Here is a 143512-nt window from a genome sequence, read left to right as displayed (position 1 = left end):
AAGGCAGCTGCCAGAGTATTGTCTGGGGGAGCCATGGGGAATCGCATTAAAACCAACCCAAGAAGATCTTCAGTGTCTGGCTATATTTTTCCAGGCTGAATTTAAAGTCATAAATGACTTGGGATCCAAGTATGTGAAGGATTGCTTCTGCTGTTACCAGCTTGCCCAGGCTCTTTGATCTGGAGGGGAGGCCCATCTCAGAGTCTCACTATTAGGAGAGATGCATTATGGGGTGATAAGTGATTCGGCCTCATCATTGGTGGTTCCCGGATAGTGGAATGCCTTCTCTCTCAAAGTGTGATTGGCACTGACCTTGTTAACATTTTTGTGCCAAGTGAAAACATTTCCTGTTTGCCTGAGCCTTTCGGGGATTCTAGTCATTCTCTACAATAAGAACCATCTCTGGGGTTTGATGTTGATTTTATGGACTTTTATCTGCTTGCTTTATTGACTGTGGTTTTAATGGAGATATAAATCACTCTGAGATCTTCGGATAAAGAGCAGGCTGAAAACATATTTAATAAAATAAATAATAAATAATGCACTTAGAAATTAAGAGACGTTTTAGGCACATGTTCTGAAAAATAATTGGAAACAAAAAATAAATAAATGGCTAGGTTAACCAGTTAGCTTCTCTATGCTGCAACAGCAAAAATATGTGCTCAAAATTGTATTAGCTATCCTAATAATTAGATCCCTAACCACCATTCCTTTATGTGTGTGTACAGTGATATGGAATTTAAGACAAGGAAGGGGTAAATGCTCTGTAGTTTTATCAAGATATGCACACAGCTTAATATTATCAAGAACTCTAGGACCTGAAAAGCTTTCAAGGTATTCTAACAATCCATTCCATGTACAATGAATGTTAAGCATATTGAATAGGGTATTAGTTATTTTATTACTATATATTTATCATTATTACAGCATAAAATTTACATGCTGCTAGATTGTAATAAAAATCAATGCTGTTTGCAAAAAGATAAAACAATAAAATCGAGAAAAAAATCACAGCCATACTTTAAAACATATAAAAGTTTAAATACTAAAATTGATTAAAATCACCTTGGCTTTCTAAGCATCTGAGTAGGCTTGTCTAAGCAAGAATGTTTTCAGCAGGTGCCGAAAAGAGTACAGTGAAGGCACCTGCTCTATATTTACCTAATCATGTTTGTAGTGGAGGAAAGGTTTTCATTTTTTAAAAATTGTAAACTGCTTTCCCACTCCCTGTCTGTGACTCTTTTCCCAAGGAAAAAGAAGAGTCCTCAAAAGGCTGAAGTCTACCTTCAAGGAGCATTGAAAACCTACCTTGCAGAGGGATGGGCACTGCTTATTACGCATACACGGAAGCAGCTAGCAGAATGCCAGAAACACCTGGGACAAGTGGAAAAGTATCCTTCAAAACAAAGGGTATGTCTTAGGTACATATGTGCTTCGTTGGGGAGGGTGGGTTGTATAGCAGAGGGTGCACAGTATTGTCACCCAAGGATTGCACCAATAACCCTGGAAACTCTTCAAGATCAATCTTGCATTTTTCTTCAGAGGTTAGCTGTTGGAGCTGCTGGGCTTTGCACATAACCGCCATAAAGACCCTGGCATCGCTTTTATTTATTATGTATTTCTTAATACTTATATACTACTTGGTAGTAGACTACCTTGGAAGTGGTCCACTGACTCAGCTGGTCTTCTCTCCCTCCACTCCCTAAATCTGCTCTGGAGAGTTAGGTGAACTTCCATAAGGTTTAGAGGGGAGGAAGTCCTATTGCGTGAGCAGATTTTGTTCTGCTTGCACACAACCCACTTAGCGCTATGTCAAATTACACCGCTAATGTCACATATCGGCAGTCACGAAATTAAAAGACGCCTGCTCCTTGGGAGAAAGGCGATGGCAAACCTAGACAACATCTTAAAAAGCAGAGACATCACCTTGCCAACAAAGGTCCGTATAGTAAAAGCCATGGTTTTCCCAGTAGTGATGTATGGAAGTGAGAGCTGGACCATAAAGAAGGCTGATTGCCGAAGAATTGATGCTTTTGAATTATGGTGCTGGAGGAGACTCTTGAGAGTCCCATGGACTGCAAGAAGATCAAACCTATCCATTCTTAAGGAAATCAGCCCTGAGTGCTCACTGGAAGGACAGATCGTGAAGCTGAGGCTCCAATACTTTGGCCACCTCATGAGAAGAGAAGACTCCCTGGAAAAGACCCTGATGTTGGGAAAGATGGAGGGCACAAGAAGGGGATGACAGAGGACGAGATGGTTGGACAGTGTTCTCGAAGCTACAAACATGAGTCTGACCAAACTGCGGGAGGCAGTGGAAAACAGAAGTGCCTGGTGTGCTCTGGTCCATGGGGTCACGAAGAGTCGGACACGACTAAATGACTAAACAACAAACAACAACAACAATGTCACATATATGCTAATAGGATCTGAACTGGCAATGACTCTCCAGGGAAGAGAACTTGGGATCGTGGTTGGTAGCTTGGTGAAAGTGTTGACCCAGTGTGTACCAGCGGCTAAAAAGACAAATTCCATGTTAGGAATAATTCTGGTTGCTTCACCTCAAGTCAAGAAGGATATTGTAGAGTTCAGGAAAGGGCAGCCAAACTGGTCAGGGCTGGAACAATTCCCCTATGAAATGTCTGACTCTTCAGTTCCCTCACAGTTTGAGGAATCCTTATGAGCGTCCCAGTTTTAAATAAACACTCCTGAGTTCCAGTTGGCAGAGGGGATGTGATGTCATCATTGATATAATTACTACTACTAAATGATTACTAAGCAGCTTTGTTTTTAAATGTAGAATTAGGTGTGGAGATTATCTGATTTTTTTAAAAAAAACTAACACGAATGAAGTATTTGTCGTTGCATCAAGGTGGCATATTATTTGTGTGTGTGTATGTATTTGTGTATGTATTTATGTATTTGTGTGTGTGTGTGTATGTATACTCCTTTCTCCACACTTCCTTAACTTCGTGCCAGCTATCTTCAAACAAGCAGTCTTTTAGCTGCTGATAATCACTTAACGGAAGAAGAGCGCAAACACTATTGCCAAGAAATACTAAATTTTGCCAAACAGCCCTCAGAAGGTGAAGGTAAGACTTTCAAGAGAGACTTATTGTGAAACTTCAACTAGGCTATCTTTCTTAAGAAGTTAGGGCAGAGTGGGGAACCTTAGGCCTCTTTATCTGGCTGTCAGGACTCTGCCCAGATCACCAGATCACCAGACCTAACCTAACCAGATCCTCCTTGAGGTTTTGTTTTTCCCTGGCTGGAATATGTATTCAAACTCTGATAGTGCCCCTTGCCTTGCCTTGCCGGAGGCTAGCATGGTGTGTGAAAGTATAAAACTAGCCTATTGTACAAATCATATTCGTTGCTCTGTGCTCTTTTGCCTCTGTCTTTACCCACCACGGGCACTACCCAGAGTATTGCCCTGAAGGGAATGTGGCCCTCAGTCTGAGAAAGATTCACCACTCCTGAGCCAGTGGCTTTTGGTTTTGAATGGCTTTTAAAGCAAGATTAGTTTCATCATCTTGTAAGATTTCAACTTGCTCCTTTTTGAAGGAATAACTTTCTATAGGTGGTTCCATTTTTTAGTTCCTTCATTTTATTACATGCTGCCCTCTTCTGCCTACTATTTTGTTCAATTAACAGCTTCAGAAATTTACTAAAAGGATGCTGTGACTTTAGGTGTTGTGTGATTATACAGAGCTCATAACATTTGCAGAATTAGGTTGCAGAGTTTAGTTTCCTGAAAATCTCAGATTTCATTTTTATTGCTCAAGTTTCTAGCCCATATGGTAGGGAAGATGTATTTGAAAGTGTGTTAAAAATGAAGCTGAGAGAGTGGCTGAATTAGATTTCTAGTAGTTTGGAGATGGGGTTTACATAGTACTATACATGGTTATTTGTCTCTCCCCAGGATTAGGCCAATTAGAATAAATTATGCAAAGCATATAGATAGCATAATTATGCAGAATATATTGTCCAAATGTGTTTAAGTTGAGGAATTTGGTCTTTTTGACACAATTAAGCAAAAGTGATGGGCTGTATCCAGCATTAGTGATGGTCAGAAACCCATTGAAATTCATGGACATGGCCAACTTAGGTCTATTAATTTCAGTGTATTTATTCCGAGTATAACTTAGTGTGTTACAACACACTATATATACTACAGCTGGAATTCAAAGAGCCCAAAGACTTGTATTATCCCTGCATTGCAGGAGGTTAGACTAGGTGACTCTTGGGATTCCCTTCCAAGTCTGCAATGGTATTATTCCATGATTGCAGAACCTCCAGAAATGTTTCCACTCTGAGTCTGGAGACACATTGAGGCTTATGAATCTGTGCCCCTAAAGTTGTGCTGAGATTCACAAACCAAGAGTTTATGCTCTTCCTTAGAGTTAATAGGTATTAGCTGGATGGTAACTTTGCTTTGATTACACTCATATGGTCAATAGAGTTTCACATGTATCTTATTTTATGTTTGTTTGCAGATCAGAAAGTTATACTGTCCATGCATTCCTTTGCACAGCTGAAGAATCTGCATTTTGACCCTCCTAATGCGGTGGTCCATGTGGGTGGAACACTGTCCATTGAACTGATGTTGGCAAATCAGATGCCCATCGCGGTGAAAGTGGATCAGATTGCTATTAATATCCATTTCAGCATTGAGAAAAATAGCTACCGGAAGACAGCTGAGTGGCTCACAAAACACAAGACTTCCAATGGTATTATCAGCTTTCCAAATGAGGTTGTAGGTCTCTCTCTATCAAGAAGTAGCTTGCCGATGTTGGAGTTGTATGAGATGTATGAAAGGAGCCCCTCGGATAATTCCTTGAACACAACAGGCATCATCTGCAAAAATGTGCACATGCTGTTGCGAAGGCAGGAGAGCAGCTCTTCTCTGGAAATACCCACGGGGCTAACTCTGGAGGATGGTGCCCACGTTTTAAAATGTAGCAACTTAATACTGGAACCAGGGGTCAATAACATAACTTTCAGAACCCAGGTATGTTCTTACGGAAGGCAAGCGGTAACCTGGTATTGCTCCCTTGCCTGAAATTTGCAACTCTGCTACTTCTTGCTTTTAGCCCCTCTCAAGCCTGGCTGGCCTTGACTTACTTAGAAGAAAGGCTTCTAGCTGTGCCAGGATGTCTGGCTGGTTCTGTGACATATATCTGTAGAAAATCAGGATTACTCTTAGCCAAATATCTTTTAACACATTATTTTCAGTTCTTGTCACTTCTCTAAAGTTTAAAAACTTTGAGCTGCTTAGCTGGAATTAACATTCAATCTACCGTGCTCCTTGTCAAAACAGTGTGCAGAAAATTGTTTTAGTCAAGCTTGCTGAGAATTAATTTGCAAGATGTTTAAAGTGATAAGCGGTCTCTTGATCATACAATAGTTTGTACCTTTAAAATTTGTAATAGCACAAAAAACCCTGCACTTCAGCTTTGTCCGGTTTGCCAGCTACGGTCAATACAGTGGTACCTCGGGTTAAGAACTTAATTCATTCTGGAGATCTGTTCTTAACCTGAAACTGTTCTTAACCTGAAGCACCACTTTAGCTAATGGGGCCTCCTGCTGCTGCCATGCCACCACGCGATTTCTGTTCTCATCCTGAAGCAAAGTTCTTAACCTGAGGTTAATATTTCTGGGTTAGTGGAGTCTGTAACCTGAAGCGTATGTAACCTGAAGCGTATGTAACCCGAGGTACCACTGTACTGTACAGAGATAGCCTGACCACTGTAGTCCATGCATTGCTGACCTCAAGGCTGGATAACTGTAATGCACACCATGTGGTGACTGGCCTTGGGTCTGGTTCAGAAATTCCAGTTGGTGCAGAATGCAGTAGCCCAACTTCTGATGGGAGGTTCTGGTCGAGAACATGTTACATGGTTGTTAAAACCATTGCACTGGCTGCCCATCAGCTACTGAGCCTGGTTCAAAGTTGTCATCATAATTTACAAAGCCCTGAACAAGTTAGGTCCAGGGATCACCTGAACCTTTATATCCCAGCTCCATCACTGAGATCATCTGTAGGAATGTTGGCCATTCCTCAAGTTGGTGAGGCTTATTAGACTGCAACAAGAATTCAAGTCTTTAGTGTCATGAGCCCAGTCCTGTGGAATATTCTGCCGATAGAGATTCAGCCGGCACCTTCTGTGCCATCTTGAAAGACCTGCTGAAAATTGTTCTTTCCCATCAGGACTATGCAGGCGGTTATGAATACATCCTTCCACAATGGTTAATTGATGTCTGTTTTTAACTGTTTTGTGTGGTTTTTATTACACAGTTTTGTTTCAGTGCTGTAAACCGCTTTGATACATATTTTTAACTGACATAGTGGCATGCAAATATTTTAATAAATTAATAATATCAGGGGCCTGTTCAAATGTTTCATTACTGCAGTGTCTTGAATTTCATAGGTACATGCTTTTTTTAGTAGGAAAGAGTAGTGGATTGCTCACTTTTTGTCAGTCACTTGCTGCTATATATTAGCCAATTTGTCTAAAATAGGACTAGGCTATGTATGACCTGCATGTGCTTTCCCCAGCCAGTGTAGTAGAGTATACTTGGTTGCCCTGAAGCCACTGCCATTCATGCTCAAAGCAGAGTAGGCAACAATGGCAAAGCAACTGGAGTTGGATTAAAAGTGGGTAGATGCCTCCCATAATAGACTAGACTGGTTTGAAATGCTTAAGCATTGTGCTTCTTTAGCTTTATTGTGAGTTCATGCAACTTTATTTTGAAAGAGTGCAATTAGCTGAAATCTCTGCTCCGCTATCCTCAAGCAATGGCCATGATGTATCAGAAACCTTTCTTCAAGCATTGTGGAGCGCAAAGTGCAGGTCTTTGTTGTTCCCTTCTTCTGTTTCAGAACTTCTCTGCAAGCGAGATTGACTAAATGTACTGCGCATATCAGAGGCCAGTGCTAGCAAGCCAAAGTTTTTGGCCAAGGGACAAAATGTATGTAGCCTTTGGCAGTAGTAGGTCAAGTGGTACACCTTTCAGTAATTTGAACAGCAGTACCATTCAATTACAGGCTAGCCACCTTCTGGCTGCAGACAGGAATTGCAAATAAATGAGTTCTGTATTAATATATTACCACAAAGTTCATGAACACATTTTAAGTGGTATTTCTGCAGAGTGCTCTACAGCAACCGTAAACACAAATGTTGGCTGATGTTCTGAAAATACCACAAGCAAACATCGCTTAACAGCATAGCTGAGAACAATTGTTGCTTTAGAAGTTATGTCACCTTTGATGTAAAAAAAAAAATACATATATGAATTTGTGCCACAAAGCAGACTGCTTACCCGCATCCTTAAATAAACCATGCTTCAATATTTTTGAAGTTATTAAATAATCAACCCTCTCCCATTTTGTATAAATGGGTGCCAGTAGAAAAATAAAACTACAGTTGAATAACCTTGAAGTTACATGGTTTCTTTCTCACACACCCCAATTTGATTTTCAGCCTGCTGTTTTAAGACTGTGTGTTTATTACGCAAGAGTCCATGTGTGGTGCAGTCATGTGGTGTGTTGTTATTAAATTAATGTCTCCCCTGTAGGGAGACACCTCAACATACCTCAAGCTATTCGGACACTTGCTGTTCTATACATACAAAATCTGGATATACGAACGGCCACATGCTCATGCAACTATGCAGCCCTAAACTTTTATTATTGAAATGTAGCCTGTTTTGCATGAGTATATGTTTATAGTAAGAATATAGTAATTACCATTTATTCAATATTTCCTAGTGAAAATAGTCTGCAGGGGACTCAAGGTACTCACAGTATAAAAAACCCACATTTTAAAAAATAAATAAATAAAAGAATTAAGTACAGAGATAATAGTAACCAATGAGAATTTCAATACAGTTTGAAAAGCAACACACATATGCCCAGGAAAATCCATGTATCATAACTAACTCAAAGCAGACCTGTTTAAAGCCCAGCAGAGCATAATAGCAAAAGTAAAGTCTTTACCTGGGGTTGAAAAGATGTTAATGATATTTTTTCCTGTATACAAATCATTATTATTATTATTATTATTATTATTATTCTGGCTTCTACATATATCTCCAGGTGATTTACAGAAATATGAAATGTTCTGTCAGATCACCTGATAAAACTGGGATCCCTAAAGAATATTGTTTTTTATTTTCTTCTAGGGCAAGGATCCTGGAACATACACACTCAGGCAGTTATGCATTTCAGTGGGCAAAATGCAGTTTGCCCTTCCTCATATTTACCCAATAGTGCAGTATGATGTTTACTCTCAGGAGCCACAGCTAAAAGTGGAGCCATGTACTGGTAGGTAAATTTGTTTGAAACTATGCATGTTAATTTCTCTTGCTACGTGTCTAAATTAGCTACTTTCCAATTTGAAATATGTTCTGCAACTTATGAACTAATTTGGAGGACTAAATTCTCAGTAACTAGCTTGCAACAAGAGTCAAATATACAAATGCTTAACATTTTGAAATACACTAATTTCAGTGTAATGTGTTTTTGCATTGTCTTGATAGTTTTATTGAAGGGCAGTCCTAGATAGTTTTTTGATAAAGTTTGTCAGCTAGCTGCCATTGGAAATGGTTTGCTCGTAACCTTGCAGAACAGCTAGATAAATCTTGAGTAATTAGACATTCATGCACCTGGTGCTTTGGAAATAAATGTACATTACATAGTTTAACTTAATGAGGCCAAGGGAAACTTTTAACTGCTTTTGCTGCTGGAGCCACTGTTCTTGCCAAGTAACTTCCTACAATATCTGTTGAAATATCTGAGTACATTCTAGGTTGTGAAAAATTGTGGGACACATGCCTTGTCTTGCCAGGCTTTCCTCAGTTTTGGGCAGTTTGCTTTGGTTGTTTCCAATGCAGGAAACTATTGAACTTCTCATTTACTTAGAAGAGCTTCTCAATCAAGAAAGATGCTGAAATATAGCCTTAGCTGTGAAGGCTCTTGCTGCGGAACTTGTTCCACAGCTGAATCCACCAACTTGAAAATTCTGTGTAGGGTTTTCCCTACTTAGAGGAAGTGAAGTTTGCATTTCACATACCGTATTTTTCGCACTATAGGACGCACCGGCCAATAGGACGCACCTAGATTTTGGGGGGGGGGGAAATAAAGGGGGGAAAATTATTTTTCCCCCCAGGCGCGGGGCTGGGGGAAGCCCGAGCTTCCCCCGACCCCAGCCCCCAGAACGGGTCCCAGAGCGATGCCAAAGCTGCGGGCAGCTTCAGCATTGCTCTGGGAGCTTCCGCGGATGGGGGAGGGGGAAGCCCTCTGCCAGCCTCCAAACCACGTCGGGAGACAGCGGGATAGCACGCTGCGCCTCCCCGCTGTCCCCCGAGCTTGCGGGGCTGGCGGCAGGGAGAAGCACGCTTCTCCCCACTGCCAACCTCCAAACTACGTCGGGAGACAGCGGGATGGCGCGCTGCGCCTCCCCGCTGTCCCCCGAGCTTGTGGGGCTGGCGCTGGGTCTCTCCAGGCTTCAGCGTAAGCCTGCATTCGCCCCATAGGACGCACACACATTTCCCCTTCATTTTTGGAGGGGAAAAAGTGCGTCCTATAGGGCAAAAAATACGGTAATTATTTTGAACATTAATATGCAAAAAAGAGGGATGCTGGAGGATTCCTGTTTCCTCTGGGAGTGAAGCTACCCTTTCCCCTGCCCCTCAGAGCCATACACGGTTCAGCATACCGATTTGTGGGTTGGTCCACAATTTACTAACCAACATATGCATGGGTCCAACAACACAACTGAGCATGCTGTGGTTTAGTTACTAGCTGCTCCAAGCAGCTGTAGAATGTTAGAGAGAGAAGGTGGCTCCCAGGCCTTGTTGCAAGGACATTATTATTTTTCTTTTATTATAACTTCAGATTTTCTCTGTCTATCTATCTATGCATGTAAACAGGACACATGGACCCAAGCCAAGATCTGGAAGCCAAGTTTCAACCATGGTTTCATATTTTGGCTTTCTGGCTAGCTATCAACCACAGATTCTCAGTTTGGACATAATGGCTAGCACACGTTTCCTTTGTTTGCACAAAGGGAAGGGCAAAGCAGGAGCAATCTTGGGGTGTATAAACCAAGATTTAATCATCCATATGTAGCCATTGTGGTTGTTCTGAGACAGCAGAATTAATTGTTTCTCTTCACCGCTACTTCATTTTTTTTCCAGACAGCCTTTTGGCTGGGATTCCTCAGAAGGTAAAATTTACAGTGACTACTGGCCATTATACCATAAAGAATGGAGATGCACTCCAGCTAAGTAATGCTGATGCCATGCCAATTTTGTACCATCCGGAGAGTAAAGCTGTGATTTACTCAAACACAAAGGGTATGTAGTTTCGGTATTATACTAATATTAGTATTTTGATGAAAGAGGGCTTCCTGCAGCCAGGATATAGAAATGTCATAGGAGCTGCGTGGTAATTGTAGGTGTACGAACTTAGCCTCCAATTTTATATTTACTTATTAAATCTGTTTTACTATGATAGGTTTAAGCTTTTGTTGATCACAACCTCAAGAAACCTGGTACAATGTAGTTTGTAGAGTAACTGCTTCTGATGTTTTAGTTCTCTGATTCTCTGCACAACAGTCTGAAAACATATGGCAGGAAAAATATATTTGGTAGCAGTTTAATCTTTTATCAATTCTGAGCAGGGTTGTTATCCCAAGGGTTACCATATAAATTAACTTTCTCTATCTCAGCACCCTCCCTGCTAACTAATTTTTTGTTCACAATCATAGCCATGATTCAGAAGTGTGCATCAAAACCATTCTAAGCACTTCTTTATTAGCAGCTTTCTCTTCCATGGCGTAAACATCAGTGTTTAAGAAAGGGAATTCGTTATGAGAGCTTCCATATAGGTAAAGTACTTCAAATATTCTGGCATATATCCAACTCTGCACAAGTGGAGTTCTTGTGGTGCAGGACTGGGAAACCTTTGGTCTTCTGAATGTTCCTGAAATGCAGCTCCCATCCTCCTCAGCCAGCATGGCCTAATGGCTAGATATGATAGGACTTGTAGTCCAAAACATCTGAAGAGCACCAAGTTGCAGATGCTGCTATAGAGAACTGCTTAAGAAAAGCCACTACACAAACTGTTGCGTTCTGTTCATGTAAGTCTCTGGATTGCATAATGACTTTGGTACAGTGGCCAAAGTCTTCAAATCATGCTTGTCTCAAAGAAAGGGCATTAGATGAATATGTTATAACACCTGCAAAAAGTTACCTAGTGGGTTAATTCGGACAAATAGCAAGCCATGATTTGTGTTAACTGTATAAGGTAAACCATGGCTTGTGTGGTTTCCTTTTTTTCCCTTCATCCCTACTGAGAGTCCCCAAAAGTTACCTCACGCAGTAAAACCCAGTGTGGTTTGTTGGTTTAGAGGCAATGCCACACTTTATTTTGAGGAATACCATGTGTTTGGAGTGAAGTGATTATTCTTAATTATAGTTTAATTGATATTTTATGCAATTGTAGAAAAGGCATCGGAAGCATCTCTAATGATCCAGTCGTCTGAGAAAATCACAAGCATCAGCTTACCTGTGGCTCCTGCTTATCACGTGATTGCCTTTGAACTCGAAGTCTTGTATTTACCATCAACCTCAGTAAGCGTGCTGGAGAATGAGAACCTGGTTAGCAAAGAGCTTCAGAAAAAAAGCAAAGAGGAGATGTCTTGCAATCGTATGGCTACAATTGATCAAAAAGTAAGTTGGCGTGAATAATGTAATACTTTATAGCCCTGTTAAAGTAGTTACTTCCTTTGAGATGGCAAATTGATTTATTACACCCAGAATATTAGAGGAATGCTGTGTTCTTTGGGACCACAAAATAAAGCTGTGCAGTAAAATATTGTAAAATGTAAAGATATTTTCCTCTGTGAACAAAAGCTACACCACAAAACACAACATTTTAACCACAGCTTTTTGTTCTTGAAATACACAAAACAGCACCTCCTGAAAAGAAGCTGATTCTTTGTAACTTCGTTCCTGTTTTCGCTACCTTGCTCTAAAGCAAATTAAATGTGCATGGTGTGCAGTGACTGTAGAAATACAAGAAAATAATAATAATGTATAAAAAATACTCTGATTTTGCTTTATGTTCTTATTTCCCCTCCCAATAAAGGGTACACTTCTTAAGAAATATTGCAACTATTTGAAATTAGAAAAATTAAAATTTCAGTAATAACCTTAATTACTTTATTCTATCTTGCCTGCAGGTAACCATTGATTGTCCATGGTCAATTTACTCCACCATTATTGCACTTACATTCAGTATACCCTTTACAGCCAAACATTCCTTGTTATCAGCAGGCAAAAGGTAACTTTCTCAAGGTCTCTCTCTTAATTCATCATAAAGATATGTCATATTACAGCTACAGTTTACAACAATATGAATGGGCAAGGAGTTTAGAACGCCTGGCCTGTTTTCTCCCTCCTTTTGTGCTTCATAAATCAATGCCATACCTGCTTACTTGAGAGTATAAATACATAGTGATATGGTAGAGTATTTTTAATTTCACCTTTTCCAATGGGAGACTAACATAAAAACAGAATCTAGACTTTGAGTACAGTGGTTTGTTTAATTTAAATGTAATTTTAGCATGATAAAACAGTGCTATGAATATGTAGAGCTCTTTTTCTCTATTATTTAAGCCTTTAGCAGATAGATAGATAGATAGATAGATAGATAGATAGATAGATAGATAGATAGATAGATAGATCTAACAATACAATACATAACAAAGTAGGATCTTTGCAATACTAAAAAATATGTTTTCCTTTTTATTTTTAGGAAATACATACAGGTTTGCGTGCAGAACATGTCAGATATCTCTTTTAAGTTATCTGACAGTAGTCTTAAAAGTTCTGGCGTCTGCACAGATTTAAGTCTTGATCCTCTAAACTCCAAAGCTGAACAGGTAGGCTTTTTTTCTTGCTTTTTTATAAATCAATTTTAATTATTAAGAAAATTCAACATTAATACACACACGTTACGAATATACAAACATCACATATGTTTCTCACATCTGTAACCAAGCCCCCCCCCCCCCCCCCGACCCCAAAAGTATATAGAAAAAGCATTATGAACCTCAGCTAATTGGAACTCATTGACTGTGTTTGAATGCCACACTAAACTGTTAGGAAAACATAAATGAACCTAGCTTCCTCCCTAGTTCACATGCTACTTTGCTCCCATATTTTGCTCCTGCACGGCCAGGAGAAGGAGTTAGAAACACTCTCTTCCATTTTTGGTTAGCTGGGGTTTTTCATATTCAACACCATACAAAAGAAAAAGGAGAAAAGAAAATGGAGTCAGGTTTCAAGTTGTGGAATAGCAATTGCTGGAGATAGTTCTGCGAGAGGAAAACCGAATAGCAGTTGGTTGCAGCCATATTGATGGAGACTCATGCACAGAATTCTCACAGCATAAACCCCAATTTTGCTGTTCACAACCCAAATTATGCTGCTTCCCTCCTCCTTGCTCCTTCCAGCTCATGCTGAGAGAAAACAAATCACAGCCTGCGACTTAGCAATATGTCAGAACCATGGATCATGATTTGTTTGGTTCCAGCAATCCGCAATCAATAATCCAAGAACAAATGTTGGCCACACATAATGATTTGGGAGCAAAACAAAGCACATTCTCGGGTTTGTCTGTAACACTAAGCCAAGCCTCTTGGTTTGCTTTTCTCCCAGCATCAGCCAAGAGGGCTGAAACAGACACAGTTTTGCTTGTGTGTAGTTAGCTGTCATAGCTAACCACAAGAGCTAGGCATTTGTTTTAAGTCAAACCAATGTGAGGGATCCAGGGTTCTGAGCAAACTATTCAGCCTTGAGGGAAGGGGTTGCTGCATGCAATACACTGTCCACCCCTATTGAATTTTTTTTTAAAGTATGTATATTCTGTTCTTTGTTAGCTAACACCAGAGTGACCATTGACAAATTCATAACTCTCTCTTTCAGCATATCTACACTAAGCAAGCAGTATTCTTTGTATGGGAACTGAAGTGGACAAAAGAACTTCCCTCATCTTTGCAATGCCAGTTTTCAGTGAACTTTTGTTCAGCACCTTCTGAAGAGCACTCACTGTCTCTGAAGCCGTACACTTATGAATTCCAGCTGGAAAACTTTTTTGTAAGTTTTTGCCACACTGACAGCTAGATCAGATAGGTTGGAGATTTTCCAGAGTGAGAGCAGGCAGATTCAAGGAATCCACATTAAAAGATTGTCGGGTGGGGGTGGGGCTTTCAAATGTTTATTTATTTAACGGTATTCATTTACTGCTTGCCATTATCACACAATCTCAAAATGGTTTACAGGAGTAAAAATTTAAAATTCCATATTGTAATTCTGGAAGACTTGAAGGGTTGGTTTGTGCCAGGCACTTGCCACATTGAGACCACTCGATCACTGCTTGGCAAGTGGCTCTTACTGCTCCTGCAGTGTCTAGAGCGGATTATCTGTGGATTGTCACAACCCTGTGACTTTCCTGGACCATTGCTGGAATTTCTGATAGTGGCTAGTGGTGTCATAGAGATTTCTGCATGACAGCAGTGCCCCAAGGGACAAGCCATTCTAGATGTTACAACCTCCGTGTGGCACAGTTGCCACATGATGATGTTTTAGGAAGCCATCACATGTTGAATGTAATGTTTGGTACTTGTTTAGCATCAATACGTTTTGGGCTTGTTTGTGTTTACGATACAGAGTTGATTTTCAGGCTTTCGCCCTAGCTTTTGTGGCTTGGTCCTATATTTTATGGAAAAGTAGAAGACAGACTTTCTCCTCCCCTGCCAATCTCCTTTTACTGATAGATTATCTTTCCTAATCAGTTTAATTGTGTAAATGTTTAACCTTGTGTATATAATGACCATGAATATCATTGTGCTCCTGCCAGACATTATATAATGTGAAAGCTGAGATTTCCCCCCCATTGGGGGCAGAATATTGTAAAACAGGCTCGTTGTGCTCACTGGAGGTGTCGATCACCCGCCTTTCAGACCTCCTGGATGTGGACAAAGACGAAGCATTGACAGAATCTGATGGTTACTGCACAACAAAGCTAATGTATGAAGGTAGGCATACTAATTGGACTGCATTTTGTGTGGTTTAGTCACTCAGGTCACCCAAAAGTGTATGTAGCTCTAATATCCAAAGAATTTACCCCCCTCCAATGATCTTGAATTAAATCTATAGTAATTCTTAATCTTACAGCTATCAACAGGATTTTAAATATGTGTATGTATCTTCATCAAATCATTTTGTTTGTATGGCATCACTGACTATCTCATGAAGCTTGTATGAGGACTACATCAGACATTTTATATAGCTCCCCCATAAGTGTGGCTTATACAGTATTCAAAATGAAAAATGGGTTTCAGTAACTGTTTCCTTTTAATAGTGTTTTCTCTTTTGTTTCAGTTGTAGACAATAGTAGTAACTGGGCAGTCTGTGGGAAGAGCTCAGGGGTAATATCTATGCCAATTGCAGTTCGGGCAACCCACAAAGTGCACATGGAAGTCATGCCACTCTTTGCTGGATACCTCCCTTTTCCTGATGTTAGGCTATTTAAATACCTCCCGCACTACTCTGCTCACTCTATGCAGCTCGATGCAGGTAAGAAAGTATTCCTTCCAACGCTTCGTTTAAAGGCCTGAAACACGGATAATCTTGAACAGTTTGTTTAGGTGCTTACATGAATGTTTAAAATGCACTAGACTTTTTCAGCTGAGAAAGTTGGAAAGACACATGATTTTCAGCAAGAAGGGTCTCCCAGGGTGGCTTGCAGAATATCAGTAATGAGATAGTATCAGGCTTATATTTGAAAAGACACAATTCAAAAAGAAAAGGTATTGGGAGAGATGAGGAAGACAGGCACTAACACTAAATTATAGTTCTCATGACCAGCTGGAACGGGAAAGAGGAGTCACATATTGCTGGTTTTTCAGCAGTCAGTGGAAAGGCTGTGGACTTCCAGCCCCTTTTTTCTGTCTGCCCCCATCGTCTAATGGGACGGCTGCTGATAGAGAACGTTTGCAGTCTCATTTCTCCTGTAGCTTGATGGCATGGCATGACACATATTATGTGCAATCATTGCCTTGGAATGCTTTCAGCGCTCTGATGCGCAGGACTGGCAGGTACTTGAAGTATGATTTAACAGTTTCTTGCACTTGTGGGAGTTCCAGTAAGTGCACAGAAATCTATATGTACTGGGGCTTCCCCATTCGCTGCAATGCTTTATTTACTGCGTTTATATGGTGTCCTTATGCCAGGGCACTCAGTAAATCACTGAAACAAAAACAGGTACAGAAGATGTAACAGCGAAACAGCAGAATTGTTTCACACCTTTTGTCCTTCCAGGAGTTGATGGGATGGACTCCCTGGCCTAGCCTTTTTTGCTTCCCCTTCTGGGCACCCAAGTCTGTAGCCTGTGGAGAGGTGGAAAAGGGACTGCCCCAAGTGAGCACTCTCAGGCCAATGGCCGTTTTTTCAGGAGCTGATGGCATGAGCTGCCCAGCCTTGGGCTCTCTTCAGTCATTTTAGCACAGATTTTAAAAAGTGTTTCTGTAAATAAGTCATGCAGGGATGTCTGATTCCTTCTAGGTGATGAACCCTAAATTGATTATAGTTCATACTGTAGATGCACATGGAATAAAGTTTTGCATTTTTGTTTTTTAAACAGATAGTTGGATTGAAAACGATAATCTCTCTGTGGACAAGAATATGGATGATCAAGCTGACAGCAGCAGCATAAAGAGCAGAGGCAGCATACATTCAGCAGCCAGTGCAGAACACAAAGGTTTGCCAATGCCTCGGCTGCAATCGTTTTCCCCCGGACAGGTCTTCAACTCCAGCTCTGGCATGCAAATCCTTGTCATTCCCAGCAAGGATGATCACATTCTGGAGGTCAATGTCACATGACAGCTCTCTCTACATGTGCCTGGACATGCACATGAGACTTGAAAATGAATGCACTTTAAGGGATCATAACCTGATTGTTCTTCATTTGAAACATTCTAACGCTAACGAGGCCTATGGCAACTCAACACTTACTGGCCCTGGAAGCATCAGACAATTGTATCAATTTAAATGTACAGTGATGCTTGTGTCAGCTAGTTTATATTGCTATTTTAGGGTGTTTGTGTAAAATGAATTTTGGGGTTTCTCTCTCTCTCTCTCTCTCTCTCTCTCTCTCTCTCTCTCTCTCTCATCCTGCTGGCGAAATAAAGGATACTTACTGCAGTTTTCTCTTTATTTTCGGCAGTTTCCAGAACTGCTATTTTTTTCCGGGGGGAGTAATTAAATTTCTGTTCAAAGAAAATTTCAGGTTGACATACAATAAGCCTTGCAGTGTAGCTGTTAATGACTGACGTGTGTGCCTTTCTAGTCACACAACTGTTTGGTTTCCTGGACCAGGATAGCTATCCAAATTTCTGTATAGTAATTCTTAATCCTGCAGCTATCAACAGGATTTTAAATATGTGTATATATTTTCTTGAGGACTTAACTTCTTTTGTGCCTTGGGATACATATGAAACTTATTAGCCCACTCAAACTCTTGAATGCATACCATATAGAGAGCCATTACTTAAGCCCACTGGGGAAACACACACACACACCAGGAAGCAAGTAATGAAGTGGCACATAAGGGGTTAAGTTGGAAGTAAAGTTTCACTGAACAAGCTTTCCCCCAAGTTTGATATTTAAATTATTTAAGGTTACGATATTGAGTCTCACTATATAGCTTTTATTCAATATTTCACTTGATATTTTTAAAACCAAAGTTTATTTGTTTCTCCTGTCCCAACTACTGTTAACTTATTATTGACTACAGAGCCATATAACTATATATATATTTGCACCTTATTCTAAAGTAATCTGAGAAGAAGCAAATAAAGTCAAGGATTACTTGACTGCTTTTCCAGTCTGGTTATGAGGAAATTTAAGGTCCTACTTATTAAACCTCTTCTGGTCCAGCAAACTGCAGTTACACCATTCCAACTGATTGCTTTCAGTTGTAAATTTATTGTACAAATGATTATTTAAAAAAAAAATCTAGACTAAACTTAACTGATATAATGTCTGTGTATAATTTGCTCCCGGAATCAAGGACGAAATAAATGTGTTTTTATTGGTGTGGAAATCAAAGCTTGTAAATAAGTCTAGTGCATATAACTTTTTCCAGCTCTCAAACTGTGTATTTTTGTACATACCACATTTCCTTAAAACTTGTGGCTACAATCCTAGCTGCTGTTCACTCCTGTTACTAGCTTACACAATAATTCTCTTCTTGCAACATATGCAGCCTCTTGGGGAACAGCCTTCATTGTATGAACAATCTTTGTAGGAACACTGATAATTCTTGGTTCTTTCCATAGGTTTTTAATATCTTTGAGGCAGGAGGCAGTAGCAAACCAAATTTGAATTCTGAAAAAGTGTGGTATGTGTGTTACAACACTGTGTGTATCTGTTAATTCTTAATTTACTTTTCTCATGTCTTAAGAGCAAATGAGGTTTTATTTGTAGAGGGAGCAAAAAGCAAGCCCCATGTTTCTCATGAATTTGCCAGTACTTGGCTTTGAAAGTTAAAGTAAGTTGAGTTTTCTTTTTGGAAATAGAAACATACACTTGTATTTGGGCACTTCTTTTCTTGAAGTTACAATGGGAGGTTGGCTGACTGTCTCTTTGTGTTTAATTTACTTTAAGTTAGGGAAAAATGTATGCAACCCCTTAAATGTTTTTCAACAAAATTGCCTCTGTACCTTCTTTCAGTTATAAGAATTAATGAGACTACACAATATTGATATGTACACACTTCAATTTTGCATCTAAATGATAAAATGTATTTAAACTTGTTATGGCCCTTCTACATTGAATACTTGTGAACAACAGCTTGAATGTTAAAAGTACATTTCGAATGTGGTGAACAACTTGATACCTTGATTTTGGGTCTTTCACAAGAAATGATTTTATTAGCAGTTAGTGTTGATGTGTTTTCTCTGGTTTGGTTTTAGAGCACCGTAACATTTTTAGGCTTACGTTGAAATGGTGGACTTCACTAAAATGCAGCAGAACCATAGTCTAATCATTACTTCAGGAGACTACATGTGTATATGGAGAGGGGATTGGTTTCTGGGTAAAGATGTAAATAATCAATTTGCAATATGTGTGTCTGAAAAATTAAGGATTATGCTATTTATAGATATCTGTCAAGCTTGTAAATACTATCAAATGGGTTAAAGGAGTATAATTTTTGTGAATTTCACAGGTTTATTTGTGACTGGAAAAATTAACTCCTACTATGGAAATTAAAGTTCAACAATGACATTTGTGACACTTCCTACTTGTAGTTCTGTAAGACTGTTACACTCCACAGAGGATATAAACATAGAAGAGCAAACTGTAGGGAAAGGATATTCAGAAACACAATTACCCAGTCTTATTTCTTATTTTAATGGTGCCATGAAACTTATGGAATAAACTGTCAATGAAACCCCCCAGAAAAGCCAACCAGTAGGAAAATGAATAAAAATCTTGAATATTTTAAACAAAAGTTGCTTACAGTTCTGACATTCAGCTTTCCTTTATATGTTCCTTGGTTTGAGATTTCTAGGTATTAAGTGGCTCTAAGCTGAGCTGATCAGTTATTTTCAGGCAGCTTTTCTATTAGTAGCATCTGTTGGCTCTCAGTTAATTTATTTTGCAGGACCAGGCTGAGCCGCAAGAGTACTAATATACCTTAAGATAATTATATGGTGTGCACAAGGCTTAACACATGCAGCTACTTTAGCTTCACTGTGTTTTTTTAATCCTACCAGGAAGTTTTATCTTCTCACGTTCTCCCGATGTTTCTTGGTATATTTAGGGTAGCATTTATGTATGTATCAGAGCTTTGGGAAGCAAACATTGTCGTTCCTAGTTTAAGGAGTCACTACAGATGAAACTTGGCACCAGCTTATTCTGGCAACTACTTTAAATGATGCTGACTCTTGCAGTATGATGAGTCTCTTTTGTGAACTGGGTGACAAACCACAGCAGCACTACCACATCCTGGTTCAAAAGGCAATGCTTTTTGGAGAAAGCCACCTGCTAAATGCCTGCTTGTTGAAGTATTGTACATCAGAATGGTTTCTCTGGAGCTACACCTGACATGGATCTTCAGCTCCCAGATCTAGGAAAGATTTTCTCCAGAAGCACCACCTACTGTGAATGGTTACTGTTGGAAAAAGTACTGCAGAGTGGAATGTGCAGGGAGGGGGGTAGAGTTGACACTGGTGTGAAAGTTTCTTTAAAATAGAAGTCTTCAACCTTTTCTTACCTGGGATTCACTTTTAACCCAAATAAGCATTTGGGGACTAATTTACTTTAAAGATAATTTTTCTTCCAGTTTTACATTTTAACTTTGGATAAAATTAGTTGTACACTACAAATAAAAGTGACAGTATAAAGGTTGTTGATCTAGTTCATATTGAAAAGCAGACTGTGGTAGGAATCTGGAATTCATAAACTAAATCTTGCTAGCTACCTCTGACCTGTGCCAAGAGCACCCTTTTAAAAACAGTACTTGATCCAGGATTGAGATTCCATTCTCAAGAAATCCACAAAAGTTTTCCATCTGATACACAGCTCATCATTATTGGGTTGGGGTATTATTTAGGCTGGGGCGGGGGATTGTTGGTGTTACTGATACTATTTTTTGTATCTTTATTTTTAGATTAATGATTTAATGTGTAAACTGTTCTCTTTAGTTGTGTACTTTTTGATGTGTCTTATTTATTCTTTGTTACTATTTTCGTTATACTGTATACATTTTTTAAATGTTAAGCCAACTTGAGCATGGTTTTAGCTATGGAAAGGCGGCATACAAATAAAATTATGTATGTAGGTATCAGTCATTACGACACTCTGCACAGGACCCACTTCTATATTGGTATTAATTTTGAAAATTACCCTTTGTGTTTAAAAAGGGCTAAAATAGTGTGTACATCATCTCCTTATGGGAGAGGGTGTAATAGGCTGTGGTGCCCATGCAATGACTGTGCGATGCTATCCTCTCCGGGCTTTACTAATAGGCAAGAGTGAAGCAGCTTATTTTGGATGTCACGGAAAGATGGAAATTTGCTAGTTTTTTTATTACTGTATTTTTACTGACAGGGAAGCTGAGGTTCTCCGTGGGGTTTCGAGAAGGACAAGGTTTCAGATGCCAAAATAACTTCGCCAGTAGTAGATGTCGTGCTTGCGGGTGAGAAAGTGCAATTTGCTGCTCGGCTTCACGCAGCAAGATGTCTTAGTCTGGCTCTAACAACCGCAGTCGAAATCTGGGCTCTCTCGCCAGTGGGGCAGCTGGATAATTTTAGACATCGGATTTAGTAGCTTATGCCCTTCGGATGACCACGTGCATTAAGTTGTGAGCCACAAAACGACACCCCTCCCAATCTCTACCTCATCCTTAGCACAGCTGCTACATTCCTGACACGTTGAAATAAAAGCAAAAGACCGCGTGCCAATCCTGATGGCCACGTGGGCGCTTTTGCATTTTAAGCTCACTTTACTTTTTACAGCTTGCAGCCATAACGCAGGTTTTGCTTCCACTGCCCTGCCGCTATAAAAGCGTAAGGAAACAAGCACCCTCCTACTTGTATGGAAAAAAGAACGTATTTTTTTTATAAAAATAACCATAATAAATAATGACTCGAGGCATGCTCTCGAGAAAGAGTGCTCAAGAAAGCAGCCTTTAAATGAGCTGCACCTCGCGGCTCCCCACCGGCCCAAATTATACGCGGGTTGGGGCGGCAGCGGAGGGGAGGAATGTCGCTCGGAACGTGGAGTGCGAGTCTCCGGGAGCTTTCGGTTCCCTGTCTGAGTGACGCAACAGGAGCCGGCAGAGAGAGCGAGAGAAAGAGAACAGATAGGTCGCCCTGGAAATGTTCTGAACCCGGAAGCAAAACGAAGCGGCTCTTCCGGCCGACTCGTGCTGCCCATGTGTTTGCTGACCGAGTGCCGGAATCTGCGCGGGGATGAAGTTCGCTTACAAGGTTCGCTTACAGGGCGGGGGGCTTCGTCCTTTCTGGCCGGGGGTCTCGGAGCTTGGGCAGCCCTAGGACTGGCAAGAGGAGCCCGTCGCTGCCCGTTTCTTGAGGGCCCAGCCTCTGGGCGGCCGCTTGATCCCAGACCTTCCAAGCGTCCCTGTTTCCCAGGGGCGTCCCTGATTTAGATGTTTCTGATTTGACCTCGGACTGTCCCACTTTTTCCTTAGGATGTCCCTGTTTTAACTGGAGAAATGTTGGAGAGTATGTGATCCCTGTCCTCCTTTTCCCTTCCTGTTGCTCCTTTTAATCGTTATCTTGCCAAATTGCTCGAGTAGCGTGTCCAGCTTTAATCCTCTTGGAAGCCAGGAACTCTCCTGCCCACCTCCGCCACTGCCGACTATCCGCATTTGCTCATAATCTGGCAAATGCACACAAAATTTGCTATCTTTATGTGTTGCTTAACTAGCTGACTCTGGTACTTGGCATGCCACAAATAGTTGAAATTGAACATTAATGTTAACTTCCATTTGCACCATCTTTTCTATCCCCTAGCTGCCTTTTTTCCTTGCAAAACTCCTGTCTTTTCCTCCTACTTGACAGATAGACGCATCTGTGCACATCCTCCCTGTGGTTGGGAGAATGAGTTGGCTACAAGTCAAATACTCTTCTTTCATCCCATCCGTTATTCAGGTAGACAATGCTGTGATCTCCAGATGATGTTGGACTGCAACTTTTGTGATCCTTGACCATTGACCATGTTGTCAAGGGCTGATGGGAGTCCAACAACATCTGGAGGGCCCCACATTGGCTGCTTCTGCACTATATCCTCTTAATTTATCCCCTCACTGGTTTGTACTATTTGAAACTTCATAGGTATTTATATAAAAAAATTAAAAAATTGTCTAGTAGTACCTTAGAGACCAACTACTGGTTAAGTCTGCATTCACTTCGCTTCTCTCTCTTTTCAGTTCTCCAACTTGCTGGGTACAGTCTACCGACACGGAAACCTGAATTTCACTCCAGATGGGAACTCTCTGATTAGTCCTGTGGGAAACAGAATTACCGTCTTTGACTTGAAAAAGTATGCATCTTCTTTCATTGCCGTTATAAATGAGCTTTCTCAAAGAGTAAATGACCACTAGAGGTATTGAGCCTCTGCATATAACACAGACTGTTAAAAGGGCTACTTGGGTCTGTTTCTGGGTCTCTTCTGTTGTTCCACTATAGTGAAAGAATGTGCTCCATTGTCAAAGTTATAAAATGGGCTAATGAATAGTACACTGCATTCACACTGGGAAGGATGTAGCTATTTCCCACTCCCCTTCATACATGTGGGATGACATAAAGGAAATCTGGCTTGAGAAACATGGTATTGTGTGCAGAAATGTATTTCTATGTGCAATGCACACTTCCTGGATTGGGCAGAGGTGTATAACAGATTAGCATTTTGCATACAGTTCTGTCACTGGACGTTTTATTGATTCTTTCACCCTCTTCTCTTCCAGTAACAAGTCTGAAACATTACCACTGGCAAGCCAGTACAATGTCGCATGTGTGGGACTCTCTCCAGATGGAAATCTTGCTATATTAGTTGATGAAGGTATTTTAGATTTTTAATATAATTTAAAAAAAATCAGTCAGTATCACGAATTTTTAACAGAAATATAAGTTACGGTTAGATTCATTTTAAGTATAACTATCTTTTATAATGTTCAACAATCAAGGCAAAAAATGTTGTTTGCTTTTATTATAGTCCCTTGAATAACATGACTCTTTTATTTCATTTAGAAATTTGAGTTTGAAATTGGGCTGAATATAAATGATGCTCAATCTATTTGTTCTTTTTCCAACAGAGGGAGCTGCCTTACTTGTCAGCTTGATCAGTAAATCTGTGATTCATCAGTTCCATTTTCAGAAACCTGTGCACAGTGTCTGTTTTTCCCCAAATGGAAAGTAAGAGAAACTTCCTGGTTTTGTGTTAATTTCTTTTTTTGTATATATAAGTGATAGTAGTACCAGTTGTTGTTGAATTGAATTTTGCTTATCATAGGAGTTGGGAAGTACCGTATTTTTCGCTCTATAGGACGCACTTTCCCCCCCTCAAAAATGAAGGGGAAATGTGTGTGCATCCTATGGAGCGAAGAAGCCATAGCCCCGCGACCCTCTCCCAGCTGAAGAGGTGACGCGCGACTATGGCAGCAGCCTCTTCGCTGCGCGCCTTTCCGCTTCACCCCGACCTGTTTTTTGGGGCTGGTGGTGGGCTTCCCCCCGCCAGCCCCAAAGAGCAGGTCGAAAGGAACCTGAAGCCTGGAGAGCGAGAGGGGTTGGTGTGCACCGACCCCTCTTGCTCTCCAGGCTTCCAAGGTAGCCGCCTGAAACGACTGAACTCACCTTAAACGGCACCTTGTTTTAGAGGGGGAAAACAAAGGGGGGGAATTCTCCCCCTCTCTGCGCAACGCCTCCTGCCGCTTCGCTGAAGGGGCACTGGGCAGAGAGGGGGAGAATTTTTTTTCTTGTTTTCCCCCTCTAAAACAAGGTGTGTCCTATAGAGCGAAAAATACGGTAATAGACACAGTAGGAAACGTGACATTTTTACCGGATCACCTTTATACACCCAAAATCAATATGCTTCTTGTACAAAAGTGTCTGGTGACAAAATAATTACAAATAACTATCTAGCTGTAAATACAGACTTTCGCTTATGTTTATGTATGTGTGTAGATATATAAACCTTGGAAACCTGCACAGTTCTACTGCATTATCTGAATACATGCACTTGGCATCATCTTGTTCATTTTTATTTCTCTGCTGAATAATTATGTATGTTAAGTTCATTTTTCATATTATGTAAAACAGGAAATTTGTGGTCACAAAGGAGAACGTTGCTCTGATGTACCATGCCCCAGGAAAAAAGCGAGAATTTAATGCGTTTGTCCTTGACACAACTTACTATGGTGCATATGACGAAACAACATGCATTGATTGGACAGATGATTCTAAGTAAGTTTTAATATATGCAGTTTACCAAGGCAACATAGAAAATGAGCAAATACATTGAAAGCCAATGCGACTTGGGTTGATTGTATCTGCTGATAATTTTGAAAATCTTGCATTGCAAAAAGAAAAGAAAAGAAAATCTTGCATTGCTCTTTTTAGGAGAGTGTATTTAGGCAGTGCCTCATCTCATAAATTCCCTTAACAGTAATGCTAAAAGTTCAGGTTATTGTTTCAGGATTCTCCATTGTCCACATTTTTCATTCGTTAATAGAGATTTTGTTAACTCCTGAGTTAATAAACAATTTTTATTAAAGTAAGCATAGAGGGTTGGGTCCAGCAGAACCTGTCTGCAAATGGAAATATTCTTTCTCTACACAGAAGGTGTTGCAGTCAAGCCCAAGCTTCCCTGAACAGAAAGAGGGACATACTTTTTTTTAATCTGTTCCTCCTACAGCTCTCTGCTGCCACTTCTGACACTGTTCCAGAGGTTCCCCAACCCTCCAGAGTAGTTGGGGTGTATATGTGCAGAGAAGGACCAATGGAAAATCACCTTCCCCACTCTTCTGTGAATTAGACCTGGAAACATCCCATTTATTGAACAGAAATCCTCTCATGGATCTCTGAATCCAACTTAAGATTTGTAATGCAATCATTTCCATCGTTCCATACAATTATTCCATCCTTTAAAAAAGGGTTGTTGAAATATATTAAAAATGACTCCTTAATTTTCTCCTCTTTCAAATAAATATAATGTATTTCTCCAAATTCACTGTCTATAAAAGTTTACTTAAATCAGTTTCTAATATCATTAAGTGTCCACTGATCTATTTCAATTGCCTCCGTTTTGTATATCCACATGTACACACATTGGCCAATAGCAGTAAGGGATCGACCAAATGCCTTTTCCCAGTTTAAACTGGAGAGACTATCCACTCAGATGGCGGGAACTGGGAACTGTGGTTTGGAATCCCATGATTTCCTTCCAGTGGCACTGAACTTTTGGATCCAAATCTGTCTCTTCGTCCCTTGCTATCTTTCCAAAGGCCTCTCACTGCCAATAGAATTGAGCAATATAAACTGCTTGTTCACATATCCACTATGATGTAGTTTTTGAGATAGAATCTAACTACGATTCTTTTATTCTAGATGTTTTGCAGTAGGAAGCAAAGATACGTCAACGTGGGTGTTTGGAGCAGAGCGATGGGCCAATCTGATTTATTATGCATTGGGAGGTCATAAGGATGCAATTGTTGCCTGTTTTTTTGAAGGAAACAGTCTAGATGTATGTACCTCATATATATATATATATTGCATTGGTTTTTATGATTAGTGTACTTTGCTTTTGGATAATTATATGGCACAAGTCAATGAAAGGCTGTGTATAGTCTACTTTCCTCAAGGTGTTTATATACTGTAGGGGTCTTCTGCAGATTGCTTATCTGGGGGGCAGTGGCAGTTCTTTAAAAATGTGCCCAGAACTGATGTCCTGGGTGCCCAGAAATAAGCCAGCAATCAGCACCTCAGATATATTATGTTCCCATATTTCTAAGTCCAGAAGGGCCTGTTATGGATTTTGGACATTGGCAGTTAATGAATGTATATATTTAGAATGTATGTATACAGCGGAGCTCAAAAGTGTACAATAAACGTAAGATAACAATAAAGTACGATCCCAACAAGGCTTTATATTTGGTCTTAAAATTCAGTTTATTAGACATCTCACATCCAAGATTGCTTTCTCTCAAATAAGTTCAAATTGAAAGATAATGTCTTTGTAATTAGGTACACAGGAAGCTGGCTCATACTGAATCTATCTATCTATCTATCTATCTATATCTATCTATCTATCTATCTATCTATCTATCTATCTATCTATATCTATCTATATCTATCTATCTATCTATCTATCTATCATCTATCTATCTATCTATCTATCTATCTATCTATCTATCATCTATCTATTTATCTATCTATCATCTATCTATCTATATCTATCTATCTATCTATCTATCTATCTATCTATCTATCTATCTATCTATCTATATCTATCTATCATCTATCTATCTATCATCGGGCTCAGTCTTGTCTATACTGGCTGATAGTGAGTTTCCAGGCTTTTAGGCAGGAGCTTTTCACAGCTCTATCTGGAGACATGAGGGATTAAATTGGGGGTCTGCATGACTATGTTGCAAGGGAGATGCTTTTTCGCTGAACTGTGGTCCTTTTTTTCCCTTGTAAGTCAAGTAGCATACAAGATTCTGTTTTACAGTTTCATGAGAGAACATTTTATTCTTAGAGAATTGCAGTCTTTTGAGCTAAGTATCCTTTCGACTCTCAGTTGAGCATAGTGACATCAAATGTTTGTTTAGCTCATCTGCTTAAGGCTCATTTCAGTTGTGCAATGATGTTAATCATTATGTTTTGGTGTTCCAGTTGTACACTGTCAGCAGAGATGGGGCTTTGTGTGTCTGGCAGTGCGATACAGAACTAGATGGTTTGAAAGTTCGACCCCCAAAAGATCAAACTGAAGATAAGGCAGAATTGGCAGAAGGCCTAGATGAAGAGTTGATGGAAGAACAGAAGGGCAAAGAGGTCCATGGGAAAGCCAGCACACATAAGAAAAAAGAGAAGGGAAAGAGAGTAAAATACTCATGTGCTGCCAAGTAAGTGATCTTTCAGAGAGAAAAGGAGGAATATGTTGCAACCAGGAGCTTGGTCATGTAGTCAAAGCCAGTGTATATGAAAACAAAACAGTTCCATTAGACTGTCTCATTGTCACACTATGAATGTGCTGCAGGCATGACTCTTGATTAGGATTATGGCATTCTAACCTTCTAAAGTGTGAAGATCTCCCACACCACAATCTCCAAGCATGTTCAACTGAAAGCACTTAGACTTTCCCTTGTGGTGGACAACACTGCCTTAACAAGCATTCAGTTAATAAGAAACAGGCTCAGACTTCCCCTGTCAATGTGGCAGGATCTGAAGTGGACATGTTAGAGGTGGAACAGAAAAATGCCATGCCTAGCAATTCTATCCCCTGATTCACTGGTTAACCAGTGGGGGGCAAGCATTGCTCTGCTGCCGAGTCCCCACTGTGCCTGACAGTTCGTGGGCAGGTGGAAGCTACTGCTGGTGGTATCCAGTGTTAACCACAACATTGTTTCTTCCTTTGACTTTTTTATAGCATTTTTTAATTGTTTTTTTTAAAAGTGGTGGGTTGGATGTTGCTTGGATTTTTAATAGATGGCTACCTTTCTTTACTTGTTTTTACTTCATGTCCAAAATGTCAGAGTACAATTGGTCTTTTGCTGGTGTATTATGAAATTAATTGAGTGGTAAATATGCCCTGCATTAAACGCATGTCAGTAGCATATTTCAATTCTTTTCTCAGATACTTTTTCAACAAAGAAGGTGATTTTAACACCTTGACAGCTGCAGCTTACCACAAGAAAATTCACCTACTAGTCACTGGCTTCGCATCTGGAATTTTTCACCTCCATGAACTTCCAGAATTCAATCTCATCCATTCTTTAAGGTAAGTATGGATATTGCTTATTATAGAGAAATGTAATTCTAGAGAAAGAACAAAATTTGTTTTCTTTAAAAGCAATTTCTGCTTTATAAGCTTGGACAGAGTGATACTGGTATTAGTGTCCTTTCTTCATCTACAGGTTCTTATGACTTAATAATGCATTATTTTATATGGGTCTGAAATTTTAGCATGGGCACCCAAATGCTTCGCCTTAAGCAGTTTCTTTCTTTCTTTTTGCTACTTAGCATTTCGGACCAAAGGATCGCATCTATTTCTATCAACAGTACTGGTGACTGGATTGCTTTTGGGTGTGCAGGTGCGTAACTATGAGACACACAGTTGAATGAGGGTCTGTTTATACAATCAGTTATGTTGAGAGAACCCTTTGACACACTTCATCCGTGGAAATTCCTTTAGATATAAATTGGGGGCTGCTGGGATGAGAAGCTTAAATCTTCAGTTCTGCTGGTGTTAAGTCCCCAGTGCTGACTCTGTTGAAGACACCATAGCATAACTTGCTTATCCTTGCTCAGTCGAGGTTCAGCCAGGTGAGGTGAAGCTGGTAAGCCAAGCTGGTGTAAGTTCCCCAAAAAGGTCATGGCAGGTGCAGGGCCAGAGCCCTCTCTCCGACTTAGGCTGGATCCTGAGCCCTTTCAGTTTGGCTACATGACCTGCCATAGAATACACCTTGAAAGACTTGCTATGCTCAGGCAGAACAGCATCCCTACTGTTCGACAGTGTTTGGATCAGGTTTCACTTCATGCTGTCTTAACCTACACCAGCTTGCTTTGTGTCAGCTTCTTGTGCATATGATCGCTCCTTTAGAGACTTTGGAAAGTTATCACATCCAGGCAAAATTAGGGAGGTTGGACCCATTTCTTTATCAAGCTGGGTTATGAAATCATGAACAAGAGCAGGCTTAGTCAGAATCTCCTTTCTTGTTACTTGAATACATTGGTTTGGGCCCTAGCCTCTGGAGCAGGAGAAAACAAGCTTCCTCCATCTTCCATGTGGCAGCCTTTTAGATATTTGAAGGTGGCTATCATATCTCCTCTTTTCCAGGCTAAACATACCCAGCTCCTCAACCATTCCTCACAAGGCATGGTCATGGCAATGTGTGTTGCACTGCCAGTTCGTGCATCACATTGTCCTTGTGAATATGGGCAAGCACAAGCTTGTGTAAAAAGTAAGAATCCAGTGGAACCGAATGCTAATCCAGTTTGGTCAGGCTTGATTGATGCAGTTCTTACACCCACCGTATTTCTGAACTCATTAACTGCAATTTACAGACATAGCTTTGTGTTTGTTGGTGTATTCTATGTATTGGTGCTGCAGGAAAATGTATAGATTGAATAGTTGTATTTGAGTCTGAACTACTTGTCATTATCCTTACAGGTCTGGGGCAGCTTCTGGTTTGGGAATGGCAGAGCGAGTCCTATGTGCTAAAGCAGCAAGGCCATTTCAACAGCATGGTTTCTCTTGCATATTCTCCAGATGGGCAGTACTTAGTCACTGGCGGAGATGATGGGAAAGTAAGTCTGCCGCATGTTATTGAACATGGAGTTCGTAGTTCTCTAAAATCTGCAATTTCTGGACATATACTATAAAGATACTAAGAAAGGAGCTCTTAAAGTTCCTAGGAGCTAGGAACCTTAATTTATTTTGGATATGTTGTCATTCCTGTTTGCTATGGGTGATGCTTGCATTATTTTTTTAGAAAAAAGACATTAGTGTATATTTGGAGCAGAAGCAAAGCTGTGTAACATGGAAGTTGACCACGTTCTTGGTTGGCTGTAGTGACTCGTAATGTCTGGCCAGATCATGTTGTCAGTGATGTTTCCAGCTGATGACAAAATGATAAATTCATGTCCTTGGGCTTCTGCATGTGTGATTTTGAATGGCTTGCTTAACTTCCCTGGGTGTTTAGCTCTGCTAAGTGGTGTGCGGGAATGTTCTTTCAGTGACTTGAATCTCGATACTGTGTCAGCCCCAGAAAAGGAATATTTCTGAAGCTTACTGGAGCATTTTCTGTTTTATTTTCAGGTGAAGGTGTGGAACACCAGCAGTGGCTTCTGTTTTGTAACTTTTACAGAACATACAAGCAGTATATCTGCCGTAACATTTACCGCTTCAGGATATGTCATTCTGAGTGCTTCCTTAGATGGGACAGTTCGAGCTTTTGATCTGCACAGGTAAATTATTCTTTTACCCCCCTAGCAAAATTCTCTCTTCCCTGAGCTTGGAGTGGAAAACCAGATAATTTAGAGGGAATATTTCTAATTAATATCTAGAATGTTGTTTGGTTAGATGTGGTACACTCCTCTTGTGCCATTGTGTCATGTGAGCATTTCATAATTTGAAAGTATCCAATAGAAAAATTGCTTCCAGTTTCAGAAACAATCAAAGCCTAGCCTTCTCCATTGAGAAGCCTATTCTTTGGTTGTATAAATATAATTTTTAAAAGCTAATCAGTTGTTCACTTGGGATATTCCATCACTTTTTGTGATATCACTGAGGGACTTTGACCTAGAATAGTATACAAGCACCAAAGTTTTTCCTTAAATCACATTTCTGCATGTTTTAAACAGGTACCGCAATTTCCGCACCTTCACTTCCCCACGACCAACACAGTTCTCTTGCTTGGCTGTGGACTCCAGTGGCGAGATTGTTTCAGCTGGTTCTCAGGACTCCTTTGAAGTATTTGTGTGGTCAGTGCAGAGTGGGCGACTCTTAGATGTAAGAGGCATTTTGTTTTGGTTGTCTCAACCCCTTTTGAAACTGCTTTTAATTGAGGCTGATTCCATCCTTAGAGCAGAGACCGTATATATTTGCAGGATTTAAAAGAATCATTGAACTTGAGTGAGTTGAGCGTGATTAAAAATAGGCACATCTTTAATTTATCTTACTAGCTAATGTGCAGTTTTTGCATATAAATTCAGCTTCTAACATCGAACCCTATTGATCGGCACAGCTGTGCCCACTTGGTGTTCCCTGTGTCTTCATAGCTTCAACAGAATCCTTTGTAGAGCAAGTGGAGAGGTCTGCTTATCATTTTCACTCCCATTATGATTATTCAATATAAGGATGTATCCCATGTATGTTAGCTGTTCTGTGTGTGCTGCCGTGCTGAATCTGGCAATGATATCTGTTGCCATATAGTCATGTCTCGCGATGCTGATCCACAGCTGTGATGGCGATACAGCGATTGTTCTAGTGTTGCTGTATTGAAAGTCCTAGCGTTTGTGATCCTGGATCCTTGCTCTGATTTGGTGGTGCATTAGAAGGATCTGGTCATGTGCTTTGCCGATTTTAAATGTGCCCCAAAAGTCATATACTATAGTAACTTTAAATGTTGGGAATTACAACCCGGTAATGAAATCTCTAATGTGCAACTTTTGCATTTGGTATGCATATAGTTCCATCTGTGGATTATTGTTTTCCCTGTATAAGATCCTGTGTAAACAAACATGTATAAAATAAGTCAAATTGGCTTTTCTCCATTAGGTCTTAGCTGGTCATGAAGGCCCCATCAGTAGCCTGTGTTTTAATCCCGTCAAGTGTGTCCTAGCAAGTGCCTCTTGGGATAAGACAGTCAGGTTGTGGGATATGCTGGATAGCTGGAGGACCAAGGAAACACTGGCACTGAACTCGGATGGTGAGTCCCTTGGAAATCTCTTGTGTGAATGCAGGCAGCTATGTTCTCCATGTGATGTTGGGTGGCTGGTTAAAGCTTCAATTGGTCCTAGGTTCTGGGAAGAAAGCTTGCATATAATGCAGCTTTCCCCTCACAACTGGAACTTAAATTTTTTCCCTTCCAGTAGCACCTTAAAGACCAACTAAGTTAGTTCTTGGTATGAGCTTTCGTGTGCATGCACACTTCTTCAGATACACTGAAACAGAAGTTTCCAGACCCTTCTATATAGTGAGAAGGTGGGGAGGGGTATTACTCAGAAGGGTGGTGGAGTTCTGTAACTGGAACTTAATTTGTCAGGTAGTACATCTGTGTTTACTTGTATTTACTTGAAGCATTTCTGTCTCCCTTCTTTGTTGCCCAGTCCTAGGGCAGGTTGCAAAACATGGAGTGCACCATAAACTGCAATACATACTATAATAACAAGCTGAAGGATCAGATGAGAAACAGTCAATGAGCAAGCATTATAAGATTCATATTAAAATGAGTAAATGAAGTCATTCAATCTCCATTGCATAAAAGCTTGGCGATACCAATACATTTGCATTAAAACCAACCAACCAACCCAGTACAGCATGTGTCAGCAGTACCTGCTTTAAAATGTAAACTGCAAAATGTAAACTGCAAAAGGTTCAGAAATGAAAAAAATGCCAGGATAAATGTTTCAGCACGACTTTATACAGCACAGCATTATATATAGTCTTTGTGACGATGGATATGTTATGTGTTGAGCGTGTGTGTTCATGTGTGATTTCTGGAAATTCTGAATCTGGTTTCATTGAGTTTATCTGTGTGTGTTTTTTAACAACTGAGGGCAATGTGGCCGAAATGTACATACAGGAAGGCGTGACTTTGGTTTTGCTCCCTTACCTTTTCCAGTGCTCGCTGTTGCTTTTCGTCCGGATGGCAGTGAACTTGCTGTTGCTTCCTTGGATGGACAGATCACTTTCTGGGACCATGAAAATGCTGTGCAGACGGGGTCAATTGTGGGGCGACATGACCTTCAGATGGGCAGAAAAGAGCTGGACAAAATAACCGCCAAACAATCTGCTAAGGGGAAGTAGGTAGACTTAAAAAAAAAAAATCCCTTGGTTTACAGAAGTACATGCCTTGTCTCTTTTTTCAGGTTGTAAAGTCTTTTCTACAGATCAGTTACATTTGTTATGAGACATTAGTGTTGAGTACAGAATAAGGTCAGGGATGGAGAGGAGGGGAGAGGAGGGGTGGTGCTGAAACTTATATTCTTTTTTATCATGTATGTGTGGGGCTTTGTGTCAGCGTCAACTAGATAGGTTCTCTTTCTATTTGCTTGTTACATAAGTTGGTTGACTATTTGATCACAGGGGTGGGAGGGATCTCCAGTGTCATCTAACCCATTTGTGACCCTATTCTAGGAAGGACTAGCTCTCTTCCTTTGAATTAGGGATACTTAATAGCAGTTTGAAAGCACACTTAAGTGCAAGTAGATAAATAGGTACCGCTTTATAGCGGGAAGGTAAACGGCGTTTCCGTGTGCTGCGCTGGTGCTGGCTCGCCAGAGCAGCTTCATCACGCTGGCCATGTGACCCGGAAGTGTCTCCGGACGGCGCTGGCCCCTGGCCTCTTAAGTGAGAGGGGCGCACAACCCTAGAGTTGGACACGACTGGCCCATACGGGCAGGGGTACCTTTACCTTTTTAATATGGTTGTTGGAATTAACTGCCTGTGTATCTGGTGAACTTGAGTTTTATTAGACTAGTTTTAATAGAGAAGTAGGAAGCTTGCGCATTGCTTGCTGCCTTTGAAAGCTCTCTTGTGCGTCCTATTGATGTTTTGTAAATTAAATGACATTTTGTCTCCTTACTGCAGATAAAAGTGTGCATATGTGATTGTATTAGTATCTGGATTTGATAACTTCTTAAGATGTGGTCATCTGACTTAATGCTCCCATCAACTATGAGCTTTTAGTCAGACTTGTAGTCAGAGTCTTAGGTTTTACTTGTTGCTGTGCAAAAGGTAATCCTGCAATTTGTTAGAGCTCATTCAGCACCCCTCTTACCATGTTAGCAGGCAAAGGCAGTAAGAGAATGGCAGGCATATATTTTGAAGGACTGTATTCAGATAACTTATTCAGATAATTTTTGCAAAGAAAGAACTTATTGCAGGTAGGTTTTTAAACAGTGATGAACATGTCAGGCGATATAAGTATTTTCTCTTTTTTAAATCTCTCGCTAATAAAATAGATGGCTCTATTATAATTAATAACCCCATGGTATTCAGGCTGTCACAACATTGTTTATTTCAATCCTGACCTTTTTCTGTTATGTGTTGAGTCTCTTTAGTTCATGAAAAAATGATTTTAAGATGGCTATGGTTGGAATGGTTGGGTAGAGAAATGAGAACCTAATTTCTTAGCACAACAGACATCTATCTGCAGCATAACCAGAATATCTCTCTTGGTGGAAGGGACTGACTTATAACATAAATCCAACATGTCTTTGTTTTCCTCCCCAGATCTTTTACTACTCTATGTTACTCGGCTGATGGGCAGTGTATTCTAGCAGGAGGGCAGTCAAAGTTTGTTTGCATTTATCATGTCAAGGAACAGATGCTCATTAAGAAATTTGAAATATCTTGCAACTTGTCTTTGGATGCAATGGAGGTTAGTGATTGATTCTCCCCCCCTTATTTCTTGTGTATGTTTGGGTATGATCTATATGACACTATTAAACAGAAGTATGTTTGTGCTTCTTCTTCCCTGTGGCAACCTGAGTTGTAATCTGTCAATGAATTCAGTTTTTGGACCAAGTGATGCAAATCTGTGCTCCGAAGTATTTTGTTATGACATTCCAATCTATTTCTGGTATGAACCAATGTTGTCTTTCTAGTGCTTGACTTTTATCCAGAAAGCATGCGCACATCTTAGATTTGGAGGAATAGAGATTGAGCAAATGCTGTAGCCCTTTAAATATTCTGAAACATTATAGAAATTTCAAATAGTTTACCTGAATTCATGTGCCTTCTACCTGAAGAATATAAGCTTTGCAATGTTGTTGTTGTTTTTCAACTTTACAGGAGTACTTGGATCGCAGGAAAATGACTGAATTTGGTAGCATGGCATTAATAGATGAAGGAACTGGGGACGATGATAATGTTGCAATCCCTCTTCCGGGAGTTAAAAGAGGTATCTGTTTCCATTTCACAATTTTCCGCTTATCTGCTGTTTCATGTGTGCCAGGTACTCTGTGAGCTAGGAAGCTCCCTTGCTGAGTCGGGGAGGAATGGAAAGGGTGAGAGCATGCAAAGCAAGCCTTTTGTTTATGCTTTCTCACTTTTACTTCCTAAAGCGGTGATCAAACCTTTTTTTTTAAAGCTGGGAGTCCAGCTAATAGCACTTTGTCTTCTTTTGACATCTCCTGAAGAGTGAAACCCATTGTGTGAGAATGGGCGCTTGGAATTTAAGATTTCAAAATGCTGAGGTTGATGCAGCCATCGGTTTCACATTCCGTGATGGTTCTAGGGAAGGGATTCAGGGCCTCCAGCACTGTGGTCACCACCAGCTTTTTCACATCCATCCCTGTTTTGTGAAGTGGTCCCTGTTGCCTCTTTCCTGTGTTCTCTTGCAGTTTACCTGTCTTAATCTGTTTTCGCTCCCATCAGCCCCATCCAATGCTGCAATCAGAAGGATAGGCAGATTCCTAGATATTACTGCAACAATCTGTTCAGTGACAGTAATGATAGGGATGGAAATGGGTTGTATCCAACACTGCGCAAGCAGAGTTCCACTTGTGCAACAGGACTTTCATTGCCTCTCTTTTTCTGGTACATCAGCAAAAGCTGCTCCAGGGGTTCCCCACCCCTCCAAAAACTTATTTTGAGTGTGTCGGCGGGACTGGTGGGGTACGTGAGAGGATGTTCCATTGCATGCAGGGAGGAATGTTGTGTGAAGCTTTCAGTGTTGGACACAGCCCAAAATGTAGTTTTTACTATGCTGTTTAAACTCTGGCAAACAGTTTTAAACCTTTTTAGAAATATTTTATTTATTTTTTACAAATGCTAGTGCAACTGGCTTGCCATACTGACTGCTAACTAACTTGGATTCTCATGGTTAGTACAGTCATACCAAGGGATGAATACGCTTCAGGTTAAGCATTTTTGGGTTGCGCTCCATGGCAACCTGGAAGCAATGGAATGCGTTACTTCCAGGTTTCGCCGCTCACGCATGTGCAGACGCTCATAATGACGTCATGCTCAGAAGCGGTGAAACGCGACACGCGCAGACACAAAGTCGTGTGTTGCATTCACTTCAGGATGCGAACGGGGTTCTGGAACGGATCCCGTTCGCATCCAGAGGTACCACTGTACATGTAAAATGAATATTTAAGACAAGAAGTGAACTGAATTTGTCTTTTACTTTGTTTCAGGTGACATGAGTTCTCGATCCTTCAAACCAGAAATAAGAGTGACCTGCCTCCGCTTCTCTCCTACCGGTGGGTGCTTTTAGAATGGAACTGGCATTGGTGCTGCTTTTAGGATCAGGTTGTGGTGGTTTAAAAGAAATGAAGGGGCTGTCTTTTTAAAAATTGCTATTTTGTGTGTGTGTGAATTTAATGAGAAGAACAAGGGAAAAGAGGAAATAAAAGAAGAGAAAGAAGGAAGAGAAAAATAATAATGATAACTGGCATATACAAATAATACGAAAGATAGACCACCATTAGTAAGTAAATCTTAAATTAAACATAGGTTAATAAGCCTTCCAAATGTCCAAATAGATATCCACACAAAATTGATGCCTATATGAAACATGTGGGGATCCCTGTGTGCTTGAGCTCCCTCAAAATCATGCTCCCCTGGCCCTCCCCATGCCTTGAGTGTTTCCCCTAACACTCCTCATATGCTGTTTTGTGCATCCATCTCTTGCCATCAGCATTGAGGGGCAACCAATCAGACCTCTGCCTTTCATTTGCAGCAGGAAGGAGTAGTGAAGGAAACTTGAAGAAACAAGGATCTGCAGTGACAGTGGCAGGGTCACACCACATATTTAAAGCACGGGGCTTCCCCCAAAGTGTCATGGAAGCTGTAGTTTGTTAAAGGAACTGGGAATTGAATTAAACTACAGTTCCCACCATTACTTGCTTTGGAATGAGATGGCTGTCTTAGTTCACCCCTAGAACAGCATAACTAATCATAATTACTAGATATTTGTCACTTATTTGCACTTTGATTTGACTAGTGGAAAGTACATGTTTTATGCCAGCCAGTACAGTTTAAGAATAAGGTTGTTTGTATACGTAGATTTATTCTTCAAGATCTTGGTTTATAAAAGCTGTCTAATATAATTTTCCAATATTACTCCTTCCAGACATGAACTATTTTAACTAGCACAAGCAATATTTCTCTTGTAGGACGAAGCTGGGCAGCAACAACCACAGAAGGTCTTCTTATCTATTCTTTGGACTCTAGTCTGGTCTTTGATCCATACGACCTAGAAATTGACATCACCCCTAGCAGTATTCGTAAAGTACTGGTTCAGAAGGAGTACACCAAGGCGATTGTCATGTCTTTTCGACTGAATGAGAAGAAACTGATTCAGGAGGTCCTAGAAACTGTTCCATACAATGAAAGTAAGCTGGAATTCTGTTGCCAGTCTAATGTGGTGGTTGCAGAAAGCTAGATTTCCTGAAGTTATAAAATGTCTCCAATACTTGGTTTGTCTATATATTAGGGAGAAGGGAAAGTATATGAAGTCCCAAATGAGCTCAGGTGCTTGACATGTGTGCAAGAATAAGAGGGAATATATATATATGAATATATATATGCAGTAGCACCTTAGAGACTAAGAAAGAACAAACTTATATTTCGTCTGCGTCAGACCAACATGGCTACCTACCTGAATCTAGAAAGAGGGGGAAATATGGAAAGAATAGCATCGTGCAGTATGGCAGCTTATTGATTTGGATTTCCTTTGCATAGAGATATCTTTTTTTAATTAAAAAACAACAACTTGGAACTGGAAAGCTTAGTGATGAATCATATAGAATATACTGGGGTTTTTTGGCTTAAGATTTTGCACATGTGATTTAAACTAATAACTTATTATTTTTTAAACCACAGTTGAAGTAATCTCCTCAATGCTTCCAGAAGTGTATATAGAAAAAATGCTAGAATTTTTAGCCTCTTCCTTTGAGACATCTCGTCATTTGGAATTCTATCTAATCTGGACTCAGAAGTTGCTTATGTTACATGGATGCAAGTTAAAAACAAGGTTAGTGACCTTGAGGATAAGGGTGTGGGAAGAGAGAGAATAAGACATACTGGTATCCTTCCCTTATCTAAGAAATTTGGAGTGGTTTCCCGTCAGAACTGGTTGGGCCCAGATCTGCTTAGCTTTAGAAAATTAAATATCATTATTTAGACTGTGAATCTGAATTAGCAAAATTGGTATTTGTACCAATTTTATGCCTTTAAGGTGATTGGACTGAAAATTACATTCCTAATTACCAGGTAGCTGCCACAGTGGACAGAAACTTAAATTGTAGCAATATTGTGTATGTGTGAGAGAGAGACATAATTTACCACTTTTGCAAGTAGTAGTTGTTTCATTGCAAGTCACCATTCACAGCTGTCTCAGTTCTTTGAAAATTTGAAGTTTTGAATTTAGCCCTTTTTATTCTTAAAATGTACAGAATGATTTTTACAAACCAAGAGTTAACTTTTTTGTGTGCTTTTGCAGGTCAGAGAAACTGCTGCCCACCATTCAATTCCTTCAGAAGAGCATTCAGCGTCACTTTGAAGACGTTTCCAAACTGTACGTATTTTGTCCAGTTGCATTCTCTTTCAAATAATTTCTCTTCCCAGTAGAAAGAGATGACTCTGACTAGAATATTGAGCATTTCTTAATGAAAATTCCCTTTCCCCTTCCTTCCACCTAACATCCCGCATTGAATTGGGGAGAATTTTACCTGGGATCTTCTAGCTTTGTGTGATTTTGTTCTGTCAAGTGCCTTGCCATTCACTCACTGACCTTCCTGTTGCCTTAAGGACCCCTCCTGTTCCCAGCACCAAATTCCTTCAGGGGCGGGTAAGATAGTTGGGGGCTGCGTACTACTGTACTCCATCCTTGAACACACACATGCTTTCCCCATTCACACAAACACACACACACAAACACACAGTACATACCAGACTCATAATCTCATACCCTTAACAAACAGCCCCCGATAGCTAGCCTGTTCCAATTAGTTCAGGAAGAGGTCTTTCTCCCCATTGTCTTAATTCCACCCTTCCGGTGTGTCTTTGTGGGGATGAAAAATGCACCTTCCTCACTGGTCTGCACTGATCAGCAGAAGAGCATGGAGAAAGTGAAGCTGGGGTAGGGAAAGGGCTTGGGGAAAGTCTGGCAGGCCAGAGAGTCACCATATATGTTAGATCTGATGGTTTGTTATTTCAACATTAGAGCATCTTGCAACATGGAGTTTACTTGCAGAAGCAACTAGTAAGAAAGATCGTGGTTAATTAGTTGTGTGTGCCAATGAAGCATCATCAATTAAAATCCACAGACATAACTTTCATATTGCCTCAAACATAATACTTTTCAATGGAGCCATTCTCAGGTTTGCCTTGAGAAATTTAGCTATGAGTGTGGCATGTGTGAACCAATGCAAGTAGTATGTTGCTGACAGTGGTCTGATTATTGGCTACTTTTTATAAACATAGGAAAGCTCTTACACGCGCTGCTTTGAATCTACCTAATCCCCCACCCCATGGTCTTTGTCTCTGCAGTTGTGACTGGAACCGTTATAACATGAAATATATTATGGCCATTTCACAACAGAGGGGTGTGAAACGTACAGCAGAAGTGTCTGAAAATGAAGATTTGGAAGACTCCAATAATGACTCTGTCATGGAAGAATTGCCTGCACTTCCATGAACTTTTGAGAATACTTTTTCATACATAAGTAATTTAAACAGTGGTATTCACTGAGAACTGAGCAGCCCTCATAGAGGCATATTTTGTACAGGTGATGCAGCAGCATGATTGGGAGTAAGCAGGCTATTCCTTTTTGTCCTCTGTTTCTAAACTAGCATGTAAATTCTTGATACTGCTAAATCTTAAGCTAGACAATGTCATCAAACATTTTAGATGCCTGGGAGAAGGGGCAGGATCCATCTGCCACCAGCTGACTTCTGTTTCTGCACAGGAACTTTTAAGCTGCCTCCTTCCATTGACACCCTGCAAGAATACATGGGGTGCCACTGGAAGAAAACATAGACTTCTGGCATGCATGGAAGTAGTGGAATGCGAGTGGGGATAGATCCTAGCCATGGCTTTTTTCTGGCTTTAGGGTAAACGTGCAAAAGTGCTGCAGTCATATTGCAAATGGTCCATTGACCTTTAGCACAATTTTATTGATATAAAATTCTACTATTAGATGTTTGTGGGGAAAAGACAAATACTAGGACTGGTGGGATGTGAGATCAACTGAATGAATATCTAGGCAAATATTTCTTACGAAGCAGCTCATTGTATGTCCCAAATAACTCTGGCTGACAATTTCTAGAAACCGGCCATGCACAAGTGATTCTAGCTATTCATAATCCATGATGTATTCTCAGATATCAAAATGAGAATATGGTTTAGTAATAAAGGCATGTTCGTAGCTTCACAGCTTGTCTGGAGTGCATTAAGGCATGCAGTTACTTTTATGAATACTAGAAAATTACCCTGACTTGAATGTGGAAAAGTGTTGTATGTAATAATGTGGCCTCCTACGTTAAACAACAGCAAATGCTCAGCTGTTGTAGCCTGAATGTGAATCGTGTATCACAGGATAAAGTGAACAATGTTACAGTGGTGCCCCGCAAGACGAATGCCTCGCTAAACGAAAAACCCGCAAGACGAAAGGGTTTTCCGATTTTTTAGCGGCTTCGCAAGACGAATTTCCCTATGGGCTTGCTTCGCAAGACGAAAGCCCATAGGGAAATCTCCGGGGACAGCGGGGAAGCGCAGCGCGCCTTCTCCTCTGTTCCCGGACCTGTCCTAAGGCTTGCGGTGGGAGGTCCGGGAACAGAGGACAAGGCGCGAAGGGCTTCTCCTCTGTTCCCGGGGCTTGCGGTGGGAGGAGGGTTTTTCCTCCCCACCGCCAACATTCAGAACAGCATTCTGAATGTTGGCGGTGGGGAGGAAAGCCCTCCTCCCACCGCAAGCCTTCAGGACAGGTCCGGGAACAGAGGGGAAGGTGCGCAGCGCTTCTCCTCTGTTTCCGGGGCTTGCGGTGGGAGGAGGGTTTTTCCTCCCCACCGCCAACATTCAGAACAGCATTCTGAATGTTGGCGGTGGGGAGGAAAGCCCTCCTCCCACCGCAAGCCTTCAGGACAGGTCCGGGAACAGAGGGGAAGGTGCGCAGCGCTTCTCCTCTGTTCTCGGACCTGTCTTGAAGACTTGCGGTGGGAGGAGGGCTTTCCTCCCCACCGCCAACATTCAGAATGCTGTTCTGAATGTTGGCGGTGGGGAGGAAAAACCCTTCTTCCCCGCCAGCTTTCAGAAGAGTTCCCGCCTAGGCTGTGGATAGCAGCCTGCTGCCCCGCGCGAGGGGTGCTCTTAAGCAGAGCGCCCCTCGTGCGGGGCAGACATTCGCCGCTTGGGGAGCCCTGCAGGGGAAGTCCTGCAGGGCTCCCCAAGCTGTGAATGTCTGCCCCGCGCGAGGGGCGCTCTGCTTAAGAGCGCCCCTCGCGGGGGCAGCAGGCTGCTATCCGCAGCTTGGAGAGCCCTCTGGACCTCTTCTGAAGGCGGGCGGGGGGCAAAAGTCTTTGCTCCCCCCTGCCTGCCTTCAAAAGCCGTCCGGGAGCATTTTAAAATCGCCCCGGGACAGCTGATGAATTCTCCGCTGTCCCGGGGCGATTTAAAAGCCCCCGGGAAGGCAGGCAGGGGGGGACAAAGACTGCCCCCCGCCAGCCTTCAGAAGAGGTCCAGGACCTCTTCTGAAGGCTGGCGGGGGGCAAAAGTCTTTGTCCCCCCTGCCTGCCTTCCCTGGGGCTTTTAAATCGCCCCGGGACAGCGAAGAAGTCCTCCGCTGTCCCGGGGTTTTTTAAATGCTGGCGGGCGGCAGCGAATGCTTTGCTGCCGCCCGCCAGCATTTTAAAATCGCCCCGGGGCAGCAGAGAAGTCTCTGCTGTCCCGGGAAGGCAGGCGGGGGGGAAGCAAAGACTTTCGCCCCCCCGCCGGCCTTCAGAAGAGGTCGGGGGACAGACTGTCCCCGGACCTGGTCTGAAGGCGGTTTCCATAGGAACGCATTGATTGATTTTCAATGCATTCCTATGGGAAACCGTGCTTCGCAAGACGAAAAACTCGCAAGACGAAAAGACTTGCGGAACGAATTCATTTCGTCTTGCGAGGCACCACTGTATTTCCAAATGGCATATTGATGTTATTAGTTGATTGCTAGGATTTTAGCTAGGTGTAGGGAGTGTGGAATATTTATTTTTATTGATCTCTGTACCATCATTCATGAAACAATTTCAAAGAAAAAATACAGTAAGAACAGTCATACCAAACAACAGATAGAAATAGCTGCATATTTTAACTTCAGTAGGTTTTTCAAACCTTTCCCCTGGGCAGGTTATTGTAGGCAGAGTTGTTTCTTGGATCCTACTTGGATCCTAAGCCTCATAGCACGTTAAATGTCAGCACCAGCACTTGGAATTGTACTTGGAAACAGGTGAGATTGGTGAACTGGGAGAAGTGATGGTGCAGATATTCCACTATGACATGTCTTATATCACATATTTAACCTTGACTATAGGATGCAGCAACAATGCCAACTGAGTGGGTGTAGATTTAGTGAGCGGTTGTTCACATCTCAACATTTAAAAGGGTCATATGAATTGGACTTCAATTGAATGAAAGAACAAATGAGTTATTATGTGTTGAGTTTCCTGTACCCATTGAGGCTGTTTGCTCCCAAGAAAGACACTGCTGAAATGTATTTTTCTTAGATTACTATGTAATACCCACCTTTCCCCCTTTTGGGGGGGGGGCAGATCTTTCTCCACTCCTCATCTCCCTTAACTGAAGGGGGCAATTTGGTTTAAAGGGAAATGTTTTTCAATGCCTGAATCAAAACTCAGCATTTTACTGGTTGATTTTACTACATTGTTGTAAAATAGTTTTGCTAAACAATACGCAAACATGGTTCCTTTGCCAATTTTGTCGCCCAAATTCCTTCAGGCCAAGTGTTGGTGCTTGGCCATGTCCAGTTGATAGAGTTGTCAAGCCACCCACTCTTTTGCAACGTTGTTTGAGTGTGTGCAAGTTCTTTTTATAAGTTTGAGCTTTGGGGAAATGCGTTCAAAATATAAAAGCAAAATACGATGAGGAATTTATAAGAGATAATGGAAACTAAACTGTATAAAACTGCCGCCCCCTTCGTTGGCTGCGCCTGGTTGTCCGACTGAGAGCGCCGGCCGCGCCTGCCAGCCCGAGCCGGTTCGCCCAGTGACCTACTCAGTCAGACCCTCCTTGCGAGCTCAGCCCTCTGACGTTAGCGACGCGATAGGCCTCCTTGCCGGAGGGTGGCGCTGCTGCGCTACTCCCGGGCCCATACCGCGCTCGAACTGACGCCGGTGCAACGGGCTAAGCTCTCCGGTGTGGCCGTGTATATAACTCCCTCCCTATTCGTTCCGCGGCTCGTTCCCTTCGAAGCGAAGTGGTGCGGGGATGTTGGCCGCCAGGTTAGCGGGTTGTAGGCCGCCCCTCACGGTGCTGAGGGGGCTCCCGGCCGCGGGGTTTCATTGCTCGGCGCAGCGTCTCCGCGGGGCCAGAGTCGCTGTGGTGAGTCCGGCTACCAGTCGAGCGTGAGCGGATGAGCTACTTCTTTCCCATTGCTCCCTAAGGGGGGGCGGCGGCTTCTCCTGCTCCTCCACAAGCGAGAGAGCTTCGTGGAAAATTACTGCCATCTTTCCCTGCCACCCCCTCGGCGGCTGTGCCGCACGCAGGCAGAAATGCAACAGGTTGAGCGGCAGCTGCAGCCCTGGGCAAACCTGCACGTGCTGCCCTGCCGCCTCCTGCATTGCTGTTAATGAAGGCACGGGGGAAAGGACGCCAAGGAAAAAGAGATGGCGGAGTGGAAAGTTGGCGTCCTTGGAAGGGAGGCAGTTGGCTGGGGTCGAGCTGCAGCTCCGAGAACTGCAGCCCTTCTCTCGCGCGCTTCATCAATGCTGGTATTGCCCCAAACAGATACCTCGTTTGGTTTCGCTTCCTTTCTGCTGCCTTTCTTTGGCTCTTATCGTAATTCTGCTCAATTCCCTACACGTAAAATTATTACAGCTCAGAAATTATTATTTCGCTGTGTTCAGTAGTGTCGAGAATTGCGGCCGCAGATAAGTACAGTAATGGCTTTATTTGTTTATAGTTATATTTTATAGCTCACGCCCCCTTCCATTCCGTGTTCATTCTGAAATATATAACAATATCCAGGCTCATAAAAACCACATCCTGGCTCATAAAGACTTACTAGAGCTGCAGTGAAAAGTGGAGTGGAGAGTAAGTTCAGACTTCTGTTATGATTTCATGTAAGGGTCCCGAGTGAAGCATTTGGCACAGATGGGGGAATTTGGAGAACGTTGCAGACAGTTGAGCATTAGCAAAACTTCTCTGCCTTAGTCAGTGACTGATTTTGAGGGGGGGAAATCTTAATACAATTTACTATTGTTCTCTTGGAGTTTAGTCTATAGAAACAAAGAGTTCTTATGTGGGACCTTCAGGAGTAACACTTCATCCATGAAAGCTTATGCTGCAGTGAGGAAAGCATATGAACAGAGTCACTCTGGAAATAATGAACCGGGTTGGACAAGAAACTACTGTTCCCTCTGTGTATGTGAACTGGGAAGAGAAATGTGATGTTGAAATCACTAGGCTGATTTTCTTTTTGCAGGTCTTATCAGGATGTGGTGTTTATGATGGTACTGAAATCCATGAAGCCTCAGCGTAAGTGTATTTGTGTAATCATTGGGTCTCCAAATGATCAACAGTTGAATCGATTGATAAGCAGTCCAATTACGCAGGCAGTATTTCTTTGTTAGATAGCTTCTCCTTGACTATTTTGGAGAGTCATACCCTATCCCCCCCAATAGTTTCTACCAAGATATGAAGTAAATTTCAGTTTAATGTTTTGCTTATTTTGCTACTTCATCTCCTATATCTATGTATTTTGTAGGATATTGGTCCATTTGAGCCGTGAAGGAGCCAGTGTTCAGATGTATGCCCCAGATATTTCTCAGATGCACGTTATCGATCATAGCAAAGGACAGCCAGCTGAGGGTGAATCAAGGTAAGAACAAATTTTAAGACAAGCTACATGAATATATCTAGATTTATGTTTATCCAGTGCACACATATACACATACATCTATTGATACTCTGTGGCAGGGGTCTGCAACCTGCGGCTCCGGAGCCGCATGTGGCTCTTTTACACCTTTGCCGCGGCTCCGGGGCGGATACTAGCGAGGGGAGGAGGCGCATTGTGCGCCCCGACACTCCCCACTGTGGCGGGCGCTGTACTGGCTGTGACGTCGCATGGGGGCGGTGCGTGCGTTAGTCACGCACTGTCCCGACGCCACCTTCCCGCCCGCCCGCTACATTGTAAGGGGCATGTACGCTGGTCACTGTTTTGAAGGGGAGTGAAGAACACACACACACACAAAAAGGTAACTTGTTAAGTTAACGTTTATTTCTATGAGGAGGAGTAATTCTGAGGGGTCAAACAAAGAAATCATTTTAAAAAGTGACAAAAAAGTTATTTTTATAATGACGAGTTTTGCGGCTGCCAGTTGTTTTTCCTTCGGAAATGGGTCCAAGTGGCTCTTTTTGTCTTAAAGGTTGCAGACCCCTGCTCTGTGGGAAGCTGGCTACCCTCACTATTTGAATTGGTCTCAACTAAACCTCAGTTTTCTAGATTGTCTCTCCCACCCAGTTATATGTAAATAGTGTTCCCAGTATTCGGATCACAGTTCTGTATATTGCCCTCAAACCATTTGAGTATGACTATACTTTGTTAAATGCTTTACCAATAAGTTCAGTAACTTTAAATTATCAATCTCAGGCTGTTCTTTCCTGGGGTCCTTTAATAGCAGTGCTCCTTATATGTCTATGTAGTCAACTTCTGCTCTTCACTTTATACCACTTTTCTTTAAGAAATGTCTTAGCAGAATCGGCAAGGATCGCTCGTGGTAAAATTGCAGATTTGGCTAAACTTACTGCAAAGGATCATGATGCTGTGATATTTCCTGGAGGCTTCGGTGCAGCCAAAAATCTGTGAGTTCTGAATTTATATGCTATTGCAATTGTTAAATTCCAGATAATTAGCCACTCTTAAGAGATGCTGTAGGAAAGTTATAGTTCATTAAGAAATACAATTTTCCAGATGCATTCGTTCAGGCTTGTTTCATAAGGACAAATATTTTCATTGTTGTGTGTTTGTTGATGCCCCAGAAAAATACACATACCATTTTTTACAGCCAAATCAAGCCCCAGTCCAATGTTGAAAAACAGAATCAAGAGTTTTCTTTTTAAAAATGCCTTAAGTTTTATGCTACATTGTATGGAAATCTTGATGCTGAAACTATTAAAGATAAAATTATAAACTATTTTAATGTGCCATTTTATATTTGTGAACCACTCAGATAACTATGTTAAACGTACAATATATACAGTATGGTATAAGTACAATAATTATTAAGAAGTAATAATTATTCTTACTGGTGGTGTTTTCTTGGCATGCTGCAATTTATGTTTAAGGGCCACTGAAATCAGTGGCGCTGCATGATGGATTGCAGCTGCAGGCAGTTGTTGAAGACTGAAACAATCTGTTACTTATTTGCCTGTTTTCCCTTGGGGGAGTCAAAATATTTTAAAGAGGTCTTTTAAGGCTGAGTCTGTGGATCACTAATGGAATAAGAAAATAAACAAGGAAGCTTTATTGCTGCTTGAGAGGAATATGTTTTCAAGCTGGCTTGGCAGCATCGGTGCTAGAATGGTTCTCATGTATTACAGAAACAGTACTGATGCCTTGTTTAACTTTTGCCTTGGGAATTTTTTTTAGTGCTTCATCTTTGTATCTGTTTTGCATTTAAGCAATCCAACTCCCCCCCCCCCCACGTATATAAACTCACCCACTGAGTTTAAACTTGACTTTCTTTACTAGCAGTCAATAGACTATTAAAATATTTTTTAACAATTGAAAATTACACTTGATAAAATTAATAAAAATACACGTTGACACAGATGAAAAACGCAGACTTAAAATACTAAACTATCAGGCAATCTTAAAGAGGTCCAATAAGGATAGCTGTATTCAAAAACTTTGCCACTTGCTCTGTGACTAATTGATTGGAACCTTGGAGCAAAATGATTATAAAAGACTCAGAGGAGCAACCAGGGAGGGAACTACATAAAGTCTGAAGGAAGGGGTGCTTCCTTCTCTTGGCTGTTATCCAGCTGTTCATCTGCCAAAAAATTGAGCAGCACAAATCTGAGAACCAAATTTCAAACTGCTCTGTGGTGGGCCATTATGTACACTCATAGAAAGAAGTTTGTGTTTACTTAATTGCCCAGTCAGCTCTGTGAGTCACTGCATGCAAATGCATCGGCAGGACAGGTGATTTAAACAACCTTCATATGATGGCTGTGCATGTATACCAAGGTGGCAAACCTTTGTCTCCTCCCCCCTCCCCCGATATTGCTGGACTACAGCTCCCATCATACCTCACTATTGACCATGCCGGCTGGGGCTGATAGGAGCTGGAGTTGAATAGCACTCCAGGGGCCATAGGTTAGCCACCTCTGGTTCACACCAACACTAAAACAGATACAAAAAATATAGCTTGTATTTAGTGTTCCTGAGGAGGGAGTGGCCATATTTATTGCCCTCTTTCTTCAGTACTGAAGCAGGAGTGTATTGGCTTCTGTATGGCAATAAGGCAGAGGATATAAATTGCTTTTATGAATAAATAATTCCTGTCTCCAGCCCTATTTTTTCAGTAGGGTTGAAGGGAGGAATCTTGGAGGCTGCCTTATATAGAGTCAGGGCATTGTCCACACTGACTCGTAGCAGACCTCCAGAATTTAAGAATGGAGAGGTTCCTAGCCTTATCTACAGATGCTGGGGATTGCACCTGCGGCTTTCTGCATGCGAATATGATGTTCTACCAGTGAGGTAGGGCAGAAGTTGAAAGGAAATGGGGATTGCTCTCTTTCTTTGAGTAGTTTAAATTGCATTTCAAGAGACAGGCCTTTTACTTATTTTAAGTGTGGTGTACTTCTGGGAATGTAAAATTACAATTTATGGGTCTTTCATTCTTGTGTTAAGGTCTACGTTTGCAGTGGATGGAAAAGACTGTAAAGTGAATGGAGAAGTTGAACGTGTGCTAAAGGATTTCAACAAAGCTGGGAAACCCATTGGGTGTGTAAGTTATAAGATGGGAGTATATGTTCATATTGTATGAAACACTACCGACCTGCCTTCAGCCCATCAGCCACAAATGTTTTGGCTGGCTGACTGCCTGGCACAACAAGGTTGTCAAGCATTGGCAGTCCACACAGTAGGTGATGGTTAGCTGCTTTCGGCCTAATGGATCACAAGTTGGGCAGGGCCTATTCAGCTGATCAGCCGAATGAGGAGCCCTGATGGGCCAGGCATCCCATTTCCCACAGTGGCAGCATTTGGAAATCCCACAAGCAGGACATGGCTCAAAAGGTGTGCTGGTTTCTGTACCTGTACAGCACACCAATGCTCCCCAGTCCAGTGTCAATCCTTTCTCTCTACCTCTTCTTTCCTTCAGACATTGTAGCAACACACTTTTGTTTGAGGTCCCTGTTCTCACCTCCTGTCCTCCTTCCTTCTGCCTCCAGGCCTTCTTCAAATTTGTGTTTCTTACCTTTCACACTCCTTGTCACTTCTTCTGTTTTTCTGAACTGCTAAGAGCCCACAACCTTTCCAGTTTAAGGCCCCCTATGAGCTTTCCCAGCAACCAGATTTTATCTTCCACCTCTCTTACAGAACAGGAACAGCCAGCATTGAATTTCTAATGATTTCTCTGTGTGTTTTTTTCCTTTCCTTTTCTTATGGAGAAGCATTCTGGGCAGCTGCCACAAGGAACAGAAAAGCGTCATGGGATGGAACTGCCTAAAACTTTCTCCTCTGGGTGTTTTTCCACTCAAGAGTGTCCTCCCCCTGTTATCAGCTGTGTGTGAGGAAACAGCTGGAGAAGGCATAATTTTGAGAGGTGAAAAGGTTCAGCAATCCTGTCCCTGGACTATTTTGCCTCTCCCAAGGGCTGTTCCTTTTTTTATTTTTATTTTTTAAAAAGCTGCATTTTAGAAGTCTAAAGTTACCTTATTCCTTTTAGGATTTTGTTGAGATTATTTTCCACCCTCGCCTTCTTTTCCTGGTTCTGTTGGACTGAAATTACCATTGCTGTGTAATGATTAATAAGGATTTTACTCAGTTTAGTATCTTTTATTTTTGAGGGTGTGCCAAATATTTATAAGCAAAGGAACAGGGAGGTGTAAATACAATAAATCCTCAATGGAGGAACCTAAGTGAAGGTTTTTTGTCCACCTTTTTTTCAGTCTGTGCTGCATTTCACCCGTTTTGGCTGCAAAGGTTCTTCCTGGTACTGAAGTCACTGTGGGACATGAAGAAGAAGAAGGTGGTAAGTGGCCTTACGCTGGAACTGCTGGAGCCATTAAAGCACTGGGTGGAAAACACCATATTAAAGAAGTAACAATATCCTTTTTTGCTGGATGAAGGCTGAATTTAAGTGTCTTTTCCTCTCCCCTCCCCACACCTCCTGCTACTCCCAAAGAGCCACATGTTTGGAAGCAAGTTGCACTGAAACCAGTAACAAGGTTTTCTTTCTCCTTAAGTGTATATGGGTTTAGGAGGTTAAGTGTGATAAGACATCAGAGGTGTACATTTTTGTACAGAATTGAAGAGCTTTTGGGAAAGCATTCTGTGATATATTTGGATTAGCTGATAAACTGCATGACCATCTTCCTTGGGTTTCTAAAACCCTGATAATTAGTTATGATATAGCACAATACTAACCATGTCTGCTCAGAAGTAAGCCTTAATGAATTTAGTGGGTCTTAATCCCAGGAAAGTAGGGTTAGGATTTCAGCCTTAGTATGTTCAATTTGGAAGTAGGATAACATTTGCTTTAGGAAAATCATTAAACTTTTAATCTAAATTCTAACATAAGAGACTGTTTTAAATGTGAATACCAGATGTCCTGGTCTACACTTCCCACCATCCCAGACTATTGGCTGTGCCAGCTAGTGCTGTTTGGAGTCCCAACAGTATCTTGAGATTCACAAGTTGTCCAGCACTGTTCTATACAGTTCCTGAACATATGTTAGATCACATTCTCAGTTACAGTGTTAGCCTTTTGATTTTTTTTTTAATTTCTTGAAACAAATTTGTAAACCCAGGAAAAGCTTTCTAGCAATGTAACTGGCCTCATTCCAATGTAATACTAAATTATGTCTTAGGGTTAAATAAGTGAGCCTCAGGCTCACACACTGTTCCCTGGCACAGCTACAAGGAACATTTTGGAAGCTCTCTGGGTTCTAAATAACTATGCTATCCATGCATGGAGCAGGCATCCCACTTGGAAAGTTATGACCTAATGTGAAGGAGGCAGGAAGAGCCATGTGACTTTGGGGACGGGGCTAGTTAATATTAACACTAGTCAGACATAATGTGATTAGTTAAAAACTAAGCAGCTTCTAATCTCCTTGTGACTGTGCCACATGGCTCACCCAGGTTTGTTCCTGAATGAAGCCACCAAGTTTATAGTAAAGAGCTGAGTCTGCTGTCCCTTTAATCATTCTGTCCTTCATCCTAAAGTTATGCAAAGTCACACAATACTAACAAAGTAAATTTGAATTTTAACTATGATAAATGCAACATTTTTCAGTCATCACATTTTGCATGGCTGCATCTATTTTTCAAGACATGAATAACAAAATGAGTAGTCACATAAAAGTGATAAGAAAGTGCCACTTTGTAGTTGAATTTCATGCAGAAATTGATCGTAAGCTCAGGGATTCCCAAATGGTGTGCAGGACTCCCATCTTAGCTACCAGGTTATTAAGTGGGGTCAGAGTGACACACAAGGTTGAGAGATTGCTTCCTTGACTTTAGGTGTTTGCTAACGGTGTGGTTAGTTTCTTGACAGGCACCTAACATTTAGGTTGCTGTCATTACGTATACCGTATTTTTCGCACTATAAGACACACTTTTCCCCCTCCAAAAATGAAGGGGAAATGTGTGTGCGTCCTATGGTGCGAATGCAGGCTTTCGCTGAAGCCTGGAGAGCGAGAGGGGTCGGTGTGCACCGACCCCTCTCGCTCTCCAGGCTTCAGGAGAGCGCCACCGCCAGCCCAAGCTCGGGGGACAGCGGGGAGGAGGAACGCCGCCATCCCGCTGTCCCCCGACTTGGTTAGAAGGCTGGCGGGGGGGGGAGAAGCCTGCTCCTCCCCGTCGCCAGCCCCGCAAACTCGGGAGACAGTGGGAGAGGCGCAGCGCGCCCTTCCCGCTGTCCCCCGACCTGGCTAGAAGGCTGGCGGGGGGGAGAAGCCTGCTCCTCCCCGTCACCAGCCCCGCAAACTCGGGAGACAGCGGGAGAGGCGGAACGCCGCCATCCCGCTGTCCCCTGACTTGGTTAGAAGGCTGGCGGGGGGGGGGGGGGGAGAGAAGCCTGCTCCTCCCCGTCGCCAGCCCCGCAAACTTGGGAGGCAGTGGGAGAGGCGCAGCGCTGTCTCCCGACATGGTTTGGAGGCTGGCGGAGGGCTTCCTCCTCCCCCAGCCCCGCAAGCTCCCAGAGCGATGCCAAAGCTGCGCGCAGCTTCGGCATGGCTCTGGGTCCCGTTCTGGGGGAGGGGGAAGCTCGCCCCAACCCCGCGCCTGGGGGAGGGAAATAATTTTTTTCCCCTTTATTTCCCCCCCCCCCAAATCTAGGTGCGTCCTATGGACCGGTGCGTCCTATAGTGTGAAAAATACGTTAATTATATACAGGTTTGTGAGGCAGAAAGGCATATTCCTGTTTATTCTGTCACTTGGCTTAGTCCCTGTGTTTTCCTTAACTGTCTTCTATGAGGCCCATGTGGACGCAAACCACAAGGTTGTAACTACCCCAGCCTTTATGTGTGAAACAGAATTGCATCACATTTATGATGGCATTGGAGCCATGGTAAAAAGTGTGTTGAAGCTTACAGGCAAATGAAGAGGATACCCATAATGGCAGTGACAATAACTTTAGGAAGTATGGTCCTTATAACGCCGACCTAGCACAGGAGTTGCCTCTAAGAATGCTTACGATTGTATTGGAATGGCGTGTGTAATTTTCAGCACTGAAGAAGCTCAAGCCGGTTGAATCATGAATCCCCTCCGTATTTCAGCAACAGTCTTCACATCGTCTTACAGTGTATCTGACAACTTACTCTGGAGATGGTCACTGCTTAACAAATCTGAATTGATAATGGAATAATAAAAACAATTACATCATAACCTCTCCAATCGCTTATCAAGCCTTTTCAGAGACTATTCTAATTGCATAAAATATGTTTCCAAATAAATTCCTACCTTCTGAAAATGTATACCTGAACATTGAGTTCTGAAACTGGGGGAGAAAACTACTAAAGAAACCACAAAATAAAAAGGATTTGTTTAAGTTATATAATATAAAATAAATAAAAGAAATAAATGTTCTCAGTTTTGTTGGAATGAATCCATGGTTTATTTTATCACAGCTAGATGAAGTTAACAAGTACGTTAGCTGTAAATCATAATTTGACAGCCAAATATCTTGTCTAATGATTAATTGGACTGATTACTGTGGAAACAGAAGATGTCTCCTATTGTACATTTTGTTTTTACCCTGCCATAACCAACATCTCGCTCAATCGTATCTGGTGTGGTACTACTGCCTTAATTTTTTTTTTTCTCCTTGAAGGAAACATTTTTTCCAGCTGATTTCAGTCACATCATGGTTTTAAATTTCTCTGATTTGTTTAGCTTTTTTGTATTCCCACCAACAAGTTCAGCAACCACTGGGAGCCATCAGTTTGCTGATCATAAAGTTCCATTAACGATTAATATTCCCACTCCAAACATGATGCCCTGACCACAATTAAATAAGCATTCCACCGTTATTTTCTGTGGCAGGTCATTATCCTTACTCATGAGTAAGTTAAGTCCTAGCCTCCTATTTGGGAGAGGTTCCAGCTGTCATTTCAAGACAGCAGTAGCTCTGCTGGGAAAGGACTCCTAAGTTTTATGTGTTTTCAACAAATTGGCATCTTTCATCTGCAGAAGAAGTAAGCAACATTTGTTGCTGTGTCTGTTAGGTAATAGTTAAACATGTCACAGGAAATAGTGAGCTCACTTTCTTTTGTTAATATCCAGTTCAAGCACTTGTCAAAGCAGTTCCACGCATTATTGCATAAATGTGCTCTATGTTTGTATACTGTATTCCCCCACTTCCGTATTAAACATATGTGTGGGCAACATCTCTGTTCCTTCATGTATCTAGGGAGCGTTGCCCACTGAGGTTGTGTGTCATGTGCATATGGTAGACATGAACAACGTCCACACTTGACAGGTTTGTTGTGGATAACACTGGTATGCAAACAGTTTCGCATAATATGCGAAGTTGCCCTCAATAATTACATTCACAAGATGGTGCAAATGGCTCCATTCTAAGAAAATTATACTTATTAGACTAGGGATGGATTTCTAGAGTCCCACTGTGGCATAGAGGAATTTCTTGCACTGAGGCACCTGATCCTATACTTCTGAAATATCCACAATCAAGTGAAAGCGCTCAAGACACAGCAATTTATTGGTTTTATGTGGATAAACTCTTCACTAGTTCAGCTGCTTATGCCACAACTTGGCACTGTTCCCATACAGGATATTATAATTTGTCTGGAAAGGAAATTTTTACAGAATGGGACTTGCCCATGTGCATTGCATGGAGGAACTTTTGGCAAACTGGCTTAAGAGAATTTTCTGGGGATTTCCATGCTTTAAAGTCAGATACTGGCTGGTAAGCAGGTAGACCTTGCACACTGTGCCACTGTATATACACATGGACAGAGTCCAAATCAAGGAGACCAGTATCTCCAAAGTAGAATATCATGTTTAAACTCCTTTTACATACACGTACGTGATGCATCTTAGAAAATAGTTGGTGGCTGCAGCAGTTACATCATGACCTAGTTAGAACGGGCTTTTCAGTCACCATTACATACATGTACAATGTGCTACTTAGGCAGAAAAGTTCCACCCATGGCATCTCCACTTAAAAGGCTCAGGTAGCAGGTGATGGGGAAAACCTGAGACCCTAGAGCAGCTGTTGCCAGTTGGAACAGGCAATACTGGGCTAGATGGATAAATAGCTTCCTCTGGTTCTGTGAATCTTAAGAACATGAATGCAATAATCTCTGGTTATATATGATTCTCACTGATGCTGAGCAGCTTACACAGCTTTTTTTATAAAAAAAACATAACTTGCTGGGGTCAATTTCTCTTTCCTCAAACCAGTTACAGTGGAACCTCAGCAACCAAACGCCTTGGGAGCCGAACATTCCAGCTAATGGATGAACAAAAACCAGAAGCAGTTGTTCCGGTTTTTGAACGTTCTTTGGAAGCCGAACGCCCGGCACTACGTCCACGGCTTCTGATTGGCTACAGGAAGCTGCTGCAGCCAATCAGAAGCCACGCCTTGGTTCCCGAACTGTTTCGGGAATCGAACAGACTCTCGGAATGGATTAAGTTCGGGAACCAAGGTTCCACTGTATAACCCTTGAGAAATCAGATCTAGCCTAGGCATGGTCTCATTCAGTGTAACATAACATGATTGGGTGTGCGGTAAGTGCCCTGAAATTATTAAAGTTTGGTATCGGGAAAGTACCTGGAGAGTCTGAAGGCTAGTGTGCAAGCCAGTGACTGAACCTCTCATGAACCAAACCATCCACAGCAAAATGTACTCAGAATTCTTCTGCAATCACCACTGCCCCAAACTCACAGTATCTTTAGCTACAAAGTCAAAACCAAAGGTTGGTGCTTACTTACTCAGAAATTAGGTTACTCTGCCCTGTTGGGATGCACTGTCAAGTAGCCTCTCTCCGAAGATGTTGTTTAGGAGTCTTGACAACCTGTCACCACAAGTAAGTAGTCAAATGTATCTTATTCCATATTATCTGGACATAGTCAAGTAAGTAGCTTACGTCAGTGAGGTTCTACATGGTGGTGGTGGGGAAAGCCAAAGCCCTTTTCTTACTGTAATTCATTTTCAACAACAATTGCTTCAATTTTGATAGCACATACTGATTAGCTCAAACCATATGACAATAGTCTACTCCTACTTAACATTGTAGATAAGAATTGGCAAAAGGCCAAAAATACTATAGAGCTTCTTAACAAATCAAGAGTTTTATGTTGTCATTGTTATTAGCCTTTCTTGGCATAAGCTTAAACAATAAAATCAAGCTAGCCACCACTGAATAAATTGAGCAACTTTAGATGTAACTTTAAAGATCTTTGCTAAATACGTAACCCTGTTACTGCAGGGTTGGCTGAGTCGAGACCTTCCAGATGAAGTTGGACTACCATCATTGGCCTTTTGGGGCTGGGGCTGATGGGAGTCTAATAATATCTGAAACACAGTAGGTTCTCCCCATCCTTGCATTATGGTAATAGCAGTGTACTTATTTGGAATTTGTCCCACTATGTTCAATCTGTTATGTTTTTTTTCAGGTTAAGTGCACAGAACACTACACTACTAAACACAAATATCTCCCCATAACAGCTAAAATATTGTAAAGTCAGTGCATGGGAGCACAGCTGTAGGGGCAGGTTAGTACCAATACTAAAGATGTTTCCTCATTAGGACCTGTGGGAAAGTTATGGCGCCCAAGAAATATGACAGGTAAAATGATGCCCACTAGTACCTGCAAATCTTTAACTGAAGCTGCACACTTGATTGTACACTTTACAACCCATCAACCATTTGGGGTCTGTGCAAAAAAGATGGTGAGGGGGCTGTAAAATGTCTTTATATTGAAAACGCTTCTGGTACTCTAAACTATGAAGGATATCATCTGGTGCACTACCAGGACTCTCCCCAAGTTGCAACTTGCAAGTGGAATTTTCAGAACATTTTTGTTAAACGTATGTGCTAATAATAGGTTACTCCTGGCATCTCATGACCTAATTTTTTTAACACAGATTTCCTCTCTGCTGAGGAATATGATAGTTCCCTTTTACAAAGGGAAATCAAATTCTGTTTCCTTAGTGTCATTTACACTGGTGGGAGTAAAACCAGTTCCTCTCTTGGCACCCTACTCCAAATTCCCTTTGCTTCCCCCTCGGAGTTTCCTTCTCATTATTGCAAAGATTCCCCTTTTGCATAAAAATACAGTGGTGCCTCGCAAGATGAAATTAATTCGTTCCGCAAGTTTTTTCTTCTTGCGAGTTTTTCGTCTTGCGAAGCACGGTTTCCCATAGGAATGCATTGAAAATCAATCAATGCGTTCCTATGGAGACCGTCCGGGGACAGAGGGGAAGCGCCGCGCCTTCCCCTCTGTCCCCGGAGATTGCGGGGCTGGCAACGGGGAGAAGCGATCTTCTCCCCATTGCCACCCCTTGCTTCAAAAGAGGTCCGGGGACAGAGGGGAAGATGCGCTGCGCCTCCCCGCTATCCCCGGAGCTTGCGGGGCAAGCTTCGTTTTGCGAAGCAAGCCCATAGGGAAATGCGTCTTGAGAAGCGGCTAAGAAAACGAAAAACTCCTTCGTCTAGCGAGTTTTTCGTCTTCCGAGGCGTTCGTCTTGCGGGGTACCACTGTAAGACCATCTACCTCAAATGGTATGGTATCTTTCTTTAAAAGAACAGGGAAGAAATGTCTCATTGATTTATTAACTTTAGCATTTAAGAAATTTGATAGCAAATTATTCTGCAGAAGACAGAATTTAATTTAACCTTTTTTGTGTACAGTGGTACCTCGGGTTAAGAACTTAATTCATTCTGGAGGTCTGTTCTTTACCTGATACTGTTCTTAACCTGAAGCACCACTTTAGCTAATGGGGCCTCTTGCCGCCGCAGCACGATTTCTGTTCTCATCCTGAAGCAAAGTTCTTAACCCAAGGTACTATTTCTGGGTTAGCAGAGTCTGTAACCTGAAGCGTCTGTAACCTGAGGTACCACTGAATTTGATTAGGTTTCACATGAAAGGTTGGGCCACAGTAGATTTGTTAGTCTTTAAGGTGCCAAGAGACTCTGTTGCTTTCAGTATAACAAACTAACATGGCTAACCCTCCAGAAACCAAAGTTTGCAACTGCTTCAAATTTTCTCAACACACTGTCCGTTTTAAAAAAGAGGATCAGTATAATATAGTTTCATATCAAAAAGAGGATCAGCACAATATAGTTTCATATCTTCTTAGACCAGGGCCAAAAGAGTAGGAGTAGGGAAACATGGTGGGACTTTCCTAGGAGGGTAAATGGAAACTTGATGAACATCTTTCAGTACTGCACTCGGTGTGATAAATTTTTAGCTCTTAAGTATGAACCTTTGTTTCACACAGTTTCCAGATTGAGGCAAACCATCTCCTCTTAGACTGCTATCTGAAGAAATTATGAACTCACATGCAGTGCAAGCCAAGCCAGGCCAAACTACGAGTGCCTGTCTGACACCGTAACACATTGTAAGAGTTTGCCAATTTTCAGCAGGCCCCTCTAACCTCTGTCCTATCTGGACTGAGTCAGGCTGATTCATCCTCATCCAGTGGTTACAGGCATGTATTCAAGAACACACTACCTTTAAAAATATATTATGAAAATGAGAACTAGGACTAGTGGAACAGAGCTATGTGATCCCTGCCTCTTGTACATAGGTGCAATCCTGATAGGTTTTTAAAAGAGAGGGGGTAGAACATTAACAGCCTGTCCTTCCTGCAGCAAGGTTACCTATGCCCCTTATCCACTGCATGAGGACAGGCAATTGCACTGCCAGTGCAAAATCCACCTAGTACTTCTAGCATTCATTCCTCACTATAGCTTCTCTTCTCTAAACATTTCCAAAGTGAAGCATAATATGCAAAGTCACACTGGCTAAGGCTTGATGAAGTATCAAGAAAGAAAAATGGGAGGCAACTATTCACAAAGCATTCCAAGGGTGTTTATCAAAGACTACAATGACTCTCATAATTGCACTCTGTTATAATCAACATCCACATTGCTCATGTTATTGATGTGTACTTTAGATTCAAGAATCTGCTGCGTATACTAGATTGAGTTTCAGGTAAGTGATAGCCTGAATCAATGGGCAAACCTGATAAGCAATGGACCAACAGCTTGGCATTTATGTGTGAAACCATCATGTAATGTACTTATTTTGCTTGTGTCAGCATGTCACCTGCAAAAGAAGAAGTGGACTTGGACATGAGTGAAACAAATGTGCAATAATGAGAGCAGACCCATTAGCACATGATGAAAGAATTGACATTTAGAAAACCTCAAGTATGGCAACTTCAGTGGATTGCATGAACTTGCCTTCAAATTTAGTTGAATTCAAGATTAAACTTTACATGAACTATGAAGAAAACAGGACAAGTGGTGATTGTAAAAGAGACTACTGTTTGAAAATAAAACCAGCCCCTTTCTGATCTGCCTAAAAAGTTTTAAGTACAATTTTTCAGCCCAGTCAACAGCATATGCAAATGTACCATATATGTGTTAAGGAAATATGGACAGAGCCTCCTCTTTCTTAATATTGCTTTGTTCCCCAATGTTTATAAACCTAATGGCTTGGTACCAGGTTTAGCATTCATCAAACACCTAAGAGTAATGGAGCTGAAATGTGTTTAAAGCGTTTGAGATACAGAATATTAAAATAAACACTTTTGAGAAACCTTTCCTTTCCTTAACTGTACTGGTCAGATCACAACATCAGGCCCAAGGTTCATTCTGTTCCCAAAGGGGACATCCAAATGTCTATGGGAAGCCCATAAACCTAGAATTTGAGGGGATATTGGGGGTGGGGGAGGATATTCTGAGATCATTGACATAAAGATCTAAAATGTGAATAGTTCTTTGTCATTTAACTAGGAAATAAACTGAGCAAGTGGCTATAAAATCTCCTCCTATACCTTAAGTCCAGTGAATCTCTGACCACCGAGGGTGGAACACAGTAAAAGAAGTGGTTGACTGAATTAGAATATAAAATCAAGGGAATACAGATGATCGTTGGTTAAAATGCAACTTACCATGGTATGCAAGTAACTCAGGAATATCAAACTTTCTGTCCGTGAACCCTCTAGTCCTCTCTGACAAGCTCTGGGGACTCTCTTCCATGGCTGCAACCTCTATCTGGCTTGCTCATGCTCTCTTGGAATGTGTCTTTGAACTGTGGTCAGGCCCCTTCATTTGCTGAATGAAAAAATATGGAGAGAGTCAGGGTATATGTGTGTAGAAACCTCCTGCTTGCTGTCTGTATGGAGCATTAAGTTACACCCATTTGCTCCATCTACTCTGGCCGCCACAGCCCGCCACAGGCATGCAACTCCCACAAGCCCGCAGGCGGAAAATTAGTTCCCCACTCCTGATATAGCCACTTGGTTTGCCTGGGGGGCAAAAGGAGGACTTCTATAGTTTGACATTTGGTGCGTGTTGATATAGTTATTGTTTTTAGGACCCACCCTATTCCTGCAATTTTGAGTTGTTCTAAACTGCTTTTTAAAGATTGTGTTTTCACTGTTGTAACCCATGGCACAGGCTGCAACTGGATGGAGGTGGTCGCCAGGCGTAATTCATTTAAACATTTGATGGGTTTTAAATGAACTGGGGGTAGGTGCATTGAACACAGAGGAACTGCAAATCCAAAACCCTGCATAACTTGGGCTAGTTGTGATTGTAGTGTTTTAAGTCTGCTTTTAATGCTGCATTTTATATTGGTATACAGTGGTACCTCAGGTTACATATGCTTCAGGTTACAGTCTCCGCTAACCCAGAAATAGTACCTCGGGTTAAGAACTTTGCTTCAGGATGAGAACAGAAATCATGCTCTGGCGGCGCAGCAGCAGCAGGAGGCCCCATTAGCTAAAGTGGTGCTTCAGGTTAAGAACAGTTTCAGGTTAAGAACGGACCTCCAGAACGAATTAAGTACTTAACCCGAGGTACCACTGTATAATGTTGCAATCCACCCTGAGACCATCTGTACGAGGATGGATAATAAAATTTAATCATCATCTAGGAACTGGCTCTTTGTTCAAAGGAAAACCGAGCTTACATTGATTTAAAAACATTTTCAAAAAATATGTATTCATTTATTTAATAAAATTTACAAACCACGATTGTAAAAAGCCTCAAAGCAGGTTGCAAAAAGATAAAGCAATTAAGTTCAAGAAAAATTCACAGCCATACTTCAAAACATACAAAAGTTTAAATACTAAAACAGATTAAAGTTACTTCAACTTTTTAAGGATCTGAGTAGGGTTGTCTAAACAAGAATGTTTTTAGTAGGTGCCAAAAAGAGTACATTGAAGGTGCATGCTTGATCTCCAAGCAGTGCACAACAGTAAAAAACATACAAACACTGAAACAATGTGCTAAAAACAGAATTAAAATGCCATGCAAAAATACTGTGTACAAGGTCCAATCTTATACATCTGGTAGATCCTGCACTAAAAGATCAGTCTTCAGGAAACTTCTAAAGAAATGAAAGATAATGCTTCACGCAGGGCACAAGTGTTCATAACTAGAAAATTCCAATTTGTTTTTCCTTTGCTGGTAGCAGTGGAAGTACCTGACTTTTGTCGGTGAGGGAATAGGAGGTGAAGGGTGGGGTGAGAGAAAATGAGTTATCTGCATTGAGATAAGTAAAACCTGAAGTTTCCACTGATGTGTTGAAGAGTGTGAAAACCCGTTTTATCACAGTGCACTAGAACAAAACAACAACCAGGACATGATTTGTTTGGGAAGAAACAGACCAAAGTTTCACATTCACATTGCAGAATTTATAAACAAAGAAATAAAAAAATATATTTTTGTAAAGTCAAATAGATGATATCCCTGTGAGATTAAGTAAGTAAAGTATTAGCTTCATAAGAATTTTCAGCTCATCTATTGTACAATATGTACAATAATTGCAGAGTATAAATGCAGAATGGTGCTTTTAAGGCAGGTTTTTCAACAATGCTTACATAGGAAATAATTGAATACTTTCCCAAGTATTTAGAACTGAGTTGTAACAAGACCATCAACACAATTCCACTGGCTCTCTAATAAACAATTCAAGTCTTCTGGTTTGATCAAGGCTGTAATTTACATTGCTTTTCTGGTGTCTATGATGATTGAATTGATAAAGTACGTTGTTTAAAGTATGTGCCCCAAGATTTGTCTACTTTATCATGCCAATCAACACAGATGTCACGGGGCTAAACAGATTTTGATTTAGCACGCTAAAATTTTAACTGTATGGATCAATTAATATAAATACATCCTGAGGACTTCCATGGTAACCCTGAGATTTTACTTGAAAAGTGTTAAGTGAGATCCAGAAAGCTCCATGTACCCTCTAAGGTAATTTAGTCAACAGGGCAAGTTGAAACTGCTCCTTTCTAACACTCAGATGGCTAAGCATGGCATAAAGGGTTAAGAGAAATAATCCAATCTACTAATAAAACCCCAGATTAATGCATGTATCACCATTCGCTGTGTGCTGCTATCTCCACATGCCTACCTTGCCATCATATCTTCCAGTTCGGACTTAGCACACTGGCAACATGAAGCCAACAACTCAGTAAAGCATACGAACACTTGCACAAATCCAGAGCCCTGCATTCCTTCTGCTGCATACACTGTTCACGAGGAAGCATGAACAGAGCAGAGCTGTCTGTACTCCTTCAATGTTCAACCTGTAAATGCACATGACACTTCCCCTGCAAATGCATAGAATACTTGGGATGAAATATTACAACTAGGATTTACAAGTTCCAAGTTGCAATCTTGTTTGTTTAGATTTTGCAGCTGTACTGAAATGAGATGTCTGTCCACTAAAGCTGCTCTTGAAGAAGCTCTGGCAAATGGTAATGCATTCACATGCCAGCATTTGAAACATTCCATTTGCTATTGTTACACAACTGGGCTGACTGTTAACTGGCTGAAGTATTTAACAGGGAAAAGCAATCATAATTAGCCCAAGGCCTTTTCATTTTTTGCCCAAGATTGCTTCGCCTTCAACAGTGGCAGAGCTTGCAGTTAATATGGTTCCCACGTAGGTAAGACGCATATGTTCAAGTTCAGATTGTGACGAAGCCATTAAACTGAGATAAGAACTCTGGCCTAACTTGGTCCGAAAGTGATGTCTGGTGTAGAGGATCATATTCACAACTGATTAACAGACCTGTCCACCTACCTGGAGGTGGTGTCCATGGCATATACCCCCCAAAAAGACAGCTGTCCTCGTGTGTCTGTCCTATACAACCAGACCTCTGGGTCTAATGTTGGGGGACTAATTCCATGTCAATCTTCCGTTCTATACCACCATTGGAAGACTGGGCTCAGAAGTGCAGCCACACTTCAGAAGGTGACCACCCTTGCTGGATCAGGTCCATCTAGTCCGGCAGCCTACTTCCAAAAGAGGCCAATCATTGGCTTTGAGGAGGCCAAAAAACAAGGCATGAAAGTTCTAGTCACTGGCATATGCTGCTGTGGAACAAAGATGCTCCATTAAGCCATTGACAAAATGCTCCTCCGTGAATTTCTTCAGTACCAAAATGTCATTAACAAGTGAAGCAGTCCTTGGAAAGCTCAAAGATGTATGTTGACTCCCCCCACAGAATCAGTTCTGAGCTGTGCCCAAGAAGTGTGCCCCTTCTGGGTTTCATTTGGTGGACTAACTTTATAGCATAGCCTTTATCTATCAGACGTGGGCCAGGTAGCATTCTGCCTTTCACCAGTAGAAGGGTAAACACGGCAAGCTGCTGGCAGTACATAAGTGTTCTGCTCCAGTCCATGCTCTGCTGCAGACAGATAACTCACAACCATCAGTCTCTGTGGGAATGTTTCCAGGCAACATTATTCTGGTAGTCCAAAATTTCTGTTTCCTATTTCAGCAGGAGCTTTAAAAAAAAACACACACAACAGAATATACAAATTTTATATGGGTCAGATTACAGAAATGTTATGTAGTAGGACAGGAATAAAACATCAAACCCTGGTGCTGCCAGAGAATTTCCATTTCTGCCCTCCCCCAAGACCTCTTGTCTTGCCCATCTACAGCTGTCACAGCAACAAGGGCTAACAAATCAAGGTAATGGTGTCTGGTTTGTTAGGACCAGTGCTGGAATGCATCATGAACACCCTTGTTCTCTTATAATGGCAACGGTGTCCACCTGAGAGGTGCTGGAACTGAGTTCTGGCTGAAAATAGCCCTGGTTAGGGCCCACCCTAAATTTCTTTCCTTTGGGACATGACCGCATCCAAGCACCCTGAATGCTCAGAGCAATGGAGCTCCCAAAATGTGGGAAGCCAAGGTACAATATCCTTATAAGAGGAATCATTGGCTAGATATAGCCCAGTTGCAGCACTGACCAACATTTATTTGTAAGAGAAAGAAATGAGCAAGCTCAGAAAAGTATGCAAGTTCTTATGTCAAAAATATTGTAAAGGGAGTTACAAGATGCTCAGAGCTCTGCATCAAGCTAAAATGTATGTTCTTATCAGTACAAAATTTCAGTTTAGGGGTCCGAAATACGTATGCATTCTTCAGGAAAACACTACTGGGCTAAGTGAACCATGACTACTGTGTTGTTTGATTCTTCATTTTTATGAACACCAATTGATAGGGAAAAAAGATTCGTAGAACTTTTGGACTGAGGTGTATTACATGTGGTTGTGTATTCTAAATAGAATGAGGACCATTGAAAGTGCTTTCAAGATGGCACACAAGGACTCAAGACATCACAAAGGGAAGGAAGTTCAATGTCATATTTTAAATAGGAATTAGAGAGACAGCTAGTCTAATTTGAGTTGGCACCAAGAGAAGGAACTGTCTGTTGAGCCAGGATTACATGAAAGTGCACAAGATGAAAAACCCGAACATGATGAATGGAAGGTTTACTATCTACAAACACTGAGTGTCTCATTACCCTTGCCAACATTTGTTGGCAAGCAAGTTTAGGAATTTACGGATGGATATGACCTGGAAGGCATCTATGATTAATCAGATGCTCTGCAGATGTGGGACTGATTCTATGCTTCGTTTATTTTGTGGTTTTCTTATTTGAGTAAGTTGCTATGGCCAATGTTGTTCTGATTGCTTTGATATGACAACATTGTTTTAAGTAACAATTAGCATATGGTAGACCCAGATGATGTTTTGGAGCCAGAAGCCATTCTTCCAGTGAAACAAATAAATACAGCTGAGCCATAAACATCAATAAGAATGACATGGGAGCCAAGAATACTTGGCCATGGTGACATTATTGGCTCTCTTTATTGACATTATTAGTTCTCTTTAGTACAAGTGTGGCTAGAGTCTTTTTGGGAGGGGAGCATATTGTCTTTGACCCAACGGGAACCCTGAATTATGCATTAGTAGAATCCTGAGTTAGAAGCAGAGTGACTACACCAGGGATGAGGGCCAAGAGCCCCTGCAGTGGCTGTTGGACTACAACATCCTTAACCACTGGTCACGTTGGCTTGAGCTGATGGGAGTCCATCACCATCTGGAAGACATTAGTTTCCCCAACCTCTGCTCTACACCAGCAACCAAGTTTACAGAAGGAAGCCTAAAGGCATTTCTAGCCAGTAGCTTTTCATGATAAGTGCATATTACACAACTGGCCCTCTTCTTGGGAGATTTGCCATACGTTGTCCACAGGTTGTCCAAAGTTAGAACTTTGTTCTTTAGCTCCTATTGTAGCAAGGGCTATTTGTAAAAAGGAAACCTACATGTTCTAGCAACCAGAGGAAGCCAGGATGAACCGAGACAACAAATAAGATGTTGAAGGTTTCCTTTGAGAAGGCCGACTCTGAAGTATCGCCATATTTTGAGAATGGACTACAATAAGTGCAGCACAACATGTCTTTCTTTTAATCTCTCCAGTTTCCCCTTCCACATGCCTGTTTTCCTAAGTTTGTGGCTGTAGAATGGGCCACTATCATTTCAGTTTTCACAAGCAGGCATGCAAATGGAGAGTAGGTGAGAGTGAAAGTGGAAAGTGGGCCTAGGGTGCATGCTAACAGATCTTAAAATAGATCCCGCTTCATTAGAAAGTCTAACACCATCAACTAGCTTTCTTCCTCCCTTCAAGGAGATAACGCTACATACCCTTCCAGTGATCTCAACAGCGGGTCCACTTCAGCCTTGCTAAACCTGGTGTGTGCTTGAAATGTGGACTGTGGCAAACCTTACTGGTAATCATGGGAAGAGATTCCCTTGGGTGAAGATGTATACTCTACATGACAAGCTACTCTGGTTGTCTACACAAAGTATCAGCTGCTGCCTTAGAAATGCTAGTTTAACCATTATGGAAGTCTTGGGTGGGGGGGAGAAATGAACCACTGCCTCTCTACTCCTACTCCTTAGGGCTTGTTAAACTGGATGTACTGTTCACTTACCAGTGTAAGTCATTAGAACAGAAGTCCTCCTTTTCTTCCACCCGATGTACAAAATAAGTAGAATGACTATTGAGACAGCTGCAACAGAAGCCAGAACCGCACCTTTTGTCTTACTTGGGCTGTTATCAACCGAGGGGCTATTTTCAGGACTGCTCGTGTCAACTAAATAGAAACAACGCCAAGGGGAGAAGGAGGAGAGGTTTTTAAAAAAGGCTCAGACAGAACAGGTCTGCAAACAACATAAACTGCACATCTTAACTGTTTTTATGCTTTACAACACATGCACAAAAACTGGATTTTATTAAAATACAATGAAACTTAAGAATCACCTTTTAGCAAAAGGAACTTTTATCCTAATAATTTGCACACTGCATGTAAAAGGATGGAAAACTTTGGTCATAACCCAGAGATTTTCCTTAAGCATATCTAAGTCAATAAGTTACATACACTCCCAGCTGAGTTATAGCCTTTCATCCAGCTCCCATTTCCCTAAAGGTCAGCCAGATAATAGACTTCACAACTGCTGAGTTTTGAAAACGGCATTTCAGCTAGCAGAATTGAAACAAAAGTTGTTGTGATTTAAGGTAGGTCTGTTTAACAGCCAAGATGAAGCAGGAGTAGGTGGGCCAAATGTCACCTTCTGATATGAGCTAACCTGCCAATAATTTGTGCGAAGGCTTTAAGTAGCATGTCCTGGAGCCTATATGATTTATTATTGCATCTGAATTTAAATTTGAAGCTTTCCTCTCTATTTAAGAGACGAAAGGCTTTTGTTCTAGCTGACAAATGATCAGAAAGTCAAGGTTTTTTGGGGTTCTGGACATGAATTACACTGTAGTTGTTGTTTTTTTAGCTTACTTGACAAATTTGTTCTTCGCTATAAATATTTCACCATGCATGAAAAATATTTGAGAGGAGATAAAATGAAGAACATCAACTTACTGGTGGCAGTTAGATTTTGGTGCAGCTGCTCATTCTCAATTGTACACTCTAACTTGATAGCAGTAGCTGCTTTAACTGTTAACGTACTGAAAACACTGATCGTCCCATCAGGCGCTCTAGTATACTGTTGAGTTGAGTTCAAGAGGCTGATGTCAGTATGATTTACCCAATAAACTTTTGGTTGTGGGTACCCGTGGCTAGAAGTGCAATTAAATGTCGCTTCTTCTCCAGATACCATGTGAGTCAGAACTGGCGCACTGTAATTTGCTGGGGGGGAAAGTAAGGGCGACATATTTTAACACAGTCTGGAGCTGCTGTCAGTATAAAAGGCTGAGAGAAGGATTTTCAGTCCTCGGATTACACTAACACATGCAGTGGGAGTAGGGTCCTGTTTGCACACACAAGTAACTCGTACTGCCAGGTTGATGCCTTACTGTTGAACCAGAAATATTGGAAGTAGCGTTGTAGTATAGACTGTGACCTCATGGACTGTTGGGGTGAATGAGGTTTCGGTCTACACACCTTCAGTTCTCCTCTGTGAAAAGCTCTCCATGAACAGGAGGGGTGCTGACAGGGCAGTGCTAGGGGAAAGGCCCTACTTCCATGGTAGAGCATCTGCTTTGCAGCATATAGAAGGTCCTAGGCATCTCCAAGGTAGGGTTGTGAGAGATTCCTATTTGAAACCCTGGAGAGCTGCTGCCAGCCAGTGTAGGCAACACTGAGTTGGATGGACCAAGGCAGTTTCCTACAACCCTTGCTCAGGGAGTCATGCAGAATGGGAGAAAAAGAAGGATGTGGCAATGGACGGGATTGCCCCTGGTGTGCCAAGCACATTTTCTTGTTTAAAACACCATTGGTCCTCCGTGCCCCGGAGGATGCATGGAGAAACACACTTGAACACGCCTTTCTTCTATGCCATTCTCTGACATACACAAAGTTTGGCAAAAGAACAGGAATTTATCACTGATGGCTTATAAACATTTGCTTTACCTGCCACTTTGAGGTTTGTTTTTACTTCTCTATGTACTTCAAATTCTCCTTCTTCATTCTTCTTCAGTACCACACAGGTATATGTGAACTCATCTTTAGGACTGATCCTTAACAGTTGCAGAGTAAACTTGCCCTCCTTCGGTTCCTCAGTAAACCGAGTCCTGTCTCTGAAGTCTGCACACTGGTTTTTCTCGCGGTATGAAGTAAGATCTTCATCAGAATAATAGGTTTCTACAAAGCACTTTTTTTCCCCTTCTTTTCGCCATGTTACTCGAAAGTTATTTAAGATGAATGTGCCATTTAACTCATCGCATCTCAGTTCAACAGTACTTCCTATTATGCCAGTGACTGATATGTTAGCTATAAAGACAAAATGGGAAATTAAATGTATGCTTTTTACAAATTTCTCCATAAAATCCAGTTTTACTGGGGCCACATTTCTTTTCATTCCCACTGAAGAGAATAACTTATCGTATTTTTTTGCTCTATAAGACTCACTTTTTCCCTCTTAAAAAGTAAGGGAAAATGTGTGTGCATCTTATGGAGCGAATGCAGGCTGCGCAGCTATCCCAGAAGCCAAAACAGCAAGAGGGATTGCTGCTTTCACTGCACAGCGATACCTCTTGCTGTTCTGGCTTCTCATATTCAGAATATTTTTTTTTCTTGTTTTCCTCCTCCAAAAACTAGGTGCATCTTATGGTCTGGTGTGTCTTATAGAACGAAAAATACGGTAATTCACTAGTCTGAGTTCACTTGATGTTATACACTCTAATGGAAAGGTGACCTCGGCCTAATGGGGAACGCCCTCATGGCATCTACTCCTCTTTATTATTACTGATTTCTTGTTGATTACCTTCTACCTATGTCACAGCAACTGAGTCCAAGTGAAACTTAATTGAGTCTCAGGGTCTTCTCAGACTCTTCTCCAAGAGTCCGTGGCCACATCTTCCATGCCACAAGGCATTGAACAGATACAGCTCTTCCTAACATGCAAATGTGGCAATGCGTATGTTGATTATCTTCCAGCAGTGCATATACGAAATTAATTCGTTCCGCAAGTTTTTTCTTCTCGTGAGTTTTTCGTCTTGCGAAGCACAGTTTCCCATAGGAATGCATTGAAAATCAATCAATTGTTCCTATGCAGACCGTCCGGGGACAGAGGGGAAGCGCTGCGCGCCTTCCCCTCTGTCCCCGGACCTGTTTAAAGCAAGGGGCGGCGGGGAGAAGATTGCTTCTCCCTGTTGCCTGCCCCGCAATCTCCGGGGACAGAGGGGAAGGCGTGCGCGCGCCTTCCCCTCTGTCCCCTCTTTTGAAGCAAGGGGCGGAGGGGAGAAGATCGCTTCTCCCCATTGCCGCCCCTTGGTTCAAAAGGGGTCCGGGGACAGAGGGGAAGGCGCGCTGCGCTTCCCCGCTATCCCCGGAGCTTGCGGGGCAAGCTTCGTTTTGCGAAGCAAGCCCATAGGGAAATGCGTCTTGCGAAGCGGCTAAGGAAACGAAAAACTCCTTCGTCTAGCGAGATTTTCGTCTTCCGAGGCGTTCGTCTTGCGGGGTACCACTGTACTAAAACACAGAACCTATCTGAGGGGGAAACATTAACAGGAGATTCTAGCATGGCAGCTCTCCTGGGTAAGAGAAAGCATTATGGGAATTGTATTAAGAGTATGATTATTACCTGAAATGTTAATTTAGTCATCTGTATATTTTAAAGTGGCTTTGCATTTCTGCAGTCCACCCTGAACTTTAGGGAAAAGACAGGACTGATCATCCGCATTATCAACATATTTAAAGGTTTGCTTTATATTTGAGCACAGCAAACAATACATTCATAACTTACCAGCTGTCTGAACCCAAAGGAACATCATAAATCCAAAGCTGAAACAAAATAAAAACAGATTATGAGGCAAGAATTTTATAAACTACTAAATACATATTATTCAGAATTTGTAAGACACAACTAAACAACAAATATTGATACAAAGATTGTATAATAGCAACTTCAGAATTTTTCTCTGCAGTCCTCACAGGTATTCCCATATTATTTCAGAATTTCTTCTTTTTGTACACAACAACCCAATAACTGTAATGGAAATTTGTTTTATGTTGCTCCAAAGGATAGGACCAGAACCAAAAGGTTCAAGTTACAAGAAAGGGAATGCTAGCTGAACATCAACAAGGATTCCCTCTTGGTATGAGGTGTTGGGAACAGGCTGCTTAGATGGTGAAAGACTCCTTTGTATTATTATTTTTTTGGCCCATTTGCTGTAGTGCCTGGGGGTTGAACTAGACAGCATTTTTACTTCCCTTCCAACTATATGATTCTAAGAAGGCAGGTCAATATTTTTATCTCTGTGTTGCTTATGGGAAAGGCCTGAAGCCAGGAGGTTGTGGCTCTCTTCAGGTCAGACTATGTTTTCACTTCAGTCCAGACTATGTTTTGAATCATTACACCAACTCTCATGTGTGTTTGTGCTTTTGTGACTGTATTTATATTTATTAATTTGCTGTCCTTGAAGCAGGGGCAGAGGAAAGGGGTGGTCCAAACCCGGGTGTAATTATTGGGGGGGGAGGGGGTGACATTCGGCATGCCGCCTGCCTGCAACCCCCAAGCCTACCCCAAGCCGTCGGGGGAAGGGGCGGAGCTGCACTGCCTTGCCGATGGCCTTCCCCTCCCCCCCCTTTGTTTTTGACAGCTTGGGGGAGGCTTGGGAGTCATGGGCGGATGGTGTGCCCTTGCCCCCTGCTCCCGGGCTGCTTCCTGGCGGCAGGGAAGCCTCCCCTGAGCTGTCAAAAGGAAGAGGGAAGGGAGGAAGGCTGTTGGCAAAGCGGTGCAGCTCCCCCCCCCCCAGGAAGCAGCCCGCCATGGCCGGCTCACCCCCTGGGATGCTCGCCGCGGCACACACACACCCCGCCTTGGACGCCCTGGGTGCACAACATGTCGCCCCCTGGGTGCACAACATGTATGCCGCTCTGGGTGCTGGAGCAGCTAGCTCCGCCTACGACTTGAAGGTTCGGGGGGGGGGGAATTAATCCATTTTAGAACCAATGCTTTTTGTGTGATTTTACTCATTCGTATGGAGCAGCATCTCCTCTATTCCTTGCTGCCCATGGCACTTTTAATATATGAATGCTGGAACCTCGTTTTTTTACATGTGACACAGACCTATATACATAGCAGTATTAATAGATCTAGCTACAGGTTGGTAGCTGTGTTGGTCTGCCACAGTTGAAACAAAATTTAAAAAATTCATTCCAGTAGCACCTTAGACTAGAGACCAACTAAGTTTGTTATTGATATGAGCTTTTGTGTGCATGCACAGATTCTCCAGTATTAATAGATGTGCCTGCCAAACTTCATTCAAAATAAGCCTACTATCAAAATAGCTCCATCTTTTTCATTACAAATGAGGCAATAGTCCTTATATCCCAGCATTGTGGAAGACTCTGCCAATAGAGATCCAGTAATTAACTTCTGTTTCAACTTTTAAATGCCTGATGGAAACTTTTCTATGCAGGCAATTAAGAATACACCTTTCCACAATGGTTAATTGATGTCTCATGTTCATCTTTTTTTAAAAAAATTACCACTTTGATATATTTTATGAAATAGTTGTACAGATTTATTTTTTTAAAATAAAATAACTAACTATCCAGGGTGCCTTTCCCTGGTGGTTACACACCTCAATCCCTGACAGACAATTAGCCATGTTGGGAGCTGCAGTCAACCAATTCACACCAACTCAAGTCAATCAGTATCAGAAACATCCCTGCCATAGCTACAATGAAGTACAGTGGTACCTCGGATTAAGTACTTAATTCGTTCCGGAGGTCTGTACTTAACCTGAAACTGTTCTTAACCTGAAGCACCGCTTTAGCTAATGGGGCCTCCTGCTGCTGCTGGAGCACAATTTCTGTTCTCATCCTGAAGCAAAGTTCTTAACCTGAAGCACTATTTCTGGGTTAGCGGAGTCTGTAACCTGAAGCATATGTAACCTGAAGCGTATGTAACCCGAGGTACCACTGTATAGATTGTTAGTGTGTGATCCTAAACATTTGTTTCAGCATTGTGATGCTGGGACAATGCTGTTGCAAAATTAATGTGTTCCAGAAGCATATGTTAGGCAGATTTAGCCAAGAAAGCACCACCCTAAGCACTTATTTTGCCAAGATAATCAAGATTATTCAATTGTTTCTAACACGATTGCATTATATTTATTTGAAGCACTGGTTCTGAATCAGGAAGTATACCTGCTCTTTCAGAAACAATGGTGAGGAACAGCTGGTTTCCAACCACTGAGAAATAAAAGCCTTCAGAATTTGTTTCAAAGTGTTTGTTTACTCAGTTCATGTTCTATTTATTCCTGTCTCATTCTCTTGGTATTCAGGTTTGCTTGTGTTGTGGTTAGTTTCACTGACCACTTCCACAACACTGGGCTAACACCGCCAGAGTGTTTTGAGTCACAAATTCAATTGTGACGTTTCTATTTGTCACCTTTCAAAACTTACAAAGAAGAATCCCAACAAGCTAATTGTAACTATATTACAAAAATGCCATAGTATCAATAAAGATGAGCCATTTGTGTTATGTTTTTCAGTTGTTTAAGCCGATAGTTGAGCAGGACCTGTCTCTCTCTCAAAAAAGCCTGGCTTACAAAGTAGTCAAAAATCAGTTCTGTCTACTAGCATATCAGCTTCATTTCCCTGTCCTGACTAGCAGCCATTCAATACAAATATTCAGAAAGTAATGTTAACATGCCTTTACTTTTGGTTGCATTACTCTTGATGCGTTTGCTACCCTAGGCTACTTCGAGACAAAACAATTTAATCAATAAAGCCTGGATCACCCCAGCTTGCACTAGGGTTGTTTCCATTCAATTTAGTAATACTTAAGTTTCAGCAAAGGTGCCTGATTGCTGTTAAAAGCATATCAATGCAAGCAACATTTTAATAATAACAATAGCAGCAGCAGCGATCCGCATACAGAATAGCGCAACATCCAAGTTTAGGAAATCGCCTCGGCGTTTAAATATCGTATGCAAGCAAATTTATGCCACCTGGCCTGCAAGCAAGGCAATAACTAGCTGAGAGAGAAGCTCCAGGAAGGAGCGTGCAAAGTGCGAGACTTTGCTTGGAGACTCCACTCACCTTTTCGGCACCATCGTGGCGGCGGCGGCGGCCTCAGCTGCAAAGTGCGCGAGGGCAACTAAACCCGCCGGCGGGGCGCCCCTCGCGCCGCCATCTCCGGACCCCGAAATTCCCCCGCGGAGACGCCTTGCAGCCGCAAATGGAGAGCCGGTGGCGGCGCGCTGCGGCTGGCCGCCTACGCCTCCCGAGGGGCGCGGCACAGTGGCTCTCCGGAGCAGCCGCTTCCTTGAGGAAACTCCCGGCCGCAAAGCTCGCGCCGCAGCTCGCCGAGGCTTCTCCCTCCCGCGGAGGGAAAGGAAGGGAAGAAAGCGGGGATTCCCGAGGCCTGGCACCCAGGCGGAGGCGCCTCCGTCCCTCTCGCCCGCTTGAAATAGGCGCTCAGGCGGCGCGTGACGTGCCGTGACGCCGCGCCTTCCTAGACTGTGGGCGCGCCATTGGCTCAGCCTTGAGGCCTCGGTCCCTTCGCTCCCATCTGCATGAATGGAGCCAGTTCCGTATATTCAGTGGGACACCCGGGACAGCAGAATTGAAGAGTGGGAAGGAAGGAAGCACGAGGATTCTTCTTGCTCAACGTGGGGCTTGAACGCAACCAAGCTGATATTAAAGAGTCTCATTCTCTACAGACCCAGCTATCAGTAGACCTACCTTTTACTTTACATGCAGGGTTGCATTGTGAGGGATTTGTATCCAGCCTTTCAATTAATGCGAATAATCATCGTTGGGTGAAAAGAAAATGCGTTCAAAAGAGAGAGAGTAGTAACATATTACTGTTTTATTTATTATGACATTTGTACCCCACGTTTCTTCCCAGGAGCTCAAGGTGGTGTACAGTGGAACCTTAGTTCTGGAACTTAATCCGTTCAACTCCTGAAAGTGTTCAAAAACCAAGGTGTGGCTTCCGATTGGCTGCAGGAGCTTCCAAAAACAGGACACTTCCAGGTTTTCGGTGTTCAGGAACCAATTTGTTCGTCAACTAAGCTGTTCGAGAACCAAGGTTCCACTGTATATGACCCTTTCCCCATCATCACAACAATGCCTCTAAGTGTCCCTATTTTCCAGGGACAGTCTCAGATTTATAGAAGCTGCCCTGGTTTCAGATTTGATCCTGGAATGTCCTGCTTTACCTTAGGACGTCCCTATTTTCATCGGAGAAATGTTGAAGGGTATGCAACGCTGTGAGGTAAAGGTTGAGACTAGCAGGCAGTGGCTGGTCCTGTGGAGATTTGAACCCTGACCTCTCAGGACATAGTCCAACACTCAACACCATGCTGAGTACACATCATAGACATATTGAAAAACTAGCAAAAATGCCTTCAGTGGGGAAGATGGTGGTTGCCAAAGATACCGATTCTAATTTTCATTCTCTGGCCTTCCCCCGACTCTTGGCCAGCTTTGCTCACTGAGCAGGGAGTGCTGATGTTGGCATTCCATCCAACTGAAAGACTACAACTCAGCCGCTGGGTTCAGTTAAACCTCTACTGAACCTTCCCTTGCAGCAGGTTCATATAGAGCATGTGTACACAACACCCTTATGAATTCCCATTAGTTAACACTGGCCACAACAATGCCTTTTTAATCAAAACTGCAAACATTTTTCACAAGCACACACCAGACATTTCCCTCGATCTATGTCAACAACCAGTTTCCCAAAAGAAATGGTACAATCAGATAAATATTTGCAGAAAAATCATCCAGACATGGTCTTTGAAAGAAAAATAGATACTACCTGTCACTCCCATAATGTTTTATTCATATAAGTTATTTTTTTATTTTTTTCTGCCTCAAATTCAGCATAGGCCATCTACAAATGTGCCTCTTTTACACCGTCAAGTTTCAAATCACTCCAGTAAATCATTTTTAAACTATAAGCCATAGAACCTACTGACCCCTGGATTTCTCATTGTAATGATTCAGTCAACTCACCCCTAACATATAAACAAATACAGAAAACTTTATTGGTCCTTTTGGGAGTGTGTCTCTGGGTGTGTACATGATCATTTTGTACAAAGAAAGCTCATAATAAAGTAAGAACATTGTGAGTTACTTTCTGTAAGTGAAAATCATGCTCCCAAATAAGCTTTCAAACCAACAGCTATTCCTCCATGAATGGTGCAGTCACAAGGGGAATTCACATTAGAGAGCTAATAAACTTGGTGTTGAGGTGTGTATTGTTTTAACAGAATCTCCACCCACTCTCGGATAATTCAGTCAGTAATTCTGTATGTTCCTTTCTTCTTCTTCTTCTTCTTCTTCTTCTTAAAACATGTACCGTATTTTTCGCTCTATAACACGCACCTGACCATAACACGCACATCGTTTTTAGAGGAGGAAAACAAGGGGAAAAAACATTCTGAATGAAACAGTGGATGTATCATTTTTGGGCTTCATGCTGTGGCCACAGACATGTGATCTGATGGTGAATTTGGGGTGACCCAATGCAAAGATGCTGAGAATCCCTGTGGATCCATGCTTTGTAACCACGTTTTTTGCACCATTGCAGCCCCAGGCAACAGTGGGTGTGTGATTTTTTTGGTGCAGGCTGTAGCCATGGACATGCTATGTGATCTGATGGTGAATTTGGGGTGACCCAATGCAAAGATCCTGAGAATCCCTGTGGACCCATGCTTTGTAACCACGTTTTTGCACCATTGCAGCCCCAGGCAACAGTGGGTGTGTGATTTTTTTGGTGCAGGCTGTAGCCATGGACATGCTATGTGATCTGATGGTGAATTTGGGGTGACCCAATGCAAAGATCCTGAGAATCCCTGTGGATCCATGCTTTGTAACCACGTTTTTGCACCATTGCAGCCCCAGGCAACAGTGGGTGCGTGCTTTTTTTGGTGCAGGCTGTAGCCATGGACATGCTATGTGATCTGATGGTGAATTTGGGGTGACCCAATGCAAAAATCCTGAGGATCCATGTGGATCCGTGCTTTGTAACCACGTTTTTGCACCATTGTGGCCCCAGGCCACAGTGGGTGCGTGATTTTTTTGGTGCAGGCTGTAGCCATGGACATGCTATGTTATCTGATGGTGAATTTGGGGTGACCCAGTGCAAAGATCCTGTGGATCCATGCTTTGTAACCACGTTTTTGCACCATTGCAGCCCCAGGCAACAGTGGGTGCGTGATTTTTTTGGTACAGACTGTAGCCATGGACATGTAATGTGATCTGATGGTGAATTTGGGGTGACCCAATGCAAAAATCCTGAGGATCCATGTGGATCTGTGCTTTGTCACCACGTTTTAAATGGGGAGGGAAGGAAAAACACAGAAGGGACAAGAAGCACAAGAGGGGTGTGCGGAGAAGCAGCTGGCTAAGAATGCAGGGGAGGAGTTTAACGGGGTGGGGGGGAGGAAAGGAAGGCAAAAGTCCCCCCCCCCCAAGCCAGCCTTCTCTCTCTCTCTCCCACCTGCGAGTCCCTAGAGCACGGAGAGGAGGAGGTGGTGGGCTGGAGCCTGCACGCAGTGTGACTAGGAAAGAATTAGAAGGAAGGACTCGATCCTTTCCTTAACCCTCTGCTTGCCAGGAGGGCAGGGGATTCCCTGCTCTTTGTTGAGTTTGAGCAAACGCAGCAACAGAAGCGGGTGGGCAGTAAGACCCTGAGGCAGAATGCAGGAAAGCAGCAGCTTCCGCCTTCCCTCCGCCCGCCCGCCCGATCTTATTTTTGCCTGATTTTTGCCTATTTTTGCCCCTGCGCTCCGGCGAGTCAGCTCCAGGGACCACACATTCGCTCTATAACACGCACAGACATTTCCCCTTACTTTTTAGGAGAAAAAATCTGCGTGTTATAGAGCGAAATTTACGGTACTTTGTAGTATTTAAAAGAATACAGTATTACCTTAAAAGTGTGAAGGGAAAGGGGGTGATGTTATTTCCTTACTTGTTGTATTAACAAACCCCAACTTCTGTTTCCCTCAATCCTTACCACTGCCACCATTTAATATCACTCACATGCTTTGCATCCTAAACTTAACAATAACCATGCAAACTGTGGGATGTAGGTTGAGGAGATTTCACTCTTTCCCTGATGGACATAGAGTGGTTACAGCAACTGTTTGAGGATATAAGAGTGGAGGTCACTTTTCCTGTTCAAGTGTATCAGGATAATAAAGCATGTATAACGTTGCTCCACTCAGAAGGATGTAAGCAGAGGACAAAATATCTGCTAACCAAGCTTCATCGAGCTGGGGAATGTGTCCAAAGTGTGTAAAAGTCTCTTATATGCATAGGCGCCGACTCCATGGGGCCTGAGGGGGCCCGAGCCCCCTCAAAAATTCGTTTGGGGGGGCTCCGCCCCCCCAATAATTTAAGAAAATTATTACCGTATTTTTCCGGCATTCTGCCTCAGGGTCTTACTGCCCACCCTGCTCTGTTTCCTTGCTGTGTTTGCTCAAACGGAACAAAGAGCAGGGAAAGCCCCTCCCCTCCAGGCAGAGAGAAAGCAGAGTGTGTCTCTGTGCTCCATGCAGGAGGGAGAGAGCGAGAGCGAGAGAGAGCGCGCGAGCTGGCTGACTTGGGTGGGTAGGTGAGGGAAAACTTTTGCCTTCCTTTCCTCCCTCCTCCTGTTATACCCCTCTCCTGCATTCTTAGCCAGCTGCTTCTCTGCACACCCCTCTCCTGCTCCGTGTCCCTTCTGTGTTTTTCCTTCCCTCCCCACTTAAAATGTGGTTAAAAAGCATGGATCCACATGGATCCTCAGGATCTTTGCATTGGGTCAGCCCAAATTCACCATCAGAGCACATAGCATGTCCATGGCTACAGCCTGCCCCCCCAAAATCACGCACCCACTGTTGCCTGGGGCTGCAATGGTGCAAAAACGTGGTTACAAAACATGGATCCACATGGATCCTCAGGATCTTTGCATTGGGTCAGCCCAAATTCACCATCAGAGCACATAGCATGTCCATGGCTACAGCCTGCCCCCCCAAAATCACGCACCCACTGTTGCCTGGGGCTGCAGTGGTGCAAAAACGTGGTTACAAAACATGGATCCACATGGATCCTCAGGATCTTTGCATTGGGTCAGCCCAAATTCACCATCAGAGCACATAGCATGTCCATGGCTACAGCCTGCCCCCCCAAAATCACATACCCACTGTTGCCTGGGGCTGCAATGGTGCAAAAACGTGGTTACAAAACATGGATCCACATGGATCCTCAGGATCTTTGCATTGGGTCAGCCCAAATTCACCATCAGAGCACATAGCATGTCCATGGCTACAGCCTGCCCCCCCAAAATCACGCACCCACTGTTGCCTGGGGCTGCAATGGTGCAAAAACGTGGTTACAAAACATGGATCCACATGGATCCTCAGGATTTTTGCATTGGGTCACCCCAAATTCACCATCAGATCAAATGTCTGTGGCCACAGCATGAAGCACAAAAATGATACATCCACTGTTTCATTCAGAATGTTTTTTCCCCTTGTTTTCCTCCTCTAAAAACGATGTGCGTGTTATGGTCAGGTGCGTGTTATAGAGCGAAAAATACGGTAGTTATATTATGCTTTGTAAAATCACAAAATTATGTTGGTATTTTTTATTTCCCTTGTTTGATGATAGTTACCTTTTAAAATACATTCAGTAATGAGTTAAAACAAATAATTATTACGGTAGTAAAAGAGGCGGCGCGAGTAGTTTTGCTTGGTGCGTGCGACTGGCCCAGCCCCTCTTTCCTTTTCCTCTCTTCTGCTCTCCCGCCGGGCGCCTGAGGGAGAGTTACTTAGCGGTTCTGAGGAGCCGCTGTTGTTTCGGCAGGGGAAAAACCGCCGCCCGCGAACCGCCGAGCTCCCTCTCTCTTTCCAGCCTCTCTCTCTCTCTCGCGCTATGGCCAAGGAGGAGGAGAAGCCCTTCAGCCAGTCTATGGCCGAGTGGCGGAGGTTCATCTACAACCCCAACAGCGGCGAGTTCCTGGGGCGAACGGCCAAGAGCTGGGGTGAGGAGGGCGAGCGAGCGAGTGCGGGCGGGGAAGGGAGGGGAGGGGGCGGCCGGCACGAGGGGCGGTGGGAGGCGAGGCGCGGCGGGCACTTGCCTTGCCCACCACGCATCTCTCTCCTTCTCGGTCTCTCTCCCTCCCTCAGCTGGCGAGGGGGCCACGAGGCGGGCGGCAGCAGCAGCAACGGGCCGGGAGCGGATCTTAGAAAACTTCCCGGGGCAGGACCCCAGTATGGGCCCCCCCAATATTTTTTATAAGTCGGCGCCCCTGCTTATATGCCGGGGAAAGAGATACCTGCAGATGTTTTAACAAAGGTTGTTAGCAAAGAACAACTTTTGGAGTCTGTACGCAAGTTGCAGTTATGCTAGATTCTGCAATGGTTGGAATGAAAGGGGGAGGATGAGGAGATTTCACCCTTCCCATTGCAAGAATCTGCTGATTTTCCAGAGAGGAGGGGGCGGATTGTGCTTGCTACTTATTCAGCCTCACTTCAAAGGGGGAGACTGAGTGTTATCTCTGTAGATAAGGTCGCTACAGAAAGCAGCTGTAACACTCAGTGCAGTCCAGCGTCTCCATTTGTATATAGTTTGTATAGTACAGTAGCTGTAGTGAATAAAAGAAGATATTCTTCAGCGCTGTCGTCTGAGTGATTTATGCTCTGCTGTACTCTGCTGTGCACGACTGTCTTCTGGAAGTGAGTTCGGTGCTCACAGCTCTGAGTTGTGAGTCCACAGCACTTAGACCTGTTCCTGCAGAAGAAGGTCTCTGGAAGTGCTATCCCAGCTCACCTGGCCCAGTCGGGGCTGAAGTGGTTGAGCCCAGTCGGTGGCACTGGTTCAAAGGCAAAGCTGACACAGGTGTGGTATAAAGCCATTGCAAGATTAAGCAAAGCACAAGCTTAGTACTGTCTCCTTAAACCGATATACACTATAACTTGTTCCTTAAATACAGCTTATGTTACACGACACTTCTTACAAAATCAAGGCAGCTTTGAGGAACCTTATTAAAAGCATTTTTCTAGATTGCTGTTGTATTTACTCCGCCCCAGTTAAGCCTCACCAACATTTCACTGAGGACTCTTGTTGAAGTCTTTTTCAATCCCTACTGGAGGTTAGGCCAGTTTTTGCTGTCCTGCTGGTCCTGGAATCTTCCTCTGGCTTTCCTGCCTAGCGTTCCAAACTGCTTCCCAGGGCTCTCTTAAGCCTGAGCCAAGTAATTTGGCAACCCCAGAAAGTCTTTGGTTCGCAAGCCACTCTGCCTTCCTCTCAGATCTTCTTCCTCCTTCTTTGAACCTTTCCCCACTGTCCACCATGAAAACAAAGCACCAACCAGCACAGACTCGCTCCAACCAACAGTTACTGTCTCACAACAGACATATACCGTGGTACCTCAGGTTAAGTACTTAATTCGTTCCGGAGGTCCGTTCTTAACCTGAAACTGTTCTTAACCTGAAGCACCACTTTAGCTAATGGGGCCTCCTGCTGCTGCTGCACCACCGGAGCACGATTTCTGTTCTCATCCTGAAGCAAAGTTCTTAACCCAAGGTACTATTTCTGGGTTAGCGGAGTTTGTAACCTGAAGCGTATGTAACCTGAAGCGTATGTAACCCGAGGTACCACTGTACTGTATATTCACTTCTTCAGGCCTCTCTAGCCCAGACTCAGCTATTTCATCAACTTAGGAATTCTACACCTGCAACCACCAGCTAGACAGTCTTTCTTTTGTAAACTGAGAGTTCTGTCTCCTACTGCTTCTCAGCTGTCAGCTAAGATTCCCCCGTGACAGTTAAACAAAGTTTCACCTGACAAGACAGAAGACTTCCCCTATCAAACTGACAGGATACATTCGCAGTACTCATTAAAATACAGTTCAAATAAGCAGGATTTCTCCGCAAAAGGCTATAAGAGAATTTAGGTTCTAGAAGATAAGATATGGACTAACAACCCACACCATTAGACATGTCACTTGTACTACGTATATTTTATATAATTGTATATTTTTAATAGCATTATTACAATATGCAGGGTACTTCCCGAAAGCAACTTCTTCAAACTTCAGTCATAGCACAAACACAGGAAACTGGAAAGGAAGTGTCTGTGTTTGGTACCCTTAATATCACAGCTGTGCTGTGTTTGCTAAATCTCAAAACCTCCATTCTAAAACACCCTGAGCATAATATATGGAATACACATAAGTAAAAGTCCTTATTCTTCTTTCTGTTGCCCTTGTTAAAACAGAAAAATAGCTATGGAATTCAGAGGATGTGTGTGGCTATTTTGCTATTGGCCCAGCATATGACAAAATAGGTTTAGGCATTCTGTTGTCCCTAGAAGGGACCTTGAGGATCATCTAATCCAACTTGAATATGCAGCTGTCCCGTACAGGGATCAAACCTGTAACCTTGGCATTATCAGCACCACAGTCTAACCAACTGAGCGATCCTTAAGAAATGCAGATTCCTACTTTAGTGTTCTTAGCTTTCACCAGTTGTTTAAATTTCACATTTTAACTTATAAACAGGCTAAGCAACAAAAACAACCCCTGCCAGGCTTTTTGGCATGTTCACAGATTATGCAGCTGCTGCTTAGATTTGATTTCCCAAAAAAATTAACCCTAAAGACATCAAATGGGGACTTTCCTAATAAACAAGTGGCTAGCTTTGAGGGAAACCAAATTGAATCTTAAGTAAAGAAGTCCTGAATTTTAAATGCTAAAATTCTGCTAAAAATATATAAGGAACCTTAGATCCCTTAAAATAAACAAAAGAAGTTTCATCATATTCAGTTGTTTTAAGAAGTACCCCATTACTGCAGATAAGAAGGTACTCAAAGCAAGCCAGTTTATTTAATGGTTTTTGCTACATATTGTCAAAATAATAATAATAATAATAATAATAATAATAATAATAATAATAATCATTATCATTATGCTTACATACAAGAGAAACACAATTCATTTTAATCATGATACCACAACAAGCTATCCCCAGATTGGAGAACTTGAGAAAAACAATACCTCTGTCTTATCAGGATTCAGCTTCAATTTATTGATTGAAGCTGAATCTGTGTTAGTTATACAAGGGTTAAGAACTACCTTTGAGAAAGGACACTGTTTTATCTCTCTCTGTTTTTGCTTTTATTTAGATTAGTTTATTTTATCTTATTATGAAAAAGCTTTAAAACATCTTATATAAAAAAAGGATTCAGCTTCAATTTATTGACCCATATCCATCACTAAACACAGATACAGAGTTAACAAATTACCTAGCTCTTGTAAGTTGTTCCCACATTGGCAGAAGTAGAGAGAGTGCTTGTGTCAATGTTTATTTGTTCCCAACAGGCCGTGTCAGGGTGAAGAATGTTATTTTAGTTTTTAGACATTTTCTTATGATGCACTGATAGCAAATGGGGCTTCAGTTCTGATCTCACCACAACTATATTTATGGTGGAACAGCAACAAAAAGAGTAATATAATAGTTATTGTGGAGACTCTTCCCCCTTACTGCTTCCATAGCTGTGCTCTTGTTCTGGTATTTAAAGGTTTACAGCTGGATAATTGTACAAAAGGATGGGAGGGGTATCACTGAGGCAGGGGGAAAACAAGATTCCATAATTGTCTTCATTCCAGTTGCATTCCCTAATTCTATACATATCAATATGAATGACTAAATGATAACATTAAGAGATTTTTGGCATTTGGATTTGAGTCGGATGATGTCTCTTGAGTTCCTTTTAACTTGACTAAGGTATCTGTGAATGAGTTTTTGAACAGTGTAGATCTCCTGAGACATACTTGGTCAGAGTCTTGAACTTGTTAATATCTCAGTTGCCCTAGGCCTTCCCTTTGTCTGGGATAGCATTCAATAAAATACTTAAAAACCTGTGAAAATGACTCACCAACCCTGAAACCTTTGTTCAGAGCCCTGGAATGTACAGAATAGATTTATAATCTGGAATCTAGGTAGATTTCAGTAGGAGAATTGAGTTGAATTTTATCCTACAAAGGAAATTTCACAATTTAAAAACCCAACAACTTGCATGAGTGCATATGTATCCATCATTTTACACATTAAAGAGTTTAAATAAATTTTTGAAAAGTTTTGAAATTGCTCCAAACATAGACAGACAGTGCTGGTCAGATTTCTGCCCCCAGCCCCCTTACACAGTGTCTTACTGTGGTGGCACATTAAAACCCTGAACACATTATTCTGGTATGAAGATATTGTTGATCAGCTTGGTCCTCCAGGAAATTAAAATTCTGGTAAACAGAAACCTTTATAGAAACATACATTTTTTAATTACCTTTCTGTTTTGATATACACATTTTCAACCCAGCACTGTGCTTTGGAATATAATTATTAATTCAAATAACTGACACTACAGCTGTAGTATACATTAACATTTATGGTGGCTCCAGTGTGCCCCTAGCACAGGTGTTTGAGCTGAACACACACTACATTGACCACAATCCATAGGTCTCTTGTGGCTCCTTGAGAAATTTCCCCATTTCCAGTGTTTCTCCTCAAATCAGCTTCCATCTGATTTGGAAAGATAAGCTGTGGTTACCGGTAAGTTGAGGTGTGTACATTTGGGACAGCTGTTGCACATGTGCAGACGACAGCTGCATTGAATAGGAGTGCAAGGGGGGAGCTGAATGCGCAGGGAAACAAATCAGGCAATACACATTGGGTGAAGACATCCCTGCCTTCTCTCTGCTGTATACAGGAACATAAAAATGCAACATAAAACTCAGTGGACAGAAATATTGGGTATAAACAACTTTGCAGGACTCCAGTCAGTAGAGGGGAGGGACGCGGGTGGCGCTGTGGGTAAAAGCCACAGTGCCTAGGGCTTGCCGATTGAAAGGCCGGCGGTTCGAATCCCCGCAGCGGGGTGCGCTCCCGTTGCTCGGTCCCAGCGCCTGCCAACCTAGCAGTTCAAAAGCACCCTCGGGTGCAAGTAGATAAATAGGGACCGCTTTCTAGCGGGAAGGTAAACGGTGTTTCCGTGTGCAGCTCTGGCTCGCCAGAGCAGCGATGTCACGCTGGCCACGTGACCCGGAAGTGTCTTCGGACAGCGCTGGCCCCTGGCCTCTTGAGTGAGATGGGCGCACAACCCCAGAGTCTGGCAAGACTCGCCCGTACGGGCAGGGGTACCTTTACCTTTACCTTTTAGTCAGTAGAGGGCAGTGGTTTTCCACTTAACACCTAACCTCCACCCCTTCCTCCATCATCCTCCCTTTCTCCTCCTCCTGCATGAGATAGCCATGAAACCTCTTCTCTCCTTGCGAATATGAAGTAACCGTTTTTTCAGTACCAATGAGATTCCTGTGTAATTTATTTTACTCTTTTAAGCAATGCTAGTGATGTGTGAACAAGACTGACAATGGGTGGTGGGTTAGCTCCAGCTTCCAAGCTATTTTTACTTTGTAAGCCGACCAATTTTATTTTTAAAACCTATTAGCTTTGCTGCATTTTAAGCCACTAGGGGTTCATTGGGGTTCAGACATAAAAAAGATCAAGACTGTCATGTGATATGAATTTCAGATAAAGAACTTTATAAATTGTTTCCTTAAATGGGGGCGAACAAATCAAATTTAACATTGCATTTCTCTTATGACAAAATAACATTTATTTGTTTTAAAAGTACCCTTCGGAAAGCATAAGCAAGTACAATATACTCAAAAGCAAGTAATTTTTAAGATTCTCTTAACACTGCAAATTTTATTTTTTCATTCTCCTGATGGAACATTTTGCAGCCATTAATTGTGTTAATTCCTCACCATTCATGAATTTCTAGCATTTAAATATTTTTAAAATATGTACAGCATACATATGTACACTATATTATTGTATTACATTTGGTTTTTGTTTTGGGTTTGTATCCTGCCTTGCGAGCCCTTGTTAGGGCAGAAAGGCAGTTTATAAAGTTTTTAAATTATGAAAAATATCATAACAATTAGAGCTTGTGTACATGTATGATGCAAACCCAGCTAAAATAAAATAAAGAATCCTGCAGAAGGCAGTTGGAATAGGAATTGTATCAACAATCCAAAAATATTTTTTCAGGATGATGGCCAACTGATTAGAAGAAAAACAGCTTGGCTGGCTCCTATGTATCGAAAACAGCTTGGTATGAATAAATCAGTAGATGAAATTTCTCTGCATTGAGATAACAATATTTCTTGTTAATATCAAGGCAGTATTAAAGGGACAGCTGATTATGGCAACCCTGCTTATAGGCTGATCTACAGTACAAAGAATGTCTTATGGAAATGTCCTAAAATATTCCTTCAAGGGCACAAAAAAGTCCTTAATCAGAGTGGCTGGACGCTGAGAGAAGATTCTGGTTTCAAGGATGTTCTTTGCCAACAGAGACAAATCCACGTACAAGGCAGATGCAGAATATTTGCTGGAGAATAAAAAACAACACCCCACAATATTCATGTAAAAATGTTAAAAGACGTGACTTCTTTCTTTCCCTTAACGGGAAATAAACAACTTGTCATTATATTTACATTTCAGGCCATACAGGAAATTATGCTCCTTCCACACCCTGGTCCCTTTCCCTTTCCCTATATAAAAGGGTCTAACATCTCATTGTGCCCTTATTAGCGGTGCACTGATTAGGGTTGCCACATTGTTTCCTGACAATGCTCCATCTAATTTTAGGCGACTTCTCAAATACAGCCGCAGCTGCACCAGAGCCTCTGCTGTTGAGGAGAGGTTTAGGGGGAAGGAAGGGACACGAAAGTTCAATTGCATGAGCTGCTTTCCTCTTGCACAACTTTGGTTTTCAAAGTTATGGGAAACGTTCTCACAGATTAAAGTCTGATTTGTGAGTTAGAGACTAATCTGTGACAGTGTCTGCTTTTATTTGGGGACTGCCATGCATTCAGAGACAATACAATAGCAACAACAGGACTACTGCTCTCTGGGATGTGGACATCAACTTTAGCCTCCTTGGCTTTTTTCTGCTGCACCTGGAGAACATCAGCAATGTCTAGGCAACACGATGACCATGTACATACACAATGGACAATCTTTATAGAATTCCTTCAAACCGTAACAAGTACAAAATGAAATCTTTAGTCTCAAAGTCTCTGAAAATCTTTAAATGAAGCGAGGTACCAGACTTCGTACGATGAAAGACAAGCTGTAAAGCTTTGTATATTCAGCAAATATGGTGTCCAACACTGAACAGTGATTCCAGATATTGACTATTGTTTCGTAGACTACTTTGTCAGCATGGTGGGAGGATATAGAATTGCTTCATAAATCCATCTTATATAGAAATGAAGATATCAAATGCTGTGGAACAGTGCTCATGTAATAATGTAATAATGTAATAATGTAATAATGTAATAAAGTAGAAGCAATTCTATAGCCTCCCACCACACTGACGAAGAATTCTACGAAACAGTAGTCAATATCCGGAAGATTTCATTTTGTACTTGTTATGGTTTGAAGGAATTCTATAAAGATTGTCCATCTTTATATTGGTTGTTTTTTGCCAGCTTCTCCACCCTTGTACCGCTCCGGCGGGAAGGTAAACGGTGTTTCCGTGCTCTGCTATGGTTCTCCAGAAGCGGCTTTGTCATGCTGGCCACATGACCCGGAAGCTGTCTGCAGACAAACGCTGGCTCCCTTGGCCTATAGAGTGAGATGAGCGCACAACCCCAGAGTCGTCCGCGACTGGACCTAACGGTCAGGGATCCCTTGGCAGGAGCAGAGACCGAGCAACAGGAGCTCACCCTGTCACGGGGATTCGGACCACCGACCTTCTGATCAGCAAGCCCTAGGCTCTGTGGTTTAGACCACAGCACCACCCGCATCCCCAGAATAGTTGTATGAGTAGCTAATTAAACCCACATGCCAGAAGCCAAAGCTAATACATGATTCTTCAGTTTCAAATTAGGGATGGGGGAAGAATTTGATTTAGTTCACATTTAAACGTGAAGCTAACAAATGTTGAACTTTCTGAAACAATGTTGAGAAGCAAAAAAGAGTCATCCTTTGTCATTTGCACATATTCAGATTTTGTGATGCAGTTCTCTAATCAATGGTTACAAAAATGCATTGGTAAAAGTGTGTATAAAAATGATTATATTAGTGAAAATAACATGTAAAATGCACTATATTAGAAGTAACTGCTTACAAAAATACGTATATGAGCCAAAACTGCACTACAAACGTGCTTATTTGGATAAATTCACACTAAAATGTGGAATAATTTTCATGAGGATTTTAAAAATGAGTAAGCTGCACGTTGCTGCAGAAAAGTAGAGAACTGAATTTAAGGTGGTGGGGGGAACATGGAAATTGAGAGAACCGAAACTGGCACAACTTTCCATCCCTAAATACTGTACCTAGATAAAAGAGTATGCAGTTCATTTGATTTGACATGATTTAGTTTAGGTCTAGTTCATGCATGAATACACACCACTTGACAGCTACATGTATAAACAAGTTAGCTGTGAAATGGCATATTTCACACTATCTAAAAACACAACTTTTCAATGGAATCAGTTCATCAAGAGTATTCAGATATCAAGAGATGTACATGCATGTATGAACCATGGACTTGTTGAACTAGCCATGGGGGACAATATTGCAGAGATAAGGAGCTTGTGAAATGAGGAAGAGTGAATGATTCCTTTCACAAGAGCCTGTTCTCTGATGCCAGCATTGGCCACAGTCTGCAAACAGCTTAATAATCTTATTTATGCTTTGTTAGCATTTTTATAGCTCAAATGTTCTAGAAGTGTCATTGACACAAACTGATTCATCTCTGCAATACCTCTGAAATGTATGTCACTATGTGGTTCCTTCGAAAGAGAGCTGTGCACTTCAAAATGACGAGCTCTCTGGACCAAATGCTACTGTCACTGTGATGCCTTTAATAGTAGCCCAGCATAGAGAAATTTAGCAGCCAAATCTTTACCTGGCATAAATAGTAACCTGGCCAATATTCTGAGGGCCAAAGAGGTAGGGCCAGAGGCAAAGGAGAAAGGGCCAAAGGGGAAGGCAAAAACAAAAAAACCTATTTTATTAATTTGTACCCCTTTATTCAATAGCACCTTACTCAATCTGTGCCATTATTACTTCCCATCCTTTCCCCCATTCCAGTATTATCCCTTTTCTCCATTGCATTTTATTTAGTTCATCCCACTATAAAATTTGGGTCTCTTTCTGGCCTGTAAGGAATAAAAATGTCACTTGTTTATAACACATGGCCCAAGCTACACAATATGATAATATTGGTTGTTGTTGTTGTTTTAAAAAAAGCTTTCTTAAACTAGCACCTTTTATTGTTGAAGTAAAGGTAGCTCTGGGGCCTAGATCCAAAGTAGAGAGCAGCCCTGCACCAGTTTCTTGCAAATAATGATGCCCCACCAGTCCTTTGCCACCGAAGGTGTTATTTACTGCATACAGTCCCTTTGGGAGAAAATAGCAGCAGAGGGAGGGAGGCATTTTGGGCAGGAAACCAGCATGAGGCCCCAGTTGGGTTTGGGAGCACATTCCCAATCTGATCCGGGGTTTCAGATCTGCTGCTATGTTGTCAGAGTGCATGTTTGCCTCCGTTTGTGTTCTGTTGTACATCTGTCTGTGAAGTCTCCAAAAGAAAGAGGGCGTTAAAAGAAAGAAGTCTACAAAAGAGAGACAACTCCTCTTAGCTTGGGACTGTGTAACTATATTAAACTGAGAGAAGTGAAGAAATAGCACCAAGCAGATGAACACTTCTGTGTCATCCTAAGCCATTCTACCAGTACAGATTTGGGGTAAAAATGAGATAACCTCTTAAGTATGGAGAACAATTAGAAAACCAATACTGTAATGCAGAAGATGTAAGACTTGCCTTGTTTTTAGGTGGTCTATTTTTATTTGGTTTTACTAGATAAATGCTTGTATTATTTATATATTTATAGTGACGCAAAGGAAGTATTGTTCCAAAACACATCAGGCCTCAAATGTATTTTCCTTCAAGCAACTTGAGTTTCTTCCTCTTTTTTCGCTGCCTTCTAGTTTCAACAGGCCTTGAGACCCACACAAACTGAGACAGGATGGTGAACAAGTTACAACGATTTCCAGAGGAGTAGCATTAGTCTTTTGAGTCTTGTGGCATCTTAAAAGGCTAGCAGCTTTATAATGCCATAACTTTTTGTGAACTACATTCCACCGGTTCATCAGATGCATGAAGTGTTATCCTGAGTATCACATGGGGTTGTTGTTGTTTTTTGGTTGGTGTGAGGGAAGAAGCTGTAAAATTTGAGGTCAGAGGGAAATGCAGAAAAGTGGCAAATGTAATTATGTAAGCCAATTAGCACATATAATGTGCTAAAAATTAATTGTCTTCATTTGGGTTTGGGTTCAATCCACAAGTGAAATCCTGTTGTATTTTAATTCAGTGGTTTCACATTGCAGTCTCCTTTCATCCAACCTTATTTACAGCTTTTGAATATTGCGTTTCTGATCACTGTATCAACAATAACAACTTGATGATATTAGTAAAGGTAAAGGGACCCCTGACCATTAGGTCCAGTCGTGGCCGACTCTAGGCTTGCAGCGCTCATCTCGCTTTATTGGCCGAGGTAGACGGCGTACAGCTTCCGGGTCATGTGGCCAGCATGACTAAGCCGCTTCTGGCGAACCAGAGCAGCGCATGGAAATGCCGTTTATCTTCCCGCCGGAGCGGTACCTATTTATCTACTTGCACTTTGACGTGCTTTCAAATTGCTAGGTTGGCAGGAGCTGGGACCGAACAGCAGGAGCTCACCCCGTCGTGGGGATTCGAACTGCTGACCTTCTGATCAGCAAGTCCTAGGCTCTGTGGTTTAACCCACAGCGCCACCCACGTCCCTTGATGATATTAACAAGTTATCTAAAGAGCTGTCATATGGAAGATGGATCAAAGTTGATTTCTGCTGCTCCAGTGGGTAGGATCCAAACCAATGGATTCAAGTTAGAAAAAAGGAGATTTCAATTAAACATTAGGAACAACTCTCTTGATGGTTAGAGTTTTTGGCAGTGGAATGGATTCCTTCAGAAGGCAGTAGAATGTCTTTCATTGGAGGTTTTCAAGCAGAATTTGGATGGCCATCTGTCATAGATGCTTTAGTTGTGATTCGTGTACTTCCGTGTTTGGACTAGATGACCCTCAGGGCAATTTTGCAGTCCTCTGATTCTATTGTAAAAGTGAGTTGGAAGCCATAGGAACATTGAAAAGCCTAAGGATTTTCAGATGTGGAAAACAAAATCTTAAATGCTCTGCAGCTGGTTTGGCTTTAATACAAGCACACACACAGAAACTTCTGGGATATCTGAGAAAGCAGTTACCTGTTAACAGATGGGATATTACTCCATATGTGTACTGCATTCTGGATGGTGTCATCATGCTGCTTATATCTGAGCACAGCTTCCATCTTTAAAAGGACCAAAACCATACATATGTCTCAAGAGCTAGAACTAAATCTCTCATTTGATGTCAATAGAATATAATTCAGAATTCAAAATCTGGGAGCCAATACAGATTGAACAATACTGAAGTAAGATGCTCCAAGAGATATAGAAATGCAACAAATAATTACATAAATAAAATGAAACTGTTGTTTCAAACTGCGAATTGAGCCAATGAAAATCTGTATTAAATTAATGTCTGCAAGTGAGTGGTGATCTCTTCATTCACCTCTTGAAGGCATTTTGTTTTGCTACTCACCTGAAAGAATCGAGAAGCTGTAGCTCGGTCTTCTTCCTCTAGCACAAGGTTATCCACAAACATCCAGAAAAACATCCTTTCTGGGGGTGTCACGTACTGAAGAATACGAAAATATTGGTAAAAATACCAGGCTTTAAAGGGAAGGGAGAAGAGAAAACAGGCTATAAAAAGATGGTTCTAAAAACGCCTTTCTAAGGTCTCCAACCCACCCGCTTCCTTTTCAAAGAAAAGAATGTCTGAAAGGGGGAAGAGAGCCACCTCTGGGCACCAGGGAAAGCCTCTGGAGGCAATGGGTGCTTATGGGTGCCAAACGGGCTGCTCCTGAAGAGATTAGATGTTATAAAGACATGCAAATATGACAGCAGGAGTCTGAGGCTGCACAGGTCTCGTGTTTAGAGATAGATTGCAAGGTGGGGTAGGTAGCAAGATATAAAAGCCTGAGGGGTGTGCTTTCCTTTCTCTTAGGCATCCACCTTCCATCCATCTGCTGACAGGGACTGGACACTTTAGTTATACACTTTAGGTATAAAAAGGGACGCGGGTGGTGCTGTGGGTTAAACCACAGAGCCTAGGACTTGCCGATCATAAGGTCGGCAGTTCAAATCCCCGCGACGGGGTGAGCTCCCGTTGCTCGGTCCCTGCTCCTGCAGTTCGAAAGCACGTCAAAGTGCAAGTAGATAAATAGGTACCGCTCGGGCGGGAAGGTAAACGGCATTTCCGTTTACCTCCATTTCACCAGAAGCGGCTTACTCATGCTGGCCACATGACCCAGAAGCTGTACGCCGGCTCCCTCGGCCAATAAAGCAAGATGAGCGCCGCAACCCCAGAGTTGGCCACGACTAGACCTAATGGTCAGGGGTCCCTTTACCTTTACCTTAGGTATAAAGAAGGTCTCCAGCCAGAGGCGTATCTAGGTAATATAGTACCAGACCAACATTTGACACCCTCCATCTAGTTTTCACAAGACCAGCTTAAGCCAGCTTTCAAACGGAGGCAAGAGGCTTTGGCAGGGCCCTAAAGCCCTCCTATTTCTTTCCCAAAGCTTGGTGAGTGCTTGCCCAGCTTTGGGAAGCAGACAGGAAGACTCTAGGACCCTGTCTGAGCCCTCACACCTCCTTTTTTATATACCAGTATATACCAATAGGGCAGAGGTTAGTGACGCTCACTGCAGGTCAGTACAGACTTCCTCTGAGGAAACCCCAGCAAAAGAGTTTTGTTGTATAACCTGTGCCTGTCTGTATTTGGGCTGCTAGGGAATCTGAATATCTGTCTATAGGAAGTTCTGCGGTTAGTGGCTATATAGTCTCTAGTTGTGGAACAAAATCATGAGGCAAGATTGCAGCTGGAGGGGAAGGCCAGGGAGAAGTCACTGTCAGCTTTTCCTTGTGGTGCTCTGTGGATGAGAGCAAGATGGTAGTAGAGGATGAGGTTACATCACACACCAGATAGCAGGTACTTTCCATGCCTATCTGATATGCTGTTAATATGGAATGTAGTCAGTGATGCGATCGTGACTGATGTATGATGCAGCACTGTCACAGCATGCTCTAGCTGTGGCTCTTGGTGCTTCCTCTTTCCTTTATCAGTGCTCCTACAATATATATTGCATCATTTTGCTTTCTACTAGTTACTGGAAGCTCATTGGGATGTTGTTAGCTGACACAGCAGAACCCTAGGCTCATGCTGCCCAACCGCTATCCTGTGCACAATCGCCAGGGACTGAGTCCCAGTATCACAGTGTGGCCTACTTTGGAGTAATCATGCTTAAGATTGTGCAGCTTAGCTACAAATATTTATAAGGAAGCAAGATCAGTGAAACGTATTCCCAAGTAAATACTGTATGTTGTAGCTGCAGTATTTAACCTGTTTTGGAGAAGAAAGGAGAGAGAAATGGTCCGTATCTTGGAACTGACCAGAGTCAGAGAGACACAATAAGAGCTACAGTTTCATGCATGTTTGCTTTTCTTACCAGACGGCTGTTGATAAGAGTTTCCAATGGGTGGCGTAGACCCAAATATAAAATCAAATGGACCCCATTCTTCTATCTAATAAACAAAACAAAACAATCACAGTAGTTTGGATGCAGGATCCCATCTTTCATCTTTTAATTTCACATGGGTTCTCGTTTTCCTTCTCCTCCTCCTTTCAGAAATGCACCAGTTTGCTTTATAGACATTCTGATGGGCATGTTTTGGATCAGAATTACTACCACTTCCTAGCCACAGAACCAACCTAACCTTACCAACTAGTTTACCTTTAACCACATTGCTACTAACTATTCTGATTAGTCCAAGTTAGGCCTCTTCAGACAAAACTATTAAATTGCCAGTGGTGTTATGCAAGGTGGACTATGACGTGCTCCACTAAGTATTAGAAATACTAAATTTAATTTCTGAACCTATTATATTTATATACTGCCCTTCATCAAAAGCTCTCGAGGCAGTTCACAAGATAAATGACCCTATCGTGCAGAATACCCACAGAATGTTAAGTAGACAAAAATAAATAAATAAAAAATAGACAGTTTTCCCTCCATCTATAATAGATGATGAGAATCTGCAGCCCTCCAAACGTTGTTGCCGTCCAACTCCCACCAGCCCCAACTGCATACTCAATTGTCAGGGATGGTGACAGCAGAAATATAACAACATATGGAGGGCCACAGGTTAACCATCGCAATGTAATCAAAACCCATGGCTTCTTGTTCCTTCTCCAGCATTTCTGGTAGGCTGTTTTTTATTGAAAACAAACAAAAGAATCAGTTTTACACACTGATTAAACAGCAGTGTTTGAACAAAGAAGTTGATGGTAATAAACTTAAATAAACTTATTCTTGAAGAAATTCCTTACAGTGCTATTTGATGCTTAACCCTTTGGCAGCTCCTCAGACTGTTTAATTTTATTTAACCTACACAATGTGTGATAAGCTGAATTCATGCATCAAGGATGCTGTATATATTTAAAAAAAATAGACCGCTGAAGAAGCCTAACAAGCTGAAGCATGTTTGGCATTGCAGTTATCCAGAAAATCTGAATGGTGAACATAATATACTGGCATTTTAGCTATCTAAAGCGTTACTCTAAATAAACGTAAGTATAACTCATGCACTGTAAAGAGGGTTTCTTTGTATCCAGATTATTGCATAGTTCTTTATCCATTGTGGAAATATTACTGTGGCATATGTTCTGTTTATAGATTTGTGCATCTTAGTTATTGTATTAGAGAGATTTCCAAATTTTTGCTTATTTTCATCTTTTTTACTACCAATTTCAACTTCATTTTTATGTAATAACATGTTGTTATCACAAGAAAGGAGGCCAGAGAGGAGCAGGGAGCAGCAGTGCAGTGCAGTGGCATGGCAGCATGTGCGGTGTGTGTGTGTGGGAGGACAAAACCACAGGGTTGTGGGTGTGGCTGAAGACATGGAGGGGTCTATGGTCATGGCAAAGGGGTGCAGTAGTGAATAGCGAACTCCATGGACCTGGATCTGCTGCCTGGGGTAACTGCCTCCCTGTGCTGGCCCTGTCTTATTCTTTCTTCAGTTATTACCAGCATCAAACAGTTATGAATAATTTTCAGATTATCCGGTGTTAAAGGGGCAAGACTGTCCTTTCCTTGACTTCAACATAATAAACAATGAAAGAATTTGTAATTCTTTGACTGGAAGCGAATCTGATTTTATCCCAGTAAGATACAGTTAATATATTAGGAGCAGAAAGAATATACCCATCTAACAAAATTAGAAATATGAGTAGTAGAAAGTTCAGTGACATTTACTCACACGTATTCGTGTCACGTCGGTGACATCATCCAAATACTTCAGTGTCCCATTGCCCTTGCTTTCCCCTAGAAACCCCAAACTTTTCAGCTCTGGAGAATAGAAATGAGGACCTAAATGAATACCAATATTAACGCGACACATTTGTGTTTTACTGATGAGGTGCCCTAAAGGAGACACAGGAGTTTTGCAGACAATGCTTCATAAGTGCTTTACTGTGTGCTGGATGGAAGTTATTCAAAATGGCAGTGGCACTTTTGCAGTGGCCCCTCAATGTTGGACTTTGGAACCTAAATGTAGACGCTGGCATGCCTTTTGCTGCGCTAGAATTCCCATCACCTTTGATCATTGGCTATGCCACAACATCTGGAGAGCTACAGGCTTCTCACTCCTAATGTAGGCTTTTCATTCAATCTCCTTGGGTGGGGGCAGGGAGAATAGGTTTTCCTGGGTGCTGACTTGAGCTTCCTTCTCATCTTTCCTTCTTCTCTGTATCTTTCCTGCTGTGGCTGCCTTCTCTTCTCTCCACACTCTTCTCTTCCCAATGTCTCCTAGACTAGACTATCGAGATTCCCTCTGCCATTTCCCTGGATTTAGAGAAGAGTGGGAGATGTTCTGAATTAAAGAAATTCCTCTCCTATTTTTAAGAGACAGCAGAGTGCTAGCAGGCTTGTTCTGGGAAGGGGTTAAAATTACTACAGTTCCCACTACTCTTTTTAAAATGTGCATGTTTTTTTAGTGCCACAACATTCCCAAGAGTTTCTAGGAATGAGAGAGATCACTTGCAAATGTGCTCTCACTATCCCACCATTTCTTTCTTCGGTGCATTATATTTTATTTTGTACAGAAAAGATGGGAGACTAAAAACAACAACATAGTGCAGACTGACAGTGTAATTCAACAGGTGTCTACTCAAAACAGAACCTCACTCAATTCCGTTGCACTTGCTCACTGCTCAGCTAATTGTGCGAAAATTGTAGAAATGCAGTCAATAGTGGCTAGAAACATAAGGAGTTGCCCTATACCCAGGCAGACCACTAACCCATCTAGCTCAGAATTAACTCTGAGTAGCAGTAGCTCTCCAAGGTTTCAGACAGGAGCCTTTCCCAGGGATTGAAACTGGCATCTTCTGCAGGTACATCACGCGCTCTACCACCACTGAGGCTCTGACACCCTTCCTCAATTTGTTCCCCTTCCTAGGACAACGTTGCAGGAATCTCGATTTTGGCTCCAAATAAATAAATAAATAAGCTAAAATAAATGGAATAAATGTGAACTGGCAAACCATTATTGAAAAGTAGTGGGGCAAGGGAAGTTGCGGGATATCTGATGGTTTTCAAACCAGGTCCAACTTTTTAATCCGCATTAGGATTAAACCCCATTAGGTTTCTCAATAGCGCTTTGCCAGTCCATACTAGAAGGTTTGTGATGCAATTGCCTTTTCAGTGGAAAAAGAACAGCCACAAATTAGGTCTCAAAAAGAGTGGGTGTGGGAAGACAGGAAACAGTGGAATGCAGTGATTTCGCAGCAGCAGCTAGTGAGTAAATGAAGGATGACAATTTTTGATTAATTGCTTAGTATGGAATGCACCCAAGGAGCTAGTCAGGAAGGATTAAGATAAAGATCACCCAAACTGGCTGTTTCTCTTCCACTTGGCAAGGGGCACCCATTTTTCTCCAATTTGTAAGCAGTGCTTTAATTTCATGGTTTTTGTTTTGTAAACCTTACTTATAAGTGAAGGTTGGTAAACATGTTAAAAAGTTTTTCACAATCTTCTATAATAAATGGGACTGGTTTCAATGGAAGAGCTAAAGCACATGTTTCATGATCTCCCACTGAAATGGAGAGACTTTAAAGCTATCCAAGTATAGTTAGATTGAGGCTGTTTTTGGACAGAAATTGCCATGTAATATTTTGAAGATAAGCAAAGACCACTTTAAAAAGCAACATGCAGAAAGCAATAACTTTTTTTTTTTAGCACCCCATCTTTAGATAAGCTCCCAATTATCCTAACAACTATGCCAAGCCACAGATATCAGAAGCCCCTTTCAAAGACCTCTTGCTCAATCAGCTGATGATCTTCAGTAGCCCCATTAAAAGGGTTGGGCAAAACAGCATTTTGAGAGAGGCTTCTGAAGAAATATTCACCAGCCCCTGACAAAGCTCTGCCTTGTCCTATGCTTTGTTAAATCTTCAGAAGTTTCATTTATTCAGCTCCTTAAATTTAGCTTCTGGAGATCCAACAAGGTGCTGCTAGCAGTGTTTTGAATGGGACTTCTGCAGACCCTTGTGTGGGGGGAAAACTGGTCACTGTGACATCAGATGACTGACAGGTAGGAAGTTTCACCTACCTGTGAAATTTGGGGAGATAATAATCTGGCCTTCCGGGCTAGAAAGGTTTCCCACCTCTGATACAGGGGAAGGGTAAACATGTTGCAAACCTAATTTCTCAGTTACGTACCTTGTGTAATATTGTCAAAAAGGGAGAGCACACGGACTGGTTTTTTATCCCATGTCTGCAAAGGCTGATATATCCACAGATGGTTCTAACACAATTGATAAAAAGATACATGTTTGCATAAGGTGTTGTTGTTGTTGTCAAAACTTGTCGAACACGTAGTATGTGATTTTAGTTATTACATGTATTAACATGAAGACTTTTTATTAACTGGGTATCAACAGGCTTTGACAGCACTCTAAATCAATGAATTATTAATTTTATTTAAAATGTATTAGATTATTTCTATCCCACCTGCCTGGGAAATATATAAATGCTACTCTCATCATATCGAAGCCTTTCGATAATGGAAAGATGTGCTGCTGTTAGCACATTCATAAATACAAGGGTTCTACTACATCTATATCAAGTTGCAACAGGGATGCAGGTGCTATTGAAGTCACAGGTAGCTTCAGCATTAGGGCTAAGAAATGCAAAACAACATTAACAATGCAATGCAGAAACAATCACCATACGATTTCCACAGCTTAAATAATGTTGATTACTCAGTACCTGAATTTGGGGCCAGTAGCAGTTAAATCCTTGCAAAATAATAAGCTATTGAGGTTCTCCTAACATATATGACCTTGAGATTCATGGATCCATCCTCATGGCAAATGCCCACCGTGCCTTCCTTGGTGATACAGAAGAACATGAGAAGAGCCCTTCTGGATCAGGCCAAAGACCCATCTAGTCCAGCTTCCCGTTCTCAGAGAGATCAAGCAGGTGCCTATGGGAAACCTGAGCAGGACCTGAGTAGAACACACTCTCCCAACTTGCAGTTCCCAGCAACTGGCCTTCGGAGGCATACAGTGCAGAAAGAACTTAGCCATATTCTCCAAGAATGTGTCTAACTAAAGGCAAATGTTGCACCACTTCCTATTGCTAGATCCCTTGGGAGAAGCTCTTTAGAGGGTATTAGAAATTTATCATTGGGGAGAGACCACATTGCTGATGAGTGGACAACATGTATCAGCTGCTTTGCCCTTCAGGCAAAGGACGTAATAAATGCTCTCTTCTTAAGCAAGGACCCTCCCCCCAACCTCTGCCACACACTCCCTTAGAAAGCTGCCTTACAGCAGGCCAAACTGCCTCTCTGCTCAATTCAGTTCTGGCTACTCACACTGGCAGTGGCTTTCCTGATTCTTATTCCTGACTTTATTTTCTCTAGGATGGCGTTAAAGGCTTACGAGAAGGGCCACAGGTCAGGGCCCCAAAGAACATGCATCATATGGCAAATGTTTGATGTTCAAACCTCGTCATCTTCAGATAGGTCTAGGAAGGGCTCCTGATGGCTGCCAGTCCGTGTTGACAATACTAAGTTAGAAGAGCTGAGCTGCCCTGCTGCTTCTTACTTGGACAGGCTGAAGCCTCAAGTGGGGGAGTGGGATTTGTGGTTGGACTTGCAGGAGCCCCACCAGTCAATCTGGCACTCCTAGTGCGACTGCGTAGCTCCAGCCTCACTAGCACCCCAGCCCAGGCCTCTCCAGGTAAGCCGCAGTGATGCTGGTGTTGGGAGGGTGGCTCTGCCTCTCCATATGCACCACTACTAGTGAAAAGGAAAGCAGAGATTGGGGCTGCTTGGCATAAACCTCCAATTAACAGGGTCCTCTCTCCCCACCCCCTTTAAAAATGTAATTGCAGTGTTTCAGGTCAGCTGAAATAGTTTTGCTGCCACCTGCTGGAAACGGAGCATCTAGTTTAAGTTACTGTATTTTTTGCTCTATAAGACACACTAAACCATAAGACACACCTAGTTTTGGAGGAGGAAAACAAGAAAAAACAATATTCTGAATTCCAGAAGCCAGGACAGCAAGCGGGATCGCAGCTCAGCGATCCCGCTTCCTGTACTGGTTTATGGGATAGCCGCGCACAGCCTCTCCCAGGCAGCGGCATGAATTCTCCCCCTGCCCGGGAGAGGCTAAGGCTCCCCCAAGAGCCGCACTCCCTTTAAAGAGCGCGTGGAGCGTGTGTGCAGCTCTTGGGGGCCCCAAGAGCCGCACACATGCTCCACGCGGCTCTTTAAAGGGAGTGCTGAGTGGAGCCTCCCACCTGCATTCGCTCCATAAGATGCACACACATTTCCCCTTACTTTTTAGAAGGGGAAAAGTGTGTCTTATAGAGCGAAAAATACGGTAGTTCTTTTTCAGCCAATTTTGCCAGGGTGTAGTAGTGGCAGAAGTGGTGGTAAGTAGGGCACGGGGGGGGGGGGGCAGGAGGCAGCATTTCCCATTTCACCTCAGGTGGCTTGCCCTGACCCCCAGCCAGCATGGGCAATGGTCAGTGACCCTAAGACTGGTAGTCCAACAGCACCTGGCGGTCCATAGGTTGCCCACCTCTGCTGCTGAAATGTGATCCAGTTAATATAAGGATCTCCAGCCCTTTGACTTGTTCCTGTATACATCTGTAAAAGGCAACAGAACTTTCCCTTACAGACTCTTGATCGTAGAAGCGCTTCAGTTCTGCACGCCATCTTCTCTTCCTCTTGAGTAGACCATATGCTTGCTGTGGTGCACACAGGAAACATATCCAGGGAGACTTCTTTTTTATCTCGTCTGAGAATCCTGAACTCACAAGGCTGTCCATGCATTCTTCACAAAAACACCTGCATTGTTGAAACAGACAGCGAAAGATGATTTGAAGGCATTTTTACATTTCAGATATTTGTCATACATCCAAAAAATTCGCTGCTGTTTCGTACAGGGACTTGTTCTTGCTGGAGCTTCAAAAATTATCCAAATGGGGGAGAGGCATCTAAATAGGAGTGCTGCATGTTTTTTGATGTGGGGAGAGCTCACACATTTCACTACAAGGAAAAACATGTGAGCATCTATGTTAGATTTTATACCAGCAATGGAAAAGCAGAAGTATGGGTGACTTGCACTTTCTTTCCTCCCACTTATTCATAATTTCTGAGTGAGCCCTGGCTAAGGACTGGATTTACACAAAACTGGCTTAGATTAAAAGGATATGGAAGTTTGAAGCTGAGGGCTGGTGCACAGGTAACTGGGCAACTGGACACTCAAATGAGTTGCTCTATGATACTCTTATCTCCACTCTGTATCCCTGCATCACAATGATTCACATCCTAGAATAGAGCAGTTGTGCCCCACAGAACACCTCTTCCTTTGCAGCACCACAGGGACCCAATCCAAGTACCAGAGGTGGATTTAGGGGAGTGTAACTGGTTCGATCACGCTGGGACGCGGGTGGCGCTGTGGGTTAAACCACAGAGCCTAGGACTTGCCGATCAGAAGGTCAGCAGTTTGAATCCCTGCGACGGGGTGAGCTCCCGTTGCTCGGTCCCAGCTCCTGCCAACCTAGCAGTTCAAAAGCACGTCAAAGTGCAAGTAGATAAATAGGTACTGCTCTGGCAGGAAGGTAAACGGCGTTTCCGTGCGCTGCTCTGGTTCACCAGAAGCGGCTTAGTCATGCTGGCCACATGACCCGGAAGCTGTACACCGGCTTCCTCAGCCAATAAAGCGAAATGAGCGCTGCAACCCCAGAGTCAGCCACGACTGGACCTAATGGTCAGGGGTCCCTTTACCTTTACCTTTAACTGGTTTGATCACACTGGACACAGAGCCTGGGGGTGTTGCAGGGGGCTCCACAACTATGAAAGCGAGAGGCACAACTGAACTACAGACTTTGGCTTGTAAGGCTGTGCCCCCAACCCCACTTCCCTGGAAGTATGTGTGATCAAATTCAAAAGGACATACTTTTGAGTAGGCATGGCTAGAACTTCTGAAGCAGAAGATATTGCAGATATGCTCCACCAAGTGTAAGGGGAGTAGTCTGTTAGAGAGGTAAATATGCACATTCTATCTGAATATGGAAGCCAGGTTTTAGGACAACAGCATTTGAATCCCATATCCAAAGGCACTGCTATAAACTTGAATGTGGTTTGGGAGGTCAGTTACCTGTTACAGGTTGGATCATCACACATTATGAGAGATTTGCTCCAGCAGCATATGGCACAATCCGTCTTGTACCCATCATTGTCACACAGGAAAAATCTCTCCAAAAGATGTTCCTTTTAAAACAGCAGCAGCAGAAAACTGCAGTTAGTTAATAATGAGATTTAGCATTTCAACAGTTCCAAGCTCAGTACTTCTTAAAACAACCCTTTAAAGATGGCGACCATCATTATTCCCCTAGAACAGATGATGGATCTGAGGCGGGGAAAAACATCTTAATTAAGGCCACCAAGGGAGTTTGTGGCTAAAGTGAGAGTTGAACTGGAGACTGCCAGCATCTTTTGGACAGATGCAATTTTTTTGCTTTAGAATTTGGTGGACAATCTAACACTGGCTTTCCCAGCAATTCCTTGATTCCTCTTTTCCCCTTTATTTTTTAAAGAAAAGTTGCCCAGCCTGTTAGATAAAGGAAGTGTAGCATGTCTGACCCAAATCAGCTACTCACTGTGCATGGAGCACACATTCCTCCTTGAAACAAAGGGTGCTGAGTGCGAATCTCAAGGCTTCCACAGCATATGCAGATTTCTACCAAACACAAAAGATACTCACCTTACACTGTTTTTGGCATCAATTCCCAGAGCTTACTGTATTTCTTAAAATAGTTCTGCTTTATACGTTGTTCAAATAATACACAATACTTGGTTAAGAATACATAAAACACATAAGGAATGATTAAAATTATATTTTCCACTAAAATTCCAATAAAATTAGAAATATTATTGCCAATTTGCACTGATAATGCAAGAGGAAAAAAGCTGACCTTGGAAAAAAAGACATATAAACAAACAAACAAACAAACAAACAAACAATAAGTAAACATTTCAAGAATGGTATCCCTACACACAAAGAAAGTTGCTTTTCCTCGCCTATGAAAAAATATTTTTCTTAGGAGGACCATGCCTGTTCTTTTCTCATTTTCTCATTCAGTTGTTCGGGTTTTTTTTTAAAGGATATTCAAGCATGTATATATACAAGGTGTCCATACGCCCATTTGATACAGGGCTAAAAAGACCTAGTATCGTTTATGCAATCTGAATTTCTTCTCAGTTCTACAATCTGGGATTGGGATGAATTGTGAAGCAGTATATGAAAGAGACACAGTTTCTATCCCAATAAATGTGGATTTAAACAATCCATACATACTGCGTTTTTATCATGTAAGCCTGATTAATTGGGTAGTACCTTGTCACTCAAACAAAGGGGTTTATACCGATTAATTTCACTGGCCGACTAAACACTGAAGTCCTCCTAATAGCTATCTGTAGTAAAGACAGTTATAGCAGTAACAATTGCAACAAGTACCTTCAATATTTCTCTCCTTGAAGTTGACTTCATATGCAATGTTTTCTACGGAGGAAAGAAATCAGGGCACTTTTCGGAAGCGAGGCTTGCTTGCATTGCTAAATGTACAATCTAATCTGACTAGAATGTGCTCTGGATGGCTCTTCCATGCTGTAGCCAACATTCATCACTTGTGGCACAGATAGCGTCAGAAAGAGCCAAAACTTTGTTTTTTTTATCAGGCATGAAAGTCGTCTCTAAGATTACAATAAAAATAAGCTCAGCACCAGAGAGGGATGTGAATTATACTTGCTTTGAAACAGTGTGATCCTATACAGTTTATTAAGATGTAAGCAGCAAATTCAATGTCATTGCTCCCATGTAAATGGGTATAAGTTTCAGGATCACCAGTGGAGGCTGTTCCATTGTGGCAGGTGCAGCACTGGCCCACCAACCTCTGTCTGCCACCAGCTGGCTCTGCCCTGCCTGTCCAGGAGGTGGTACTGGCTGCCAGCTTCCTCCTCCTTAGTATTGCTCCACCTTGAACTCCTCAGCAGGAAGAAAGATGGGACAAAACTCTGCCTGTAATTGACTATGGCTCCATCCACTGTTGGTCTCCCTACCTATCAATGGGCACAAGGTACCACAGACTCAGAGAGCAATTCTACTTAATAAAAATTAGCTAATGTATCTTATTTTTCTACATAATTCTTTATATATATTGCCCCTTTCTCTTTATTATTCTTAAGTATTTTGAAACTCTCCTTCTACGTATCTTTTGCTAATTAAAAAGGCTTTTAGTTTCATTCAAAGGAAGAACAGAGCTAGATGAGATAAACCCGCCCTACAATCCCTTCCTCAACATTAGATGGTTTCACTTGTTTTTGTACCGCAAAATGGAAACAAACAGGTAGGTAAAGGGTTCATTCCCGCAGCAGATACAATCTATACTGGGGCACACAAATCTTTAGCTAGCATTGTTTTTAGCGCCTCTTGAAAACAAGATTACCTCTCCTTGGTTTGGGAGTGTTTGATTCCTCCACGGAACTTATAGAAATTACACCAGAACTATAGTTCTCCAGTGATACAGCTAGAGGTGTGGGGAGAGACAGAGAGACAGAATGAGGTACATGATGGCTATTTTTGAATGTGGCAAAACTGCAACAATATGTCTCAGCAAAAGCATTTATTGTAAATTGCTTTGGGTTGCATTAGAAAAACAGTGACTAATAAATTTAATACATAATGATGATTATGATAAATACCTGCATGTGTATGTTTGCATATAAACACAAACACTGTATTTAGAGACAGATACCCCGAGGCCTGATTGCCGAAGAATTGATGCTTTTGAATTATGGTCTGGAGGAGACTCTTGAGAGTCCCATGGACTGCATGAAGATCAAAGCTATCCATTCTGAAGGAAATCAGCCCTGAGTGCTCACTGGAAGGACAGATCGTGAAGCTGAGGCTCCAGTACTTTGGCCACCTCATGAGAAGAGAAGACTCCCTGGAGAAGACCCTGATGTTGGGAAACATGGAGGGCACAAGGAGAAGGGGATGACAGGAGGGCACAAGGAGAAGGGGACGACAGAGGATGAGATGGTTGGATAGTGTTGTCGAAGCTACCAACATGAGTTTGACCAAACTGTGGGAGGCAGTGGAAGACAGAAATGCCTGGCGTTCTTTGGTCCATGGGGTCACGAAGAGTCGGACACGACTAAACAACAACAACAACAACAACAACCCTGAGGCCCTCTCGATGTTGTTGGACTCCAACTTCCACCACCCCCAGCCAGCATGGCTAATGGTTAGCTGCCTGGGCAGGCCGGGTCTTCCTGTTATATACCTGCTGGGATTGACAAGGCATCTGACCCTCATCTGAATCTCATAGCTCTCCTGATTGAGTGCTTTGGTCTGCCCACCAGATACTAGGCACTCTACTATTCAAATTAGGCTCCAGTGTTTTTGTTACAATCCTCTTCTCAATTAAGTAATCAATTTTAATCTAGAATTTATATTCTCAAAACTTTCTTATTTGTTAATTCGAGCAAGTAAAGTACTGCTCTCACTTCATTACAAACAGTATTTCTACCTGCAACACACCTGAGCAAACCTGCTCCTCTTCCTTTCACAGATATTTTGTTGCCATTTGCAACTGTAGCTGCCTCTGATTAGTTATCATTTAACTCTTGGGGGAAATAATTAGCATCACATGTCAAGTTGCCGAACCAATTAACCAACTAGAAGGATTACTGTTTATAGTACCAGTTTTCCTATAACTTGATATTGCTGGATAGTTTTGATGAACTGCAAAAACACTTTTAGTTTGCTTTCTGTTGTCACCCTGGAACTTTTCTTTGTCAGTGCCACTTTGTTTTGTATGATTCCTTGCAAATGAAGGGAAACAACTTTTCTGGACCGGACTTTGGACATGGCTGCTCTTAGCAGTGTATGCATCAGAATAAATAAGAGTGTACCCAGGGTATAGATGGGGAATGTCTTGCTGCAGATCTCTGACTACTGAATTTAGCTGTCAAGATCAGGGCATTGAATATTGGCAAGACTTCCTTGCACTGGAGAAGTGGCGGCAGTAGGTGGGTGGGGAAATTATACATAAAAAGACATTATAAGGTCTATGCAATACTAGCTGCAAGGGGAAGAGGCAACTTTGCTAGTGAAACACTTCTGTACTGTTGAAAGGATCTAGTATGGTGCTATCATTTGAAAATAACAATCTACAAGAAGCTAAAATATTTTAAAAGAATCTTTAAAAAAAATAAAGTTCAAGGAATGCCACAAGAAAAGGAGTCATCACAGCCAAGTTTGGACTCTGGAAGTGCTGCACTAAGGTACCAAAACAGAGGGACAAAAGGCAAATCTTATTTCTGGAGTTGTTCTCCGCAGCACCAAGTTTTGTTACAGATCTGTAACCTGTTTCTGTGGTCATAACTTTTAAATTTTTATTGAACTGTAATTTCATTACTTGTGCTTGGCCTTAGGGTTCTTGAAGGAGACATTTCTTCCGCAGAACTGATGGAAATGATATCAGGGAAACTTCCTCCATTGGATGATGGAGCTGAGAGAAAGAGAGAGACACAGAGAGAGACATCAGAGCAATATGGGAACTATGACCTTTCTGACTTACCCAGCTCATGCTGACTGCTCCAGGAAAGTTGAATGAGCTGGGAAACAATGCAGCTTGAAACATTTCAGACATATGTACTTGAAGGACTGGAGTTATATATATATAAATGTTATTTATGTTTTAAATAGAAGGTTAAAATGTGGAGGTTATACAAGGTGCACTCTTTATTGAGCATTCATTCTGATTCATACGCAAGGAGGTTATGCGTCTTCCCAACTGGGTAGCTGTTGGTGCCAGGCACAGGTGTGTGGCAGCTGCTTCCAACCCAGTGCATCCCTTGTCCCTGCTGCCACGCTGCCCAATCCTAGTTTCAGTGGGCACCTTCACAGCTGGTAAGCGGGGCAGTGGTGGTGCACCATCTTATATCCCATGGCTGGCATCTGGTCAATTCCCACAGATTTCAGTGGGAACTAAGTGCAAATTAAGGTACACATCATACATTCACATACCTCCCCAATAATAATCCTCGGAACAGTACTATACTTGCAGTGCTACAGTTCCCAGCACCCTTTACAAACTACAGTTCTCATTATTATTATTCTTATTATTTGGGTGTGGTGTGTGCTCTAAACATTTTGTAAACACATGGTGTGTAGGAAGCCTTTGTCTGGGTCTAACGCCATGTGTTCATGTGCTTTCCTTATGGTGACCAGGCCGTCGGTTTCATCGCTCTCATCAGCTTTATGGGCTCCTGCAAAGGAGTGGATCTGGGTCTGCTCCAAGAGATCTTCCACTCACCTGCCTCCGAGAGGCTGCCCATTGCCCCGGAGTCACTGTCCAGCACCACGGCCATCCCTGAAGCAGAAGGCGACCTCGCCAGGAGCGTTTGGGGCGTGTCCGGGTCGTCGGGGCGACGGAGAATGAAGACCCTGGATGGAAGAGCCGAAGGGAAGCTGCGCTCCCCAAGGAGATCCCGGAATCAACTGGTGCAAAGGAAAACCCCACAGCGTTTTACTACGGGAGCAATAATGTGGATTGTTGATAAATATGCATAAAAGAAATCGTGGATTTCCCATCAACTGGCATAGGAGCCAGCTCCAGAGGACCTAGGTCTCTTGCCCCCGCCTAAAATATTTGACGCCCCCCCCCAAAATGATGGGCATTGCCATTCAAATAGTGTGTGTGTGTGTGTGTGTGTGTGCCAAGTCATGTGATCAATTAGGTGGGGCGGGGCTTACCTCCCCCCCCCCCCCAATATTTTATTCAAGCTGGCACCCCTGTCCAGAACGCAGGAGCCAAATGGAGAAGGAGCTGCGCGCCTTCCAGTGAATTTGCTCGCGCCGACGCTCCGCTCCCTTTCATATACTCCGGATCAATGCGGCAATCCAATGCATAGCTATAGACTTCTGAGTCCCATTGAACCCCGTGGGACTGATGTTGGATGAGAAGACGCGGCTGTCGGTTGAGTTCCAAAATAAATAAATAAATAAGTGGAGTTTCACCATTTAAAGCAGGGAGCAACATCTGTTGGACTCAGTCCTAGCCAGCCAGGTCAGGGATGCTGCAGTGCAACAACAACTGCATGTTCTTAGCACAACAACCGTCTCTTTTATACCACGTGTTCCTAGAGACAAACTAACTTTTGCGTTTAATACTGACGATCTCATTCACGAGCGGGGTCCCCGTGGCTTTTGCGGGGCCACGCCTCCCCTCCCCTTTTGCCACGCGCACCGGGGCTGGTGAGAGCTGGCCCTCGACAGCATCCTGGAAGGCCACGGGGTCGCGCCCCCCCCAAGTGATGCACACTGTTTTGAGCCTTTCACACGTGTCATAGCACAGCTTCTTTCGCACCTCCCCCGGTAGCGCTGTCCTATTCTCCCAGAGGAGAGGCACAGCCCATTTGCACCCAAGTGGTCGGACAGCCTGCTGTGAGTCCCGCTTGGGATGCCCTTGGTACCCAGTGAAGTCGATGGCGAATCTCTCGCCATCCGTTCAGAAGTATGCAGATCAGATGGCACCTTCTTGGCGTTCCCCGGCTTCAACTACGGACCGCGAACCCTGTACAAATAAGATCAGGTCCATAAGGGACGGTCCATTCCATTTCACCAGAATCCAGAGGATCACTCAAGTCAAGGCAGGTATCTGGCAACCCCTTTTCTGTACCGAAATCCACGGCTGCAAAACTAGAAGAGGAAGGGTGACGTTCGCATGCCCCCTAGTGTCGCAGTGCGGAAGCACACGCCCTAATAAAGCTAAGGGCGTTTGTGAATAATAATAATAATAATAATAATAATAATAATAATAATAATAATAATAATAATAATAATAATAATAATAATAATATCAGGGGTGTCTGAAGTTGTAGGTTTCTCCAGCCCTGCGTGCACAAAATGATGCTGACAGGACTTTGGGGCTCCACTCAGAAGAATGACTACAAGCCTCCCAAAGGCACCAGGGATGGATTGCACCATTTTGAAGTAAGCGAAGTAAAACACCCATTGCTATCTGAAGGTGTGAGCAGGTGAGACCGTCAAGTCTAGAGGCTGAAATGTACTAGGCGCACCACTGCCTGTGAAGCTCGCTTTCAATTTTTCTTAGCATGAAGAATGAACTAGCTGGCAATATTCACCTGTCGATGGGAAAGAAGCTTTAATTCTTCATCAAAGACACTCAACTCCTTTGCCTGTTAATGGCTTCACCCCCACTGGTGAAGATTGCCAAAAGCTCTTTGTGAAATGGCTGTGGGCAATGGGGTGTAGAATTATCATATTCATTAATAGATACACTCAGTGCTTTTTTCTGAGGGGATGCAGGGGTACGCATACCCCTAAACATTTTGTGAATCTATGTTTGGCCCCATTGAGGGGCAGTATTTCAATAATAGTAGGAAAATGAGAGTACTCCTAAACATTTATTTTTTTTTTGAAAAAAAGCGCTGGATATACTTTAATAATCTCTTATAAACATAAATGACCATATTAATTAATTTTATGTTTTTTTAGACCCGAAGCTTCCTTTGTATGTTTTAGGTGCATTTTGGCTAGCCACATAGAATAGCGGAACATGTTATAGTTTTGACAGTAGAACTGCCTACCAAATACTAGACACCAAGGCTGATGTCCCTAGCACAATTACTAAGGAGTCGGCCCCAGTGAAGGCAGTGAGATGTACTTCTGAGTTAGCATGCATAGGACTGCACCATAAAGGCAAGATTGCCACAGATCAGAGAAACTCTGTGGCCACGGTTGCAAACGCATCATGAAATTGGAGTCCAGCACTCTCTGTTAATATTCACCGTCCTTTTCTCTCCATTCTCTTCCAGCCATGAAATACAGGGTACACAGAATACTGCCATTGATTTGATAGGTTTCTCTGCTTTGCAGCATTTTGTGGGACTTCCACTCAGCTGGAGAAGTAAATGAGGCCGAAATAAACCACAGTGGCCAGATTATAGTCTTCATCTGAGTTATTGCCAACCTGGCCTGGAGTAATGTATCAGTCCAGTGGAGTGCTGTATCATTATGCTGCATTTTATCTGGCGCTGGAGTTTGGGACTGAGTAATCTGAAGCAATTGTGTTCAGTCCCATGTTGGCTACAAAGCGGTTTCCTAGCCAACATGTAAAGTACTCATTGGAAATGGATGAAACAGTGTGGCACTCCTATTTGAAATCTGCAGCGATCGAAGCAATCGGCATTTGGAGTGAGCAGAAGCATTTTACCCGGGATGCTCTTGTGATTCAACTGCTAGGCCATATAAAGGCAAATTCTAAGCCAAGGAATGGAGGGAGGGAGCCTTGAAACACTCACAATAGGGCAGATGCTTATAAAAATGGCACTTACAGTAGATTGTATAGGTTGCTTGGAAAGACCGAACTCGGTTGGTCCATCCTTCACCTTGAAATTGGCTTCTTCTTTTTGTAGAATGTTCTGATCAGGGTGCAGGATGGGGGTGATGAACCCCGCTGATGCATGGATTATCTGAATCCCAGTTTCATATAATGTATTTGTATTTATTGCCTGCTTTTAAATTTCTACAGGTAATTGATGAATCTTCGTATTTACTCTTCTTTTGACACCCTTCTTGAGTATATTTCTTCTAACAATGATGTCAGCTGGTGAGTGCCCCCAGAAGTGTACAGAACAGGGGAGTGCAGTGGGATGTCCTTGCTGGCTACACCACTGAACACCTGCACTCCTTTTAGCAGGGAATATCATTTTAGCTCCAAAGTAGTGGAGTGTCTCTCAAATTGTGTCTACCTGAGGGAGACACCTGTATGAAATGATGGCAAGTAGGTGGGGGAGGCTAGAGGGAGAAGAACAGCACAAATGGGATAGGCATGAAAAGGCATGTTACAACTCATTGGAAAAGCTTAGCAGACTCTTCTATCAAGGGTTAGTTGGGGAGGCCATTTATTCACGGACAAGGTTTTGTAACATGACAGTTGCAAACATAGGTGTCAGCTCCCTGGGGCCCTGGGGGCCCAAGCACACATAAAATTTCCCATTAAGGGGCTGGGCACCCACAAATTTAGGTGACAGGGCCAGCCACACTGCATGGCACCCATGGCCCTGGGCACCTATGGTTGCAGGGCCAAGCTGGCACTCCTGGTTGCAAAAGGTTATGTGAAACCTGGAATATTCTATGAAAGATGGTACCCATTTCTGAGGTATGTCAATCATATACATCCTAAACTCAAACACGTTCAACAGTTCTGGATTGTTATAAGAGCTCCCTGAGCTACTAAGATAAAATAATGACAGTTTTATAGATTTTGTGAGGACTCTACACGTATTTTCTTATAACATGTTGTGTTTGGTCTGTGTCACTACATGATGGATTCTATATAAAAACAATGTTGTTGTTGTTTTTTAAAAATAAAAGCAATAGTTAGTGCTCTTAGAGACAATCAGCTAATTAGAGGACTACAGTGGCAAGTATGGCAGGCAACAGGAAAGCCTACAGCAGGAATGAGGATCCTGCTGGCTCTCCAGATGTTGTTGGACTCCGACTCCCATGAGCCTTAGCTAGCATGGGGAAGATAGTGTGTGTGTGTGAGAGAGAGATAGAGAGAGAGATAAGAAGTTGTAGACTGAGAACATCTAGGTTCCCCATCCCTGGCCTTTGCTTATGGCAAGTGTGGGCAGCCTTCTTCAGCCTGAAGGCGGCATTCCCTTCTGGGACCACGAGCAATAAATATAATTCTTACCTTTGTACAATAGGGTAGCATGGTGGGCAGAAATGCCTCATGTTGGGAGGACACAAGGACCTGTCTGAGCCAGGTCCCAGCAGGGGGAAGACTGAGGAGGCGAATGGGAGTGATAGAGGAAGAACATGGAAGAGGTAAAGGAACCAGAGGAGGCAAGATGTGAGGGAAGGAGAGGGAGGAGGCAGTGAGGGAAAAGGGGATTTGTGCTGCTGAGGAGGGGAAAAGGGAAGAGTAATCTGACGGAAGAGTTTGGGGCTGTTGACCCATGTGGCATGCCGGTAAGAAGGAGGGGGTGCAAAGGTGGGCAGGAGAGGAAACCGTATGAGGGGAGACAGGAAAAGAAACTGTATACAGGAAGAGAGTGGTGAAAAGATAAACAATAGACAATAGACTGGGAAACTGGAAGGGCAGGGGGAGAAAAAAAGAAGAAAGATGGGACATAAGACGTACAGTGGAACCTCGGGTTACAATACACTTCAGGTTACATACGCTTCAGGTTGCAGGCTCCACTAACCCAGAAATAGTGCTTTGAAATAGAAATTTGCTTCAGGATGAGAACAGAAATCGTGCTCTGGCGGCGCAGTGGCAGTGGGAGGCCCCATTAGCTAAAGTGGTGCTTCAGGTTATGAACAGTTTCAGGTTAGAGGCCCCCCCCCTGCAGCTATTGATGATACTGCCAAACCTTTGCTTACCTTAGGCCAGCACTCTGTACATGAGCACGCCTGATTATTTTGACCCTTGGTTGTTGTTATTGCAATTTGTACACTGCCCTGTACACATAGGTCTCAGAGCAGTTCACAACACAAGTTACAACACACAAAGGCAGATGGTAAGGGCAGGGCAGATGGGGGGCTGGTGGAGGTAGACTTAGGTTGGTGGGGTGGTGCCCATTTTCTTTAATGGACAAACCTCTCTTGCATAACTGCTGATTAATTGGGCCTGGTAACGCCATCAGCTCAGTGTTTCCATGGGGCTCTGTCCTGACTCATCAAGTCAGTCTGATGCCTGCTCTGATTCACCAAGATCCAGGTCACTCAGCCCAGCGGAAGCTGGCTTGCTTTCCAGCAGAAGAGGGAGCTCAGGACCACCTTCAACTGAAGAGCTGGGCCAGGTTCCAGTTGCCAGACCATGTCCTAAATGAAAGAGAATGTTTCATCATATATCCTTCTAGCCAGGCAGTCACTAAATACACAGTAAAGGTGATTCATCAGCCATTAAAAAAAAGTTGTGAATGAGTCACAGGATTTTATTTTTGTCATTTCTAGAAATATACTAATCCATATTTCCTGGTGAGTCTTTGATGCAACCACAATATTTAAAGGACTGCTACTTCACTGCTGTACTTTTTTCCACAGCCATGTCCTGTTTAATGTTTCATAACTTAGGAGGAATATTGTCATTCTTCTGCTTCAGGGGAAGGATATTTTCTAGAACTGGCACCCAGAAGTGAAGTACCAAGGTGTAGTTTTGCCCCTTGATTAGTTGGTCTAACCCTCGGCTTTGTAGGCTACAAACCTGTACACACTTATCTGTGATAAAGTTCTTACTCAGTAGGTCTTACTTATGAACTGACGTGGATGGAATTGCATTGCTAAGTGGTTGAGAGAAATAAAAATATCTCCTCATTCTGGATCTCTTTCAGCCACCTTCTCTTGAAAAAAACCCCACATTTTCATTCTTTCCTATCTGCTTCAGTTTTGTTTTCAAGAAAATCTTGGAGTATGAAAACAATAATAATTTGGAATCTTTTACTCTGGGTACAAGTGGTTCGCTTGCTGTTCCTCATCAATGAAAGTGTTCATTGTGAGTCCCTCTCTAGCTAGTCCAGGATCTCATAATCATTTCTTTGTTTGGGTGCAAAGCCCAGTCACTTTTCACCTGACAGCCTCTCAGTTTCTTCATATGACAGGAGCATTTGAAGTTCACAACCTATTACTGAGAAATAAGGTCCCACAGCCTTTTAAAATAATGTTTGTTGGAGCAAGGCTTCCTTCCTTTGACACATCTTTTGCTACCTCCTGTTCCTGGTATTTGGGCCGGTTTATGGGCCGTTCCTTCCAGGAAAAACTCTTTAAAAGGCTTTGAAGTGAAGTGTGCCCTTGGTGCACATCACTAACATTCTCAGTGCCAGTGCTTCTTCACATGCACAGGAAAAAACATTTCACTAGATGGTGCTCAAGCACCAGTAATCTATAGTTATTCTTTCCCTTTCAGGACAGCATAAGAAGATGGTTTTGTTTATGAGGGTTGAATAACAGTTTTGGTTAAGCTGCACCTACGGAGTGGGAGTTCTCCCATTTGCAACAACAGTATTTCCATTTTACACTTTGTTTTTTGTGCCTAAACAGTTGTATACTGAGTACTGTGTTCTATGTTGTTGTTTTCTTAAACCCCCCAATGTTTCACAGTTGTTTCACGCATGTCTTCTCTTGTATCCTGTCAAATTCCAACTGTATGACCAAACGTCTTGAGACGTTTAACAGCTCTAATCTTGAGTGTTTTAACAACAGCCACAAAAGAATCATATGCTTGCGCAAATTACGACATCTCCATGGCCAAAACATTATCTCATGCAGATCCAGACATGACAATACTTAATGTTAAACCCTATTACAGACTTTATTAAGTACTCCCTTAGGATGCTGGGCAGAGCTGCGTATTCCTGCTGATTGTAGTTCAGAAAGGGCAAACCAGGCTTATTCACGCAAAGTGTGTCAGTCTAGACAGCCGATGTTTTCTTAACCCAGAAACCACGGAAAGCAAGCAGAGCCTTTTGCAAACGTGGTGTCCCACAATCAAAGCTCTGGCCAAGCCAAGCTTGTTATGAATGAATGACTGAATGATCAATGCACCAATTACTTTTCTCTAAGGAGCAGAAATTTTATACTGATTGATGGAGCTCTTTTTTGAGTTTTGGCCAGGAAGGTATTCTCCCAAGTAATGATTTTATGAATGCAACTGGGAATGATTAGTTTGTTCATTCTGCACCAGGTGTGGGACCCGGTGACCCTCTAGATATTGTTGGATTCCAACTCTCATCAGTCCCAACCCACATGATCAATGGTCTAGGATGATGGGGACTGCAGCCTGACAGTATCTGGAGAGCAGCAGGTCCCTCATCCCTGTTGTGTATATCCTCAATCTCTCTCTTCCATGCCCACTCACATGCATGGGTGCACCCACCCACATGTAGACATATCTTTACAGGGCACCTGCAAGTTTTGAAAACAAATAGGAGAGTGATCCATTGATATCCCATTTCTTCCTCCTTGCCTTCAGGTATCACCAATATCTTGAACAGTGAGAATTTGAAAGGTAAAAATGAACGAGACGTATTCCCACACCATATTGACCATAATTTCCCCCTCTCTGTTGGAAGTCCTAACAGGTCAAAATATGTTCTTCTTCAAAACACAATTTTAATTACTTTACTATCATAAACATATTATATTGGAGCAATCTTAACAAGGGGTTGGGGAGGCACAGAGCAACAGGCTAAACCATAGTTTAATGTTACATGCAAGAGCGTTGAGTCTGTGTACTTCCTCCTTCCCTCTTCTGGCACATGAGTGAGGAGATTGGAGGCATCCATTTCGCTTTCTAAACGAAGCACTGTTTATTGTTTTGTTCATATCAGGAACTGCAGTTAGTTTTAACTATGGATGATCTAAACAATCTATGTTAATCATAAACCAGAGTTTGAAGTGCATGACCTATTGGAACTTCCTTAGTAGTACAGTAAGCAACTACATAGCCACAGCCTCCCCAGCTAACATGCTTGGGAAACAATACAGATGAAAAAGGAAAAATGATACATATACAATTTCAACAGTGGCAGGTTCGGAAAAAAAAATTATAATTCCCACCCCCCTCATGCAACAGGAACATCTAGCCTCAAGAACAAGTCAACACAAATAGCAAACTTACCAGAACGGAATCGGCATAATTACCTAAATCTGGTTTTAAAAATCCATTAAAAGGCAGCCAAACTCCTGCAGACTCTGACTCATTTCATTTTGTCGCAGTTCCTTCATATTGTGTTAAGCACACTCCCCACCCACTCAGTGGTGGGAAGTTCCAGAGTTTGGTTTCCTGGATGAGAATGAACTGTGGGGATTTATGTCTTTATAAGATCCATCTTATTATTCTTATTCTTATTATTCTTTCTTACCTACACAACTGCTGAGTATGAGTTGTAATCAGCAGTGCTGGTGCTGTAAGATGAGCCTAAATGGACCTGCCTGCTGATGGGTCAGCTCAGTGGCATTCTGTGCTGGATTCTTTGTATGGAACCCTAAGACGCCCCGATATTCCACTTGACTCTTTCCACACCCAGGTAACTTTGTCAGGATCACTGTTGTTGTTGTTATCCATCTAAATCCAGAATATATATTATATTATATTATATTATATTATATTATATTATATTATATTATATTATATTATATTATATTATATTAATGCCAGACTAGACTTGCAAGTAGCTTACAAAACATAAAACCCATTACACATACATTAAGTAGAAACACCTGCAATTAAAAAAACATTATAAAGCAATCTAATTAAAATAACAGTGATTAAAACAGCAGACTCAAGTCCATAGATCAAGGCAATTCCTATACAATGGTACCTCTGGTTATGAACTCTGGTCCGTTCTTAACCTGAAACCGTTCTTAACCTGAGGTACCACTTTAGCTAATGGGGCCTCCTGCTGCCTCTGTGCCACCAGTGCACAATTTCTGTTCTCATCCTGGGGCAAAGTTCTTAACCCAATGTACTACTTCCTGGTTAGCAGAGTCTGTAACCTGAAGTGTTTGTAACCCGAGGTATTTGTAAGCTGAAGGTACCACTGTACCTTCAAAAGCCAGTAGAATACCAATACAGATTGCCTCTCATTTTTCACCTGGGAGTGCAACCCCTAACACTGGTGCTACCAGTGAAAAAGCCTGATTTTTCATCACCACAAGCCTGTAATCATCAGACTGTGGTAAGACCAAGCCAGTCCCTTCTTAATTTGGACATATGTATACTTGCTGTTGAATATATTGGCTGTGAGTCCTTGAAGACCTACCCCCTGCCTTGCAGGTCTTTTCCCACCTGACTGACTGACTCCCAGTGGTGTAGCTACCTGCTCAGATGCCCGGGGTAGTGCACACCATGCAAGGGGTCAGGGCTAGCTGCCATGGGCGGGGCTAGTCGCCCAGGGGGCCAGGGCACGCTGCATGGAGTCTGCAGGGAGTCCGCCCGCCGCCTCCGCCTCAGCTGGTAGGTGGCCAGAGGGAGGCAGTGGCTGGGAGGCCTTGCAGGCCATGTACCACATGCGTCCTGCACTGGAGGGTGCCCTGCAGCCCCAGTGCCACCCGTGCTGCCCGCCCCCTCTGCCCACCTTCCTCTGCTACTGCGGACTCCAGCTACAAAAGCTGAGGCTGCTGAACTGGGGTATTGTTTAGGGCCTGGGTAGGCAAACTAAGGCCCGGGGGCTGGATCCGACCCAATCGCCTTCTAAATCTGGCCCGCAGACGGTCCAGGAATCATCATGTTTTTACATGAGTAGAATGTGTCTTTTTATTTAAAATGCCTCTCTGCGTTATTTGTGGGGCATAGGAATTCGTTCATTTACCCCCCAACAATATAGTCCGGCCCCCCACAAGGTCTGAGGGACAGTGGACCGGCCCCCTGCTGAAAAGGTTTGCTGACCCCTAGAGGGGGTCTCTGTGGCTTTCTTGGGAGATCAGCACTCCACCTTGGGCAGCATTTTTCTCTCCGTCTTTGCTATTTTGAATGGCACCCTCAAGAGGCTATGGCTGCGACTTTATTTTCCTTATCAGCTTTGATTAGGGAATAATAAAATGATGCTTGCTAGTTGTTAGAATTTTATAATATGGAGAATATGAGTTGAGATCTAATAAAATCTCAGCTGTTTCTCTAGGGCTCTTAACTGAACCCCCCAATGACACAACAAATTCTGAATAATGCATTTCTTCAACGCCATCTCTCTCTGGTACACGGCCCCCCAGGTTGTACATATGCTGTAATTGGTGTGAATTTTAGACTGCAATGCCACTGGAGATGTTTTCCTTTCAGAGGAATCTGTATCCTTTGTAGCATTAATTGTACCCATAATGGCTTTCTGGTGCACCTAGCTTCTGTAGGCAATCAGAGAATTGGGGATTCTGGATGTAGTGTTGAGAAGTACAACATTAAAACTTTAACTGACACAACAATTTACTAGGCGTTGCATATTGGAAGCATTTCGCTTGTCACAAATTCTTCCTTGTGTGTATTTTACCCGGCACAACTCATGCCAATGTCTTGGTGCTTGGTTCCTTTGTCATTATTCATACTGATGTAATCAATTTGGAGAGCATGGAAGAGCTGCAGCGAGAGGAGTGTATGTCAAACCAACCGTGAGAAAGGAAATTTAAACGTGGTGCTGGACCAGACTATTAAATCCATAAAGATTTCTTGCATCAATGTTATTGGCTTTTTGAGATTAAACTGGAGTTGCTCTCAAGACACAATGGATGTTGCACCAGTTTGAAAGACTAGCCTGGATTATGTCTTCTCTCTTATCTTGCTTGGGAGAAAAGCCCATCTCACGGGTAGGGTAGCTAGTAATGCATCACACACACACACACACACACACACACACACACACACACACAAAAGCACATAGGTTTGCATATACTTCTATAGCTATAGATGCAAATGTAAAATAAATACATAATTTTAGTCTTTCCTATAGTGCAATGCTTGTGACTTCTGGCCCTGAGACAATGTGATTTCAGGCTCCGTGAGGATAATCCAGACTGGAACTGCAGGAAGAGGTTGGATTCCATCTTCAGGGTCCTGATCTGGAGGGGGACCTTGTGCTGGTAATCTGTGAAAGAAAAAGTGTTCACCATGTATAGTTCTGGGATGTGGGAGAAAGTTTATTCCCTTCGGATTTAAAGGCAAAGTTAACTAATTTTCACTTTCCAAAACAATACACAAATCAACTCTCAGCCATCTTTCAAAATTTGCACTTTTCCCATTTTTGCAATGCAGTCAGTCCTCCAGCCAAATAATGTATACAGAAATTATACACTACAGTGTGCATAAAAATGCATATGTTAGTGAAAACAGCACACAAAAATGTCTACAGTGGTACCTTGGGTTACAGACACTTCAGGTTATAGACTCCGCTAACCCAGAAATAGTACCTCGGGTTAAGAACTTTGCTTCAGGATGAGAACAGAAATCACGCTGTGGCTGCACAGTGGCAGCAGGAGGCCCCATTAGCTAAAGTGGTACCTCAGGTTAAGAACAGTTTCAGGTTAAGAACGGACCTCCAGAACGAATTAAGTTTTTAACCCGAGGTACCACTGTATTAGGAAAAACCCCTTTCCAAAATGTGTATGTTGGCCCAAGTTGCACACAGGCCTGTGTATAGAAGAGAACGTCACACTGAAATAGTGGTAAATTTTAAAAACAAATATGAACAGATGTAGAAATAAGGAGAACTGAAGATTGGGGTGGGGCAGGAGAAAGTGAGAGGAACCAAACTGGACAGATTCACCAGTCCTTAGGTATAGTTTGGTCCTTAGCAGAAGAGTCAGGAGCAATATCTCACTCCTGGTGTGAACACGCAAAACATTTTGGATGTTACAATGCGGTGGAAGAGTAAAAACAGCATGTTCCTCACCCAACTCTAAAAAGATACTATTCAGTGGTGAAAGCAGCCTAATTATTCAACATCAGGAACAGTAGTGATCTTTTACTGATTCACAAAAGGAGTTGGGATTTTCTCTTATAGTTTACACAGAAAAAGAAGGAACGTCGAGCAATCTGTCTTTTCATTTTTAATTCCATCTCTGTGTTGTTTTTTTTCTTGCTGCACTGGAAAACAGAACAAAGTATATTGGAGAGAAAACAGTTCTTTTGGCAACAGATAATTGCTACATGTTCAGAAACAGAATAGCACATTTCAGTGGGTGTTTTTATGAGATAAAACATTCAGTTTTGTCAGCAGCATGAAGGATAATAACTGGGATCCACTATTATAAATGTTTGGTTTCTTCATCTTGGTGAGAATCACCTCTCTCATTGCATGGAGTTGCATTCACATTGTTACCACTGAAAGGAACTTATGGGCAACAAACAGAGCGAAGAGGAGGAGCATTTCCTTGGCACACAAAAGCCCCCCCCCCCCCCCGTTCAGTTTCTGACACCTCTGAGTAGGCTCTGGAGTGCCCTCTGCCGGAAACCTGGAGACCCATTGCCATCCTGGGTTAACTGGACCAGTGGTTTGACTCAGTATAGACTAGGGTGCATAGACTAAGCAGGATTCCAGATGGAAAGGATTGTGGATTATTTGTTTGCATGTCTTGCTACAAATTGTGCCCCATCTTTTTACAACCAGGGCACTCAAAGCTGCTCACAAACCAAGCTAAATCTATTGATCCTCCATTTGCTGTATGGCTGTTCCTTGATTTGTGCTGCAAGCCAAAAGCAGAATCCTCTGTGCAAAGGATATCATACGCAATCACCTCAGCATGGGCTGACATGCTATTTGGCAAGGGCCACTATTGTTCTATGACTGCCATGTCCTGAAATGGAATGCAGCTAAAGGAAAACAGCCATGCAGAATGACTCTCGGAACACAACTAAAAGTACCCAGAGTTAGCTCTTCTAAAAACCAAAATTATTTAGTATGTATGAAGGCAGTTAATTGTTGGCGTTAGTGTGTGTGTGTGCAGTGTGCAGCGTACAAGTAAACTGTTTAAAGGCTTTTACAGTTAAGTGCTATAGAAATCCAATCAAATAAATAAAAATAAAATAAATGAGCAAATAGGCCGGAAGTTAACAGAAAACCACCATTAAGCCTCTCTGTACAATAAAATGCATCTTGGCAGCCTAGTGCTTGCACTTTCTGGGAAGAAAAGGAAAACCAACTCATTGTGCGTACAGATCTGAGGATCATGGCAAATGTATTTTTCTCACGCAGAAGCCTGATGATTCAGTGCCACGAGCGTTTCCTTCAAGTTTTGCATTTGATGCTTTGTAGAAAGGAAGAAGCAATCATTCAGTGCATCTGTTTCTATGGCACTGAATGAATTTGGGGCCACTTGAGGGCAGCAAATACTTGCCTTGATTTCAAAGAGGAACGGAGGAGGGTTTAAGATAGTTTGCTCCACTAGTCTGCTTTCTTGCTCAGAGTACCTTTTTGACACAATAATTATGGTCAGGATAACTGAAGCTGTTTGTGGATTTCATATGAAACAAGTCCCTTATTAGTCTTGCATTTTGAATGCTTTCACCAAAGTTGCAAAGGGGTGTCACTTTGTGCTTGTGCTTATGTATTCTTCTTCGGCAATCACTCGTAGCCGAGTAAGATTGTTTTCCATAAACACGGTTTTAACAGTCCGTAAGTGACTGTATATTGTCTCCCTGCTTATTTAACTTAGATGCAGAATTCATCATGCGAAAGGCTGGGCTGGATGAATCCCTAGCCGGAATTAAGATTGCCGGAAGAAATATCAACAACCTCAGATATGCAGATGACACAACATTGATGGGAGAAAGTGAGGAGGAATTAAAGAACCTTTTAATGAGGGTGAAAGAGGAGAGTGCAAAATATGGTTTGAAGCTCAACATCAAAAAAACCGAAGATCATGGCCACTGGTTCCATCACCTCCTGGCAAATAGAAGGGGAAGAAATGGAGGTAGTGAGAGGTTTTACTTTCTTGGGCTCCATGATCACTGCAGATGGTGACAGCAGCCACAAAATTAAAAGACGCCTGCTTCTTGGGAGAAAAGCAATGACAAACCTAGACAGCATCTTAAAAAGTAGAGACATCACCTTGCCAACAAAGGTCCATATAGTAAAAGCTATGGTTTTCCCAGTAGTGATGTATGGAAGTGAGAGCTGGACCATAAAGAAGGCTGATCGCCGAAGAATTGATGCTTTTGAATTATGGTGCTGGAGGAAACTCTTGAGAGTCCCATGGACTACAAGAAGATCAAACCTCTCCATTCTTAAGGAAATCAGCCCCGAGTGCTCACTGGAAGGACAGATCGTGAAGCTGAGGCTCCAATACTTTGGCCACCTCATGAGAAGAGAAGACTCCCTGGAAAAGACCCTGATGTTGGGAAAGATGGAGGGCACAAGGAGAAGGGGACGACAGAGGACAAGATGGTTGGATGGTGTTCTCGAAGCTACCAGCATGAGTTTGACCAAACTGCAGGAGGCAGTGGAAGACAGGAGTGCCTGGCGTTCTCTGGTCCATGGGGTCACGAAGAGTCGGACACGACTAAACGACTAAACAACAAACAAACAACAACAAGTGACTGTGGAGGCCAATTCTGGATCCGCATGTCCTTCCACAGTGGGGACATTGGTTTCCAGGCGGGAGTTGATCAAGGTGTGGATTTGCCAAGCATGCCTTCGTCTTAGCACATTTCTCCCTTGTGTCCTGAGCCTTGGTAAAGGCTGTTCTCCAACTGGAGTGCTCGCAGGCCAGTGTTTCCCACAGTACAAAATAAAGGTCCCCAGGATGTATGCATCATTTTATTAGAATATTGCATGATAAAGCATAGCATTTCATTAAAAATATTTGTATATTTGAAAATGTGAGGGTGAAGGATTGGAAAGTTCAATGGTCTTCTGCAGCCTTTTGCAACCTGGTGCCCTCTGGATGTTTTGTTCCACAACTGCCATCAGCTCCAGCCAGCATGTTCCACGGGCCTCCACATGATAAAACTGTGTAGATCAGTTCTTTGAAATGAGCATCTAAAGTAGGAGTAACTAATCTGTGGCCCTTGAGATGTTGTAGGATTGCATCTCCGATAACCTCTGGCTCTTTGGTTAAGGCTGCCTTGAGCTTCCAACCCTGGCAGCAATCAAAGCAGCTTCTGCCAGGCTAACCGGGATCTTAGTGAATCACAGCAGGCATCAAGATGGGATGCTATAGATGCTATGAACTTAAATAGTTACAGGTCCAACTACTGTAGGATAAGTAGTCTTATAGAACCAACATAAAAGGTAAAGGTAAAGGGACCCCTGACCATTAAGTCCAGTCATGGACGACTCTGGGGTTGTGGTGCTCATCTCACTTTACTAGCCAGCATGACTAGGCAGCTTCTGGCGAACCAGAGCAGCACACGGAAACGCTGTTTACTTTCCCACCAGAGTGATACCTATTTATCTACTTGCACTTTGACGTGCTTTCGAACTGCTAGGTTGGGACTGAACAATGGGAGCTCACCCCGTCATGGGGATTTGAACCTCCGACCTTCTGATCGGCAAGCCCTAGGCTCTGTGGGCTCACAGCGCCACCCGTGTCCCTTTAGAAACAACATGTTTAGGTCTAATTAATGCATGAAGGGATTAAAACCACAGAGTAAGCTGTCCTTCCAGGCTTAACTATGTCACTTGCCCTTACATTTGGGAGGAAATAGGTAATCAAGGTTTTGTTGCCTCCAGTCTACCTGAGAATTCAGTGTGCGAGGAGGTCTGAGCTCAGCCACATGGCTTTCACAATCCTCTCTTGTGTTCCTATACCAATAGTTCAGGAACTTTTACCACTTTGTTGCTAAACTATATTTTACTGCCTGTGCAACTTTTCTGACTGATGTACGGAAAACCATATGAATCTGAACTTTGGAGAGTTTGTAAGTAAATCATTTTTCAATTTACCAGACTTATGTTCTTTTCAAATGCTGGAGGAGAGGGAAACTTTGGAAGGAACTTTTAAAGGGGACAGTTTTGGAACTCACCTGAAAGGGCTTATCTTGAAGGTTTTACAGTCTATATTTTCATGCTTAACTTTGCTGCATATTTTGTGCATCTCTGCTGGGGTTCTCTCACCAAAGAGTACTTGTCCCAAACTTGGCATCTAAGAATTATTTTCCTTTTATTTTTTTTTCCAGAAGCAACAATTAATGTGTAGTTATTTAACACAATTATTAAGGAACTAGAGCAGCAGAAGCTTATGTGGTCACTGCTATATTCATGATTGAAAACGGTACATGCCTATAGTGGATAATGATTGCTCAGTGGCCAAAGTTAGCAGGTGTACTCAGATACAGAGTGCTGGCATAAGGTTAGTGCATATATGGCAATAGTGTTGTTACCCGAAGGCCAGGGTTGAGGAATCTGTGATGTTCTTGGACTCCAGCTCCTATCATCCCTGGCCATTGGCCACGTTGGCTGGGTCTGATGCGAATGGGAATCCAACAATGTCTAGAGAGCCACAGGTTCTCCACCCCTGATCTATGGAAATGGAACAGAAGCAGGAATATTTTATTTGATATTATAACAGAAAAACTCTTTTCCATTATATCGAATTTCGAAACTCTCTTTTCAAATGAAGCCTGAAATCACACTTGAGATGTGGGTAAATGCTAATGTTTCACAGATGGAATAAGAGCAACAAAGATACTACCAGACTTTTTTTTTTTAGTAGAGGTAGACTGGATGGCTCAGTGGTAATTGTCAAAGATGAGGTGGGCGGCTGTGTTTTCTGCTGATCTTTGCTTCAGCTGAAAGTGTCTACAGACAGCGTTTCTGCAAAATCAATCACAGGATTTGGCAAGCTGCATAGGCAGTTCTCCAGGCACACTCATAGTGTGGCTGCTGCTTATTTCCACCTCTGCATGGCGATCACTCTCCCATACAGAAAGTGTGCACACCCCCATAGCTTCTGCCATCATCAAGATGTTAAAGGCTAATCCTTTGCTGCCATTCTTTCTGATGTTCTCTGTGTGGCGGTGCTGAAGTGGCTGCCACATACTGAACTTACGTGCAAAGCAGGCCAACCCAGGAGCTGCTTAAACTGCTGCACTTGTATTTAGCCGAGTGCAGTTCCTTTGATGGCTTCAAACTGGCATTTCTACAGCCTTCCCGGAACTACATTCAGCTGGCTTATATTCAGTAATGCCTGCTCTGCTGATTCACAAAGATGCCTTCCAAGACAAAACCAAGACCTTGCCCAGAAATGCAGCCTCCTCTTGCAGTTCAAATCCTGCTGTCGTTTCTACTGGGAGGAAACTCCCTATTAGGGATGGGCAAATTTGTTGATTTCGGTTTCTCATTTTTCCAGCACCAGTTTGCAATTTTTTTAAAAAGCAAGTGGTCGTGAAAATTCATTGGCATTTTAGTGCAAATATACACATTTTTGCAAGCCGTTTTGGCCAGAGTGCACAATTTTTACATGTACTTTCCTCTAACAAAATGTATTTTGTTTTAACTAATGCATACATTTTAATGCACACTCTACTCTGCTATGCACATTTTTGTATGCCTTACTTGGCTGGAGAATGGCACTGCAAAATTTGGAGAAATGCACTTTTTGAAGAATGGCTGTCTTTTGGTTTGTGTATTGCTTTAGGGAATGCACAAGACTGGGAATCCCTTGCAGGTGACCACAGTGCCTGGAGACAGAAAGATCATGCATTCATAGTAATGACCAGATGAGGAATGACCACTGGGAGGAGCAAAGAGAAAATACACACCATGGTGCATCTGCGGCAGCAGAACCATACGCCTTCATCTGCCGTACCTGCAACAAAACATGTCTCCACAGCCACAGTAGGCGCTGCAACTTTCTAACAGTTGGACATCACCCCAAAGGCTCGCTCTCCATTGTCTCCCGAGACAGACAGATGCCAACCAATTGTTTTGGGAAGTGCAACTCAGGCAAGTTCAACTTTAAATGTGAACCAAGCTGAATTTCTCACCCATTCCTGCTCCACAGTGTCTGTCTCACAGTTCTGTAGTGATGGAATCTCTTCTTTACCACTTAAATTACGAAAATAAAAAATTGCCAGTCTAAATTTGCAAGGCTTGCTGGCAGTGTTGCAATATATAACATCACTATGTTGACTTCTATTAATACAGGAACACCCCATCACTAGGATTGCCACCCCCCCCCCCGCAGCCCCACTGTTCCTTTTAAGTTTGTAAGAAACTTAACAGGCAGTTTAGCCTGGATTTTTGGACTGCAAATCCATGGGAATTGGCAGGCCATCCAAATTTTGTGGTTCACATTCCTTTATGAAACTGTTTCAGATTTGTGGTGAGTCTTGGAAACAGGTATATTTCCTGTGGTTTCTGGTCTGGAAGTCAAGCCTTAGTACTAATTTTCCCAACTCACCATATATTCACTGTCATTTTGTAAAAATGAATTGGGAGAGTTCAACTCCCAATGATCTAGAAGCAGCTGCACATGTACATACTCCTGTTTCCTTCACCATGGAAGGAGCGAACTGAGAGTCGACTTGGTGTTCATGATAAACCATTAACTATGGTTTGCTGTGACTTGCAAACACAGCCAATGCTTTAATGCTTCAATCATAACTTGAAGTGCATGGTTTCCCCCCAAAGAACTCTGGAAACTGTAGTTTACTTCTCACAGAGCTGCAGTGCCCAGCAACCTCAACTGACTACAAGCCCCAGGATTCTTTGAGGGAAACTATGTCATTTAAATGTATGGTATGGATGTGACCATAGCTGGTCTGTAAAGATCATTTGGGGGAGGGAGCTTTTTTGCTTATCATCTGAATCAGTTGTCCTCGGCCAGCCTTCTCGACCCTGGTGCCCTGGGTGCCCTCCACCTGGCAGGTGAAGGGATGAATTCCCAATATCTGTAGGATGTCAGGTTAGGGGAGGCTGCTCTAGTCTTCTCTGAATAATTGCTGTTCTAAAAGCAGTCTTGGATTGAAAAATCAGTTTCTAGGATACAGCAGGTGGTGTTTGTTCTCACTCGCTTCACTTACATCATCTAAACACTGCCTTGTTTTCGCTATTTATTATTATTTTTTAACTGCTTTCTGGAGAAATTGATGGTTAGTTTGAATGGGTGAAAACCAACTACAATTGTGCTTGATTTGTTTGCTAACAACCAAAAATGCCCATGTCGTTTGTGTATAGGAAAAGAGGACATTCACAAGGGTTTGTGTGATGCATTCTTCAAATACTTGGAGGGCTGTCATAGAGAAAAGGGCAAAGACTTGCTCTCTGCTACTGTAGAAAGCAGGGCTGCAGCTAACGGACATAAGTTACAGGAGGGTAGATTTTGGTGGACCAGTTTGGTCAATTATTTTGTGAGGTGTTGGCCTCCTCATTGCAGGAGCTCTCCAAGCTGGACCACAATACTCTTGCAAATGTTCTAGCTCAGGATTTCTTCCATCAAAGAGCAGGTTGGGTTAGGTGGCCCACAAGACTCCTTCTAGTTCTTTGATTCCCTTCTACCACTTTTATTCTTACAGAAACCCTGTGAGGCAGGCTATGGGCAGAGAGAGATTGGTCCAGCGTCGCCTGGCAAGCTTCATAGGTGAGTGAATATGGGGAATATGAATCTAGGGCCTCCTCTCTTGTTTCTTTATTGCTTTCAGAAAAAGCAAACCCATTTGAATCAAGTCATCTGTTTTCTTCCTTGCTAAAAAAAAGAAAAGCCATCCCCACAATCTTTTTAATCTGGTGTCCTTATACTGTTCGTATCTTTATATTTCAATTTAATTAAATATGTGATATATTCATATTTATAATTCATTATATTTTAATGTTCTTGTTGTAAGTCATCTTGAGGTTCTTTTGTGAAAGCACTGTGTGAACATGCATGCCTGTGATTGGATGGACTAGATCAGGCTTCCTCAACTCGGCCCTCCAGATGTTTTGAGACTACAGTTCCCATCATCCCTGACCACTGGTTCTGCTAGCTAGGGATCATGGGAGTTGTAGTCTCAAAACATCTGGAGGGCCGAGGTTGAGGAAGCCTGGACTACATAAACTGGAGGTGCTGCTAGGCAGAGACTTTATATTGTGAATGGGTCCTTGAGATATTGGAAATGGCTTGTTGGCAGCAGGATTAAATAGGGCAGTGGGCTACCAATTTGATGCCAATGATACTTTTCAATTCATAGCAAATATAGTCCTGTTGAAATCTAAAAGCATACCAGTAAACCCTACTTTTTTTAAAAAAAATGCAAGTTTCTTTAACCATACAACATATTTCTAAATATTTTCAGGATAAAGATGATGTGTTCTTCACTAAAAAATAAATGAAGACATCAATCATTATTAGAATATCTATTGTCTAAATATTTTTGAGATGATTTTTTTGTTAAGGCTCACACATTCCTTCCCTTTTTCTTGTCCTTTGTGTTGTGTGTGTGTGTGTGTGTTTGTAAGTAAGCCCTTCAATCACAAGCCTCAGTGCTTAGGCAAGTGATGGGTGTCCAGCATTAGTCATGCCTCCTGCACACCCTCCAACATTTTGGTACATCTCTATTTGTGGAGGAAGTAGGGGAGGTTTTCTCAGCTCATTCAGGTAGACCCGCTCCATATGGGTCCGTGTTTGGGGACGGTGAAATAAAATAGTTCCCATCATTATCCCTAGGAGTTAATTAGCTGTGACAGTGGGAAAGGGACAACCTCGTGAGTCTTGGGTATTTATAAACAGAGCTGTCACTTGCAAGGTTAGCCAGGTCACCCATGGGAGACAAGTAAATGGGATTGGGTTGCAAGCAGTTCATAATGGGGGTGACAGCTGCCTTTTCTCCCCATCTTCTTAAATTGAAATGGGATTGTTGCTACAATATGCCAATATTCAATCTGGACAGTGTGCAGTAACAGGGTCTCAAGCTTAATAGAACATTTGTTTATTATTCCATTTATGTTCAACACTACCTTCAAGGAGCTCAAGGTGGCATAACATGGCTCTCTCTTTTACCCTCACAACAACCCTGTGAGGCAGCCCAAGAAGACTGGCCCAATGTCATCCAAGGTGTGCTTCATGGTCTCCAATGGCTGGTAATTAAAGCTGCAATTCTACACACACTGTTCCTGGGACTAAGCCCCATTGAACTCAGTGGTGCTTGCTTCCAAGTATATATGCATAGGAGTGCATTGGAAGTATATTTGTACAGAACTGCACACTTACCTGGGGGAAAAGGCCCACTGAACTTGGTGGAGATTGCTTCTAAGTAGATAGGCTGCTTTCAAATGACATGTCTGTGAAGCATTATCCTCATGCGTTTGCACCGAGTTTGCAAGGAGGTTAGGTGATGACAGCTGTTTATTGAGCATTCAGTCTGATTTGTTTTCAGGAATTCGTCTTCAGGTGATGCGACATTGTGTGGAGCAATTGTTATCTCACCCTTCCTAATGCATTCCTGACACTTTCCTTATCACAAAAAGTCCAATTTTTTGGGGGGGGAGGAGTCGGTTTGTTGCCCAAGAGAACCAAATCAACTTCAACTGTTTAACTTAAATTTGAGGGCATAAAGTAGAAGATGGGATGGTGGGATGGTGCTGCTCCCCTCACCTCCTGACAGCTGAGTCACTGCTGCTGCTTACTGAGTAGAAGGGGTGCAAACACACCAGCGGAACTTTTTTCCTTCTGTCAAGAACCACATTGCTGGCAGTGTGTGGCACCTGAAGCCAGCTCTTTCTCCCTCTCCTCTCCACTCCTCACCATTTTTCCTTCCTTGCCTACTCACATGCAATTAGGCCAGGGGCTGCAGGTTGCTCATAATTATAGTTATGCTTTATATTTTGATGTGCTAAAAATATGGTGTATATTTTGTAATAAATAACTTCCTGTTTAAGATTGGGATTTGGGCAGGTGGTCAGTCATAACTTTGATAAAATATACTCAACTTCCCTCCAATATGGCTACTACTCTCTGTTGTGCAAACCTGGCCAGCTGGAAGGGATCCCTAGAATCACACTATTCAACATAACATGGATTTCTTTTTTCAGTTGCAACTGTCATGAAAAGTATCTCTGTTTTTCAGGTGTGCCAGGGAAGGACTGTCTCTCAGCAGCGAGGGCAGAATTATCAAGGGTACTTTTGTACACACTCTGAGACGGCAGATGACAGCTGAATGCTGAATTTTATTTACATGAAATTACATAATTAACCTATCACTCTTCTCCCATGTGTTGTTCAAGTATTTGCCAGCAGTTTAAAGAATGGTTTGGGGAAGTGCATTAGTTTAATTGAGATTTTAATTGACATTTATTCAGCAAGTAAAATATTTGCTAACAATTGCACAAACTGTCAGAGAGATAATTTTGTTCAAAAATGCATGCTGTATCAACCCCACGTATTTCATTCCTCCTGAATGTGGTAGAATCACTATCTATTGGTTTTCAGGTTAATTAGCACCATGTGGCGCTATTGGAAAAAAGTGGCAGGCAAGGCAGTAGATAGACTGCTGGGTCACATCCACACCATACATGTAAAGCTCTCTTCTACTACTCTAACAGTCATGGCTTCCTCCAAAGAATCCTGGGAACTGTAGTTTGTTAAGAGTCATGGGATTTGCAGCTCTGTGAGGGGTTTTCGTAACAATTATTGGCATCATTAAGAAACTGCAGGGCTCAGGATTCCTTCAGGGAAGTCATGACTGCAGTATAAGAGTGTTTTAAATGTGGGTGTGACCTTGAAGCAGCACTGGGTTCAAGTCCCCACTCACCCATGAAGTTCACTGTATGACTTTGGGATAGTCACTATCTCTCAGTCTAATCCACCTCACAGGGTTGTTGTGAAGATAAATGCAGGTGGGGGAAATGATGTCTGTGTGCCACCTTGAGCTCCTTGGGGGTAGTTGGGATAAGCATTAAATAAATAAAAGGGGGGAAAACATTTTAAGGGGCTTGGTGACTTTCAAGTGCTCCCTCCTGCCCTTCCACAACAGACAGAGCAGCTTCAGCCCCAGTTTGTTAGTTAACTACCTGGACCATGAGCAGAAGTTTAATGTATGATGACTTGTTGAATTATGTCTGAATGTTGGTCTGCTGCTCTTTCAGTCCTGTGGACATAATAGTTCAGCGAACATTCTTGCTACAGTGCCACCAAACCTACAAACGCTTCCCTGCAAGGAAATAAAAGTCCACAAACAAGACAGCTGTATTTGAGGATATGGGCATAAATGGTCCAGGGAGAGAGGGGAAATAGTGGAAGTGAACAGCTGGCTTCGCAAATGGTGTAAACAGGACGGTTTGGATTCTTAGATCACGGACTGCAGTTTCTTGAAGATGGACTTCTGGCAAGCGATGGGCTGCACCTCACAACGATTGGGAGGAATGTTTTTGCCAAAAATCTCTGAAACCTCATCAGGAGGGCTTTAAACTGACTAATGTGGGGGAGGGAGACAGTGCTCCTGAAGCATCTATCAATTGATGAAGATGATCATCCAAATGTCATAGACCAAATGGAGCAAACAGCACACAGACCTAGTGGTGGAAGGAAAAAATCCTTAAATAAGAGACACGGGGGAATGATTAATGGACTTCAATGTCTGTACACTAATGCGCAAAGCATGGGAAATAAACAAGATGAGCTTGAGCTCTTGGTACAGCAAACTAAATATGACATAATAGGCATCACTGAAACCTGGTGGGTTAATCACTTGTACAACTTGTATACAGTGAGATTACACGAGCACACCCCCCCAGCTCTCTTAGTCTTAATTCCCCTTGTTTACTGACGCACACCCACCAAACCCAAAAGTCAGTTGCCCTGTTGTTATCTTTTCATTCAGCAGCCTAACAGCCCATGGATAGAAGCTGTTCTTTACCCTGTTGGTGCAACTAAACATGCTTCTATATCTTCTGCCTGAGGGCAGGAGATCAAGAAAGTGCCCAGGGTGTGAATCATCCCTGAGAATTTTCCTCACTCTCCTGAAGCAACGTTCTTCTGCTATTTCATCCTGTGGATTTACGGGACAGCCCATAATATCTTGTGCTGTATTCACCACCCTCTATAGGCACTTCCTATCAGTTGATGTCAAACCAGCGTACCACACCGTGATGCAGTATGAAATGACATTTTCTATTGTGGACCGGTAGAAGGAGATCATCAAATGTTGACTGACATCTTTCTTTCTCAATACTCTGAGGAGATGGAGTCTCTGTTGGGCTTTCTTAACCACCTGGGTTGTATTGATTTTCCAAGTAAGGTCTTCACTGAGATAAACTCTTAGGAATTTAAAGGAAGAGACTCTCTCCACACTCTCTCCAATTGTTATATATGAATTGTTGTTTAACCTTTAAAATGAAATGTGTGTGTGTGTGTGTGTGTGTGTGTGTGTGTGTAAGAGAGAGTGTTCTGTTCAACCACCGCCTGTGACATTTGGCCAGAGATGTTAATCTAAGTTATATGATGTTGCACCAAGCAAATACTACCCCACACTTTCTAGTACACAAAGTCTGATTCTGAGGGGAAGCAGGTTTGCTGTGCAAAACTTCTGAATCAACTTTAATTGTGCAACCTGAATTTGCCAGTATGTGACTGAACCCCCCTGCAAATACTGACTGGCTGGGAGTCCCCTTGGCATCTTGGAGGTATAGGATCAAGCTAACAAAAGTCTTCTGCTTGAGTAGGGACCCTCCACTGTAGTCTCTAAAAGCTTGTTGCTCGCCAGCAAGTGCTGTCTATGCCTAGTACTGCCACTACCTTTTCCTTCTTCCTCCTAGTGAAGATGGATGTTAAGGACCTGTGGAGGGCTATCAAATATCTAACTAGTCAACATAGGCAGAAAAAATGCATGATTACTAATGAATAATCAGCCCTGTTTTCAGTTCGAAAATAACAACATTGTGGTTACTGATGTGAAAGGGGTTACTAGTTCATTGGTGGCTCATTCTGGGGGCCGTGGGAAAAAGAAAAGAGTATGACGCTGTTTAGCTTAAAGGATGCAATCATGCACAACCCTAGGCATGCTGGCTGTGGAAGCTGAAGGGTCTGAAGGAATAAGAAGGTGTGAATCATCACTATCATTTCTCAGAGATAAAGGCTTTCAACCTCTCAGGGGTATGTGGGGCTTGAGGGATGCAATCTGAAATCTACATGCAGACGCTGAAATTGTACTATAGGTTATTAGAAAGCACTGCCTCTCTTAAGGCAACTTCTTGTTATGTCAGGATTTTTGCTTATTTGCTTATTTAATTTAATTTTGATTCCTCCCCCCCAACCTTCTGAGAAAATTGAGACTTGCATACTCAATTTCAGACTTGATTCATTCATTCAGCTGCAGGTGCCACATGTCTTGCTTGCTGTTGCTCTAGAATGCTGAGACCAGAGACTGCCAATAATGTTGACAGTTGCTTGATGGAGGCTTTGTTTTGTGTACATCAGGGACAGGGAACTTGTTGCCATCCAGAGGTTGCTGGATTCCAACTCTCATAATCCCTGACCATTGACCATGATGGGTGGGAGCCATAGTAACAAGAGTTGTCCAACACTTTCGAGTGTGTTTTCCCATCAGTTTACTTAAGAAAAAAACCATTGGGGTGGGAATATGGTATTGCTGCACAATTGCAGCAAATCAACTTTAATTTCCCAGACTGAATTTGCATGGTTTGATTGAATCTCACCCCCAAGCAGTGACAGCCTAGGAGCACCCTTAGAGTAAGTGCAGGGAAGAGGCTCTCAAACCAACTATACTGCTCTTAAAATGTTATGTCTGTCATCATCTGATGATTATTGACATGAAATGGGAGTATAATTGGACTGCATATCTAAAAGTACCAATACTCTGACTAGTGCAAGACAAAAGTGCTGAGAAACTTGCTTTAGTGAAATAAAATATTAGCTTTTATTGACAATTGAGTCAACATGAAATAATACATCTCTGTAGTCACCTCAGCATCTTCCTGCAGCAAGTTACATGCTTATACAAACTGACAATTTCTTGGATGGAAAAAGAATGTGTGTAGGAGGTTTTGCTAGCTTAATTTCTAGGACTTCAAATGTCTTGCGGCAAAGTTGTGATTTTTCTTTGTACTAAACTCACAAAAACACTGATGAATGTCAAAAGGCTGGACCATTAATGGAGATTCACATTCAGGCTTGTAGATTTATTTTTATGAAAAACAAGGAGAATAAAATATGATCAACAAAAAGAATAAAAATACACCAGCAGTTCAGACCAGAAGCTTGAGAACCCGATCCTGATAGACTAACAGCGAAACGCTCTATCAGTGTACTGAGAAGTAAGTCATATTGTCTTGAGTTCAGTGGGACTTAATTCTCAGATAGGTGGTTACTGGAGTGCAGCCAAAGCCCCACTGAACTCAAAGAATTACTGCTCAGCTCACAGGAAGAGCATTGCACTTTGACTCTTCCAACTATACACAGTTCTGCTGCCATGGTTTAGCACTTCGACTCCCAAGTCAGAATAAAAAAGAAACCTGCCATTGTGTCTCCTACAGTGTAAAGTGAACATTCAGCTAGCTGCAACTATAGGTGAAGAAATATGCGCATCAACTCTCTATTGAGGAGATCAATATATTACAAAGTCCAGCATACTCAAATACTGTATCCATGCGGAAAGAATTTGGCAAAGGCCACAATTTGAATACAGCTGTGATGGTTCCTTGTATTTCTTCAAAGGAGATGTGGTCCCAAGCCCCCTAATAATGTACAAGATGTGGCTGCATTTCAGAAGCCGTAGGGGGAAAATGCAAGCTCTAGACTTTTAGCTTATATCTTAAAACTGCTGCTATAAGCAAGTTAGTTACACTGAGATGACTGGAGGGCAAATTAGCTTGTCAGCACTTGATCCAAAAAGGGCTCCTGTCTCTTTAATAATAGCTGCATGACAGAGAAGCTTGGCAGATGCTGCTTTTCCTATCCATTTCAGCATTTAGAGAAGTTGCACCTGCCAAATATTCCTATGTTATGTAGTTAATAAAGCCACATGTCTCTTTTTAGGGTAATGGGTTGGCAACATCAGATCAGAGTCATTTCATTAGTCTGCTCCAAGTAGGATGGACAGAGAGACCGCCCTTGATGCCTTTATGCTAAAAATAATATTAATTTTACTAATGAGCTGCCATGAATGATGTGCACTAAAGTCTCAGAGCCCACTTAAGGCATAGAGGGGTGTGTTGGGATGCAATGTGAGCCAGTGCAATTGTTGGGCACTAGGAAGCCTCTGGATTGCCAGGTCTAATATAAATAGTAGGACTCTGGCACTCTGCCTTTGCCTGATCAGCAAAGCAATATTTCCTGCTTCTTCCACACCAGTTCAAGGCACAGACCTCAAGGATCCCTATATTTGCCAGAGCTTTCACCCAACACCAGCCCTTTGCCTGTCCTGCTGTCTGTGTGGAGTGCACACCTCTCATTTTAAAACTAAGCAGCATGGTATGAGAGGCTGCAAGCTGGCACCAGGCATCTTTTCATGTGATCTTGTGTTAGCCTGCATGGGTCCCCTGAGGAATTCTTAGGAGTCCAAGTTCTCTTGACATCTGTGACCTTTCCTCACTCCTGAAACAATTGGGAGTACCGACTTGCTTTTTCATAGCATTCAGGTCAAAAATAGTGAAGGGAAACGTAAAACTCTAGGTGCCAGATGCATGTATTTTCTAGTCACATAATTAATTAGTTGTTTATGTTAAATTCTATTTCCGTTATTAGGCTGCTTTTCTTTGTTTCATCTGAGGCTGATTCTAAGGTTGGTTTTGGAGAGGGTGGCATTGCTTCTATGATTTGGAAGCCACAGTGGGGATTTGGCCTAAATCTCAGAATTCAGTAGAGTGGTACCTCAGTTTAAGAACAGCCTTGTTTATGAACTATTCGGTTTACGAACTCCACAAAATCGGAAGCAGTGTCCTGGTTTGCGAACTTTACCTTGGTCTAAGAACGGAATCTGAACGGTGGAAGGGCACTGGCGGCAGGAGGCCTCATTAGGGAAAGTGTGCCTCAGTTTAAGAATGCTTTTGGTTTAAGAACGGACTTCCGGAACGGATTGTTTGTAAACCGAGGTACCACTGTACAGTCACACCTTGGTTTTTGAACAGATTAGTTCTTGAACGTTTTGGCTCCCGAATGCCACAAACCTGAAAGTGACTGTTCTGGTTTGCGAACTATTTTTGGAAGCTGAACGTCGGACGGAGCTTCTGTGGTTTCCAATTGGCCGCGCTTTGGTTTCTGAACGTTTTGGAAGTCGAACGGGCTTCCAGAATGGATTCTGTTCGACTTCTGAGCTGATGAAGCTAAAGCAGACATAGAAACATTTTAGTGCAATACATATTCAATGTGACATTATTTGAAGCATAGTCAGTAGATCCTGTAAAATTCCAGCTTTTAGAGTTTTTAAGATCATTTGGTGCATCACAGTCATTTAAACTCACTTATGCAATTCAAAATTTCTGTGGCACTCTTATTATTTTCTTCAGAATTAGTTCTCTTAGGATATGAGTCAGTGAGTTCCACTGAAGCAATGTGAGGCAGAATGTGAATGTGTTTACGTATTCCACATTCAAGGAAGAACAAAACCTGGGGAAAGAATTTATTTTTAAAAGTAATGTTCAACAAGGAAGGAAGGAAAACCCTAGGTGGTTTTTGCAGCTTAAAGAAATATACTTTCAATCTTGCTAAGGAAGATAAAGCGGGAAGTTGAAAAAAGGGAATGAAACTGATTTTTTTAAAAAAAAGTTTGGGATTTATATTGCCATAAGAAAAATGTTTTATATTAAGTATGCACTGTGTGAAGAAGCACATTCTAATGTTTGCCCTGCTTCAGAGGATGCTATAAGCAGAGGGTGCTATAAGAGGGGGGAAATGTGTCTCTCTCATGGCCCAGTTGAGACCATGTTCTTCAGGTGTGATTGGGCCTATGTGCTTGTACTTACCATAATCCTGTGAGCTTGTGCATGGAAGTGAAGTCCCCTCTTGCTCAAAAGCATCATTACAAAGATGGGGAAAGAAGGAAGAATCAGCCATAGGAAGAGCCAGCAACGTATATATGCATATAGAACCTCATTTGATGGGTCTGAAACCACTCACGCAGCAAACTGGGGGACATAAATTGGCCAGAAAGATGACTGGCAATCTCAAGTAGATTAAAGATGCTACCAAATTCTGGAAATAAGCCATCCATTTTATGGATGGTCCACAATCTAGCACATATGGATTTATTAGAATCTGGAACAATTCAATCTGTAGTCTACTGAATAATAGGCTTTGTTGTCAGATCATTAGAATGCTTTGTTTGTGCATACATGCCCAATTTTTTTTGCATAAGGCTGGAAGCCAAAACAGATTCTGGACATCCTGGGTGTCCAACCAAACCATTGGCTTATTAAGTAGTTGCTGCTTGGTATGGCCATCTGTACTGGACTTTTAAGGTAGGATTTCTTGCTAAGAGCTGAAACTGTAAAAAGAGGGCTCTGAGGGAAAGAATAAAATGCATCAATGGTAAATGGCCACTTTTTCCAGTCCAGTGACTTTCCATAATCAAAACATGCCCTTAAAGGCAATTAGCCCTTGTTCAGTCCTTCCATGTGTCTGTTTTTAATGACAGACCTTAAATAATTACATTTCAAATGATGTCTTTAGAATGTTTCATTTAGCTGGCTTTTCTTTTTTTCTTTTTCTAAAAAGACCTTTCTGTTGTTCTTCTGTTTTATTGATTCTTTACATTGTCCTTAAAATTTTGCAGACTGCTTTGCAACACACACCCACACCCACACCATGTCTCAATGAATGCGTGACAGAACATAAACCTTTCCCATATCTCAGGCTTCATTAGGGTGGGGCTGTCTTCCTTCCCACCCTCTGCAGTGGCTGGTTAGTTTAAATCAGTTTGTGAAATTCAACTCCCCCACTTCCTTTGTGCCTCTTCAGCCTTTCTGCCTTTGTGGCAAAAACATGCTTTGTCAACATGAAGATGAACTAACTGAAGAACATTGATAAGTGACTATCTAGTATGTGGACTACAGCTGCAATCTTATATCCTCTTGCCTGTGGGTTAGCCCCACAGTTGAACTCAATGGGACTTTGCTCTAAGTTGACATGCATAGGATTGAGCTGTAAGATTGCAGCCATGGACCCATTTACTCAGAGGTAAACATGCCTAGAAATGCTCTGTAAGCCATTGTTATCGAAAAACATTGCAGTCATATGCTACAAAAAGAAATGGCCATATAGAAATGTGTTTAATACAAACTTTTTGAAGTTTCCACAAACAAAATCAAAATTGGAGTCAATTTTTATAATCATAAAAATAAGAAAGAAATTTGTGTGAGAAAAATATCAGTGGGTGGAATTCAATCGTCAACATGAGGAATCTTGAGTCAGCAGTCACCTCCTCTCCTGGAAAAGGAGGGAGGGGATTTTTGCTGACTCCCAGGTCACCTTCTACCTTATTCTGGAGGATCCTCTCACTCTTTAGGACTGATTGCTGAGGGCTTCAATATTGAAGGGCAGCAATGGGATATAAGGGGGACAGGAGGCAGGCAGGTGTGGAGGATTCCCTGGTCCTGAATGGGGTAACTGTGCCCCTGAAGGACCAGGTGCACAGCCTGGGAGTCATTTTGGACTCACAGCTGTCCATGGAGGCACAGGTCAAATCTGTATCTAGGGCAGCTGTTTACCAGCTCCATCTGGTACATAGGCTGAGACCCTATCTGCCTGCAGACTGTCTCACCAGAGTGGTACATGCTCTGGTTATCTCCCGCTTGGACTACTGCAATGCGCTCTACATGGGGCTACCTTTGAAGGTGACCCGGAAACTACAACTAATCCAGAATGCGGCAGCTAGACTGGTGACTGGGAGCGGCCGCCGAGACCATATAACACCGGTCTTGAAAGACCTACATTGGCTCCCAGTACGTTTCCGAGCACAATTCAAAGTGTTGGTGCTGACCTTTAAAGCCCTAAATGGCCTCGGTCCAGTATATCTGAAGGAGCGTCTCCTCCCCCATCGTTCTGCCTGGACACTGAGGTCCAGCTCCGAGGGCCTTCTGGCGGTTCCCTCACTGCGAGAGGCCAAGTTACAGGGAACCAGGCAGAGGGCCTTCTCGGTAGTGGCGCCCGCCCTGTGGAACGCCCTCCCATCTACCTGACATTCAGAAGACATCTGAAGGCAGCCCTGTTCAGGGAAGTTTTTAATATGTGACATTTTAGTGTATCTTTCATCTTTGTTGGAAGCTGCCCAGAGTGGCTGGGGAAACCCAACCAGATGGGCGGGGTACAAATAATAAATTATTATTATTATTATTATTATTATTATTATTATTATTATTATTATTACCCAATCTTTCTGAAAATATATATCCTTACGAAGCTAGACAAAAAAACCTAGGCCGCTGGATCATTAATTCCAATGGGTTTACTCCATGCAGAACTTAGTTGGCTACAATCCTCAGCTTGGAAGCAGTTTCACTCCAGTTTGACTGGAGTGATTATCTGCATGCTTCCTTAGCACAGCAGATTCCACCTCCTCCACCCACCCCTGGTGTGGCCTCGTTTTTTTTTAAACAAAGGGACAATGTCCCTTAGAAAACTCTCACATTTCTTTTTTAAAATTGTTGTCCCCACTATACGTCTGCCGGTGCTGGAAAAGGTTCTTATCAGTTGTGCCTATGCTAGGGTCTGCTTTACTGAAGCAAGCTGAGAGTGACAGAGCATAAAGAAATTGAATTATGATTTAATGTTTGACTTCTCGGCTTTCATATATCACAGTTTTACAAAAGTGGCTTTCCTGTTGACAATTTGCTCATTCCGACACACACTGTTCGCATTACTGAGCTTAGCTATGGCACAGCATTTTAAGAAAAGTTTATTCGCTATCTGCAGGCAAATAATCAGGCAAATCCTGTTTACTATTAAATAGCCAGGTTGCTAAATTATGCCTAGAAAAAAAGCACCAGCACTTTGCACCATCAGTGTTACGTGTCAGGTTCAGCTGAAGAAAGCCAGTTTAAGGGGAAATGTACACTGTATTGAGGACTTCTCGCAACTGATGTTGGTGCTCTTGAAGGCATGTTGTGCTCTGGGTCAGGAATAGGGTACCTACCCACTCTTTTAGAGGACTTCCCTTGTACATAGCATTGAATTTGCATCTAGTGCAGAATGCTGTCCTCCTGACAGCATGTAATAAATCCTGGTAAGGAAACCACATGGGATGCCAATACAGTGGTACCTTGGTTCTCAAACGCCTTGGTTCCCAAACGCCAAAAACACAGAAGTGTTCCTGTTTTTGAAGGTTTTTCAGAAGCCGAACGTCCAATGCGGCTGTTGGCTATTGTTTCTGGGGACCTGCACCAGTCAGAATCTGTGCCTTGGTTTTCGAACATTTCAGAAGTCAAATGGACTTCTGGAATGGATTAAGTTCGGCACGTTTGTTTTTGCTATTTATTTTGCGTTTTTGAGGCTTTTTCAGTTAATTTGTTTTTGTGTCTGTGTGGAACCAGTTCAGCTACTGAATGGTGGATTGTGTGACTGCAGAAATAGATAAAAGCCCCCCATCCAAACAATGACTATCATCAGTGCAGGTAAGGGAAAAAGTTAATTTTTATTTTTATCATCTACAATACAGTCTTATTTATTTTATAGCACAGTACATTGATTATTGCTTTCATTTTATGGATCAATGGTCTCGTTAGATAGTAAAATTCATGTTAAATTGCTGTTTTAGGGGTTGTTTTTAAAAGTCTGGAATGGATTTATCCATTTTGCATTACTTTCTATGGGAAAGGGTGCCTTGGTTTTGAAATGCTTTGGTTTTGGAAGGGACTTCCAGAACGGATTAAGTTTGAGAACCAAGGTACCACTGTATAGTGCTGGGTTCAGTTCAAGGTTTTACTTTCAGCATTTAAATCCCCATACAATTTGGGGACAGGTTAGCTTGAGACCCCTTTGCCCCATGTACCCTTGCTTGCCAATTGCATTTCTCAGAATGGGTGTTATATACGACTTACTAGAAACCAGCCTTTTAGTGTTGTGGTTCCAGCTGTATGGTGCCAGCTTCTTACTTGACAAGTGTCCAGCATTTTAGCTTCTAGGTAGTTGTTGAAAACTTATCTTTTAAAGAAGGCTTTACGTTTGGGGGGGAAAGGTTAACTGAAAAAGAATCAGAATGATTTGGGCCACTGTGTGAGCCATACATGGAGTCGTACATGGAGCATTAGGTAAACATACCAGCTAAATTTTGGGGAATAAATCCAAACCAGCAGTTACAACCATAACACAATGGCTGTAGTATTAACCACCTCTTCTTGCTTCAGTTAATGTTGTTGTCTCATAATTTGACTAGAATCCTGGCAGCTGGACATGCCTGACAGGAATCCTGGCAGTTACAGCTAAAACAACAACCCTACAATATTCTCTCATAATGGCTTCCAAATAGCTGGTTTTGTGTTTTTATGTCACTAAACTCATTTACCAGAATAATCAAGAAAATCAAACACAAGCTGTATGAACCAACCTCTGAGGCAAGTTATTTATATGGATAATTTGGTTAAATATTTCCTCCCCACATCAGTTACGATCAGTGTCAAGTAAATATTGGACGCAGTTTGTTGAATTGTAGGGCACTTCAGTTTTAAGAAGCTTAGTTTGGCTTTACCCTGACATTCCTCAAGTTGAAAATGGAGAAAAATGATGCAACTGAAAAGAAAAGAAGTTTAATGAAGTTTAGGAAGCCTCTGGAGAGGTACATGAGGAGAGAACAGGGAGGTGAAGACCCATTGTGCTAGGAGAATGCCACTATTCTACTGCTGGATGTGGCTCATTCTTTTAGACATCCCCGGAAAATGTTTCTGTTTTGGCATAAACTTTGCATACGCTTTGCTTCTGTTTAGAAAATGTGAGCGGTAAATTAGGCAAAGTGTCACTGAGGAACCTGATTAATCACAGAATTTTAGAGTTGGAAGGGACCCTGAGGATAATTTAGTCCAACCCCCTGCAATGCAGGACAACAACAACAACAACAACAACAACAATTTATTATTTATACCCCGCCCATCTGGCTGGGTTTCTCAGCCACTCTGGACGGCTTCCAATAAAACACTAAAATACAATAACCTACTGTATTAAACTTTAAAAGCTTCCCTAAACAGGGCTGCCTTCAGATGTCTTCTAAAAGTTTGGTAGTTATTTTTCTCTTTGACATCTGGTGGGAAGGCATTTCACAGGGTGGGCGGCACTACCGAGAAGGCCCTCTGCCTGGTTCCCTGTAACTTGGCTTCTCACAGCGGGGGAACCACCAGAAGGCCCTTGGCGCTGGACCTCAGGGTCCCATGCGGCTGTCCCACATGGGGATCGAACCTGCAGCCTTGGTATTATCAGCGCCACACTCTAGCCGACTGAGCTGTCTAGGCTGAGTAGCTTTGTATGTTGAATATGGGGAACATTTTGGGACAGCTACACCAGCCTGTAATGACACAATACTTACCATATTGGTGGGGCTTCGTGTGCCTTTGTATCTGCAAATTATATCAAGGCACATGAATGTGCTTATGTGAACTGGTGGATGTGTGGATGTTGCCCATGGGCAAAAACAATCCAACCTTGTCTCCACCCATTCCCAATTGTCTGCTGCCACCTACAGGTGGCTTCTATTGCCTTTGTCACTTGCATTAATAACACCTGTGCATCTTCACATATCAGTCCTTGAAATGAAAACAAGAAAACCTTGAACCCATACCTGGGTACAACCTTGGGCTCTAATGCAAGATAAAATGAGTTTGGAATGAAATAGCTGTTAAGTACCTAAGAATTCAATAATTTAAATTTTCAGAAGCAGCAGCCTTAGGAAGGAGGCAAGCTAGCTCGGCATTCCATATAAAGGAGCTGATCTACATGTGACTGAGAATGAGGTGGTAGAATTCTGGACTGTACCAATTCAGACTGAAATAAGGGGTGGCCATTTTTTTAAAAGGTTCCTTTCCCTCACCGTCAGCAACCTTCCTCCATGTATCTTCAGTTTCATATATTAATAAAGTTGATTTACTGTATGTGGATGAGCAGAACGGCAACACAAGGGAAGAAGGCGGAACATAGGGTGCATGAGGGACCCCCTTGGTATGCTGACAAATCCTGCTTTAGAAAAAACCAAAACCTCCCCTAGCCCAGAATAGTGTGAACTGATGTCCACTGCGCATGTGTACTTATTGCCTTTAGGCTGCTAGCAAATGCCTCTCCAATGGAAAAACAGCATTCCAGCCTGTGGGCCAGCAGGGTGAAAGGAAGCTAGTGGTTTGCTGTTTCCTTCCAATGTGGTGTAGTGGTTAAGAGCGGTGGACTCGTAATCTGGTGAACCGGGTTCGCGTCTCTGCTCCTCCACATGCAGCTGCTGGGTGACCTTGGGCCAGTCGCACTTCTCTGAAGACTCTCAGCCCCACTCACCTCACAGAGTGTTTGTTGTGGGGGAGGAAGGGGAAGGAGAATGTTAGCCGCTTTGAGACTCCTTCGGGTAGTGATAAAGTGGGATATCAAATCCAAACTCTTCTTCTTCTTCTTCCCTTCAGCTTGGGCTTTATGGCCAAGGGGAGAAAACTTGACTCAGGGGATGTGTGTGTCCTCAGGCACCCGCCCCCTGTCCACTCCACCCCTGGAATCTTCGGAACTGTGTGTGGGAATCAGCTCTTGCTGTATTAGAGACCATGACATGGTGGAAGGAACTGACTTTGGGGAAGGCAGCCCCTCCAGCATGTGACCCCAGTGCCATCTCCATCTGTGGGAGATTTGCCACAGGGCACTTCCCAGCTAGAGAGGTGGGCTGCAGTGTCTGTCCCCAGGCCAGCCCCCCATGAACTGGGCAACATGGCAGCACTAAAAACAAACAAACCACTTCCAGGTGTGCTGCACAACAGACAAGCTGGGCTTAAATGAGATGTCCATCAAATGTGCCATCGAGTCTGGATGCTCTCCATGACCCCCTGCATTGCTTTCAATGGGATGCACGTTTTGAAGTGCATGCAAAGGTGCAAGGGCATTTGCCTAGAAAGCATCAAACCCCAGAGGTCTCTGTGTGGTTTTTTTTACAGGCACATGGAAATCTGGCTTCCACACACACAAAGATGGATTGGGGTGAAGAAGTGTGGATGGAGTATGTAAAAGGTTTATCCCTTTTACCCAGCTACTTTTCTCCTGTTTCCACAATATTTCTGCTTTAAAAAAAGCTCTTCCAGGTCTACAAAAATATAAATAACTACTGTCTGTGCAAATCTAAGATGCTTCAGGAAGCCATTGTAGAAAGATAGTTTTAGTGTTGTTGTGTTTTTTGTTTTGTTTTTTAAAAATTGTCCAGCAAATACCAACAGGGGGAGTTTCAGATCCATAACAGACTGATAATCTCTCAAAAGCCCCTATTTTTAGTGAAAATTGTCATAAAAACATCAATAACACTTTGAATTATTAACAACCTTTTTTTTGTTCACACCTCTTTAAAAACATTTCTGCATACCATCTTATGTTTCAAGGTCCAATTGACATAATTTATTCATTTCACCAGGGTTTATATAATAAGCACGACAATAATGAAGAGCATTTCTTTGCACCAGCATATTGACACCCTGCCCATTCTGCTAAAGAAAATGTTCAAGGTGGTTTGCAACAAACGCTGAAACAATAACATGAAAATGCATTCCCTGGAGAAATCAATAAAACAACATCCAGCTCAGCAGGATAAATAAATGACAGAAAATAAAGAGTCAGGGCCCTCAGCCTTTTTACCTTGTAGCACGCAGTACACAGCAGAAGGCTCTGATGCGGATTGGGCTCAGGCTGCATCATCAGACAGACAAGTATCTCTACCACAACTGGGATAGCCATGGCACCATCTTTGGACTCATAGGGTGAGTGTCCTGCAGTAGCTCCATCTCCCAGCCTCACAGACTACAAAATAAGGCCAAGAGCCCTTTGACAATCCAGCCAACCCCTCTAGGGAGTTGGAGTCAACCATGCTACAGGCCACCCTACTTCAGTTGACTTCAGCTTTCTGCTGGGACAACATTTCCATGCAGCTACCTTAGAAGTAAAGAGCTCCACTTGGAACTATCCAAGGTCCTGCTTATCTTTGCATAAGAGAGTTTCTGGATGGACTTTTACTGCTTTGATCTGCCTTTGCCTGGTGTGACTTCCTTCTTACATTGACTAGACTTTACCTCCTTGATCTGACCCCTGCTTAGTAACAATAACTTTAAGGGATACTACCTGCTTCCCTTGTGAGCCTCAAGTGCTCACAGAACAGGATAGATACAAAACATGAAGGCATGGAGGTGGGAAG

General features: G+C 42.4%; 5 protein-coding genes across 10 annotated transcripts in view; 3 read left to right on the top strand and 2 right to left on the bottom strand.

Moving 5' to 3' along the window:
* The window catches only part of TRAPPC10 (trafficking protein particle complex subunit 10), a 45678-nt gene extending 26319 nt beyond the window's left edge, over positions 1-19359 (top strand). Inside the window, exons 12-23 of the mRNA XM_083734671.1 lie at positions 1251-1391; positions 2980-3092; positions 4497-5011; positions 8185-8326; positions 10201-10359; positions 11510-11736; positions 12249-12349; positions 12824-12950; positions 13996-14166; positions 14930-15107; positions 15454-15648; positions 16715-19359. Of these exons, the coding sequence (XP_083590797.1) occupies positions 1251-1391; positions 2980-3092; positions 4497-5011; positions 8185-8326; positions 10201-10359; positions 11510-11736; positions 12249-12349; positions 12824-12950; positions 13996-14166; positions 14930-15107; positions 15454-15648; positions 16715-16953 (2308 nt within the window). The 3' untranslated portion in view covers positions 16954-19359. The remainder of the gene's footprint in view (positions 1-1250; positions 1392-2979; positions 3093-4496; positions 5012-8184; positions 8327-10200; positions 10360-11509; positions 11737-12248; positions 12350-12823; positions 12951-13995; positions 14167-14929; positions 15108-15453; positions 15649-16714) is intronic.
* Positions 19360-21638: 2279 nt separating this feature from the next.
* PWP2 (PWP2 small subunit processome component) lies at positions 21639-40928 on the top strand. Its single transcript, XM_083735019.1, has 21 exons — positions 21639-22067; positions 23030-23142; positions 23567-23661; positions 23915-24014; positions 24918-25061; positions 26205-26340; positions 27492-27721; positions 28453-28596; positions 28839-28909; positions 29989-30125; positions 30637-30785; positions 31182-31329; positions 32098-32248; positions 33164-33344; positions 34777-34924; positions 35338-35446; positions 36687-36752; positions 37668-37886; positions 38377-38527; positions 38996-39070; positions 40045-40928. The coding sequence occupies exons 1-21, from the start codon at positions 22050-22052 to the stop codon at positions 40190-40192; spliced, it is 2733 nt and encodes a 910-aa protein (XP_083591145.1). The 5' UTR covers positions 21639-22049; the 3' UTR covers positions 40193-40928.
* A 2962-nt stretch (positions 40929-43890) lies between these two features.
* Positions 43891-53828, top strand: GATD3 (glutamine amidotransferase class 1 domain containing 3). Of its 2 annotated transcripts, XM_083734727.1 has the most exons (7): positions 43906-44092; positions 45195-45247; positions 45477-45590; positions 46454-46573; positions 48627-48719; positions 49889-50039; positions 52420-53828. In XM_083734727.1, the coding sequence occupies exons 1-7, from the start codon at positions 43979-43981 to the stop codon at positions 52543-52545; spliced, it is 771 nt and encodes a 256-aa protein (XP_083590853.1). In that variant the 5' UTR covers positions 43906-43978; the 3' UTR covers positions 52546-53828. The 2 variants fall into 2 exon arrangements, with proteins under 2 accessions (XP_083590852.1, XP_083590853.1); XM_083734726.1 differs by lacking the exons at positions 49889-50039; positions 52420-53828 and adding an exon at positions 49391-49865 and having other exon boundaries at positions 43891-44092.
* A 6787-nt stretch (positions 53829-60615) lies between these two features.
* On the bottom strand, positions 60616-73493 carry ICOSLG (inducible T cell costimulator ligand). Its single transcript, XM_083734724.1, has 7 exons — positions 73021-73493; positions 69713-69750; positions 67879-68238; positions 66889-67155; positions 65947-66108; positions 61998-63443; positions 60616-61781 (listed from the first exon to the last, which is right to left on the bottom strand). The coding sequence occupies exons 1-6, from the start codon at positions 73032-73034 to the stop codon at positions 63400-63402; spliced, it is 885 nt and encodes a 294-aa protein (XP_083590850.1). The 5' UTR covers positions 73035-73493; the 3' UTR covers positions 60616-61781; positions 61998-63399.
* An 11000-nt stretch (positions 73494-84493) lies between these two features.
* On the bottom strand, positions 84494-109449 carry DNMT3L (DNA methyltransferase 3 like). Of its 5 annotated transcripts, none has more exons than XM_083734879.1 (14): positions 109137-109449; positions 106094-106278; positions 105194-105286; positions 103217-103297; positions 102229-102273; positions 101372-101451; positions 100870-100982; positions 99383-99554; positions 96914-96998; positions 94455-94543; positions 92642-92717; positions 90673-90803; positions 90294-90379; positions 84494-85368 (listed from the first exon to the last, which is right to left on the bottom strand). In XM_083734879.1, the coding sequence occupies exons 2-14, from the start codon at positions 106146-106148 to the stop codon at positions 85224-85226; spliced, it is 1251 nt and encodes a 416-aa protein (XP_083591005.1). In that variant the 5' UTR covers positions 106149-106278; positions 109137-109449; the 3' UTR covers positions 84494-85223. The 5 variants fall into 5 exon arrangements, with proteins under 5 accessions (XP_083591005.1, XP_083591004.1, XP_083591003.1 ...); XM_083734878.1 differs by lacking the exon at positions 109137-109449 and adding an exon at positions 107253-107318; XM_083734877.1 differs by lacking the exon at positions 109137-109449 and adding an exon at positions 106534-106751.
* Positions 109450-143512: the final 34063 nt, after the last annotated feature.

Source organism: Podarcis gaigeae (assembly GCF_964106915.1).
Source record: "Podarcis gaigeae genome assembly, chromosome: 4".
In the NCBI taxonomy this organism is placed as follows: domain Eukaryota; kingdom Metazoa; phylum Chordata; class Lepidosauria; order Squamata; family Lacertidae; genus Podarcis; species Podarcis gaigeae.
Note: the sequence above shows the minus strand (reverse complement) of the source record. Positions and strands in the feature narration are given on the sequence as shown.

Excerpts from the sequence above, each read along its gene's own strand:
- PWP2 (XM_083735019.1), top strand. Across the intron at positions 23,143-23,566 it reads ACCGTCTTTGACTTGAAAAA|TAACAAGTCTGAAACATTAC; the intron begins GTATGCATCTTC and ends CTTCTCTTCCAG. Across the intron at positions 28,597-28,838 it reads AATCTCATCCATTCTTTAAG|CATTTCGGACCAAAGGATCG; the intron begins GTAAGTATGGAT and ends TTTGCTACTTAG.
- GATD3 (XM_083734727.1), top strand. The coding sequence starts at position 43,979 with ATGTTGGCCGCCAGGTTAGCGGGTTGTAGGCCGCCCCTCACGGTGCTG. Across the intron at positions 45,248-45,476 it reads GAAATCCATGAAGCCTCAGC|GATATTGGTCCATTTGAGCC; the intron begins GTAAGTGTATTT and ends TGTATTTTGTAG. Across the intron at positions 45,591-46,453 it reads CCAGCTGAGGGTGAATCAAG|AAATGTCTTAGCAGAATCGG; the intron begins GTAAGAACAAAT and ends CTTTTCTTTAAG.
- ICOSLG (XM_083734724.1), bottom strand. Across the intron at positions 67,156-67,878 it reads AACAAACCTCAAAGTGGCAG|CAAATTACAGTGCGCCAGTT; the intron begins GTAAAGCAAATG and ends TTTCCCCCCCAG. Across the intron at positions 66,109-66,888 it reads CCAAAATCTAACTGCCACCA|TTGACACGAGCAGTCCTGAA; the intron begins GTAAGTTGATGT and ends GTTTCTATTTAG.
- DNMT3L (XM_083734879.1), bottom strand. The coding sequence starts at position 106,148 with ATGGCCGTGGTGCTGGACAGTGACTCCGGGGCAATGGGCAGCCTCTCG. Across the intron at positions 94,544-96,913 it reads TTTTGACAATATTACACAAG|AGCTGAAAAGTTTGGGGTTT; the intron begins GTACGTAACTGA and ends TCTATTCTCCAG. Across the intron at positions 90,380-90,672 it reads CAGCTTCTCGATTCTTTCAG|ATGGAAGCTGTGCTCAGATA; the intron begins GTGAGTAGCAAA and ends GTCCTTTTAAAG.